The sequence below is a fragment of the Pelecanus crispus genome, chromosome Z (assembly GCF_030463565.1).
Source record: "Pelecanus crispus isolate bPelCri1 chromosome Z, bPelCri1.pri, whole genome shotgun sequence".
Lineage (NCBI taxonomy): Eukaryota > Metazoa > Chordata > Aves > Pelecaniformes > Pelecanidae > Pelecanus > Pelecanus crispus.
Genome location: NC_134676.1, coordinates 45,534,045 through 45,678,223, shown reverse-complemented (window position 1 = coordinate 45,678,223; position 144,179 = coordinate 45,534,045). Strand labels below are relative to the sequence as shown.

Here is a 144,179-nt window from a genome sequence, read left to right as displayed (position 1 = left end):
ACAAATGCACAGAGGAAAGGGCCAACCTGTATCTGCTAGAAAAAGACCCAGAAATCAGAAAAACAAAGCTCCTTTGTAATGGTGGTTGACTTGCAAAGCTACAGCAGGCTGGCAATGTATCAAAAACATCTGTGCAATGTAAACAGAATAAGCTATGTCACACTTAACTGTGACAAGAGCATGGCACAAGCAGCTCCCACAGACCAGCTATCTTAAGGTAACTTGTGTGCTGTGATCCTTCCTTAAGTAAAACAAAGTGGTTTGTTTGGATGCTATTTCTACAAACAGCGAAGGAAGGACATTTTATTTAGGCAAACATCGATTTTTGCATTACTGTGAAGACTAAATTCAGCATCTTTATTCCTGGAATACAAAAAGCTGAGCTGGCTTACTTAAAAGGCTATGACTGTGAACATGTTTATCTATACCATGTTAAAGTCCTCTGACTAAAACCTGGTTTCTATCATTTTACCTTAATACACCATGACTTAAGGATAGACTTCTACAGCAGCATGGTCTTAGTCAAGGTGTATCTTAAAGCGTTATCTACCCTTAAATGCAAATTACTGTATTTCATAGCATGCTTTCACTGACCAACTTTTATTAGATACTACAAAAAAAAAAAAGAACTCACATATGTACTTCTGTTCAGCCATTGATCCAGTTTAGAAAAGCACGGGTATATTTCAGAGCGCACTGTGCTGATTTTACATGCCAGGGTCGGATTTGTGTGTAGGGAACCAAAACTTAAAAAAAAAAGGCCAATTTTCTTTTCAGAAAAATAATCATGTTTTTCTTCTATATTACAGTAAAGAATCTTCTTACAGAAAAAAAAGCACAGTAAATTTCCAACAGCAGAGTGACTGTTTCAGAAAGCTAGGAAGATGTGAGAAAATGATTATAGAACAGGTATCCCTATGCCATCTTAAGAAATACTATTCACTTTAATACTTATTTTTAGTGCCAGTTTCAGGAACTGCAGATATTTTTTACCTAACTTGATTTGAACATGGCTGGTAAAAAGGCTACCAAAAAAGATGAGCAGTTTCTCTTCTTCCTTGCAGCTCCATGAAAAGCAACCAGCTTTCCTCCCCAACCTGTGCATTCCTCACCAAAGATCCGAGCTGGCTCTGGAGTTTATAATGTCCCTTTGGCATTAATGATGTTCATAAGTACCCACTTAAGAATCTTTGGTTTGGATTCTCCCTAGTGAAAAATCAAACTCAAACTGTGCCTCACCTGGAGGACCCATAATGAAGTTAGTTGCACCATTATTAGGTTAGAAAAGGAAGCAGCATGTGCTTCAAGGGAACATAGATAGGGTTCTGTGAGTTTTCTGAAGACCTGGGGGATGGCTGGGGAGCAGTGACACAGCCCTTCTGAAACAACTCGTTGTTTTCAGCAGTCTTGTGATCTCCCAGAACCATCATTTCCTCACCCAAGTGCACGATAAGAAACTGCATTCCAGCTTCCCTGCTGGCCCAACAAGGCAAAGGCGACTTCGTTTGCATCTCAATGTCTTACCTGGTCACAGGAGTTGGGGATGATGCAAGGGATTGCTTGCCTTGCAAGAAAGACCGGGTGGGGGTCCTAGTATTGCCACTACTTCAGGGTTAGGGTTTCCCAAAAGCAGTATTATTTTCCTGTGAGGTTTTCTGATGAAGTTATTTTTGTACGTGTGGGAAAAATGGTTTCTTTTTTCTTTTACTTTAGCTTTTATTTTTTTAGAGACGCTAAATACTGAGTCATACCTGAAGTCAACTTTGAAGCTTTGACCGTGGTGAAACTCATGTACTTAACATTTCAAATCTCAATTTGATTGATTCTTCATTCTTTACTCAGTGTCTCCTTCTGATTTCTGGCGGGTAGTAATTTCTGAGTTTTGGGAGAGTTGTCATTTTAAAAGCTAACCTGGGGAAATAGTGGGAGGATGTGGGGAAGTATCATATTAAATTACTGATGTAGAAGTTCACAAATACAGCGTAATTTCCACATTGTATTAATGTTTCTCTAAAATTTAAAAGACCTTGGTGTTTTTTCCCCTCATACTTAAAGGATATTTTTTTCAACTTTTACACAAAAGCAGTTACTATTTCCTGACACTCTTAATTTAAAATTTGATTGTAACAATTTGGAAGTTGCAAATCCTGTCTGCATTGTAAATCTCCTCTGACCAAGACCAATTTCTTACTGCCCATCTCTACTCTAGAGATCACAGTGAAGGCATTTTAACAATTCAAAGAAGGCTTTGGTTACTATTTCATATACTATTTAATATTTGAAATCACGTTTAGATTTAAGCAAACAATGATCCAACATTTCTGTTTTGAAATGGAAGCAGTAATAAAGTTCAGAGGAGTATAAATCTTTGAATGCAATGTCTGTGCTTCTGCAAGCTGTTGTAAACAGTTGCAGAGCATGAAAGAAAAATCTGTTTGTCTCCTGTAGCTCTTGGAGCAGTGCTGTCTAAAGGGCAAGCTGACATGCTGGAAAGCATTTCCCATGATAAGGTTAGAGACTGCGGGTGATGTGAGGAATTATTTTTAAACTTACAAGTTACAGGCTGGGCTTCATTAACAGATCATGTGAGGGAAGGTTAAACAAAAGCTGCTTGCAGAAGAGGAGAGAGGCAATTGAAACAATCAAGTACTGGTTTAAAGTTTGTTTTCCTGAAAATCAGGTAAAAGGAAAAAGAGACCAGTGCATGTGCTTTTTGGGTAAGAGCAGTGGTGACTCACAACTGCTGTTATTCCCGTTTTCCAAACGGGAAGACTGAGGCAAAACCAAGCAGTACCATGCTGTTGTGGCCACTGAAATAAAATGAACGACCCATGGATAGATCACTCTAGGCTCTTCAATACAGAGGTTAGCAATGGTAAATCTTTTCTCCCTCTTCTGCTAATCAAAATAAATGCAAGGGTTAGCTTGTTTTGGGAATGCGAACAGATGTGATACAAATCAGTGCAATACGCGTTGCCTTGGCTGTCTCTGAGAGCCAGTTGATTCATACTCAGCCCGTTGAGCACCAGGATGCTAGTAATTGATGTCAGATTTACATAATCATTTAAAATATTTTAATCACCATTTAATCACTGTGGCAGACACACTGCACCAGGGCTTTCATAGGACCTTTCTGGCCACTAAGGACCTGCTTGATTGGAATCTTCTCACTATCAGTAGAGCAGAGTTTCTTTTGATCTCTCCCACTTTGATCACCCTGAAACCCATGCAGCACCGTAAGTGTACACCCCAAAGCTTCAGGACAGCACAGCAGAAGGAAAAGAACTCTGTGCTGGTTCATCATGGGGTACAGAAAGTGAGTGTTCACAAGGGGACATTCATGTGGATGCGAGATGAAGCTGGTTTAGTTAGTGGCCAGCACGAAACAAGATATTTTAGGAAACTGTTTCACATTGCAGCGGTGTCTCGATGACTCCATGACAAGGCCATACATAGCGCAGCAGCCACAGAGCTGAGAGCTGAAAGCTGCTTCTCTGATTTGTCTCACGAGTAGCTATTAGCTTATGCAATTTCCTCTTGCTCCATATGGGAACATCCACAGGGATTTCACTAGACCTTACCTTTAGGCTTGCAGAAGAGCACAGTGCATGACTGATGCAACATTCATACAATCACTTCTTATCCCCATTACCAGAGTCTTCATCTGCTCTTATAGTAGGCAATCTCTTGGTGCAGTGCTAGAAAAGTGGGCTGGCATGGAGTGATCGCTGTGGTGCCTATGGTAGCATACAGCTGTGCTGGACTGTGGCCCAGCTGCCTAACATTTGGGCCAGCTGAAGTCCAAGCCTCACCATTCACATGTCAGCATCCTCGGCAGATTCCTCCCTCCCCGAGCAGTACTGCTGCAAGTCAGAGATTTTACACACTGGTTTGCAAGCAACTCATTACCTACAATACCCAGGATTTAATGCAAAAATTTGACCTTTGCCCATCACTGGAAAGGTGGGCACCTTTGCCCAGGCGCTGCCCTGATGCTGTGTGCCTGGGTTGCCTTCTGCTCCCCTGCCCCCTGATAGCAGTCCCAAATGACTCCCATTAGCATGAAGGGCAGACAGTTGAGCACACACTGCAATCCAAACACAGCGCTAGCTGTTTCCTCTCCCCCAGTTAACTTCTTTTAAAGGATTTTGTGTTTGACTAAACAAATAACCGTTCAAAATACAGGCTGTGTTTAAGGGAGAACAGTTTGGGCTCCTTTTGGCTTGCTTTAGTTGGCAAAAGTTGGGGCAACCACTCTGCGGGGTGGCACAGGAGCCACTGGCCCATGTGTCCCTCCTCTGCACTGTGGGAATTAGTCCGCTTGGGCGTACACAGGCTGCTCCAGCTATCATCTCTCCTGACAGAGGCTTTCCCCGCTGCAGGTTGCAATGCAAATTTACACAGGCCCTCAGTCTGGACGCTTGGAGCTAGAACTAGGCACACTCACCGTCTGGCTGCAAAAGGTTAATCCCCAAATACTTCGATGGAGACAGACAGAAAGGAAGGGAGAAAGAAAGGAAGACACATACAAAAGATTTAACACACTAGCAGTCTGGAGTTTACCTATAAAACCTGATTTTGTGACTATTTTGACTATATGTACAGTGGCAAGTATCAATGTAAATGTTAAAATATTTTTCTAATTATTCTTTTTTCCTAGCAAGAAGAGTGGTTTTGGAATTGGTTTTGGGTTTGGTGTTTTTTTCTTTTTTTATTGTTTGCATTACCAATAATTGTTTCACAAAATAATATCTCCATAACATATATCATCTCACACACTCTTTTGTGTATTGTTCAATGGGCTGAATTTGTAGTGTCCTAAGCCATTCATGGAATGTACGTGAAAATGACTAGAAAGAAGGGTAAACTACTAATGGAAAAACATGCTTTAGTGATGTTCTGCATTTAGTATATTACGATCACGTAAATTAAAGTGCTCCTTCATAACAGTATTAAAAATTTCTCCCCTTGAAGCAGTAGCTGAAACTAAAACTGGAGAAGTCTCTAGTCAAATACCAGATTAGACTTGGCTGAGATGGCTAGAAAGATTTCTAATTCCACATAGAAACCTTTTTTCCCCTCCTCTCCCTTACTGCTCACCGAAGGCAAGCCAAGCAGAAGTGGCAAAGTCTAGCTGAGGCTAGTCCATACTTCTTTCTGTATTTGGCTGCATTTAAAAACTACCTATAAAACATTGCCCATGGCCCAGTGTTCATGTCTTCAGTTGCCTGGTCTGTCTGAAGGGGCTGAAAACATTAAATCAACTTCTAAAGAGCTATCAAATAAAGGCTGGTAGATACAGACGTTATTTTAAAAATAGTTTAGATAATTCAGACTCAGATAGCTGGCTGACTTTCCATGTTTGCTTTTAAACAGGAATCAATATACCGGAACAGCTAGCACGGGTATGTCTGCATGTTTTAGCTCTGGCCGTAACGTGCCCTTTTCACCTGGACTCGGGGATAATTTTGTGCCTTGCAGATTATCCCGTACAAACCCAGTGCCACTGAGGTTGTTTGCTCCTCCTGTGGTAACCTTGGCGAGGTAGAAGTCCACTTCCTCAGCTGCAGGCCCCCCTGACACCAGTGGTCTTTCTCTTAACCTTTGCTCATGTGACAAATGTTGCGTGCTGATGGCTCCTCATGCCGAGTGAAAATGAAGACAAACAAAGGCTAGAGTTGCCAGAAGTGACTGCTAGTTGGCTTAAGTAAAATATGTGGGGTTTCTTAACATTTTCCCTGTCTTTTTCTCTTCCACCCATCAGGTCAGTTCATAGTTCTTTATAGTGCTCTTTTATGCCTCAACATCTTCAAAACAAAAAAGAGCAAAAATAAGCTTTCCCTCCCTCCTGCCCCCAACCTTTATCAGTAGGACCATTCACTCTGTAGAATTTGGTTTCATTAATTGTGAGCCTACCTTATCACTGTACATTGGAAGAAGCAGAGGGCACCAGCCACCCTAGATACTATGTTAACGCACATTGTATGTTTTTGGCTAAATCTTCATTGAAGATAATCAGAGCAAAATAAAAAGGAGATAATAAAATACCTCACTGTAATGATATCACTACTAAATGTAATGCTTTGCATTGATTGAATGCCTTCCTCTTCCATGAACATTAACTAACGATGCTTTGTTAATTAAGTCCTGTGAGGGAGTTGGGGATCAATCCAGAAAATAGTTTGGGCCTAGTGTCTCTAAAGAATGTTCACACAGCTGTCAGGATGCTTTCTTACATATTTTCCTAGCTAAAGCCTGGCTGCAAAGACAAATTCCTTGGGCTGACAAATCAGTATATGTGTCGCTGCAGGGTTATCTAAGCTTTAGGGCCAGAAGATGAAAGCCAATTCTCAAGCTGATTTTTCGTTTTTTCTTTTTTTGAGATAAAATGTTAGTATGTTCTTTGAAAAAGGCCCAGAACCATTTGTTTCATGCAAAACACTGGAAAGACTACAAGAATTCATCAAACAGGTTTGTAATTCATCAGCTCAGATGTAATTCTGCATCCCGAATTCACTACAGACCGGGAGGAGAAAATGGCAGAATGGCAATACCACGGTCCAGTGAGGTCTTGGCTAAGCTGTTGCTGTTCTCCTCAAGCAGAGGAATTGAGGAGGATGCTGGTTACTTGTCATCACATAGTACAGCAAAAGTATATTCATAGAAACCCAGCTGCTCTGCGCAGTGGTTTTTTTTTTTGTAAGACTGCAGATAGTGGGGCTGTGGGTGGCTCTTAATGAATGTTAAGTAGGTGAGATATATCATAAGAGCACAGTTTTGCCCTCAAGTACCTGGACAACCTTCTCTTCACCTTCTATTATGTACTTGCAATTGTGTACCTGCATAATTCACTTGTCTGCTGCCTGTTGTTTTCCCCTGTGTTTCCGTTTTGTTCCTCCCTCCCACTGGTTCTGAGAACAGCCAAGGTTACTTCATGTTTCTCAAACAGCTTTTTGAAGCTATTAACCCCAGTGTTTTTCTCACTAAGTTGCTGAGTGTGCCACAAAGCAGGAGCTTCTTATAAACAGGGAGTGCAAGCAGAAATTCAGCACAACTAGTTTTTTCCGTTTTCCTGTTTTGGAAGGACAAGAAAATACCCAGTTTCATGTGAATCATAGCGAAGTGCATAGTGCCTTACCCTGCATTCTTACATAGGCTGAGCTCACAGAGCGGCAGTAAGAGTTTCGCTAAGTAGGCAGTGCAGAATAAATGGTGAGATTCATGCTTGCCCTGCTCCTGCTCCTTCACTCAGACCATCAGTACCTTCTGGGTTTTTTTTCCCTAAGAATATGAGACCTAGGCATCACATCATCCATGTGTCTGTTTCCCTCCCCCTGTATCTTTTGAGCAAGTCAGGTGTGAAAGGGAGGAGAAGTCTCCAACTTGCCTGGAAGGCAGCAGTTTGGTAGGAGAGAAGGCAACCAAACCAGAGCCTCCACTGGGGGAAAGCCAGGTAGACCACAGCTGCCACAAAATAGTGGTTGGCAGCTGCTGGTGCTCCCCCTGTCTGAGTATGCATAGCTGCAGACTGCCTGTGAGCACACCTCTCTCTTGCTTAGTGGAGATGGGAAGAGATACAGAGAGGAAAGGAGGAACAGGAGACAAAAGAGAGATCCAAAGATAAAGAGAATTCATCAGTTCTCCCCTCCCACTACTTTTTTCTGCCATCCATGTTGCCCAGCTGTCACCACAGCTGGTTCTCTCATTTACTTGCAGAAGATCCTACAGCTACCTCTGTGTCACTACTGAAGACAGACAGATTCCTGAAATGATGAATCATAGCTATGAAAAGCAAGAGGGAGCACATTCCTACCTGCACTTCTTTTGTAAAGAAACTGAAGTGTCTTGAAGCAAAAGGGCAGTGCAGTATCCTTGGCTAGGAAGATCAAGCCATTGCACTGCAAGCAGGCAGACTGCTGACAAAGGAGGAGGCAAAGGCAGGATGACTTTTGCTTTTCCATTTGACTGGTTTTGATTATGTGAAGTCTTCTGGGGTAAGTGAAATCACTGTAAAGATTGAAGACCCTGCAACTGCCAAGTATGATGTGACACTGTACTTGTCATCAGTAGCAGAAACCATCAATATATTAATAAACATCAATCATTTTTCTAACCAAACATCCTAGAAAAGCAGCTAGACTGAAAGGATCAGCACTAAAGCTCAACATATTGCATGAGGAATCCATTACCTAATATGAATTTTAAAAATAGAACACTTTCCCTTTTCTATAGACGCCACTTCTAAAACACTTGGCAGGAACCTCCAGCCATCCCAGTTCTGAAGACAGTGAAAAACCATGCCCTGTAATATTATCCACAAAGGTGATTTAATGTAATTCTGTGAATTCACTCACATGAATAAACTACACACAGGTTTAAATGTTTGCAGGGTTGAGTCCTAAACACCTAAGCTGTCTGACTCAGTGGGATGGTGGAATTAATTCTTTTTGCTCAGAGAATAGCTGATAACACTAGGTCTTTTGTCCACTTGTAATGCAGTGCCTCATTTTTTTTTCAGCACTGTAGCACTAAATTTCATGAAGACTGTAAAACAAAAAATAATTATACGGCACACATATGCAGTCTTACCGAAGAAAGTGTGTTTTGAACAGTGTATAATTTAAGATGGTATTTTTCAGAGGACTAAATGGAGAGTAACCTGACATTTTTGCTGTGGAAACACCTAACTTAAGAAATTAGCAACTTTCTAAGAGTTGTGTAAGCAAATTATATGCTATGGAGGCCAAGTGGAATGGGTAAGAAGAAATTTTCTCCCTGCCCCAAAGCTGCTGTGAGCTCATGTACCAGTTTCCACTGGTGTTACTCTCTGCAATGCAGAGTGTAAGTTTTTTGTTCCAAGCTGTACAAGTGTTACAGCAATATTTCATAGTTATACACATCCAGTGTCCAAAGACTCCAAACTGAGGGCTTGAATGTGGTGAATCAATGCTGGTGGTGTTGCTGTTTGTGCACAATGTGTTTCATGCTAGAGGGATGCTTCTCATTCTCTTCCAAACCCTCCTGGTTTTCTTCCCTCAGAGGTTATTTGTGGGGAAGAGAAGGCTCTGAGCATTGTGAGCTGAGCATTTTCTTTAAGTAGACTTGATGAAGCAATGCCACTCACAGATGAGATAAGCGGTCGCTCACATTACTTGTACACGGAGACTGGCAGGGTGCGAGCAGGAGATCAGAGCTGCTGTTTTACACTGACCTTGTTACAGCCTTTTTTTCACTTCTCTCTGAGCCTTGCTTTATATGCTTTCTTCTCCTACAGCCTCCGTAGAGTTTTCTTTTGTCACTTGAAGAACTTGATTTCTTCTGAGCTTCCTTAGGCTGGAATAGATGTGTTTGGTGTCCGTCCCCCCCGCCCCCCCGCTCTTGACTAAATAAGCCATCCCCTGTGCCGTAATCATCCCTGCAAACTCGTTTTCCTACTTCTCAAGTTGTTTCCCCTGACAGAAAAGCCCAACTCTACATGGAGAGGGTAACTGAAAGGACAGCATGAGGCAGCAAATGGTGTGGAGGGACAGTCTCCTTAGGGCCTTCTTCAGCATGGAGCTGGAGCAGAATGGGGTAAATTCACAACCACTAACATGGATGGATGCGGCACACAAGAGTGCTGGACAAAGAAAGGCATTATGCTTTCCCTTTGAAAGATGAAACAACTCCCAGACTCGTTTTTGCTGCTGCAGAAGTAGCATGTGCCTAGATACACTCCCGTCCAGCCAAGCATTTACAGAGACGTTTGTTGAGCAGGGCCTTGCTAGCTTGGTGACTTCAAATGCCTGTGTCCACACATGACTTATTTGGCTAGCAGCTACAACAATTAAACAAGTTCTGCCGGTAGCTTGGGTTGACATAGTCTTTTTCCCATTAAATAGGTCACAACATTGTTTTTTCATTTGTGCTCTTGTTTACCGGATTCTTACCCTGGCTGACAGATAGCCTGAAGGCATGATGTTGCTGTACGTCCTCTGACTAGAGATACGTCCCTCCTGCTCAGGCACAGAGCTACTGCTGCAGTGTCCTCTGTAATTCTACAGGAGCCCCTGCACAGACAGACGGGAGGTGAGTGAGGGGAGGCGATGGGTGTCAGGGCACACTGTGCTCTGCGGTTCGGTGAGCATGCAATGCAATGTCCCCAGGCAGAGACTTAAGCCAGTGCAGCGGTACATTCGAGTGTCTCCCCGCACCAGACACCTCCCCTTATTTTACCAGAATGCATTGCATACAAGCTGTGCAGGAAATGGGACGTAATAGGTATGCGGTTACGTTGTGAAAAAACCTGACCATGTGAAATCACCACATTTGTTTATCTTACAGAATGGTCAGATGAGAGATCCCTCTCCTCCTTTAACAGGTGAATCGGACAGGTTGTGCCTCCAAGGGTGACCGGGGGCAAAAATGAGACCCTCTCTCTCACCTCCCAGAGGCAAGTATGCAGACGGGAGTTGAGGAAGGATTGTAAAACAGCCAAACAAAGGAAGAATGTTGCAATGGTCATTTTGAAATAAACCTGTTTGTGACAAGTAGTGACTGTGGTGATATTTATGCTATGATTCATACTGAAGTGCAGCACCTGCAGTTTTAGTCTGGATGACTTTTAGGATAAAAGCAGCAGCAAATAGTGTTCTAATATTTGAGAACAAGAAAACAAGCATCAGGGGAGCTCTCAGCTCTGGGAGTGCATTAACATAGAGTAGGGCTTGTGTAAGAGGTGGCTGGAGCATCTTTCCATTGCAAGGTACAGCTTGCTTATAACTGACTCAGGACAAACAGGGGTTTGCACAGTTGCATCTCTCTCTGTACTCACTTGCAGTCTCTCTTCTCTTTCATGTGGTAATTGCAGTTACATTGAACTTTTACCTGGCGTGTATCATACCACATTAGAACTCTTCGACAATGCCCTCAGAAAGTCCCTTACACCACCTCCCACCCCTCCTTGATCATGAGTCTGAACTTCCTTATCTGTGTCTATGCTAGATTGCCGGCGACGGTGTCTGCCTCAGTGTCTGTAGGCTCCAGGCACCTCCTGGCAGCCTCCTTACAGCAGTCCTTGCTGAGAGACATGCCTGTTATTCTCTCAGCGCTACTGATAAGTAAACTGTTTCAGCCAGGAAGAGGTCAGAGATGGTCACTGCTTTGTATGCCTGGTTGTTGATGCCGTTGGAAGGCAGCTTGGGTATCTGCTTTTAGAAACTCATCATATTCCAGTGGGCACCTGTGGGAGCTGCACGTGATAACACTGGAAAAACAGCTCTTCTGGGCAAATCAAAAAAATCTGGCTGCTGTTTCTTTACAGGTACACTGTGTGGAGGCTTCAGAATATGGGACTGCACTCCTACTCCTGCCTTAAGACCATTGCTAAATAGCAAGTTAGTGAAAATGCCTGGCTTACTGCCTATCTTACCAAGGGAAAATGAGATCAGGAAAGGAAGTATCCAAAGATTATTTCCTCCAAGAAGATTTTTGCTTCCAACAAAATCCTCAATGCACAGAATTCTCAGTTCAGTGCTCAAGGGTATTCTGTGTTTTTTCCTACAAGTGCTTAAAACACTTGAAAGTGCAGTGAAAAATCTTTACACAGGCTGGTTGGATGACTCCTCTGCTTAGCACTACACATGTTCTTTTGTTGGTTTTTCCCTGTACTCAACCACTGGAGCTAGTTTTGAACAGTTTAAACAAAACACCCTTAAACACTTAGGGGAAAAAAAACCAACCGAAGCAGTTTGTTCAAATAGACAAATGCCTATCCAAAAGCCTGGAAGAACTGCTTCCTGTGGGAAACCTTCTTGCTGACACTTTACCCTTCTCACCTGACTTAAATTTTTCACTTGAACGAATGTTTGTTTCTTTTAATTTCCGTTTCAGAGAAGGAAGATGACTTTCTATCTCCTAAGTCAATGCAAATGTATCTCAGATCCTAGCTAGTGCATTTTTTTTTACTGCTGTAAAGTTTGTACCTCTGCACTTTAGAAGTGGGTGTGTGAAAGCCAGTGTTATCCACACCTGAAGCAATGACAGATCCTTTGCCTGTCCTAAACTTAACAGCTTTTCCCCACAGCACAGCCCAGTCCTTCCTATTTATTTATATTCATGGGTCCTTACATTTGCTTTATAAGTGAAGAGGAAAATAATTCACAGATTCCCTAAGCACTGCTAAATTAGTGGGGTTTTCCATACATAGTAAATAATAGACAAAATGTACAGGTAAATAGAATTACAAATAGCTTTCTGTACTCCCTTTTATTACATATACAGACTTCTTAGAGACACGTGCATGTAGACTCTGGAAGTTGTACAAAGGGACATCCTCTCCCATTCACATACAGTGTAATGTTCCCAATCCGCAAATCTTCCCCATCAGCTAGAGCCAATGCAAAAAACAGCATGGGGCAGGGAGAGGCGGGAGGAGGCTGCATCATTGATAAGTCTGCAGCTGATGCTGTTACACAGGAAAACCCCTCTTCCCTGCAAGCAGGGTTGGGGGGCGAGAGGAGAGGTGCTGTAACTTCTTCAGTGAGAAAAGGTGGACCACTCGGAGAAAAGCTCACGTTTTAAGAAAATCTACGGTTACAGTTTAGCTGTGATACTGTCCAGAGTCTGGTACCCAGCTGCAACACTCAGGGAACCTACTGTCCAAAAGCAATAACCTGATCCTTGGTCACACCTGACCTGGTGTCGGGGTCCAAGCTGTCCTCTGCTCTAGCTCCCGGGGTGGTGCCTTCCTGGAAAGGCCAGTCCTGGAGCATGGCCCCTGCGGACGACCCATGCTGTGTGTCAGCCACATGTAGCAATCCCTTCTGCTTTGAGGGTGAAGAATGAACAGATTAAATGAACACTGTTCTTCAGAAGCAGGATCACAGAGCATCCTTTAAATTCATCAGGGTTAGTTAAAATACTAGGCAAAGTGCTTTACAATTCACTTACAGAATCAGCATGGTTTGTTGGTTTGGTTTTTTAATGCTTTACGAGGCCAAGTGACCTAGACTCAGCTCTTGAACCCAACAGTAATATTTGGTGTGCAAGAAATGGAAGATTGAGCCTTTCTTTGTAATGGTACTTGGATTTTTAATTCAATTTGCTCATTATGTTGGTTTAAGAAGCAGCATTTACAGCAGCTGCTACGTATCTGTAAAATCAGGGGTTTTTTTTCCCCTCTTCTTTTCTGGCTGAAAGGAAAACAACAAATCCAAATACCAATAGACTAAAAGTATGTGCTGGGTATAATGAAAGAGATGAAAGGGGTCAGATGACACACAGATGAGTTTTACTCAGAAATGCTTAATGGCAAGTGGTACCATATTTCTTCTTCATGTTCTGTGGTCTTTCCGTCTGCATCTCCAGCTAGTCTCTCTCCTCCTAGTGTTTGTTTTGTTACAGCATGTAAAGCCCAGGTCCCACTGAGCTAGGGTGGTATGGTCCACGTCTACATCTTTGTGACAGTGCTGCAGGACCACCACATGCCCTCTATAGCTCTCAGGAGTTTAGCAAAAGGAATGGCCATCTGAAGGCATATAGCTCCTGCAGCACTGAGACTTCAACCACTTTTAGGAACATTGCCTGTGCTGAGCCTCAGCCCAGCCCTCGCAGGCAGGGCAGTGCTATTATCTGTTTGCATCCTGTGGACGGCTGAGTCAAGGACGGACTCTGTGACTTCAGCAGTGCCACAGGAATCCTGTGGTGCAGGCAGGAGCACAGCAAACTCCCTTTTCCCTGCCTCAGTACCAACCTTGCCTTCATCACCAGGTGGACCGGAATTAGCTGTACACAAAGAGAGCTTGAGGAGAGAAGGAAAGGGCTATGGATAAATAGCATTCTTCATTCACTAACAGGAGTAGAACAAGTTGCAAACCCCAGTACTCCAGGGAAGGCCATGAGTCAGGAGCGCCCAATCCCACAGCAGTGCATTTGCTGTACTGCCCTCCCTTCCACAGCAGAGCAGCTGTAATCATTCCTTGGGGCTGGCTTTCCTGATGAAACACCCCCCAGGGTAGAGGCTCTACCATCTCATGTTTGCTGGTGTTTCTGCCTTTGGGGTAGTTGCTTATTCCCTAGAAGGGGGTAGGTGACTGCTTTAGCTTACTGTGATCTTTTTAAAGTGTCTTTTCTGCCAAGGGCCACTGACATCTGCCCAGAGTTTTATCAGACCTTGTGGAAATGCTTTTAACTAATACAAATACTGAAGTCAAACCTTTACAGGGTTTGAAACTATTTATGGGTGTGGTTTCCCAAGCAGCTTAGACAGATTTGAACAAGCATTACTGCTGAAAAAAAGGCAGTCTGGCCCTTCCCCTCACCTGTGACTTCTCATTCCTGCTCTAAGTCATAGCAGCAAGCTCATCAGGCGGCAGACAAAGCCTAGAAAACAAAGTGATAGCTTCCTGCTGGATCAATGACCTGAACTGGCTGAGCATGCAACCACACGGGTACCAGTGCAAGCCCAAAAGACTGCAGTGAAAGGGTGGAGGGGACAGGACTTCCTCTTTCAGTGGAACATGGCTTCAGATTAGCATAAGATACTTGTGAAGACAGACTGTCAAATCTTACAGTGTTGAGACTAGAGTGCTGACTTGAGATACGGCAGAACTTGGTTAAAATCTCTCCTGTGTCAAGCTGAGCAGGGATTCAGATCAGCCAGCATCATATTCACCTACCCCTACATACACAAATTCTCTGTTTATCTCTCTCCATTGTTGCAAAAATATTCTGGATTAAAGATTAAAAAAAGAAAAAGCACGTTGTCAGAAACTAATTGCTGCAACAAGGTATCTAATCCCCATCAGCTGTCCTGAGTGTAGTTACAAACACACATGCACCACCCGCACACACCAACTACCCTGCAAATAAGAAATGTCAGCCTTGGACAGATTTGCTGATCAGTTGCCAGCAGTCCCCTGACCAAAATAGACGGACTAAGGCTTTGAGCTGTGGCTGTTGGCCAGAAGAGCACCTGCTCCTCTCTTTTTGCCCCAAACACATAGTTACATTAGCTGTTGCATGCTTAGTTTTGTTTACTGTTTCCCACTAACCTCCACTGTGCTTCTTTTTCCAAGACAGTTTAGATAACACTGAACACGGTGCTTACGAAGCTGTCAGAATTGGACTCCCTCTCACAATTGATGCAAAGGGGCTCTGCCAGAACTGGACGTACGGGGCTCTCCAGGAACCCACACCAGAACATGGACTGGCTTTAGAAAGTGTTTAAATTTATTTCTCAGGTCACTCAACTCTTGTTTACTACGGCTATGGGTGAACCAAGGCCTCCCTCTCCTAAGACCCTGTCTGTGTCATGGGGAGTAATGCAGAAGATTTGTCACTGCTTCCTGCTGCCATTTAAAACTGTTTCTGCTCCCTACAGAAAGCAGTGTAGATGTTTTGCAAAGGTGAATGCCATCAATATGCTTTCTAATCTGGCTATTTCAACACTTAATGATTACTTCCCCTCTCCCCCAAATGTTTTATTTACTCACCTCCTTGAAGCTGGCAATCACAGATAGGCTTCAGGAAGCAGAGGTTAGCAGGAGCCCATCTAGTTTCCCAGATTTGAAATTGTCCCTGAAGTTTGTTCTCTCAATGGACTAAAAGTCAGAAGAAAGGACTATAGCTATTTGTGATATAGCAAAGCCAGATAGCTTGTGAAATATGTTCCTTGTGCAAGAACCCCAGCCTTTTTTTGACCGTAGACTCTGATTTCACTCCTTGGCGTCTGAACACTGCATCTTTCATCAACAGCTGTACTTAACATCCCTAACCATATGGCAAGGTCAAGAAGCCACTGATTTCAGGGATTTCCTTATTTTTCACATTCCTGTTCTACTCTCATTGACAGCCCCCTTTCATATAATTAATAGGAATAGCCTGAGGTGACAGAGAATGCTGAAAAGAAGTCTCTCTCACTTATGGGTTCCACTGCAGTCCTCATCTCCTCACAGGGGAGTCCAGGACAGTCCCTTGGCCACACTAAGAACTGCATCTCTGCCCATCAGTAATAAGATGGTGCCACCCCTGGCTAATGGTGGGAAATGTGAGGAGACAACATGTCAAGAGTCTGAACTTGGCTCTACAATAACACTATGGCTGTAACTGTAAATAATTTTTACTGTAACACAATTTGGACAACATCCCTCATCAACAATTGGACTGATTCAAACACCAGCAAGAGGAAGGACATCCTCACAATTAAGCATGTGTCAGATGAAAACTAAGTGGCAGAGGCTGGTTAATAACCTACCACCACACCCTGCCTGATGGCAACACAGCACGTCAAGAAGTTGCTGTTGTTGGCAGTGTTAATGGAGGCCTTGTCTAAATCACAGAAATGTGCACCTACACAGTATGTCTCCAGCTGGGATTTGTAAGTGTTGGGAAGCACCCTCAAGCACTGATAGTGACCCAGAGCCACATGCGATAATCATGTTTGTGAGGACATGCATGTATCTGCTGGTTATTCTGTTGGCCAACAGTGGTCTGATGTAGAGACTCTTGTGCTGGGCAAAACCAGGAAACATTTCTACCAAGCAGAGGAGGGATGTCAGACACTCCCTTGGAGAGAAAGACAGTGCTCTTGGATAATGTTTCCAGTGAGCAATTCCAGACCAATTTCTTAATAGTCATGTTTCAGAATATAGCCCCAATCATTTACACTACAAGCTTTCTAGACTCTGTTACATTTCCTAGATTGAAAAAAGACAAATTACTTTACTTGGCAGGTTGGTTTTTTTTTAAACTGGAAGAGAACAAACGCAGCTTTTTTTTTTGTAACTGAAATGACCTTACTGATCTTACGGCTTCTCAAAATCATCATTAGTGCTGTTTGCACACTTTACTTTTTGAGGCTCACCTCAGCTGGATAGACATGTGGAGTTGTGGGCAGATAACAGGAGTAAAATGATAGGCAGAGAAATGCAAGCCCTTGAGTAGGACTGAGACCAGGTCTGTGTGTCAGTTCCTCCAAGCTACAAATGGAAATCTTGGCTTCAACTTATGCAAAATGTGGCTCTGGGCCTGGTGGATATTAACAATAAGGTTGAAATGGCATAAGCAGTCCTTGTAGGTCTGACCATCTGTAGAAGGAACCACAAGCTTCATGCCATGAGTATGCATGGATCTACAAGTCTCTAAATACATGCTAGGAAGGGTAGTTGTCATTCATTTCTATCTATTATGCAGAGGCATACAGAAGTCATGACTCTGCTGTGGTAGTTACTATGTAGATGCATAACAAGGAGTTGTGGCTCCAGATTGATAATGGATTAAAGGAGGTTCTTCTATCATGTTTTGCATATTTTTTCACTTACCAGTCAACGTAACAGTCAGCAGCAGTCTCTATTAGTAGCTTCTATGAGTAGAAAATTGCTGCCAAAGGGGTTGTTTCTCTGTTGGGGAAAACTTTTCTTTTAGATATTTCATTGAAACCACATCCTAGAAACAATGTGGACCAGAGATGGAGATGATAAACACTTGCTGAAAGAAGTGGTTTCCCGCCCTTGTATAGAAACCAGCTTTGCTTCTGGGAATGAAAAAGTGGATCCTAATGAACACTGAGTGAGGCAGGAATGTCCCCCTTACTGCTTAACGCAGTGGTGCTGGGCTTCATACAAACACACAAGAATGTCAAACCCGAGTTTCAGAGAGATCCCTTTGTGCCTACAGTGCCTGTTCCTGAGCTCACTGGTGGAACACGAAAAATGCTGCAAGTCCACCACACCATAAAGAAAAGCATAAGACAGTCTCCCCTCTATTCTCTTTAATATATGTGGTATTTTGTGTTTGCTGCTGTGGCATGAGAACTCCAGAGATCACATCCACACTGGACAGCTGAATTGTGCTGGAGTCAGGAGCACGGTTTGACTGATGGTAGGGAGAGGCCCTGTGGCCATAATAAAAAAATATGCATTTACCTGGACAGCAACAGCAGCTACCATGCACCGTCGCTTTGACCTGTGCTCTTCCTCCATGCAACCTCTGACTTGCCTGGCGCTGCAGACAGCATTTCACGTGACTGAGGTAGCACTCCTTCCTGCGGTGAGTAATTTAAAGCAGAAAGGCGAGTCCAGTAGGGGAATTGTGAAATTACTGCACTAGCATGGAAGACTGGAGTATTTAAATAACTGAATATCCTTAGTGACGTAGAATACATAAAGCAAGCCAGAATTTCTCCCTGTCACATGCCTTTCTTTGGTGGCTATGGGAGTTCCTACAGGGCCTTCCTAGCCACGATAGTAAGAAATAAGGTAACTAGATAGTGCTAAGTCACAGCTGGGGAAGTGGTTCTTCTGTAACACTCCCTGACTTTCTGCCACTCTTGTGTCGTGGTTTAGCCCCAGCCAGCAACTAAGCACCACGCAGCCGCTCGCTCACTCCCCCTGCCCCGGTGGGACAGGGGAGAGAATCGGAGGAGTAAGAGTGAGAAACACTCCTGGGTTGAGCTCAGAACAGTTTAACAGTTGAAATAAAGTAAAATAGTAATGATAATAATAAGAATATAATAATAACAGTAATAATAATGTACAAAGCAAGTGATGCACAATGCAATTGCTCAATTGCTCACCACCCGCCGACCGATACCCAGACAGTTCCCGAGCAGCGATCACTGCTCCCCTGTCAACCCCCCCCCCCCCCAGTTTCTATACTGATCATGACGTCACATGGTATGGAATAGCCCTTTGGTCAGTTTGGATCAACTATCCTGGCTGTGCCCCCTCCCAGTTTCTTGTGCACCTGGCAGAGCATGGGAAGCCGAAAAGTCTTTGACTAGCATAAGCAGTACTCAGCAACAACTAAAACATCAGTGTGTTATCAACATTCTTCTCATCCTAAATCCAAAACACAGCACTGTGCCTGCTACTAGGAAGAAAATTAACTCTATCCCAGCCAAAACCAGGACATCTTGGAAAGATGCTCTCCCTGTTTCATCAAGTACAAACAAACAGTGGTCCTCAGAGAATGGATGGCAAATGGGGAGGTCACTTGGTGGCTTTGTGTTCATTCTTTACACCCATCCTGTACACCCAAACTGACATACCAGTAGATTAGGTTCCTCCTCATATTTTCCTGAGAAGGCAGCAACAACTGCTTTGCAAAGCACTTCTCAGCCAGGTAACATTACCTGGGATAAAAAGGTCTGGAAGTCTTCCTGGTTGCACTTTCAGGCTCTGGGCATTGATTCAGTTCCTGAAGCGTACATGGAAACTGTGTTAATCCATCAGTTTAAACATCCACGCAGCTCCTTTCTGAACCTCTGTAAGCAGATTGATACTGCAGGTATGCTGCAGGCCTCAAGCTTCCTCTGAAATCTGTACTGGCACTTGACTGCCAGGTCTAACAGCTGCAAGTTATATTTCCTTCTGACTGTGAGCAACCCAGGAAATTTAGCCCATCCTATCTGATACTAATTCAGTTATGGTGACTCAACCCGCTTCCATGATTTCCAGGCTAATTGCTACAACATTCTCCAGCTGTCAATGCAATCCCCAGGGGTCTGCAGAAAATTTTGTTTTGATTCGAAGTGTTCTAGTTGTAGAGGATGGTGGTTTAACTCCTTATGTATAACCAATTCAAAGAATCTAATCCTAGCTATCAAAGCCTTTAATGGGGAAAACGCCTCCAAAATAATCTCTTTCCTGCTTCTTCTGCCGATACGTACCTTAGGAATGATGAAATAATCCACACTATAGGCTTAAGAAAGTAGGACCTGGTTCTGTGCTGCAACTGACCTGGGTTTGGCACTGGCTTTCATGTGCACTGATACATTGCCTTCAGCACAAAATTCAAGACTTGTATCCTCTGTTTTCCACAGCAATAAAAGCTTTGTCTTAGCAGTAGTTGATTGCACTCAGCACTCTGCAGAACAATTTTTTTTTTTCACATTTGCAACCAATAAAAAGAACTAAAAAAAGATGTAAATGCTACAAAGTTGTAGTCCTTTGTAGGTAAATTAAGTGATAGCAGGATTTGCTGATGTTATCCCAATGTTCCCAGCAGATGACCCTTCTCTCTGCACTCCCTTTGCTTAGCTGATTCACTCTGCTACATACATTTTGGCTTGTAAGCAGTCCTGTGTAGGGGGTGTGCAAGTGAGACTGATTCACCTCCAGGGGGAAACAGACTGTAATCATCAAAGTATACTTCTTTGTGGCCAGGCTAAAACAGCAGATTTTGCAATGCAATGAGCAGCTCAAAAAGTGAAGCACACAGTGACTCAGAGAGTCATACACACGAGATCTTTTAACAGCATCAGCAGTCTAAACCCCCTAATGCAAAAGCCCTCCCTTCTCTCCCATGTTTCCCTGAGAACAGTTTTGAAAAGCACAATTTTATCCTCCCCTCCCTGTGCAGCACATGCTGGTGCCTCACCCAGCCCTTAGTCACTCCTGCAAATTCCACCTCCTTTGCCTGGTGTATATCCCCGACCCTAGCCTCAACTGCTGAGATGCAGCAGAAGCATCCCGACTATACTGCCAACATACATGGCCCAAAGCTTCTCAAGCTCAGTTATACTCAGCTGTGAGTGCCTGAGTCCACAGGGAAGATACCTGACCGAGCTGCACTCTTTGCATCCTGTGCGGATACGAGGGAGTGCGTATTCCTGAACCTGGACAGAGCCACTAGAAATGCCTGAACTATTGCAGCAGGTGCTACGATGTTTCAGCAGGAGGAGGAAGCATGGGCCCAGGCTGTCAACATTTCTTTGCCAGCAAACCCATGTGAGTAAGGTGCAGCATGCCTAAGCATTTACTCCTGTGCAAGACCCCTTATCATCCTGCACAGGATTTGTCCTAGTCTTCCTCTTGCCTAGGAGATGCGAGTGCATATTGGTTGTGTAGGTGTCCTAGGCTTAGTGACAGCAGGACCCAGAGTTTGGGCAAGACAGTCCAGGTTTGCCCTGTCTCAGGGCAGGGCTGTGATTTTTAAGGTACATCCAACTGACGCAGCAACACGGTTGCATTCTGAAGAATGATCTTTAAATATGCATGGTTTGGATTTGGACCTCACCCAGGGTAGTCTGGCTGGTGCAGAAACACTAGGTCGATTTGGTTAATGCAAACCTGAACCAGGTCCACCGAGATCCTCATCTGGCTTTGACGCAGCATGAGCTGCTGGCCCCACTGTTCCTGTAAAGCGTGTTATGATAAATGGTGTAGCCACACAGAGGAATACTATCAGTCCTCTTCTAGCTCAGCTCATCTGACTTTTGGAGACCCAAACACTTCTAACTGCAAAGTCTGAGGGGCTTGGCTGTAATCCTTTTGGAAACCAAGTACCCCAGGCATTGCTAAAAACTGATTTTCTTCCTCTTTTCTACCCACTACCTTGCTTCCAAGTCAGACAAAGCCTGAAAAGTTATGGAGTGCATCTGTGGTCCTGTTTAATGTTTTTTGTGACCTGCTAGACTGGGTTTAACAGACAAAAAGTCAAATAGAAATAAATTTTAATATTGTAGAAATAAATTTTAATATTGTACATAGTGTTTTCAGGCCACTTTTGAAGAAGATACTGCACTACTCCATCTCCTCTGACCTAAAGAGAGGATTCAGCCCACAGCACACTTAATTTACTCTGTTTGACGTTACAACTTGGGCATTACTCCTCCATTTCATTGGTAAAGCTGTAATAGTGATGCGACTCAAATCGAGGCACCTGTTTTGAACAATGATGCTGCACCACAGCATCTCTGGAATACAAGGTTGCAATGAACTAACAGGTCACTTCTCCTTGGAGTAGGCAATGCAGCCAGCACAGGTGTAGGACTTGGAACTGACTCCAGCACAAACAGCTGTAAAAGCTTCACTGTTGCTCTCTCTGGAGACCTGACCACTCAGGGAACTGTGCTCTGGCTCCTTTCTAAGCCTCCTGGCTCTGTCAATCTCTCGATGCTTGGGAGTTGCTAAACCCCTGTAGTTTTGTAACTCTTTCTGAATCATTTGAATCACAAGGATCCTAAAACCTGTGGCTGTCTCCAGTTTACATCCTCTTAAGGCAAGAAGAATCATATATTCTCCACCCAAGGGCACCTCTGGATGCCCTTCTTGTCCCACCCTCAAAGTCATTTGCACGTAGCCACTGATCTCATGGGGCTTGCAAAACTCACCTGTCAGGTCAGCAGCAAAACTCCCACAGAGGGTAGAACCAGTAAAATCTAATACAAATAGCAGTATGAAGCACTTTCCTATCCTGTGCACACTGCTGCATGCCAGGGAGAAAAGACTACTTAGAAAAATGGTTTGCACCAAAATGCTCGCTTGTTCCCTATCTTCTTCAGAAAATTTCTTCAGAATTTGAGTCCAGATGTCAGTAACATACATTTCTAAACTGCAAGATCATCTGTCGTGCATTTTGGTCTTGAGCAACTGTGTTGCAAGCTTGAGAGTTTGTCTATATTACGCATTTTGAATACAAAATGAATGTTGGGGCTAATCGCCTTTATCCTCAAAATTGTGTTTCAGCAGCTCTGCTCTGAAGCTACAAGGAAGTGCAAGGAAGAGAGCCTCCTAATGGTTAGTATCCAGCTTCACTTATTTCAGGGGCAGGAGCTGAGCTTAGCATGTTTCTTGCACAGACTATACATAATTTACATTTACGGCTAAACTTTTTTGATCTTGCAAAGACTTGCATTTCCTCCATGTCTGGAGTGAGTCTGGCAGGATCAGTGTATTTTAAACACAGTTCTAAAAATTGTGCAATGAAGCTCTGCTCCTAGTTGCATTCACAAAACGAAACAGGAAATCAGTAAAAGTGAAGCAACTGAAGGGATGCCCACTTGAATCACTTTGCAAACCTTTTATTGTCAAAATTGTCACTTAGGACAATGATTTTTTTTTTTTTTTTTGTCAGTCACACATTTATAGGAAAGCAATCCAAACCCATCCTATGACTGTGATTCACTTCACTGAACCTATTACCATGAAAGCTGTAAATGATGCAATAGGCTGTTACTGCCATTCAAATATCCATCGAAGCATCTGCTAAGTTATTTATACTCCCAGGGCTGTACTTTACGGTAAATGGAAGCAGAGAATTGTCAGGAACATGCTGCTGGGAGGGGGAAAAAAAAAAGAAAAAAAGGAAAAAAAAAAAGAAAAAAAGGAAAAAAAAAAGAAAAAAATAAAAAGACCACTGCATTGATGTTGTAAGTTAACCATGCACCTTGAGCATGCACAAAGCATCTGGGGAGGCAGGCAGGGAAGGAGCTGCCTGCTATCTCAAAATCTTGCCACTCCACCACAAGTAGTACAGTGATGAATTAAATCCCAAACTAACAGACAACACTGACAGCCCTGCATGGGAAAAGCATCTCACAGTAGTCTCTGCTCTCACAGGACTTGTGATATCAAGTCCAACTCCTCTGCAGTCACAGCAACTCGGTGAAGGTAACTCCTAGTTTGACGCCTGAGGAACAGGCCTACAGAAACCGGCTAGAAAACCAGAAAGTCTTAACAGATGAGAAAGACCCCTCCACATACCAGCATCTGACAGAAGTGCTGAACACGTCCACAGCTGGAAGGTGAAGCATGGTGGTGGCCATGAAGTAACACAGGCAAACAGGGCTGCGGAAAGCAACTTGAAGCAGTGGTGGGAGATGCTGAACTCAGTTTGCCAGAGGCAGAATATCAGAGCAGAGGCACCTCAGGGTAGGACTGCTCATTAACCACACTTCTCACTGAGGACTAGACTTTAAAAAAAAAAAAATTAACAAAGGAGCCCAGTGATGCCTGGGGAAGGATTTAATAAAGCGAGGGTAAAAGATGCAAAGAAAGGCAGTGGGAAACAGCAACTAGCATTTTAAGAAGAGTCCCCTTAATTCCTTTGCAGCATATACAGGGAGGAGGTATCATGCAGAGCTGCCTGCACAGACTGCCATGCAGAGACTGTGCAGCTATCAGTGAGTGATGCTGAGAGTTTGAAAAAGCAGCAGCACAGTCCCTTGTGCGATGAGGGGATCCTTCATGTAAAGGACTATTATCGCAGCACAGGCTCTAACGCAGCATTCTCCCCCTTTGCAACACAGCACAATCTGGAGTATTCCTGATGACAGACTCGCATCTGCTGTTTTGTTTTTCATTGTAAAAAAAACACAAAGGAAAAGCTATGTAGCAAACTGCTTTTGCTTGCCATTTGTCAAAATGAATGGAAATCCCTCTGCTGCATAGGGACCACCTCTGCAGTAAACAAATAAATAAATATTCCTCCAGCGTACTGAGAAATCTCCCTAAAGTTAAACAGGAGGTTCCCAGAACTTCAGAAGCCAGGCATTGCCTCTCCAGGATTGTGAAGTTCTCCAGGAAAAGAGAAGTTTCAGTCCCTTTCAGTTACAGAATATGAACAACAAGGATGCAACAAGCAACAGTTTATTTGTAGAAAAATGCTTTAAAATTTTACTACATTGTAAGATTAAGGAAAAAATAGTATTAATATATGTACATACAATATATATAAACAAACACACATCGCACCATTAAAATTACATGCTTTTTAGAACAGAGAATGGGTCATATTCCCTCATATCAATTTTAAAGATATCACTGCAAGAATCCTTGCTTCCTTTTTGTTTTTATCCCCATCAAAGTTTTCAAGTACAGGAAGTAAGTAATGCAGGATCTAATAGTAGAAAACCTTTGTTATACACAAATTACAACTGACAGCTATACAATATTATTCTGCAGTATCCAACACTTCTGTTTTTTGAACTCTATAATGATATGAACTTTTACCTGAGGTGCATGAACATAATGAAGCATGATAATTGGCAAGTTTAAAAGATTTTCACATTATGATTTGACTGTAATTGAAGCTGATTAGGTATCACATGTCTATACCCATAGTACTGGCACAAGAATGCTCTGCGTGAGTCATCACCAATGTCTTAGAAGTGCAGGAAAAACTAAAAGGCAAGCACCACTTGCAATGATAAGCATGCAGACAATTTAAGTGAAACAGAGGTAGCATGTTCTTGTAACTCCAGCAGGGTCATTCGAATCAACTGCACCCTCCCTTCTGCAAAAGGCACTCACTTTTTCAGCTATAAACAATGTGGTTTTAAATTCAGTCAGATTGACCACAAATGGTGGATTTCTCTCCTTACAAATATAAAAAAATGTTAAGCAGAGGACACAATGAAAAGAAAAAAAAAGTGTGTAAGAAATACGCATTTCAGGTAATATGTGCTATTCCTCTCCCCCTACCTTTTATGGGGAGAATCAAAATACTTTATAAAACAGTTGCAGTACGTAATCCAAAAGTTAAGACTTCCCAGTTAAAATGGCAGTATTAAGCAGCACATTATGTATCAGGAGTAATTTTAAAACACCAGAAGTACACCAGCCTTTTTAATAGATAAAGAGCAACAATTCACAGTTAGAAGTAGAAAGTTTATGCACAAAAAGGTGGTGCTGGAGAAGGATAAAGATCCTTTGACATAAAACCTCATAAATGAAAATGCACAAAACTCTTGTACTGTATCTTTTATCCTTTCTGCAGTTTGAAAAGATGTCCATGCAAAACACCTGATCTTACCGTGACACTACAGAGCTAATCGAATTATAAGACGTGCCACTGTTGCAACTGGAAGCATAAGCCTCTGGACCATTAGCATCTAAATTTATTTTGAATACAGAAGATGCCTTCAGTAAGAAGTCTGCTGCATCTCTGCGACCTAATTCCCTCAGCTTAGACATTAGGATACCTACAGTGCTCTCAGGAGCATTACTCCACTCCTGCAGAAGGGCATGGACTGGGCTTGAGAGAAAGTCATTTTGTGTTCCATTATTTGTATTGTACTTTGCAACAAGATCAGGGAGGCCCAGGTTCATGGCCAGAAGGCACCAATCTTTGCCCATAGGATCAGGTGGATCCAAAAGTCGACTTAGTTTCCTCCTGGTAAGTAGATTCAGATCGGAAACATGAATATCCATTCCTAGGCTTCCCTGGGAGTAGACATCAAGACACCCAAAACACAGTATACTGCTAAAGCTCTCTTTATATCCCCCCATAGTGTTAGTTAGTGATGTCTCCTTTTGACCCTGTGCACGGAAAAAGTCTCTAGGCTGGTAGACCATTACTGGTTCATGATGTTCCCTCAGCTGCTGAGGACTAAGGTAGTACTTCCCGGTCAGAAGGCCTGGTAAGGTTGTGGCCATTAAGTTATCAATGGTGCTGCATACAGAATCCAGGAGTAAACAGCACTTGATCTTCTCTGTTTCCAGTCCTCTAACTTGAACCTCTATACCCTGACCATGGTTGACCAGCAGCACTAAAAGCTCAGCTCCACGATTCACAATCTTTGATCCGTTTACCCACAGACGTATATCAGCATCTCCCTCTGTGCTTTGCTGATGAATCCACCTGCAGAGATTCACCTGAACTTTATGAAAAATTCCACAAGGAAATGGGGTAAGATGTTCCACAGGAACGATTCTAACACCACCATAAATCAGCACCTCATCCTCCTCATCTGTCCAAGACCTGTGGAGATTGTCAGTCTTTATGAGAGCAGGAATATCCACCATTGCTCCACTGCTAAGGTCCCTTGCACAAATATCCATGGCATCCAAAATCTGTATCAGTTCTTCCACATCACTGTCTGGGACCAGACGCTGGATGTCCTCTATAGTATACCGACCTCTATAGTGATGGAGAGCTTTTGGGTTCTCCACCGACAGGATTTTTCCAAGAACATTTGAACAGAGCCAGCGAGGATCCAGAAGCACAACATCTTGGACAGTTTCACTCTGCATAATGTTAATCTGTTTATAAGTATGAAAGTTACTATTTACATCTTGTGAAGTGCAAATGATACCCCATGTTCTCTCTTTCCTAACTTGCTGACCCAAACATTTAATTAACACTGCTGATGGGAGAAAAAAAACCAGTGCATTTTAATTTCTTGCAAGTATTCAGAACACAAAGCAGATCTTGTTCCTGATTTCCACTGGCAATGAAGCCATTAGAGCCCAACAGCAGTAAAGCCTAGCCGTGTCCTGCCAGCTATTTATGCAAAGGTGTTATCCTACGATTCAATTTCTAATGGACACACATGAATTTCTCATATGCAGTGAACACATCAGGCACTATCTCATTAAAGATGATAGCATACTTACCCTTTCTGGGTATTTTATATTCTTACAACTATAGCAATAAACTGTAATTCTTCCTGTCTCAAAGAAATAATGTTGAATGAAATAAGAGCCACAAGACAATAACGATAACAAAAGTATTATTAATCATAGAATCATAGAATCATAGAATGCTTTGGGTTGGAAGGGACCTTGAGAGATCATTGAGCCCAACCCCCCTGCAGTAAGCAGGGATTGAACCTGTGAACTTGGCGATCACTTTCTACTTCTTATGATGTCTTAAGAGGGAGGAGGGGAAAAAAAAAACTATAGACATTTGCTTAAATCCCATTAAGCAATATTCCACCAGAGCAGTACCTTGCTAATAAAGATATGCTGTTTAGATAAAAACACTTACTTCTCCTATGCTATGCAACTGCTGTGCAATATGCCGTAGGTCCTCTTCACTTGCTAGGGGATTAAGCTGTTCCTGCACATCGTATACAAACTGCTGCAAGGACATCAGCTGGTTGGGTCCATTAATTTTTCTCCATGAAGGTAGTGTAGAGATTATTTTTTCACACAGATGAGTCATAGGTGGGCAAGTCTTACAAAAGGACAGAAAACATCCATTTGTAATTCTACTCTGCTGAGAGTAACAGTACTATCGTTGTTTTGTTTTTTTAATGGAGGTTACAAGGTCTAATGCATTCATGACCTATATTCACATCTAAAGAGTTCCCCTTGTGACAGACCCTTACTCTTCCATCTGGCATTCACTTGGCATAAGATCTAACTTTTCTTAATAAGTGAATTCCAGAAACAACTTTTTAGCTGAAATAAGCCAACTTTCCAAACATCACCGTGATTACAAAGGGAATCCTAACACATGGAATGAAGTTTGGTGTATATAGCCTGGCCTTGTCAAATGTGCTGACCACCTGAAACAGTGACTTCAAAATCTATCAACTGCCTTCATGCATCTAGAAGTTAATCTTTATTTCAGCAATTGTCAACATTTAATTAAAATCTGTGCTCATCAATATCTGTACAGGGTCAATTTACTTCAACAGGTGAGACAGCATAGTACCAGATAAGAAGATGGTACTTTTGTCTATTGTCTTGGACATCACTGATGCCTTAATTCTACACTCTCAAGCCGCAGCACATGCTTCTTATGCTGCAAAGCCCTCCAGATTTCAAGCTCGTGACCATGGCTACGATAAACTTTTGTCAGAGAAGAAAAGCTTATTAAATCAAGAGACCATTTGGAAGATAAAATAAGCTGAGTTTTGCATAAAACCAAACATTCTCCTTGACCTACAGAATGAACTCAGTAATACATTCACTTTTAATTAATTTTTTAAAAAATACCTATCACAAGTAGCTGCAGAAAGTCTTGTTGGTGTGTCACACAAGTAAGAGGGCCTTTGGTATGAAGAAATTTACATACATTTAGCAGAGGCTACATAAAAACTTGACTTGGTCACCGTCACTATGGAAGTCTCTGTGGATTCATGGTGATATCAAACTATGGCTGTTTTACCTTTAGTCTCATATACATATACCTACACATATATATATACACACACAACTCCAAGCACATGTTTTTCAGTAAAAAAACAGTGCTAAAAAGTTATGCATATTCAGTCCACACATTTATATTGGGAATTATCTTTATAACAGTTGAAGAATCTGTTCTACTCTTCTTTTTTTTAAATGAAAAACTTATTTGCCTGAAGTATATTCTGTTTCTCTGTAATACTACACTGATTAAAAAAAGATTAAAAACAAAACAAAAAAAGAAGGGTCAATGCTGTAATCCAATCACTGTCAATTCAAAATACGAAACTATAACTCTGAACTGAAAAATCTCAAATAATTTCAAGAGACGTCATTTTGGTGGCCTGTACAAAACACCTACAATTTTGAAAATGCTGACTGAATCTTTGATGTCAGGAGTTTGTTTATCACCAAGTCTGTCATGCATGCTGATAAAAAACTGAAACAGCACTCGTTTCTTTAGGTATCATAACGTAAGTATTAAATTTACGTTACATTATTACACAAGGTTTTCACATTTTGGCTGGCCCAATCCACACCATTAGATATTACTTACAGAAATTATCTGGCTTCTTATTTCTTGTAAGTGATTTCGGAGAAGCTTCATATCTTTAGACCCAGATGCTCCAGCATCCAAGACAAATAACTTGTCTGAAATTTGCAGGTCATTTCCAAATCTAAAACAGAAAAACTGAGCTATTATTTACTTAGTCCCAAACACAGTTTTATTTCTTAATCCAGTTGTACTTCAGTCTTAAATTACACAAGAGTTGTTTTTCTTCAAGGAATGATGAAAAACTTTAAGTAGTGATTATGCTAAGATATTTTATAAACACAGACAGTATAGCTCCTCTAATTTTCTTGAAAATAAATATATTGAGAGAAAATTGTTGTCTTTCCTAAGGAAGAAGGCTGAAGAAGTGTCATAAAATTACAACTGCATCACAGGACTTGTAATTATGAACCCAAACGTTTTACTAGAGAAGGGATAGCAGGAATTAATTCGTTTTAAGGTCTTCATATTTGTGGTTTTCTTTCTGCTCACTTTAAGTAGTTCAGTTGTCATTGCTATTGACGCCAGCTCTCTCTCATTTCCTTTTGACTTTTCAACCACACATACTTGTCTTCCTAGCTCTGGGCTGATTTGCATTTAAAAGCATTCCAGCATCAAAGATTACACACAGGTATTTTCTGTTGGTTTACTTCAATTGACTAAGATACTGCCCTGCCACTATTGTGCTGGAATTCGTACATCTGTTTCTTGTACGGTCCAGACAAGCGTCTATGCTCACAGGTATGGATGGTTCCTTGTACCACGTGTTACCCACTTATGTGCTCACTGTGAATATAAATTACTGTTACTTTATACAACAGTATGTTCTGAGAAATCCCCTATTTCCATCTACAGTTCGCATGCTCTCCAAACATTTGCTGAAAAGGGCTAGAAGTTTCCCTAACTTCGAGGTACCTCTTGGATGACCTTGTCACCTGTGTGACTCCACAATGCCCAGCTCTTCATAAACTGTGTATGGAATACCTCCAGGCCTGGTTTAATTTTTTTTCTCCTACCCATCCTAAGTCAATTCAGAGTAAAGGGTGGCTCTCCTGTAAAGACTCTTCTTTTGCACTCAGAGTTTGTAGCTGAGAACTGCCCACTTTTCTGAGACTGGTGCAAAACCCGGGCACCAAGATGTTAGACAGATGGCTGATACAGGCCTTTGGATGTATCGCAGCGTTTACAGGGTAAGAATTACTGAGCCTCAACTCATTCTTGCACCACCTGGCTCCTTTTACCTCACTTAAGGCAGCTCACTCACTGTAATATTGGTAAATGTTTCAATTTTTGCACAATATAAGCTTCCCGAACATACTCAAAATATCGTAATATCATAAAGCTTAAGCCACATAAAAAACTTTTACATATTCCTATGCATTTTAGTATTTTTTTCTTTCCAACTGACATGTTTAAACACTACATATAAATATACTCCCCACTTACCTGTTCCTGATTTCTTTCAACAAGGACATGTCTTTGTCATACGAAAACTCTCCAATAGGCCGAGGAAGATTCACTATGTCAGCATGTGTGGCGACCAAAACAACACACAGGGGACTTTTCAGCTTTCCACCAAATGCTAGGAGAGAAACAAGAGCACTCCCTCACTATGACACATGCCTATGGAGATGGTTGTCTTACTGAGCTGGGAAAAGCAGCAATACTTTTTATATTCTTCATACCAATCACTTTTGCAGTGGATTTACCAACTCTAAGCATAGCCATACTGTGGTTACACCACTGGTGCTCTGGCTGTTATCTCCTTATGGGATTATCTGTATAACGATTTGAATAGCTAGACTCTTTGAATAACATCAGATACTTTGATATTATGTGACTTTATTGTTTTAACAAAAACGTTAATCAGTAACACTAATGATATCTCTATTAACTACCAACTATAATAGTGTGAGAAGAAAAAATTAATAACAGCTTCTTGAAAGGGTTTCTCATAACCTTTGTATGGTCCTTAATACTACAGGTGCAGGGTAGAGGATTATAAGTAGAACACAAAATGTCTACAACATTCATACGTTGGTATGAATGCTATTTTGCAGTACTTACACAAACAATGACCTCTCACTTAGGTGAGAGTTAAGTAGAAAAGCCTGGCAGAAACCATGAAAAAGAATGAGAAAGAAAAAAAGAAAGATACAAATGGCATGAATGAAGTGACAGTACGAAACACACAGTTTTCAATCTTTTCTCAAACTGATCTTCCAGAAAAGAGACATCATTACACTATTTTTAAAAAAAGATAGTACATCCAATTCTGCTGTTTCAGTCTGACAAAACTTCACATGGGAGAAATATGCTTACATCATTGCTGAGTTTTCATCAACAAAGAGCTGCAGAATCTTGATTCATTCCTAAAAAGCCACATTTTCCCAAATCTCTGCATAGCACTTCAAAGTCAGTATTTTGTAGTTGTAAATTTTTTTTTTTGTCAGCTGAAGAACTTAGACAAAATAACTGGAAGGTAATTCCAAAAGTTTAAGTTTTCTGCTAACATCAGTTAGTACATTGTAATAGTACAAAAATGCATGTGTACCCAAATAGAGCTTACAAGTATAAACACTGATTTAAGCAAAGTAAATAATGCTGATAATGAGATCAGCCAGAAGAAACAATTAACTCAAATTCTAGCTTGGTGAAACCAAGAACTAAGTTTCCTCGCTAGACTGAGGAGCCATGAAAAGCTTTCAGCAATTACAAATTAACTGTATTTTCAGTTTTGATACGTTTCTGCAAATTTCTGAGCTTTTACTTCCAGAAATAATTCTGTACTGGTTAGATCCAAATGCTCATATTGTTAACCTTGTGATTTGACCTAAAAGGGAAAATTAAAGACATGCAGATGCCTGAACTGAAAACTGAAGGTCTGCCTTGGCTCATCATTATCATTATCTGGCTGAGATAATGCATACAGAACCAAGCAGAAAACAAAAAAAGGGGGAAATATTCTTTGCACTAAGTAAGTATGTGATATGCTTGTCTGGTGACTCCCTAGCAGTGTTATAAATGTCCATGAGCACTGAGTTAGATTCACTGGCTGGAATAACATTTCAGTTCATAGGACCAAGACACGTCAGAGCTTGGTTCATGCACGAAACTGTCACAATCTGCAGGTACAGACTCAGGTACAAATGTGAACAAGTTATATGGCATATACACCTAGACCTACAGACCTTTTAAGAAAAAGAAAAAAAAAGTTAATTTGTTTGCCTGCCAAGTAACTTTCAGTTTGTTAGAAAGCTTGAATGTAAAACAAGTAAACTTATATAAAACCTGTGCAAAGTCTGAGAATATGTGAAGTGAGATTTACTAGAAGTCCTGGTTTCTGTACACCCTGATGCACCAAACATTAACATACTTGAAGTCCAAGTACAACTGTAATTAAATATACTAAAGTGGCACGTACTCAGAGGTATCGCCACTTCACAATGTCTGTTCTTGCTGACAAGACCAATTTATGCTGGAAACACTGTTAATTTGGGTTAGATATAAGCAGAATTTAAGCAATGTGTCTAAACCTGTTTTTAAATGGTTCCAGTCCTCTGAAACACTTTTCCATGCAGCTTGTCTAAACTGCATCTGCCATTTACAGATGTAAAACCCAGCGCCACAAGAGGCTGCATTGTACCTCATCACCCTTTTTAGTTGGACTAAGTGGTGTGTACAACTCTTCATGCTTGTTCCACAGATAAAATCCCCTTTCTCTAAGAAACCTTGTGTGAAGTTTGTTTGAATATGTGGGGATGAAGACACATAACTGCACTCAACATGGAGGATGTACAGACTTGCAGAGAAACACAAGAAGCGTTATCTTACAGTACCCTAATATTTCATTAACAGGCAGAAGAGCATACCAATTGGCTCCTCAACTGGGACTAACGACTTCAGGAAACTGAGCCAAAAGGTCACTTGGTTTAGCTGGATTTCATAAGGCTCCTCGAGACTAAAAAGCACTATGTGAATTGCAGTGGGATCATTTGCAGCAAAAAAATCGTAACAGCAGAAATACACAGGATTCCCAGAGAATTCCCAGATGCTGAAATCGCCAACTCCTGAAAAACAGACAAACAGATGAAGAGATCACACTTCATCAGTAATCACAAAGCATCTGTCAGCCATGGGAAGACAAACAAAAGAGGTAATTTGATTTAAACTTTCACAAAGATAAACCGTATGCATGTGAGAAAGCATGACTGCAAATGCAATCATGAACAAAGGGAATGGGTTTCAGTCAGTCTCAGAGGCTGAGAAGTTGGATCCTCACAGTCTGTTCCTCTCTCACATTCACTTCTCTAGGACCTTCAGCTGGATGCCACATGGAAGCACCTGTGTGTTAAATGCATGCAGCCTTACACATTAAATTGCCCTCTGCCTTGCACAGCAGCAACAGATCTTGTAATCCCCTTGAAAAACAAGAGTTAACGGCTCCCATTCTTTTCCTGCTCACCCGAAAAAGCTTAACATTTTTATTAATTTTTCTTCTTAACATGCCACTGCTGGTATCAAAATCAGCTGAAGGACATTCTCAAAGAAGCCACTTCACTTTACAGAATTGTACTATTCACATCATGTTGTTAAGCCAGGACTGAAGAATCACCATTTTAAGGATCCCAACAGCACCGTGCTTCTTTTTGCCATCCCCTTTAGCTTCAGGTGAGAAAACTATCAGTGTGTTGCACTGTATCACACTTCCCAGACTCCACATCTGATTATGGTGAAGTCTGCTGCACTTGTACTACCTCTATTAAAATAAATGCTGATTAAGATACACCTCAAACTTCTCGAAGAAGCCAGAAACCTCAAATCTGCTGTTATGAGTACAGCTATTCAGAGTTCACTCATGTGCATACTTCTATATAAAGACAGCACAGAGAAAGAAAAGAAACCCCTTCTCACAGTCTGTTGCACAACTCTGTTTCACTGCAGAATTTGATTTAGTTTCAAATTACACTGAAAGAGGAAATTAGCCTGGACAAAGAACAAGCTTTAGTTACATGCCAAACTCTTCACCACCTAGGACAAATGTTTTGTCACTGCCTATGTTAGTGTGCATACACTGCACTCACAAATAGGTTTCTCTCTCCAAAATAAAATCTTGATTATTCCTAACTCAGCCTCAAAATTGCACTTATGGTGTGAAAAACAATTTGCTTATTAAGAAGAGATCCTACTGGGAGAGATCTTACCACCTATAGAATGATTAGTATGGCTGGTGGTGTATATGCCCCATTTGTACAGTCTTCACAGTCAAAAGCCATATGTGTACTTACAACAACTTCTCTGACTGACCCCTGCTACTGCTAGCTGGTTTCAACTGCAGAGCAGTTAGTTTCCTTTCAAAAAAAAATGAAATCAGAAGCTCCACTCACCATGTTTGGTGAGCTCCAGGACTCACCAAACATGCTGCAGTCCTGTCATGGGGCACGAATGGTAGGTCCTTCATGCAGCTGGGAACCACTTACATGGTGAGGACACTTGGGTCTATGGGACCAGACTAAATCTGATAAAATCCCCAAACAACATACAGTATAGGTGAAGGAACCTTCACACTGGTAGCCAGTCTGCCAGCCCACTCCTATTATATCAAATCCATCCTTCCTCCTGCCCCGCTTATTCATCTGAAAAACCTTTCTATGTGACACTATAAGGATCTGACACATGGGATTACTAAGTGTACTACAGGTAGAGAACTTCATGCAGATTTACTTTCTGCTTAAACAAACCAAACCCTAGCAGTGCTGGATTCTCAACCACAGTCACTACCATACTAAGTCAGATTTTTTTTCCCCCCCTTTTTATCTTTAAAGACAAGCAACATGGCATTAACCATTCTGCAGCATTAATGCACACAAACCCAGGGCTCTGCTTACCATGCAAGCAGGCATTTTGAATGTCAATGGCCTTGGTAGACTGGTCATCAGCAGAGAAGTGAGAGTGATGAGCAGATGAGACGAAAGCTTCTAATACCCCTTTGGTCAGGCCCGGCTCAAACATCATACTACGGCTTCTCACGCTGACATTCTCACAACCAGGATAAAGATTCGTAATGCTTACTGAAACTGGGTCAGGGAAAGGAAAATGAGATTACAAACCATGTGAAAATCACAACCAGATCACTTCAAAATAAGTATGCAAGGCATAAAAGCTGATTAAAAAACCCCAAACTGCTCTTCTAAGAAAGGAGATGGCTACCAAGCTGTGAGCATACACAACTACAACCTTATTCAGAATGATGAAAAGGAAAATTAGAATGATCCCATATTGCCCTCTAGCAGATATGCTGCTGGGTGGGAAGCACAGAAAAAACCTGAATGATTTGGGAATGAAACATTTCAATAGTTAAAGTTCTTCTATGTTGCAAAGATATACTGCTTTTTTAGCTAAAGGCTGCAATTTAATAGCACGGTCTATTTTTATTGGCATGGAAATGCTACACATTCATATACTTGATTCCTGTAAGTAAGGGTAAGGATAAAAAAATCAGTGTGTAGCAACTGTTTCTGGGGAGGTGGGGGAGAAAAGCAGGCCCTTAACCAAAATTATTTTACTACTAAGCAATTTGTTTAGTTCATGCTTAATTCAGATTCCCTAAGAGTAAATGAGAAATGAAAGGGCTTTTTAATTGACTTGCCCCATCTAGCGGAGAAAGTAAAGACTTCTTTCCTCCACTAGATGCTGAATTCTAATATTTGGGGTTTAATATAGAAAGAAACTACCTGTCAGCTGTAAAACTGTGCTTTCATGTTTGATCTTCTAGTGTAATATTTAAATCTTTAGGCTCTTGTAAATAAATACATGGTGAATTCACACACTTATTTTTACAGAATTTAAACAAACCTAAGCACATGATCAAGTATAGACCAAACTGCGATGGTTTAAATGTTTATCTGATTATGTCACTCAACCCATAACATTATTTACATGTCATATAATGATTTTCATCCAGAAAGAACACATACTGAAACAAGGAAAAAACAAAAATCCAAACATTAAAACAACTCCATAGTAGCTTTGTTTGCACAGAACTGCACAAGTTTCAAGTGTGCACAGCACTGCACAACTTTCTGGCTTTATATCTAGGTAAGCTATTTTCAAGTGCATGCTTCAAATTCACCATTATTTCTATAATGATTTGCCAATGTGACTGGCAGTCTTGTCTGATTTTATGGTGGTGTGAGCACGTAACACCTAGCCTCCAGTTCTGGTACCAACCAACATTAAAAAAAAAAAAAAAGTCTGTCTTCAGCCAAAACCTTCCTGCACTGCCTCCAGGAACTGATACCCCTTCAGTGACTTATCTCCCCTTGTATGACACAGTAAATTAAGATAAATAAATGAAGAACTTTTGATTGATTCATTTAATCAATTTTTTTTATTCTGTTGTCACAGATGTGAACCCCTTGTGTTAAGTAAACAGCAAATGCAGTAACAATCTCTGTGCCACGTGTCTTATCTTGTTAGAGCCACTCTGTGAGTACCTTATAGCTTCCTCAGGTGACTAGAGAAAGTAGAGATGAAATCTACTACTAGCCCTGTTCTAACATTACTTAAAAATGATGAATGAAACCTAAACCTGCAAGTATTATCCAAAGGTTTTTAAAAAGGCAACCGTGACCCCATCTAAAACTCACACAGTAAGACTACTTCTGAACACGAATTTAAACTTTAGCTCCTCAAGCTTAGCTTGTATACATTGGGCAGCCTCTTAGTGTTAGAAAAGAGACCTGGACAAACAGTTCACTACTCTTTCCAGTAGAAACTGTGGATTCTTCCAAAGCCGGGCACATGCTGAAGTGTAAACCTAGCTAATTTACCTACTGCAGCTCTTCCCACTTCACACAGGCCAACTGGTGCTACATGGGCAAAGTTGCCCTATTATTTGCACACATTTATTTCAGCTTAGAAAACCTCCATTTTCACCTTGTTTGGAGACAATTTAGACACTTCTAACTGGGCTAATCCACTCCAAAGCATCAGAGGCAGTTCTGAATCCTCTATTCACTTAAAGATCACATAAAGATGCAGCAACTGTTTTAATTTTGCACAGAGTTTATTGAAGCTACTCAAAACAAAAAGGCTGCCAAAACGTAATCCCCAAAACCACGACGGTGGAATGTGGTCATGACACTGGCGTTCGTAGCCTAGGACTTTCTGTGAAAAACTAAACGTCAGTGTTCACAAGTCCTGTTCTCCACTCTCCAAGTTCACTTAGGCAGTATGTGACTAAACAAAACCTTATCTGCTTCTGCACCCTCCACACCCCGCTGCTCCTCGTTGCTCTTACTTTAGCACACAGAGAAGTCAATACCGTCTCTGCTTTGCTTTGGTTTCTTATGTTTCGCCTGTCCTGTCTTTTGCAGTGCTGCCAACAGTTCTTCCTTAGTAGCTACACAGACTAAGAGGAAAATGTTTTCTCATTCAAACGTTACATCTTTGAAGCCATACCTGAAGGTTTGGAAGACAAAGGAGAGGGGGGGAATCTGGTTGAGTTTGTGGAGGAGAGCCTAGGCCTACGTCTTCGGAAAAAGCTTCGTATCAGGCCACACTTGAGAGACTCCACGAGGGTTGTTTTCCCAGTGCCAGAGTGTCCAAACAGCTTCAGTTTGATCCGGGGCTGCGGATTCTGCATGTGCCGCAGCTGCTGGATAAAAAGCCCCCGGTGTGTATCCTAAAATTCAAGATAAAGAAGAAATCAGAATGTGTGGCAGGGAACTTCTGCCTCCCAACAAACTCAAAACATAGGGTTCAGATAACGCTTTCTTGCCAGGCTGGTGTTCATCTGGATCAGTTCCTCCATCTGCTTCATCATGCAAGTGATCAGTTACTGGCAGAAGGGCAGGGACGGGCAGGCAAGGCACAGCTGACTGCTCACTCTCAACAGCCACCTTGAGTCTTGATGAAAATCACACATGACTTCAGGCTCAACATCAATGAATGGGATCATTTTGACCTCTGATGGAGAGGGCAAAGGAGGAAAAACTAATCTCTTTCAGTACCTGTTCTCCTTACCTGTCAGTCTCAGTACCACAACCAATATCCATAATCTTATATAATGTACATGCGGCATTGAAGAATTTTGCAGTGACAGCTACCACCTGAGCAATCCGAAAACTCCATGTGCACTTCCCCTCTTCTTTACATCAACTTTTTCTGTGCTTCTCGTATTTGGGAGAATTTTCCTCTTCCCACTCCCTCCTCCCCCTGCCCAGTTCTCTGTTTATTTCCACTTCAGTTTTAGCAAGGTAAATACTGCTTTTCTCAGACCACTCTTATCTCTCCTTTCCCCACACACTTATTCTTCTTTAACTTAAAAGACCTTTTGCATACTATTCACCTTCCGTTTTTCTACCCTGCTACTGCAAGGGTACATCCTCCAGACTGGTCTCCCTCTTTACTCCCAGGCCTCAACAGATCCACCTCCCTACTCAATTCTCCTCTCATTTTGCCCTCTGTGTGCATTCATTTACTGTCTCTTCCACAGCTGCATTCTCATCCTCCTACACAGGCCTTCCTCAAACCCAACAACATCTTCTACAGAAGAGCTTTCCATTTAGAGCTCCCCCATTACCCATCTGTTATCTTGTCTTACAGTATCTGAAGCTGGAGTTGGGAATGAACAAATAAATCTGTCTTTTCTCTTTGCCCAGCAAGAGGCAATCAGACATGGATGCTCTATTTCCCCCAGAAACTGGGCTTGAAAAATCAACTCAACACAGGAATGCAGTGCAGGTCAGCAAACTATCAAGTGTCTCTCGCCACAGAAAGACCTGTTTTAAGGAGTTTTAAGGGAGACAGCAGAAAGGTGGAAAGGCAAAGGAACTAGCTTCCTTCTCCCTTCCTTCATTCCCCCATTTGGAGCTGAGAGTGTGGCTCCTTGTTCTGCATTTGTACTGAGTTTAACATGTAGGATGAGTCATTAAATGAGCACCTACAGCCCCCCAGAATTATAAGCATGCAGCAATTAAGCTGAGAAATTTGACAGAAATAGTAGTGCATATAATTTAGTTCCTTCCTCGCTAACAGGCATTTATTAAATAAGTTAGTCACAATGCAAATACTGCAGCCCCTCATGGCTAATACTGAATCCTCTGCAAGACCCACTATGACAGTAGGGTCTTCATGTGTGTGCTATTAGGGACAAAACCCTCCACAGGCTCAGAAAATAAAACAAGTGTCAGGTACACTCTGTATTAGATGATATTGACCATTTTGAGTAGCACTAGAGTATTTTCAGTGGTTTGATGTAATTTATTAATTTCAGTTGATCTGATTCTCTGTTGCAAATTATAAACTCTGATGAAGTATATCATTATCATACATTTTCCCCATGTATATAAGCAGGCCTTCAATAATTAAGTATACTCTGCTATCAAGAAGAGAGTTACAGCTACTAGTATCTCTTTCAGAAGAGATTTATTTGATCTCCCTTTTGTTCTAGGTCAATTCATATTAGTTCCAATTTTACATCATGACTAAACCACAGATTTATCCACCTGCATGCAGAAGCAGGCAAGGGTTTGGTTGGGATACAACTATGCAAAATGTATCCTGTTATGACAAACGTTTACAAAAGCTATCATTGCAAAAGAAGCCTGAACTTTGGCATTTTCTGACATCTTCACTGATATATTTTACAACCCTAGCAAGTACAGATTTACTGGCAGGGCTAAAGGACATGATTCAACTTCCACCTTGGCAACGCCTGGTACACGCCATACTCTATTGCTACTCTGAAATGGTCATTTACTTCAGTTTCCCACAGACCCATCAACATAATTAAAACAGGGCTGTTTCAACTGGTCTGGCTGTTGCCTTGAATATCCAGGCAAGTGGTCCCTGAACCTTCACGGCATGAGTGATGCTGCCTATCTAGAATAATCAATGCGTATCAGATGTGTCAGACTTACTGCCTTACAAACAAGCCCAGATCAACTTTGCATTCTGGTTGTCAGGGGATTTGGAGATACTGAAACTGCAGAATTAAAACAGAGACACTGAGAACTTACGCAACAATTCCACATAGTATTAGAGTTTCCAGAAGGGGCATAAACCCCAAACCCCTCGTATTTCATAACCCTAATCTAACTAAAACGGTGATAGTGGGGAAATAAGTCCTCTTGTGGGATGTGCTAATTCTCAATAGTTTATTTTCCACTTTCTTCTAAACACCTTAAATGCTTTACTAGGCAATGTCAGAGACAGGATAAAATAGATCAGTGGTGCAGACTACCTAAGCCATTTTTCTTAATTTGTACATACTAGCTTTAACTGAGGGCATAATTTCAAACTAAAAATGAAGGGGGGGGGGGGGGATGTGGGGAAAAGACACCGTTCCAATATGGATTTTTGCAACAGCTTTTTAGAATGACTTTGATGAATACCTTATCATATGATTTCCCACAGTCAAACCTCTCTTGGTATCTTAAAAACATGAAAACCTCAGTTAAAATTCATGCATTCCCAACCTTTTTAAGTCTTGCAAGCAGACTGGCTACATGTTCATGCTGCTCTGCTCTGGCGAGATCTTCTGCTGTTTTCCCATCCTGTTAAAACACAAATTATTAGCAGCAGTTCCTTCCTTTTGCCCACAATAAAAAAATCACGTGCAACATAGCTCAGCTGCTCAAGGCAGTAACAGAATTGCAGTCAGATGCAAATGAAACAGGGAGAAGGAAAAAAAAAAAGAAACAAAACCAACCAGCAACAATTACCCCCCACCAGAACCCCCGTTTTTTCAAATTGTCCAAAAAGTATACGGTACAATGCTGAACAATGGCACTTCTTTTATAAATTGGCATCTGGATGCCACAGAAACAAGATACTTTGAATTCAGAGCCTGAGAGCTATGCCAATACTCCCCATCTGAATTCTTCCTCTCTTCTCACCAATTAGAGGATGACTGCAATTTCTAGATATTACATACTGAACAGACCTAAAAGTTTAAATGGTTCAAAGAGGGCACACATCAGCATATTCACGCACATAAAGAGCAGGTGAACTTTGTTTACTTATGGATAAAGAATGACAGTGGCATATCAGTCACTGGACGTTTCCAGAAAGCAAGAAAATTATAAGAGATGTGGTTTAAAATGCATCAGCAAATTTAAAATGAGAAGCAAAGCTGCCTTCAGCATTCTGGTCTTGCCATTTGATTATCCGTGTTTCACAGGTCAGCAGTTTAATATTAAATAGGCTGAAAGAAAAATTGCTCACTACTTTCACTCTCAGAACTACATTAATGCTATTGTGTTTTTTTTAAATTTTGGTAAGAGGTACCTAATTTATGAGCACTTTGCTTCTTTCCCTCTCTCGGATAAGAACTGTCAATTATTAAGAAGTAGTACTGGAAGACTAAGATCTCTTTCTTGGGTTTCTATCTTTCATTTTACTAGTTTTTCATGTGAAACCTGTATTGTCTTAAGTAGTTCCTGAGGTTACTGTAATTATTATCCCTACATATGAAATAAGTATCATTGACAATTGAGTGTCCACCTACAGAAGCCATTTTCAGGTTTCCATAAAAGTTATTATCTACTCCAGAACTTCAGATAATTCAGACAGAACAGGGACAGAACACTAGCAAGAAACAGCCATAATTATAGTTGATGGTGTGAACTGACTAAATTTGAACTAATACCTTACCCTTAAATTCCTTCCATAGTTGACATGTAATTGCAACTTTAGTAAAGAAACATCTGAATGTATTCTTTAAAATTAATTTTCCTTAGAGAAGATGTATCAAAGGGGAAGAATCTCTTTGTGTGTGCTGACCCTACGCTCCCAATCCCAGTTAATCCTGAGTGCCTGCTCTATGAGAGGAAGAGTGGTCTAGCGGCTGGGCAGCTAGCCTGCCATCAGGAGAACTGCCTCCATACTTCTAGTGCTTCCTGATTTTCCAGTCTTGGGCACATCCAGGGGAATCCAAAACCTTCAAATAAAGGGGAAACCTTGATCCCCTTCCTGAGAATCCCTGTGGTAACAGGATGTGGCCTTCACCAACCTAAAGTGTGAATTTTAACCCGATCCCCAAATTTTTGTCCTCCTCTTAAGTCCAAAGAAGGACTGCTACAGCCTGGCCCTGCACTCTGGAAGAGTGCAGTATGTTCCTGTTGCAATGTAAGGTTGGAGATGGCCTGGCAAACTGCAGCACCAAGCATGTACGTAGCAACAGATCCCTGCATGGGCATTGTTCCTTTGAATCAGAGCAGGTCCCACACCTCTCGATGGGTATGCCACAACTGCCATGCCATGCCTTGGGTAACAACACCCTTGTTTGCTGTGCCTCATTGCTCCATGGGGGTTTGTTCTAGCTTCAAGCCTGGCTTTGGTTAAACAGCTGTACTCTGCTAGATCATTTGTTTAGCTCAGTCACAGCTATTTGGGCACAAACAAAAAGGAAATAACCACCTGGTGAGTATTTGGCAGGGAGTGTGAATGGCAGTGGCTCAGCCAGAGCCTGATTGGTGAGCGTGGTTATAATGGGACGGAGATGACTGCTCCCAAAACTGGAAAAATGGCAACAGGAATGGTTCAATCTGCTAAAAGTCTAAGCATATGTGTGCACAGAGCAAGCCTACCTGTAACAGTGGGATGGCACTGTCAAGACCCAGAGTTCCCTCCCAGTGTCCTAACAGGCTCCTGAGCTCAAGACCAGCTGTCTGATACAGCTGTCTAATCTTGGTTCCGACTGCTGTGAAGGAGGAAGACCTGAAAAGATGCCTCAACAGGGGCTTCTGCACTACCTTTTGCTCAGGCACTGCTCATGGGCTGAGGCTTTTGCCCTTGGTCCTCACCTGAGCAACACAACAGCGGTACGCCTGCATGTGTCCATGTATCCCACTGACCTGGCCCCTGACTTCCGGGTTTGACCTTGAACCTGTCTCTTCACTATGGATTTGCCTGGTGATCACTAGACCCTTGGCTGACCATGGCCACCAAGCCCAATTTCTGACCTTGACTTAACCTCAGACCTGCCTCATTGTTACAGACTTGTCTGGCAACCCGGACTCTTGGCTGAAGCTCGTTGCCATCACTGGACCTGCTCCGCTCTTCTTGCTTGGGTACTGTGGGACTGGGTCCTTGTTGGTGAGGACACTCCCTGCTTGCCTTGTTATTTACTCTTGGGTCCTAGCTCACCTTCCCTTACAGAGCCAACGCCTTAGCAAGGGCACTGCCTGACAAGCATAATTTTTGAAGTCCACGGTCATCAGACCACACAGTAAACACAACAGCCAGGAAGGCTTGTGGAGTAGGTGAAGGATACCCCAGAGCATTGGCAACAAGCACCAAGTACAGCAGGAAGAACTCTAGGTCAAATTTACCCCAAAAAAGCATTTTGAGATGTTTGCATTGACAGATGCTAGCAGTTCAGATCACATGCCTGTTGAAAATTTAGATTCAGATCTGGAAGCTCAATTTATTGATCGAGATAACAGGTGGAAAAAGCATTTGCTTCCATGAAAAAGATACTAACAGAACAAATTTCCCTTTTTTATCCAAAACTATGAACAAGATGAGGCTGTTTAATTCTCTGGATGCCCACTGCAGGATGAACTGTAGAGCACAACAAGAATTAGAAAATATGTACACAAGCAAAAGAGCGAATGGGTTTCAGCAAATTATTTTCCTATTCAAGCTTTCTTGAAAAGTCCAGGGTATCTATACACTGGAACAGCAATGTGTAAGCAAAGGTGGCATCTGAAAAGTGCTTGGTTACAGGATCCATGAAAGCGTATTTCACACCTGGTGGTAATATTTCATTGCAATTGCTGACTGGCTCCTTTGTTGCAAACCAGACAGCTACGCCTGCAAGAGCATAGTCCTGAGTTTAACTGGCCATTTGTAAACATCATCATTCAAAATTTTTAAGCACTCTGACAATTTCAAACTTGGTACAATTTTAGAAACTAGAATTTTTTTGGGGATATTCAAACATTGGAAATTACTGTATACTTCAGGAGCACATAGGTTTTCTAAGGTCACTTACAACATTCATGCAATCAAATTCAAAATCAAACTAGTCCTTAAAATGGGCTTTAGCCTGGGGAGGAGGCAGGGAGATCATACCGCAGCCCAATTACTTGACAATACTGAAAAAGTTAACTCCTCAGAAATGGCATTCTGAGAGAAGAAAAAGGTAATTAATTCTACTGCACTGGCTTGGAAAGAGCTGTTAATAAGACTTTTCAGAACAGTTTAACATCCACCTAGCAAACTAATGCAAAACTGAAATGCTATTAAAATCACCACATGCACTTCCTCCCTTCCTCTTCTCCTTTTCCCTTCTCTCTGCCACAACACTGCTGAAATAATGGATAGTTATGTATGTTCAGTCTGCCTCTCCTACATTTACTATCAGCATGATTTACTTTGTTATCTCCTTCAAACTGATCTAAAGAGATAAGCAGTACTTTTATCTTGGAGGAACAGGGTCCACACAGGCAATTATACTAACACAGCTGTCATGACATAGGTGAAGTAATACAGCTCAAGAATTCCCCCATCACCTTTTTGTTGTATGTTACCTCTCCAGTATGTAGTAGTGGAAATACAGATACATAATGGGACATACAGGGCCAGGGGCGAGGGGGAGAAAAAGAAAAAAAAAGGGACAAAAACCAGGTAACAAAGGAAAACCTGGAAAACACCCCACAAAGTCCACTGCATGCATATTTCATTATTATTGATTAATAGGGGACATGGCAATCTACAGTCTAGTAGTTATCAAAAAGTCATTTGTAGATGCTAAACTTGTTTAAGCCACAATTCCAAGTTCAATGGTTTTAATGACTGCTTTTTGAAGGCTTCCTCCTGACACGAGATACATGCTTAGAGGAAAAAAACATAGTGCTAAATGTACAGGGAAACAACAAAAACATTTCTATTTTCTACCAAATGGGTAAAGCAAATGAAACAGAGGTTTTCTCCTTTTTCCCCTCCATTTCAGCCATCTCAGAGATACTTCATAAGAAGAACTTTGAAAACTCAACTAAAATCTAATCACAACAATTTCGATATACAAAGCAATAGTTATTTCTGAGCAGAATGCATTGGTTAGGGCGAGTAGCAATGTAAACTGATCCAATGCGTCTGAAAATAAAACATGGTTAGTTTGTTCAAAACACAGGTAATGGTGTGTATGATGCCTGTAATGTATCATGTGCGTATGAGGTGTGCATGATGAGGGACACTTCATTTCTGGTGTGGACATGTCAGCTAGGAGGATGTTTCTCACCTTAGTGAGAATGAAAAATACCCTCAGTGGTGCTAATTGGAAGCAGTAGTGCTGACTGATCTGACATAAATGGTTTGTTTTACAAGGATAGTTGCATGCTAGTTCACTCATCCATGCACCCACACATCTCTCACCATGAAAATAACACTTTTTAATCCCCTGAAAGCAAGAAAAATACTTAAGATACATACATTTGTACAATAACTGTACATGATGCAAAATGACGTACATCTTAATGACAGTGGCCCACTGTGCTTATAGAAAACACAATGCTACAAGCAGTTCTTAGATGAAGAAATTCTTAGGTGTAGATGAAGCAGTAGCTGTATTGCACCTTAATCAAATTCAGTTGTAAGAAGGGAACAAGTTGACAACAGAAAATGCTTTTCAAGCTGTGGACATACAACGGCTTAACTTTTTTTTTTTAAATTTCAAAATGTAATTATGTTAGACCATTGTCCTTTTCTGCCCACCCCCGCCCCCCGAGATGAATTACTTTCTTACTATCATACATAAACCAAGCAAGAAGCATAACAGTATCTCTCAATACTTACAGAGGTTAAAGCTTCTACATTGGCACCAGTAAGACACAGGAACCGGACAACATCAAGAATGCCATTGTTTGCTGCTAGATGTAAAGGTGTTCTTCCATACTAACATGGGGAAAAGTGTCATTACGTTAGCCAAAGAACTTCACTCCAAATTTTATGACTAATAAATGTACAATTATACATACTGATACACAGCAAAAGTCTTGCAAAAACTGAGAGAAAAAGTACTTTTGATTACAACTTAAGCACAACTGCTTAAAGCTCAATCAGAAAAAAGGCTAGATTGACTACTTTAAAAATGGGAAACAATTTTATAGCTAAATCCCCCACAACTCTGGAGGAATCCTTTAGAGTTTTTTTGCCTATATTTGAGAATGCCTTTCTAATTCCCAGTAAGTTTAATTGCATTGTGCTTAATTAAATATGAACCAGTTAAGCAACACTAAGTCCTTAGCCTTTAAAGCTCTGGATTCCATTTTAGTCTAAGTATTACTGAAGATTACATATCTGCAGTCTCCCCGCTTCCACCCAAAGGAATAAAAGGGATGAATGCAAGAAGTCAGCCTGAAGCAGTTTGTGTTTTCTGTGACAGAGGGAAAGTGCTGTAAGTATTGCTTTCTGAATTTTTGCTTTTACCCCTGAATCTCTCCACTGACAACAGGTTCTCATGACATCCACTTCTGGTCTTTCATGTTCAGAGCTACTGTTATAAATATCACTACCATATATTCTTTGCTTGTAACTCCTTACATATACATAATAGGTAACTATTACTTCACATGTTTTCATGCTTTCAATACTGTTCTCCCTGTTTCAACCCTACGTTCAGAAACAAACTTATAAAATTACTTCACGAAAGAGTATTTGAAAGCAAAGCTAACTATGTGACAACTGGAAACTAAAAAGATGCCTGGCTCCTCAAAACCCTACACCTCAACTCAAATAGCATCCTGGCTTGTACCAGAAATAGTGTGGCCAGCAGGAGCAGGGAAGTGATTGTTGTCCCCCTGTACTTGGCACTGGCGAGGCCGCACCTTAAACACTGTGTTCACTTTTGGGCCCTTCACTACAAGAAAGACATTGAGGTGCTGGAGTGCATCCAAAGAAGGGCAACAAAGCTGCTGAAGGGTCTAGAGCACAATTCTTGTGAGGAGCAGCTGAGCCAACTGGGGTTGTTTAGCCTGGAGAAGAGGAGGCTGAGGGGAGACCTTATCGCTCTCTACAACTACCTGAAAGGAGGTTGTAGTGAGGTGGGTGTTGGTCTCTTCTCCCAAGTAGTTAGCGATAGGATGAGAGGAAATGGGCTCAAGTTGTGCCAGGGGAGGTTTAGACTGGGTATTAGGAAAAATTTCTTCACAGAAAGGGTTGCCAAGCGTTGGAACGGGCTGCCCAGGGAAGTGGCTGAGTCCCCATCCCTGGAGGTATTCAAAAGACTTGTAGATGTGGCACTTAGGGACATGGTTTAGTGGTAGACTTGGCAGTGCTAGGTTTGCAGTTGGACTCGACGATCTTAAAGGTCTTTTCCAACCTAAATGATTCTATGATTCTAAATAAATGCGTATGATGTTCTACCGCACATAATCTGTGGTAAAAACAAATGCTGCCTTCAATTGGTATTACATACATGTGGGACAATGCCAGGTGTGAGGACAAAGGATAAATGGTTGTTAGGCTAATGCACTCCCATTACAGGGCTCGCTGCTGAAGTAGACCAGTAGAAACAAAGATTCTCTATTTGGTAAGACCCAAACTCACCCTTTCAAATAAAGTGCACTCTAAAAATCACTCTAGCATACACGACTCCTAAAAGAATAACAGGACACAAACTTTAACCATAGCTTCTGTAGCCATGATCCCACCCCCACTGAACAGCTGAAGACTGATTATTTTTTCCACAGTATGCTTGCGGCCAGGCCACTGATGCTAGCTCAGCAGTCTCCATTATGAAAAGAGGTGCTAATCCAGCCTTGTGCTGCACTAACTCACCTTCTTCAAAATGTGTTCTCAGCTGTGGATCTGGATTTAATCGCCTAGTCAATCAGGTTTAAGCTTAGAAGCAGGACTGGGGAGCTCATTATTGTAAGTTTTTTCTACTTGGCAGCTGATGATTTTAATTATTAAAACCAAAAGTGATTGCACTGGACAACCCTCAAGCCAAAAGCCCCACAACTTTCTTTAGCTGGCTAATACAGAGAAGATCAGTGCTTTGGTAATAAATGGGAGTGTTAACTAGCAAAGTGTCATTGCCAGAATATGTACCTTTTCAGAAAAACAAAGAAGCTACAACACCTGAATCAAACAAATTGCAGATACCAACATAAAGACTCCTATGAATAATTTTTAAACTTTGTAGCATATAAAAATTAAATAGGGCAGAGAAAGACATTCAGAGCTAAGTATCAAGCCCTAAGCCCCATAGCTCATCAGCAGAGTTCAATGGCTGACCTTAACTTATTCAAATTAACCAAAGGAAAAGTTTCCTGAAACAGCTTACTTTTCCCTTAAAGAAAACCAGAATATTACCCTGTAAAGCATCACATTCAGTTATCCCCATACACTGCAGCACCAGCAAGACAGAAGAAGCAAACAAGGCACTAGTATCTCAAAGTTTAGGGACAGGCTATTAAACATTCTCTTTGGAAAGCACTTACAACAATTATGGACAATTCACATTTTAGCTCACAGTAATCCAGTGATATGCACCGGAATCAACATTTTTAGGGTTATAACGTTTACCAAACATTTCTGCAACTGTTATGTGTTTGTGAAACAATGACCAATAAGAAAGTTCCCAAAAAGCACCTCAGACTGCTGACTTCAACTTTTGAAAATAATTTTACTTTTAACATTTTAATTCTGAGATTTCCTCTACCCTGCCAGTGACAATTTGTTTAACAGTTAAACTAAAGCTATTCTATTCTAAGATAAATGCTTGATTAGGATTTATTTTAATAAATCAACTTAATGCAGAAAAACATAAACCAGGCAATATGACACTTATTTTTATAACCGGGAATAGAATCTGCAGTTGAGTTAAATCCCTTGTTAGATGACAGTGCAGATCTTTTAATGTAATTTGGAGAATTCAAAGCAGATTTTTCATGAAGATGTATCAGTCTTCAATTCTGTATATAAATTACTGTTATTAAATGCCATCAAATCAAGGCCAGCAGCAATGCATTTCATCTGTTCTTCAGCACCTAGATGCAATCTGCACAAAGCAAAGCTATACAGCTAAGGAAGAAGGTAGAGTTGAATGGCAAAATAACACTGTGATAATTCACTTGGGCTCTTTCTTCATGGATCTGTAGCCATCTATTCAACTGAAACAAACTTAGGTAAATTTTCAAGGAAAGTAATTTAATGCTTTGCATTTGGCCACTTTAAGAGATAAAAAAGTAAAAGGAAAAACACTTTTCATATCAGAGACCTGGAAAAGGTCATATAATGCAATAGGTGAGCTATTAAATAAAGCAGTTTAGTACCCGTATTCCATTTACCTTATTAATGACATCCAAATTACAACCTGCTTCACAGAGCGCCATCACAATAGGAACATTCCCATCTTTGCAGGCCACATGCAAAGGAGTGTTGCCATGTCTGTCTTGCATATCTACGAAACATCCTTGACTGATGAGAGTTTTAACTACTTCGATTTGACATCTTCTCACAGCAAGGTGTAGGGCTATATGACCATCCTGAAATCACAAGACAGCTTGTAAGTGAGATTTAATAATGCTAAAAATCAAAGCATTTTGTAGAGTCGCAATCATTTCATGTAACTGGGTGCCATCTCCTTGCCTCAAGAATCACAATGTTTTTATTTTTATTTTGAGGGTAGAGGCAGGGAAATGCACAGTATCTGTCAGAACAAATCAGCTGTGGGATGAAAGCAAATTTCTATTAAGCCACTGGGCTTTGCAGTGGAATGGATGAAATGCAAATACACATTCTCTACTGATGACTTCCCTAGGAGGTAGGAGAGTGACCAACTGTAACAATCAGCTGAATATTGTAAACAACTCTAGTGTTTACTGACAGAAGTTAGTGATGCAAAAGTCATGCAACCTGCTCAGTGATCAGGAACTTCAGAGACAGAGCTTTCTCTCTCTGTGGAACAACTTAAAAAGACAATGTGACTGGCAAAACCAATTTAATTCTTTTAAAGGCAAAGACATCTTTCTGAACTTGCTTTAATAACTATTTAGTAACTATCAGCAGCAAAGGTAGCTGAAAGGACAAGCATACTAAAGGTATAAGCAATGAAATACAAAATTTATTTGTTGGGATTACACCATGAAAGACAAAAACCAGTTCTGAATCAAATAGTTATATTTTTAAATAGTAGCAATTTAGCGTATTGGAAATAAGTGTGATTTATCCAACCCATAGGAATCAAAGGCTGTGGTGGTGCATTCCCCCCCCACATTCTTCCTTCTCTTCAACAGCTTTACGATCTCAGGAATTCCAGGCCGCCGCTTTTGTGTAGCGAGTTAGTCAGTTAAGCGCCCCTTAATTGTACTAGAAACTCCTACATGGCTGAAGCAGAGTGCGGCCCTGTCCTTATCAAAATCTTCGTATTATGGCTAACGAGGGGAACAAGAACAAACAGCTGCCCCTGACAGCCTTGAAACAGAGTGTTATCATCGTTACTGGAATTCCAGCAACTACTGACCCAAACTGTGGCTCGGATGGAAATCATCTCACAATCCTACAAACAGCAGTCCTAAATGAGGCCCTCTGAGCTCTCCTGGGCTGCCGCGGGCTGCACCAGCATCTCCCTCTGAGCGAGACGCCCCTCAGAGCCAGCAAACTCTGAATGTTTGCTGCAACCAGAAATCCATTGCCACAGACTGACAGTGGAGCTTGGGCTGAAACCCTTCACTCCTCGAGGCTCAGCCCTCACCAGTTGAGAAATGCCAAGACATTAGATGTGAATATTTCACTGAACTCGAGGGGAATTTTTAACAGGTATACCATTTTCATATATGCATTCATATTTGTGAGTGTGCATGCGTGAATCAATTTAAGTAATCTGTAGATGTATGATTTAATTTCAAAGGGAGTCTTATACTGCTGCATTATTGTTATAGCATTACTCTCCTAAACCACTGACCGAGTCTGAGACTAAGAGTGGGCCCAGCTGCACCTCGGCTCCTCTCTGAGAAGGAGTTTAGAAAGCAAGGGGGTCTATCCTGAATCTCATGACTCAACGGGAAGGTGTCCATATCCCCTACATACGATTTTTCCCTCTCTCTCTCTCTCTCTCTCTCATATGTAACCCAATTTCCTTTACACACTTCTTCTATGTACTAGATATATATATATACATATATATATATTATCCTTATTCATATAAACCATTGACCAAGTCTGAGACTAAGATTAGACCTAGCTGCACCTAGACTGCTCTCTGAGAAGGAGTTTAGAAAGCAAGGGGGTCTATTCTAAACCTCGTGACTCAACGGGAGGGTCCTCCTTATCCCCTATATACGCAATCCCGTTACAAATCATTACAACTCAGTGTGATTTAATTTTCCTTTATGCTCTTCCATGTAGTAATAGAGTGAACCTTGCCATCTTCGAATCTGTAACTAAGTCACTGTTTTGATCAATTTTGTCTAATCACTTTATTAATCATTGATGATTGAGTACTATTAAAAATATTATAATCAAATTCTGCAACTTGCTACAAGTAAATTCTAACTGTTACTAAATCAAACTGTGTAAAGTCACTCGTTCATAGTAAATTGACATAATCAGCAGGATTCACAAACCTGCATTCGTGACAAAGGCAAACAGTAAATCCATCTTTATTCTCTTAAGTTAATAGTTTCTTGCCAATTACAGAACCCAATGTTCCTGACATTTTTCACAGAGTGTTACTCATAAGGTGATAATTGATAAAGTGATAATGAATCAGCAAAAAACAAATCGTGGGAAAATAATCAGTGGGCAACTTAAAAGACTATTGCAGTCATCAATAGTCTCCATGTGAACTTCTCAGAAAACCCACGTCATGGAAGCAATGCTGGCTTGCAGCATTCAAATAAAGTAATTCAGAATAGGGCTCTGTGACACCTGTGATCTCTGCACATAATTCCTGACCAAAAGCAACTCAAACTAACCTTGTCTCTTGCATCAAGGTCAGCCCTGTGTTCTGCCAAGCATTCCACAATATCATGGTAACCCCTAGCAGATGCTGTCAGGAGCGGAGTCTCCCCTTCTTTGTTTTTAATGTTCACGTTGCAACCGGCTTCACAGAGTGCTTTGGCAACAGAGTAGTAGCCATGCCAAGCAGCACAATGCAGTGGGGTTTCTTCTTCCTATCAACATGGAAAATAAATAAAAAAAAAAATTACAGAGATGAACCAAATGCCAGGAGGAACAATTCCCCAGCTTAACTTAGAAAGACAGGAAGATGACATGAAAGAAAAAAGACAGTCTACTAAGTAAGCCCTATAAAAATATGTTATAATTTCTAATGCCAACATTCTCAAAGCAAGCATAAGTCCTGCTGACATACCAAGTGATTTTGGTAATGCACCAGATTTTCATCATCACCTGGATTCTGACAGTCCATATTTCTCACCATAAAACTATCTACCGACAACACCTTGCATGTCAGCAGTCTTAGTTTAGATGTTTCCGTGCTCCTGAAGCTAACTACCTTGGTTCTCTCACTTGAAAACTGATCCTCATCCATAAGCAACTTCTACATCCTCTGTGCTCAGGGACAAACCCAGTGTTTAAAACAGACAGCTCACCAAGGAGATGTAAATCCCACTAGACTTGCAGTTTGAGGCAGATCACTCTGCTTACCGTATTCAAAAAGCACATCCTAATGATTGAGGAGTGTAGGCAGTGACTTGGGTACGTAGAAACCCAAGTCCTTTAAACATGCATCATGACAAGCCTTAGAAACTGCAGGCATTTTGAGTTCAGTTGTGACTGAAGTTCTAATTTGCATTTTGCTTGAACCCAGGAAGCTTCAAAATACTCACCTTTAATCTCCCTGTACTTCACACAGTTATGTGGAACATCATTAAGAAACTAAAATGTTTTACAAAAACATGCTATTGAAAGTAGCCCACTGAAAAGTAGGGAGGATTAAAACCCACCAAGAAAGGTAATTCTGTCAAATTCTAAGAAATAGGATATCCTTTCTGTACGTGGCAAATATCAATGAGGAGACAATTGATGCTGATAGTATTAGAGGACCTGGACTGTACTCAAGGTTTCTGTAAAAATCTGAGGAAAAAAAAATAGTTGAACAGCACACCCTGTGGTCCCTTGGCCTTGCTGCTGCCTAAACAATATAAAGGTAGTCCTAGAGGATGCAGTACTTGGTGAGGCTTGTGCAACTCCCACACAGTTAAATTTCGGTCAAATCGATGTTCTTTTTATATTAAGCCTTTTCTTTCCTGTTTTCTCACAAGAGTTCAGAGCTCTAAAGAAGCCCTCCTGAGCCCTCCTCTCATTTTCAAAAATGAGTGCTTGACACTTCAGGAAAGCCCCATGACTGCTAAAGCCAAGCTGAAGTCAAGGCAAAAACTAATAAAAAGCTTTAGCTGAACTCACAGAGCCCACACTACCACCCATACCTTTGTGATGTTGAGTTTCTCCATCTTTAAGCTTTCATTTTTGAAAGAACCTGTGTTTTCTAACAGTAGTTGGTTCATGCACACTGTTTTTTGCATAGTCTTCATCTATTAAGAGGTATCAAAACCGCCATAATTCTGTTATTTTTTTCAAGTGCAAACATGCCAGAGGCTACAGGGCAAGTCTAAAAGAGCTTTGACCACTCATACTAAAGCCTTATTAGCTGAAGAAAAACAGACAGTGTCCATGACTCACCTTGTCTTGAAAGTTTGGATTGGATCCAATGCTACAGAGAAACTGAACCACATCCACATGCCCGTACCGAGCTGCGACGTGGAGAGCGGTCTCCCCAGACTGCAAGTACAGAAGAACATGCCAGTGTCACTTCACATGTCACCCCTAGATATACACTGCCATGTACAGCCTGAATGCCTGTATACTGCATGGGGTACTCCTTCCTCCCCATAACCCAGAGGCAGAGCTGTGGTTGGCAGAGATCTCCCGCTTATAAACTGTAGTTGTACGTGACAGATACACCACCACCTGACTAGTTATTTCTTCAAAGGCCTTCCTTTTTCAGAACTTGTTTTCCTACTTAGCTTGTTCCAGGTCACAGCCACAATGGGATTTCTGAGCAATATGAGGCGGCAGCTGCGTGTGCAATTGATGTAGAAACAGACATCCTATTTCTGTTCATACTATTTCTGTATGCCTCCCTCTGCCCTGTATATACTAATGTAGGGAGCTGGCCTAACGCCTTCGTATATCCTGGAGTATTTTGGTCATTACATGTAATTATTTGCAACCTTTTGTTGAAATTATATGAAAAAGAAATGGTATTTTTATTACAAGAGTAACCTCTCTCCTAGTAGCCCTATCAGGAGTCGAACACTAATTTTGCTAATGTGCCCTGCCTTGCACTAGTTCCCCCAACAAAGCAAACTGTATTCCACAAATATAATTGCCTCTGTACTGGGGCTTTGCGTAGTATAAAAACATCACTATGGTATAAGATTTTAACAGAAACTAGTTTCTAGGGCAAGTGTTGCTCAAGTAACGCTGCTGGAGACAAGGTAAGTGCTCATCAGCAATAAGTTGTTAGGCTTCATTATACTCAACTTAATAACACTCAAATTTACTTGTCAGACAAAAGTGATTTTCAATCAAGAGGAATGAAAAACAGAATCACGATTTTGCCCTGAGTTCCAATGAGAAATCTAGTCTTCAAGTGAAAACTAATTTAGGTTTGTACTTCCCCACCTACCCACCATGTACTCACCGCATTTAATATGCACGCTTGGTTAACATTTGTCAGGAAAATAATCAGTACATCCAGCTACTTTAAAGCTGTGTTATCACAGCCCTATATGTCAGCTTATAAAACCACACTAAAAAAGCCAGTCACATTCCTGGAATTACGGCACAGCTGAAAACCATTCTAATTGAAAGACCTCTCTCTTTGCTAAGACAAAGTTATTAAAAAAAAAACACTCTGCATGAAAAATGGAAAGATTTTTTCTTACCTTATCCTTAACATCCAAGGGACATTTATTATCATTGAGAAATTTCAGCGTTTCTACATGACCATGTCGAGAAGCCCAATAGATTGCATTAGATCCAGCCTGTCAAAAATATTTGATTACAGATGTTATTCATCAATTTAGATCAGTTAGCATTTAGAATCCTAATTCTAGATTTTCAGCTGAGGTATATATGCACTTAGATGTACACAGATATATTGAACAGCTATTCAACCTTACATGAACACATTTACTTTTTAAAAAAAATATTCAAATCGGTTTAACAACCCCACATACCAACAATGACAACAAAAACCCCTCTATCCAAGGATGACTAACAGGATCACTAACTGTTTGCAAGGATAATCCTCTTCCCCTTGTAAGGGAGTTTTTTGGAAAGAACAGTCAAGAGATAAAAACTTTTTTGCTCCTTACTTTGCCATCTATTAGACAGAGAAGCAGACAGTGCTTAAAGTCTGCTTTAAATCAACCCCAGATCATTACACCACATTTTGGAAAAAACCTTGTTGCAAAGCATACCCTCCATCACATACAAGTTTTAGCTGCAATATTCCTCATCACTAAAATGTACATTTATCATTCCATATTAAATAAAGCTCACCATTGTGTTTTAGGGCAATCACTGATTTGAACTAATTGAGGCAATTGTGTAAGCACAAACTACATTTTAGGATTAGTATCATTCAAATTACTTCAGCTAATAAAGTCACCAAAATCAGAGGATACGTACTAGTAATAAATGGCATTATTAAAGATTTGCTTTTATCTTTTTGCTGTGGAAGACAGAAAACAGGCTCTACAGCCCAGATTTTTTCATCTCCCATACAACTTGGTCTGAACTGCTTTTCCTCTGCTGACTGTACTGAAAAACTTATACAGAATGGTAACAAAGCAGAACCCTGACCTTATCTTGAACATCAATACGGGATCCACGCTTTAAAAGCAACTGAAGCATCTGAATGTTTCCACAGCCAGCAGCAATCAGTAGTGGAGGTGTTCCATGCTAACAATGAAATACAAGCAAAACCAACATATTTAATTTTTGAAGGATTAAGAAAAGAGAGTGCAATAGAAAGCAGGCATTGAATGGCATCTCTGGATTTCCAGTTTCAAATTATATCTTCAGGGAATACGGTATAGAAAATAATTCATCCCTTTGTCCAAAGGAGTTTATTGCACAGCAATCTTCCATATTTTTTGGGATGAATTTACATTTACTAAATGATACACCACACATTAAAGGCATGCTTTTCAAACTAGGAATATTAACGTTAAGCTCTCATTAGCCCAACTTGGCAAGGATCTTCCCCTTTGCAACTTCTTTATGTCTACATTTTAAGCCAGATTACTTAAGGTGTTTGCCACACCACCTCAAAGACACAAGGCACCAGCAACATACGGGAAAGTTAAACAGGACTGCACCATTAAAACGAAAAGTACAGTGACTTCTTGAAAGGTTCAAGATCCCATCACAGTAAAATAACAGATGCTTTACTTCTACAGTGCTCTTCATGAATATTCCTCAAAGTAGTTTATAATAAAGGTCAGTATAACCATTCAAAAAAAGTGAAAATTAGAGCAGAGGTGATTTATCCAAGGTTAAACAACAGAGCCAGCAACAGAACTTTCATCTTGGTCTCAGTTCCAATACTCCCATTACTACAGCAGCAGCACACTGAAATACTGTACTAGGTGAGTAATTTCATTTCTGAAAATGAACGGCACCATCTAACATTATGTTTACATAACCAGTTTCTGCAGCATGGGACTTTTGTTTCTAACACTGCCTTGCAAAGTCAGTTCTGGCAGTCTGGTTATTCCTACATATTCTGCCATCTTCATGTGCCACAAGAAACAACTGCAAACAGCAAAGGCTGATATCTTACACACCACAGCTCTTGACAACAGATTTAATTAATACTTTTTCAAAGGCCTAGGCAAAGAAAACCATTTTGGGCTCCATTTTCAGGTAGTTTGAGAAGACTGAACACAGAACACATCAAAACTTCTCCTAAAGAAAGGCAGAATTATTTCACATGCACTTGTCTTTTCATTTCAGATGTTGCACCTGTATTTTACAGCCATGTCGATCTATTCAACAGGGTGATAGCTAGTCCCCCACGCACCTCAGCACAGACCCACACTACCTTGTTGGGTTGATTGACATCGTAATTTGTCAGAGATCCCAGAAGGTGCTGTAATCCAGGAACATTGTCATCATTGATGGCATGAATAATAGCTTTCATCACAAAAGAATCTTCCTCATCCTTGTAATTAAATAAGAAAGAAGAAAAATTGTTAGCTTAAAGGAAAAAATCCCTACCTCACAGCTGCCAAGACATCTAAAAAAAATTAAAACAGTAAAATTTTCAAAGTCTCTTAGAGTGCTTCAGCAGCAAGTTGTAATTCTTTGTGAAGCATATGGCTAACATGTACGCATGTTATTTGAAAACCCACATCAAAAACCCCCACACTTTTTCTAGTACAATATGCTTCCCTCTTCTTCACACAGGAACCTGCTACTAATTGAGATTCCAAACAGGTTTCTTCCATTAGGTGTATTTTCTTTTTCCTCCTAGGACTTTCAATAGGTGCAATACTTGCATGAAATCAAACTAATACCATGCATATATGTGAACATTAAAAAAACCCAAGAAGTACAAAAATACAAACTGGAATATCAAGTTTTGCAACATTCAGGAATATGACACAGAAGAGGTACTTCGGACCAAGCTGTCATCTGTTCAAATGGACCAGTTAAAAATCTAAAGCATAACTAAGGAGCCTAGATACCTTGCAGGTGTAACTTTATTTTTGTCCCATGCACTAAAATGTCAAAGAACTGAAATTTACTAAGCCCTATATTTGGATCACTCTTACCTCCTCTGTTCTGAGGTTTCAGAGTTTTTAGAACACTAACATTAGGCTACAAACCTTTCTGCTGCAACACAGGTGTGAAATGCTGATCCAGTGTTAAAAGGCATACTGATACCTGAGGTGGGGGAGGCAGGGAAAGGAAGGCAAGAACAAGAAAACAAAGAACATGGAAGCAAAAAAGATAAGAGGAAGAAAAGTGGAAACAAGAGTGCAGAGTTGCACTGGAGGGACACAGGGAAGCTAGTAAGATAAAATGGGCTTTGCAGAAGTTTTGAAGTTTGATCCTATTAATGCACAGAAAAGATGAAGTTACCCAGCTCTAAACATATTAACATACACACTTTGCTGATCACAGGGAATTTGTGCAGCTTGTATTAAAACCTGGAGAGTAAGCTAAGTAAGAAAGCTTTTGGATTTACAAGCACTTGTAATTACAAAGCATACAGCAATCGCTCCTGACTACTTAAATCTAGTAGACGTATATAATACCACCAACTGAATACTGGCCAACTTTAAAATTTCCTCCTTAAACAAGTGCTTGTTGTGATAGTGCTGCCTAGCATTCACTGGATCTAAGAAGGTCTCAATGATTTTGAATATTCTGTTAAAAAATTGCACTATTATTTTACTCTACATGGTGTCATGAAAAATTCAGATGCAACTTTTTCACATTATAATTGCTACAGTACAAAAAATCCTCCTGAATCAAACTTCAAAACCAAGATACATGAATTTCTGGCACTAGCTATCAGCCTCATGATGGTAATTAATAAATTAAATTTCACGGTTTGTGTCATGCAGAAGATCAGACTATAGGTAACAACTGACCTCTGCAGCCTTAAAATCTTTCTTCCTACATATGAGATTGATTAATTATGCACATTTTTAATAGCCCAATATTTCTGTTAGAATCATTTCAGAAAATGTGAACTTTCAGACGTAGTAAAGCATTCTAAGCATATAAGTACACACTTACCAGAGTATCATCACTCCTAGCGACACTCATGTTACTTCTGGACAAGAAAGATCTTGATAATCTTTGGCACAAGGATATTAAGCGCACTGATTGCTTTTTAAAAATAAGAAGAAAAAAGCTATATGTAAAAAAAAAATCAAAACAGAACACTTGTGATAAGATTCTATTGCAGAGATTTTGAAGGAATACCGTCGTATTAGCAAAACGCACTAGAGTTTGACTTCAACACCCCCCCATCTCCTTTTTATATTGCATTTGAACGTTCAGTTTGCCTTGCCATTTATAATCCAAATAGGCTATTCATATGCACTAAGCAAAGCTACGTAATATTTTTGGATTGCTACTATTTCTGAGCTGTTCCAATACCAGGCAAACCAGATTCGTATCACATCCTCTTGTTCACATTGAAAACATTTAAATGTACATATTTTAAAGTATGTACACACAGAAAACCTACACTGAGTGTAAATTAGCTGACAGCATTCCTTTAAATGCTGTATTACAAAACAGTTTAAGATATTCCTAGACCAACCATTTCATTCTAGGGCAGCAGACTAGCGTTTAAATTTTATAAATACCACAGATGTTTATCTAACACAGACACTAAACTGTGGCAAAAAAATTGCACTGCATAGCTGGATGTTTTGTGCCTTTGGACCACAGCTTAGCAAAATCACCCTATTTCTTGGCCTCTGTGACCATGAATAAAGTTCATTTTCTAATAATATCCACCTCTGTTGCCTCATGTTTCATCTCTCCTCATGATAAACAGATTTCTCATAGAGCAGTCCTGCCCTTGTGTAGTATCAGTGTGAATTCCGCAATGTGTGTGCTGAAGGTGGAAGGATAACTGTCTTGATGAACGGCTCCTTGCATAGATCAACACTTTCAGCTAATACCTTGCCCCACTTCTGGAAAGATTAAGTGATGCCAACCTTCTAAGCAGGCTGGCAGACTCACACCAAAAATCCTTTGCAAAAGAGACTGGTTTTTCATTCCCCCTCTGTTGAGTGTTGGCATAACTACTGGAATAATTAATTCTGTAATGCTTGGTTAAGGGATGTTTGATCCCCTACCAGGGGAGGTGCCTTGCTTGACCTGCTGTTTACTAACAGAGAAGGGGTTGTGGGAGATGTCAATGGTCAGAGGCTGTCTTGCGCTTAGCGACCACGATATGATAGAGTTCTCGATTTTTGGCGATGTAAAGAGGAGGGGCAGAAAAACTGTTACCATGGACTTCTGGAGGGCAGACTTTGGCCTCTTCAGGTTGGTTGGGAAAGTCCCTCGGGGGGCAGTCCTGAAGGGCAAAGGGGTCCAGGAAGGCCGGGCCTTCTTCAAGAAGGAAGTCTTAAGGGAGCAGGAGCGGGCTGTCCCCGTGTGCCGTAAGATGAACTGGCGGGGAAGATGACCAGCCTGGCTGAATAGGGAGCTTTTGCTGGGACTCAGGAAAAAAAGGAGTCTACCACCATTGGAAGAAGGGGCAGGCAACTCAGGAGGAGTACAGGGATCTTGTTAGGTCACGCAGGGAGGAAATTAAAAAAGCAAAAGCCCAGCAAGAACTCAGTCTGGCCACTGTTGTAAAAGATAATAAAAAATGTTTTTATAAGTACATCAACAATAAAAGGAGAGCCAAGGAGGATCTCCATCCTTTGCTGGATGTGGGGGGGAACATTGTCACCAAGGACAAGGAAAAACCTGAGGTACTTAATGCCTTCTTTGCCTCTGTGCTTAATAGCCAGACCGGTCATCCCCAGGGTACTCAGGCCCCTGAGCTAGAAGATAGGGATGGGGACCAGAATGGAGCCCTCATAGTCCAGGAGGAAGCAGTTAATGACCTGCTATGCCACCTGGATGCTCACAAGTCTATGGGACTGGATGGGATCCACCGGAGACTATTGAGGGAGCTGGCAGAGGAGCTCACCAAGCCACTTTCCATCATCTATCAGCAGTCCTGGTTAACAGGGGAGGTCCCTGATGACTGCAGGCTTACCAATGTGACGCCCATCTACAAGAAGGGCCGGAAGGAGGACCAGGAAACTACAGGCCTGTCAGCCTGACCTCGGTGCCGGGAAAGATTATGGAGACGTTCATATTGAGTGAACTCAACAGGCAAGTGCAGGTCAACCAGGGGATCAGGCCCAGCCAGCATAGGTTCATGAAAGGCAGGTCCTGCTTGACCAACCTGATCTCCTTTTATGACCTGGTGACCTGCCTGGTGGATGAAGGAAAGGCTGTGGACATCATCTACCTAGACTTTAGCAAAGCCTTTGACTCAGTCTCCCATAATATTCTCCTTGGGAAGCTGGCAGCTCATGGCTTGGACAGGCGTACTCTTCGCTGGGTAAAAAACTGGTTGGGTGGCCGAGCCCAGAGAGTAGTGGTGAATGGAGTTAAGTCCAGTTGGCGGCCGGTCACGAGCGGTGTTCCCCAGGGCTCTGTTTTGGGGCCAGCCTTGTTTAACATCTTTATCAATGATCTGGATGAGGGGATTGAGTGCACCCTCAGTAAGTCTGCAGATGACACCAAACTGGGTGGGAGTGTCAATCTGCTGGAGGGTAGGATGGCCCTGCAGAGGGACCTGGACAGGCTCGACCGATGGGCCGAGGCCAACTGTATGAGGTTCAACAAGGCCAAGTGCCGGGTCCTGCACTTCGGGCACAACAACCCATGCAACGCTACAGGCTTGGGGAAGAGTGGCTGGAAAGCTGCCTGGCCAAAAAGGACCTGGGGGTGTTGGTTGACAGCCGGCTGAACATGAGCCAGCAGTGTACCCAGGTGGCCAAGAAGGCCAACAGCATCCTGGCTTGTATCAGGAATAATGTGGCCAGCAGGAGCAGGGAGGTGATTGTTCCCCTGTACTCAGCGCTGGTGAGGCCGCACCTGGAATACTGTGTCCAGTTTTGGGCCTCTCACTACAAGAAGGACATTGAGGTGCTGGAGTGTGTCCAGAGAAGGGCAACGAAGCTGGTGAAGGGTCTGGAGCACAGGCCTTATGAGGAGTGGCTGAGGGAACTGGGGTTGTTTAGTCTGGAGGAGAGGAGGCTGAGGGGAGACCTTATCGCTCTCTACAACTACCTGAGAGGAGGTTGTAGTGAGGTGGGTGTTGGTCTCTTCTCCCATGTAGTTAGTGATAGGGGATGAGAGGAAATGGGCTCAAGCTGTGCCAGGGGAGGTTTAGGTTGGATATTAGGAAAAAATTCTTTACGGAAAGGGTGGTCAAGCATTAGAACAGGCTGCCCAGAGAGGTGGTGGAGTCCCCATCCCTGGAAGTGTTCAAAAAACGGGTAAATGTGGTACTCTGGGACATGGTTTAGTCTAGTCTACCCTTGATTGGTTTAGTGTGGACTTGGTAGTGTAGGTTAATGGTTGGACTGGATGATCTTAAAGGTCTTTTCCAACCTAAATGATTCTATGATTCTGTTTTCTGGGATTACTGTCACAAAACCAGGTACTTACACTTAGAAGTGCCTTTTCTCTGAAAACATTACCAAGACAGATGATGACAGCATACAGCTAGATGCATAAATCAAACAATCCACACACAAGCATTTATATGCAGATCATTAATAAAGAAGCCTTCTGCCATACCACCATACTCAAGCACCTAATTTATTCCAAGTGACAGAGGAATGGGTTTCTTCTTCTTTCTTCTCCACTCTTAAAGGCACTGATGTTTCCCTGGAGCAGGTAACACTACTGCATTGTATGTCACCAACATTTTGAAGATTTATTGAATGACTTACTTTCCATTTTCGTCGTGCTGCGAACTTTTTGAATTTCTCCATATTCACGGCAGATGCTTTTCTACTAAGTGCTTGCTGGGTATCTTTAGGCTATGCGCAAAAGGAAAATAAAGCTGTTGTAAAATATCCCACAATTACAACCAGAACTTTCATAAAGAACCTTCCTGTATGTAAGACTCTGTCCTTCAGTGATGATTTCCACTTACATTATATAGTAATACTATAATCATACTGTAGTAATAAAGTAATTGTAAGCACATCATTTTAATATCCACAGCCTAGTGGGGCATGCAGATGGAATTCTTGAGAAAATGCCATAAAGGAAATCCAGACCTTAGAACATCTCATGCAATACTAAAATTTGTTTTTTCCTTTTAGACTATTCATAATCAGAATGTGATATAGAATTGAAAAAATTGGAAAAATTACATGACAGGTATTACTACACACATTAACAAGAATGATAGGTCCCATTTGCTCCCTTTCAGCCTAGTAGCACCACAACAGCTTGATCCAAACTAAACACTGTGGAATGCTGAAAGAAGTGGACCACCGCTCCGCATCAACCGCTTTCTTCAGTCAAAAGAGGAAGGACAGAAAAGAGACAACCCTTTTTTGCCCAGTCTAAATAATTCTAATCTAAGGAGATTAGAAGATGAAAAATGTGAGAGGAAATTGGACGGGATTCAGAGAATATATCTTTGTCAGTGTAATGCTCCCTGAAGATTAGATTCTCTGCCTGAGCATAATTTTAATCTCAATAGTGGGCTACTTCCCTGTTGCTAACTTATACAGAGGATATATTAATGAAATCCACATTCTGCACGTATTAGTTTTCATTCAGACAGCTCTCTGAAACAGTAAGTGATATTAAAGGATTATGCCAATTTTTCTTGTTAAGGAACTTGAAAAGTGAAAGCAAAGTGTGAAATGAAGAATGGTTAAAAACAGGACAACAGAGAATGAATTACATGCTAACCTTGATCCAAGGATGCAGCAAACTGTCTTGAATAGTCATTCTCTTCCTTTAATAGAATAGAAGACAGAACTGTTTCAGATAGTAAAAAATACATACTGCCATACGTTTACTAAACTAACATCTCAAAATATCATGTAATTTGAAATACCAGAGACAGTGCATACAGAAGAGAAACAACTCACTTTGGATCCTTGACTAGAAGTCTTCGTATAAAATCTTTAGCTAGGGCACTGGTATTACTGAAGAACTCGTCTTCAAATTCATAATTCACAGCAGACACGTTTGCTAATGTTTCCTGTTTGGTTTCTCCAAGAAATGGCGATGCACCACTTAGACTGCAAGAAAGACATTCCTCTCATTACATGTTGTAACATTGCTGTTTCAACCCTCAGAGATCAAATAACAGCAGAAAGTGAAGATTTTTCTTTTCTGCTTTAAGACTGCAAATGTACTTTCAGGAAGATGTGATCTAGCAGGGCAAAAAGCTTTGCTGTAATCTCAGAGAATATTGATTAGAGATAAAGCCGCTGTGGAAAGTCACCTACAGATTTGAAGACAGCTTCACATGCTATCTCAATGCTGATGAATGGCTATTCTTTCAGTAATTATACTATTGCTTTTATGATCATTCAACTTGAATCATGATGTGCAATCAAAATGGCTTGACTTATATAGACAACCCCCAAAACTGAAGGATAGAATCAGAATTAAAAACCCAGCATTTGCAAGAACCACCCATATGTTTTGGTACTTACAGAATGTAAGTTATTACACCAATGCTCCTGGAGTGAAGGGGTAGGGGAGGGGGAGATGGAGGGGAGAAAAACAGATGGAGGGAGAGAGGAGAGAAAAAAAAAAAAGGTTAGAACATAAGAATAATCATGAGAGATTTATTTCAAGTAAGATCCAATAACTTACCACATATCTGCTTCAAGACCAAGAGGCTCATAATTTACTATTTCAGGAGCTAAAGGAGAAAGCAGGAAGATCAGTACCTAGTCAAAGAACAGATCTATGTCACTCTGAGCCTACATATGTCAGAGATAATAAGCTAAGATGCTGACAGATAGAAACACCTTAATGCAAGTCTAAGTTGAACTGAATGCTACAAATTGCTCATTTAAACTTCAAAATGTCATGAACTACACACAAATTACATAATCTGTAACTTAGCCAAACCAAGCTAAACCACATATACTGTTTCACAGACTGAGAAAGAAAGTTTGAAGAAACAACATTTTCTCACCAACAAACTCTGGTGTTCCGAAGATATTTTTGAATTCATTTCCAAAGTCAATTTTGTGTGCTAGACCAAAGTCAATAATCTTGATTCGAGGCTTTGGTACATTCCTGTCCAACAACATTATGTTTTCAGGCTTTGAGAAGGAGGAAAGGGGAGAAAAAGAGAGATTATACATAGATACAAAATGTCTGACACATATCTGCATTCTTCAGCACTGAACACTTCTCTTGACTTCCTTCAGCCTCCTGAATTGTGTCTTCAGCAGAAGAATCCCACCTTTTCCTATTATGATCTAACATATGCTAAAAATTAGCTACAGTAAGTTAGGATTTCATGTTGATGCAGAGTGCTATGATTTCCACAGGGCCAAGATTTTACCTCTTGTAGATACAGCAGTTGCAGTTTTCATGTGGACTGACCCTAAGTGAAACACTCTGTCTTCCATAAAGACCACAGCCCCTGAGCTATGGCCATTCAAACAGCGCTGGGAGCTTGCAAGAAACAAAGTCCTATAAACTGATATCTGGGCTTGGTTAACATTGCTCCCTGAAAGAGGCTTCTTTCACACTGCACTAGCAATCAGGGAGGTATACCTTGTTGCCTTTGGATCCCCAAGAGAAACCTTAGGAGTGGTCCAGCTCCCAGATTTTAAGGCTCAACATACTTACAAAAAAGGATAAAGAGCAGGTTCTCATGTCTTTTCTAGCTATATTTTAAAATATGGACTTTTGGATTATTTTACAACAAAGATTTGCAAAACCAGAACAAAGAAGATAAAATGTCAAGATTATCATCAAAGGAGACTGCTTCTGCACTCCATCGCTTTAACTAGCACACAGAAGCAGCTACTTAGTCTCCATATCCTGTCGTGTCCATAAGCAGATGTGCTCTGAAGAATTCCTGGAGCTACATCCATCCTGCTCACATTGTTAAGGACTTCTGGAGTCATTAAGGACGGCTCTTCACCATCACCCTTCTTTTACCTCTCTTCTCCAATTACAGGGGCTGGTATGTGCAAATGTAATTTTCTTCCGTCCCTCCCTACACTTCTATTGCATACTTTTGTTGTTCTGCATACTTTAATTCTTGCTCCATACTTTAATTCACATATTCTTGGTATCCAGTGTAAGGATGCTTTGTTTTATTACAAGCACATTGGCAAAAATTTACATTTCACATTGTAAGAAATGTACTTACTAGACTCACAATTCTTTTCTCTTGCTGACTGTCATACGAAGATCAAATATATTACTGTAGGTAATGAGGATGAGACTGGAAAATGTATGCTTACCCTGAAAAGCATTCCCTTCCCTACCTCATCCCCAGAACACAGTACCTCTTTCACAACTGCACTGTAATATAATAATTATGCCTCCTTTCCCTATTATAGACATAGCTGCCAAGTTCAGCAGACTTCAGGGAATGTTCAGCTGCCTACCTCTGAAAAAAAATCTTACAGAGGAAAACATTCTGAAAGCGAAACATTAAAAAAGCAGTAACTGAGTTTAGATACAAAAGCTCTCTTTTCATTACCAAAAGGATGCAATTAACAGTTTTTCTAAAAACAAACAAAAAAAGCCCCAAAAGCAAAGAAAGAAGAGGAAATTATCTGCTCTGTCTGCTCCACAAGAATCTTTGTACTTAACTCTGTACTATTTCAATTTAGTACCTATAATGTTCATATGAACATAAAACGTATACCACAGCAAAAAAAAAAGTTGGAAAAAAGGCATCCCATTCAGAATGTTTCATCCAGATCCCATTCACATTCCATAAAATCATAATCATAATTTTTATTTCAAGATTGCTTCCTCAGAATAGTTTAATTTTGTCAGAAGTTTAATTTTGTCAGAAATTGCCATTTTCCTTGAAGAATCTTACATTAAAAACAGGTGGGAACTATTTACAGTTCAGTAATTCCTTTTTAACGGCTGAGCTTTCCCCTTGTCTACATAAACTAGCAAAACAAAACTACAGCCAAGATCTGCATGATGGCAAATTTGTGGCTGGTGTTACAAGGGACTTTTAACGGATGTTGCTGACAGTTGTTGAAGTTTTTATCTGCTCAACACACCTTAAGATCAAAGTGGGCAATTTGCAGAGAGTGGAGATACTGAACACCATTAAGTATCTGTTTGAGAAATTCTGTGGCTTCCTCCTCCGTGAGAGATTCTTTCTCAGCTAAGAAGTCGAAGAGCTCTCCACCTGCAACACTTGGAGAGCAGAAGCAGAGTTATTGACGAGCTTGCTTTAACCAACGGGTTCCTTTTAGCGTAGCTGTTCTCAGACCAGCCTTTAAAAGGATCCAGATGCTTTAAATGTTGTCAATATCAAAAAAAGAAGATGAAAATTACTTAATTCAATACCCAAAATTGTTAGTAACTACCCCTCCTCCCCCTGAAAATAATACAATAAAAAGAGTCTTATTTTCAAACAAGAAAAAGGTTTAAAAAGCCAAACAAACAGGGTTGGCTGTATCTAAATTTAAATGAGGTAAACCCCACCTACTCTCTGTATGCACATTTGAAAGAATAAAATTAAGTGTGAAGTAAGTATACTCAAAACATACTAATGTAATGGGATATCTAGAAAATAAAACATGAATTGGCTCCTACTACCAGTAAAGCATCAGATTTCCATCCCCCCACTGAAAAATACGGAATTTAAAGCTTGCTTTGAAATAGTTACTGGTAGCTGTCCCTACTATTCCGTTTCTAAACTCCTCAAAGCATTCAACTCCTTGAAAACAGATTCTATTCTTTGAAATCGGGTATTACACTATTTATAATACGCATACGTTGTATTCGTACTCTAACATTACCACACCTTTCCTACAAGGAAAAGCCACTACTGCCCTTAAGACTATTTCCAGCAAGTGTTTTACCTGCACAGGCAGAAAGAAGAGAGGTAACATGTGAGGCGGGTACATAAGCACAGATAGATTTTTGCATTTGTTGGAGAGGACTAAACTGAAGATGACCCTTTTCTCATCTCAGTCAGCAGTCTGGCAGGAGTGATGATAATTGTCACAGAAAAAGAGATACTGAAGTGAACAGAAAACAGGAACTACAACTATTCTTAAAAAACAACCAATCTCCCTTTCAGTTTAAGGACATATACTGAGATAACTGTCCACTGTGGCAAACTGTTTTTCCTGCTTATAAAATCATAGAATCATAGCAGCATTATTACCTAGAAATGTCTTAGAGACCGCAAAGATGGTCATACTATCCCCTGTATTTTGTATTGTATTGATATTAAAAAAATTCAGAAGTATACCCTAATTTATGTTGCCTTCCTGTAGGGAAAAAAATAATCTGTTCAGGATTTAAAGTTTTGATTATGAAAAATAATGAGATTAACATAACAGCTAAACAGACTGGGCAAATTTCTGGAAATACATTTGACTTCTTTATCATGTCTACTTTTCAAGAGACTTAATCTGCATTATTGTAATGCAAATTGCATGAAAAGTGTATTTTAATGAGTTCTCAGAGCTTTCACTGAGCTGCCTAGACAATAATGAGAGTATTGTTTTGGTTGTTATTTGTGTTGTAATATTTTCTGTGTGAAAGCAATTATTGAAACAAAGTGCCATTAAATATAAGAATTATAGACTGGAAGGAAGAGAGAAAGAGAGGTTATTTTAATAATTTTTTTTTTTTGTTGTAGACACATTAAAATGAAATTCCTAAAGATTAAATACAGTTCATTATTTTACAGAGGCTAGTCAGAAACATCTTACAAATGCCTACACAGGCATGTTCTCTCATCCTTTGCTTCTAACTGAAAAAACAGCAAAAGGTGTTCAGGCTAAGGTCTGTACCTCTGCAGTGCTTTGTGATGATGAACAGAAACCTGGATGGTGACACAGTGCTGGCACTTCATTTCCAGTTACTGGGCTAAGGGACTCGCACATGGCGTGGAACTTGTTTCCACATGTTTCCAAGTGGATGTTTGCTGCAGCTGCTGGGAGGCTGTTAGCTGGAGCACAGCCATGCCACGCCACGTGGAGCTACATCCCCAGCCGCGGGCAGCCGTGGCAGAAGTCACAGCAAACCCCAGCACCTTTACGCACTCAGCACGGTTTGGCACCGGGCTAGCCATCACGGAGTTTGGTGAGCCAGTGGAGCCGCACCCGCAGCTGAAGAAGAGGCTGAAAGACTGCACCAAACACACGGTTACCCGGTCTGCTTTTCACGTACGTCACCTGCCCTGTGAAACACTGGAAGCGCCTGCTGATGCTTAAAGCTTTCATCAGCCATCACAAATGCAAGAGAAGTACTCAGAGCATGCATTTTCCGCAATGCCAGCTTGCAGCATTGTGCTGCCCGCTCTGCAGTCTAAAACAGTCTATGACAGTGTCACACAGGTATGGGTACATTTTATGGCTGTTGTGACTTGCTCTTATTCCTGTAGGCATTTTAAAGATACACAGTCTCTGTGAAACTTACTAGTCATGTATGAACAGCAGCACTGATTATACACATTCCTTTTAGATCCAAAAGAAACATTTAATTCCCAAGGTTTACTTATTTTTGAAATATCTAACAAAGAAACAAATGTACTTGTGTAAAATGGAAAGAGCCTCTTCATCTTCTTATGTGCATTCTGTTTTGTGCAATTTCACATCCTGAAAGTTCAGACTGCATGAAATTACGAGTTTGATGTACATGCGTTTTTATGTGTCTCAAAGATGTCACATTTGTGAATAGTTAATTGCATGTGATCGCATATAGTTTGTCTCTAGCAATGCTGAGCACTAGCCTCCTGTCTTTGCCACGGGTTACTTGTAGCGACATTTCTTTTATGATTATGTACATCACAGGTCTTTGTGCTGGTTTTGGCTGGGATAGAGTTAATTTTCTTCATTGTAGCTAGTATGGGGCTATGTTTTGGATTTGTGCTGAAAACAGTGCTGATAACACAGGGATGTTTTCATTACTGCTGAGCACTGCTTAGAGAGTCAAGGCCTTTTCAGCTTCTCACCCCACCCCACCAGCGAGTAGGCTGGGGGTGCACAAAAAGTTGGGAGGGGACACAGCAGGGACAGCTGACCCCAACTGACCAAAGGGGTATTCCATACCATGATGACATGCTCAGCATATAAAGCTTGGGGAAGGAGGAGGAAGGGGGCATGTTTGGAGTGATGGTGTTTGTTTTCCCAAGTAACTTATGCATGACAGAGCCTTGCTTACCTGCCTGCCGATGAGAAGTAGTGAATGAATTCCTTGTTCTGCTTTGCTTGCATGTGTGGCTTTTGCTTTACCTATTAACCTGTCTTTATCTCGTGCAATGCACAAGTTTTCTCACTTTTACTGTCCTGATTCTCTCCCCCATCCCACTGAGGGGGAGTGACTGAGCGGCTGGATGGTGCTTACTTGCTGGCTGGGGTTAAACCATGACAGCCTTACAATAACGTGAAATAAAATGTTACCTGTATTTCACAGGTAATATACCTAGTGCTTGCAACTCTTGAAACTGAGGTCCAGAGAAGCTACCAGGTTAAAAAAAATTAATTTACAATCTCTTTTTCCTTAAAATTGGAAGTTAATTAGCAAAAATGGTAGATTTTTCCAAAGTGATGTGTGCTTCTTTAGATGCTGAAGTACTGTCACCCTAAGTGACTCGGCAGCCCTTGCTTAAGGAGTAGGTGAATGAGGAGGGACTGGATATAACACACTCAAAGCTTTGTTCCAGAAGCGCCTGTACCTCTGGTCTGCAGGATTTTAGTGTGCCCCTTCACATTATGCACGTGGGTGAGGTCTTACGTGGGTTCACCTCAGAGAGCGGGCCATTGCAACTTCTCCTATTGGTACCTCCTCAGCTGCAAGGGGCAAGCTCAGTACCCCATGTTCTCCCTTTGGGCGCTGCTATCGCTGGCAAGCACAGTGCCCAGCCAGCTTCTCCTGCTGCTTACTTTTACCAGCAGGGACACAAGGCATGAGAGAAATGGGGGTTTATAGCAATGATGAGTAAAATGTTAAACTAGCACACATGAGATGACCTGGAAGCTCAGAAAGGCCGAGCTTCCCAGACAGGTCCCTCTCCTTCAGGCAGCCTCCAGGGGCCCTTCCTGTATGTGAAGGGCTGCAACCCATGTCCGCATGGGAACTCAGTAATGCAGGCTGTATTTCCTAGCTTCCTCTTCACGCTCGTCAGAAAACTACTTATTCCCTACCTTCCTGCTGACTCTGGCAGGTCTGATACTAAGCTGTACCACCACAGGTATACAGAAGACCATGGTATCACTGCAAGGCAATTACTTCAAGCAAGTCATAGAAGGTTAATACAGGTCCACACGCAACATCCTTTTCAAGTTTCACTTCCACAATTAATTCACTGAATTATAGTGCCCCCAGGTCTATCAGCAGAGTCTGCTTTCACAGATTTCATAACCAGATTAGTTACCTAGAATCACTAGATGATCTTGACTGGAATTCCAGATATCACAGATCCAGAAATGGGTTAGAACAAGCCAGTGAAGACATCAGCTACGTAAGCTACTGCAGTCTTCACAAACCTCCTAAAATGCTACTGGGTTTTCAAGTCTAGCCCTGTGCCGCAGCTGGGGTAACACTCCCGCGGTAAATAAACACTGCACATTTTACCACCCCATGGTCACCATCAGAGGTGGAGCCGGAAGCCAAGCAGAAAGCCCCATTCCACCAATGTACCTGTGCATATCCCATCTCACACACAGAGGCAGTCTTAATCTAAAGGGGAAGGGGCAGACAACTCCATACGTCAGCCCCTACTGCTGATCTTTTTGAACATCAGCTTCTCCCAAGAAGTACACTGGTTCCACCTCCATTACAATGCCCCAGCCTTGTTTCTAAGTTAGCTTTGGGGCTGCTGGTGCACATACACCCTGCTGAAATCTGGCTGAAACCAGATCACTGTGTGGGTTTCCAGAGCCACGTAAACCCACTCCCAGCCTGCCTTTGGGTCTCTGCAGAGGGGCCCATGCAGCCAGCGTCTAACAGGCTGCTACCAACCACCAGCTGCATAGAGATTGCTTCCTGAAAGCAGTAGAGGCAAGAGGTTCACCAGGCACTAGTGTTTCTTCCCGTAGAGTACCTGTACCTAGTATTCTCTGCAAGTGCAGAGCTTCTCTCCATTCAATTTCTCTGTTTGCTGCTAGGGATTACCAGACAGCTTTCTGAGCAGTTCATCGGTGCCGTAATGCAACTCTGATCTCCAAAGTGCTAGCAACTAACATGGGCAACAACCTACACCCCTTCAGATTAACAGAAGAACTTGATTACAGTCAAGTCAGAGCTAAATTCCTTTATGGCTGCAAAGCCTCTATGTTCACCTTCATATACTATTTTCCTTCAAAGCCTTAATTCTTTAATGTTCCTGTATAAAAACTTTCTGTTTACCTTTAAACTAAGTCACAATTTTGCAGTCATAATAGGTTGTTCAAATATTTTGCTCAATAAAATAAGAATTTGTGATTGATGGAGGTCACCTCTTAATTCTAAAGGACAGGTTACAGAATCATAGAATCGTTTAGGTTGGAAAAGACCTTTAAGATCATCCAGTCCAACCATTAACCTAACATTACCAAGTCCACCACTAAACCAATTAAGGGCAGAGTAGCAATTTTGTGTTTCCTGGCTTGGTGGCTGCATTATTTATAATGAAAGTAAAAACTAGGAATCATTAAGATTGGAAAGGACCTCTAAGATCATCCAGTCCAACCATCAACCCAGCACCACCATGCCCACTAAACCATGTCCCCAGGTGTCACGTCTACCCGTTTTTTGAACACTTCCAGGGATGGTGACTCCACCACCTCTCTGGGCAGCTTGTTCCAATGCTTGACCACCCTTTCCGTGAAGACATTTTTCCTCATATCCAATCTAACTCCCCTGGCACAGCTTGAGCCCATTTCCTCTCGTCCTATCACTACCTACCTGGGAGAAGAGACCAACACCCATGTCACTACAACCTCCTTTCAGGGAGTTGTAGAGAGCGATAAGGTCTCCCCTCAGCCTCCTCTCCTCCAGACTAAACAACCCCAGTTCCCTCAGCCGCTCCTCGTAAGGCCTGTGCTCCAGACCCTTCACCAGCTTCGTTGCCCTTCTCTGGACACACTCCAGCACCTCAATGTCCTTCTTGTATTGAGGGGCCCAAAACTGGACACAGTATTCCAGGTGCGGCCTCACCAGCGCTGAGTACAGGGGCACAATCACCTCCCTGCTCCTGCTGGCCACACTATTCCTGACACAAGCCAGGATGCTGTTGGCCTTCTTGGCCACCTGGCCACACTGCTGGCTCAAGTTCAGCTGGCTGTCGACCAGCACCCCCAGGTCCTTTTCGGCCAGGCAGCTTTCCAGCCACTCTTCCCCAAGCCTGTAGTGTTGCATGGGGTTGTTGTGACCAAAGTGCAGGACCCGGCACTTGGCCTTGTTGAACCTCATACAGTTGGCCTCGGCCCATCGGTCGAGCCTGTCCAGGTCCCTCTGCAGGGCCATCCTACCCTCCAGCAGATCGACACTCCCACCCAGTTTGGTGTCATCTGCAGACTTACTGAGGGTGCACTCAATCCCCTCATCCAGATCATTGATAAAGATGTTAAACAAGACTGGCCCCAAAACAGATATATATTATTGACCATGTTATAACACAGAAAGCCATAAAGGCTGAGTAAATCTATTTTCACTGTTATGACTATATTTTGTATTGTTTCTGAGCAGCAGAACACGTTTTTAGAAATATTTTGTATAAACATTTTCACTAAGAGCAAAGCTGGTACGTGTTGCCTCCGCAATATTTCTAGGTAGAGGTGCTAGCTTTCCCAAACTGTACAAGTAAAATAAAGCTTCAGATCAACTGCACACTTTCTCACAAAATGCAACAATGGTAAAACCATTTCCCAGCCTTCCCGAATGACGGCTGACAGATGTGTTTGTAACCCACATATCTCCCTCTGGGAAAGAAAATACATCACACCTGTGGAAAAAGGATTTCTGGATAGTGCATTTGCAAGTTGCCAGGCTTTCTTAACTGTGAAATGGAACTGATCACAAGATCTCAGAGGAAGTCATTATGGGAACCTACAGGGGGAACCTAGAACCAATTAACTTTCAAAGTCATCGTGGTCACCTCATAATGACTCAGTCACATGTCATGTTGATCACATTGCTCATATTGTAATGGCACCTAAATGATAATTAATGATTATCTAAGCATTTCTGATGAAGTTAAAAAAACCACAAACCCCCAAAACCTAAGCCCAAACCCCTTGTTTGAAGAAACTTAACCTAGTAAGTTGAAGCTTACAAGGTTTAATTTACCTTGCTTAGATTTCAAAACATAATCTAGTAAAGAAGAATTTCAGAACCAATTTTTTCCATTTTTTAAAGCAGATTCAATGTGATAAATTATCTGGATTCTTCTCTAATCCAAAAATTTCTTCTGTCAGCTTGCAGAAGCAATGTTTTCCTTCAGGATTCTGTGGTCAAATGTCTCTTGTATGACTCCTTGCATTATTTTGAAACAGAAGTTGTCAGCCCAAGACTAGACTGAAATATTGCTACTTCTGTTTTATTTAAGGTTAAGGGGTTTTACACCCATTTCATTTCACAGCCTTTATGAATTGTGCAGTTACCAATCCAGTCCTCAGAAGCACAAAGTATCAATATTTTGGAAGAGCAGAACAGGGCTGCTAGCTCGTTACATTACTTGCCCACTGAACAACACTGTACTTAGATTTTCTTTACCTAGCCACCAGAAAATTCAAGGCATATTACTGCATCACTATACCTTGTCATTTTCACTTGTGCAGCATCTATTAGAGACACCAACTGCCATGAAATCCTCTCTTTAGTCTGCCTAAATTCTTCAATTCTATTGAACAAGAAACACTGGTCTGGTCTACACATCCTCTGTGCACCCACCTGTGGGCCTACAATTCAGGATTCTGAAGTCAAAAGGTGGCACACCTACAAATCAGCAGTGCAGAGCTTGCTTACCTGCTGTTACATCCCAATAAGCACCACCGATTCAATCCTCTCAAAATTTAGCACAAGACCACTCAAGAACAACTTTCTTATGACTAACAGGTAAAATTAACAAAAACCTCTACCAAAAGAAAACTAAAAAGTAAAGAAACTGTTCAGACCTCAAGCTTCTCTGGAAGCCAAGCTATTATAAGTGTAACAAGTTAAATTAACTCCCCAATAAGATGGAAGGAAATTTAAAGAGTTCATCATTGTTTGTCCTTATTTAGTCTTCAATGAGCAACTCATGACATCATCAGAATTTTTACACATGCATTTACCATGCTCTCCTTGCTCTGTTCTGTTTTAGTTAATATTATGAAGGTACCAATAAGGTGGCAACTCTTTCTGAGACACTGGGGTGCACAGGACTAAATTTTAAAGCAAGTATAGGGGAACTAACTTTTCAAAAAGCATAAAACCTAGTATTTAATGCACAATCACTTGTAAGGTAATATAATTCCTCCCTTTCTGAGCTAAGACTTTCACAGCCGCCTTCTCCTTTTCTGAATTTTAAAAACTGATATTCATCGCTCGAACTATGCTACAAGAGCTAACAGCCTTAAATTAAGATTTCTAATTCAGAACTGAAGGCATTTTTGTTGCAGAGAAACATATGAATACCTAACTCCATCCATAGCTTCCCAGTGAAAAGTCAGCTATTGCTATCAAGCTGTTTTAAAATACATCTGCATCGCTTCTGAGCTTTCTAAGGAATTGCTATATAATTCAGGATAAGGGTAGTTATTCTTTGCAGTTGCACCCAGAAACCATAACCAAGGCTCTACAAAGCAGCACACACTGAGTATATTTTGTAAGTCTGCAGTCTAAATGAAGACATAACAAAGTGGAAGGAAAAACAAAATAGAAGAGACAGAGATTATACATCCAAGGTTACTAGCAGGCCAGCAAAAGGGGAACCAAGCAGGCGCAAAACATGCTTGAGGAAGGAAAATAATTATCACTGTGCAACAGAGGCATCTGTGCTTTCTAGTCTGTGAAGTCTGATAAAATTATGGTTTCAGCAGAGCTCACTGGAAATCGCTTAGTATTGCTAACATGTAACAGAGACTAGTTGCAGCTGGATAGAAAAAAGTACTACAAAATTCTGACTAATTCAATTATTTGTGTGATAGGAGGAAAAAAAAAACTATTACAGTTTTAAGTTAGATGAGGAAGAGACAGTGTCTTCCAGTTCATATGTAATATGCACAGCATTCCTTGCAAGATGATGAAAGAGTCCACAGAGTGGGCATTTCAAAGGTTATTTCCAAATCAAGGAGACACACACCACTAAGACCTAGAAATATGAAAATACATCCAATTTCTCTAAATATACCAAAAGACTGTAACAAAGTAAGGCTCTTCAAGAATATCTCATGCTTGTGTGTGACTGCTGAATCTTTTAAGGAAGCACTTGATTTTAAAAGTTTCAGAAATTAAGTGCTTTGTAAATTTATTTTTTTTTAGGTCTGTTCCCTGACATACGGTAGTTGAGAGAAAAAGCTCCAAACTCCTGTGTGGATAAAGTTTTTGATGTGCACCTCTGTTTTGCATTCAGTGTTGTGAGGACCTCGCCACTGCAAGAATTAATGAACTGCCGACGTATTTCTGCATACAAATCACCACCTTGAATGCTTTGCTGGCTGATGTAATATTTGCTGTGAGGGAATGAAGCGAAAACTTCTACAGTCAGTTGCTCACCTCTGAGAAAGAGCTGATTGATAATGCAGAAAAATGTTTAGGAGGATGCATGCAATACTGCAAACCTCTTGCTGAACCAGGAAATAAAAATCAAACAGGCAACAGGTGCTGTTGCCCTGAGACTGCAGGTTAACATCTACTGGCAGCCACCGAAAGGGCAGCTGCAGGGGGCTTGATGTCTGCGGGCTGCAGCTTCTACTAAGAACAGCAACCAGAGATACTTTTCCCCATCACCGCTCACATTATTACCCTTGCTTACTAACACAAAACCTGTGTTTCTTCTGAGTTTGTATTATGTCAGGAATTTCTCATACATAGCTGGAATGTTGCTTTTTAGTTTCTCTCTAAATTCTAGAAAAATTAAGTTACCCAAAATCCTGTCTGTATGTGATATACTGTCTAATGTTGTAGTCATAAAGGAAGACAAGTCCCAAGAAAAATGCCACGTTCTAATCAAATGGGAAAATGGTAACTTAGGTTGGATTCTGAGGACAGGAAAACAGGCGATTTCATGAGCTTTTGGCTTTATTTCTGTTTGTCTAAAATTGTTCTCTAAGAACAAAGAATGGCAGGTGAGTAGGTCTGTAGGCAAAATGTGAATATTAGAACACTAGAGGAAAGGGATTACGTATTTAAGTGTCTAAGCATGCAATTAAAATTACAATCTTTTGCCTTTTCAAAAGCTTTACATAACACCATACTGATTTTGAGAATTACAAAACTTTACAGCAATTAGCACACTCAGTTTACAAAGGGATCTTTTCCTCTTAGACCCTCTAACTAAATAAAACCATTACCTTTGTGATACCCCATATAGCACTTCAACTTGAAAGACTCACATAGCAGTTTGGAAAAGTGAAAGAGTCTCCAACTGAAGCTATATGGGGATTGTTAACTAGGCAAAAGAATTAGCTAAATTGCAATGCAAATAGTTTGCTGAGCTTCACACTATCAAGCTTACAAAATACTAACAAACATTGTCAGAAGCAGTATCTGCTTCCCAGTGAAGGTCAGTGGGTACACACAAACACACACAGCAACCTTGATGCCAAAAGAGCTCCTATTCCAAGTAGAAAGAGGGGGGGCAGAACAGCCCCATTCCTCCTACCACTGCCCACGATTACAGTGTCTTCCTCGGAGCTTTCAAGTCTAGACGCTGGCCTGATTTCATCTGGACAGATTACAGAGCAGAAAGCAAGCGCTGCACAAGCAGCGATACACTGACAATAAGGTTATAGACAGGAAAAATGTGAGAGCTAGTATCAAGTGGGGAGAGGAAGAAGCATGACACTAATTTTGCTGTGTATTCACGACACATTTAAAGAGTTCTGAACAAAAAACAGGAGTAGCAGATATTCCGACAGGAATACAAGGAAGTTTTACTTCATACAGGATGATAACGTAGCTTTTTTCAAAAAATACTTGCTTAAATTATCCAGAGTTGACAAACTAATGCAAGTGTATACTTCTGGAACTAGAAAACCAACCCAGAATACAACAAGTATCACAGTAAACCATCACATGCTGGACTAGAAGTGTAAAAGTATGTTCTAACATAACAAAGCAGTATCATGCACATATATACCATAGAAAAGATGAGACTCCAAAAGCTACTTCCCAGTTTTCTTTTTAAATCTATACCGCAAATCTACACGTATGTTACTGAAAGCATGCAACACTAAATATCCTTATAAGGTAAGTGGAAATATCATTTACCAAAGCTAGTAAACAGGAAGATACAGCCTACCGAAGAAAAATCACGGCCAAGGAAAAGACACAAGTGCTGCCTAAGATCCTGGTATCAAATAATTTGCCTGCACAAAACACTTATTCTGAACCACATTTAACTGATACAGAGCAAGTATGGCAATAACACAGTGTCAGGCATGCAAACTGTGTAAAAACATGCACATCCCACGAGCAGACACTGCCAAACTGTAATGGGTGAGTAATGCTTAACTTCTAAATTCGCAATCTTTGAGGAACTTGAAGCCAGACTGGAAACAATGCAGAAGTATTCTCTGCTGACATATTTACCTCAATCCATTAGCAATAACCTTGGATGAAAAATGGGAACTAAAACAAGGACATGAAAGTTCAGTTTACATTTCAACAGGACAGAACTAGGAAAATTCTGTTCTCTTATGTGGGCTAAAAAAAGAGAAAAAGCATTCAGTGATACTACTTTACACCAACATAAAACACTGCAAAATTTGCTAAACTAACTGCCACTTAGAATCTCTATTTCCCTCTGCTCTTAGCTTTGCATCAGTTTATTTAGCTCCAAGCTACTCTTCTGGATCTGTAACATCAACAATGATTAAAGTAGCAAGCACAAAAAATACTAAATCTGCTGAACTTGTTTTTTTTTAACCTTTGTAGTGCATTTACAGTGAAAAGTATGTGTTGAAATCAAGAAGCTACAACTCTGACTTAAAGAATTCTCAGGCTATTATCTACCTTCTTTTGAGGTACTAAGGAACATCCGTTAAATCACTGCAATTCTCAGAGAAAGTGTCTATTTTTTTAAAACAAACAAACATTCTGTTACTCCTCCCCAGGTCTTTAGAGCTACTTACAGTTCCAGAATAAGAATGACATCTGTTTTGTTCTCATAAACATCATGCAGCGTGATCACATTAGGATGTCGAATCTCTTTTAGTATGCCAACTTCTCGTTCAATATCTTCGCGGCTCACTCCACGCCGGCTGGATTTGGTTCTCCGTTTCTTGATGAATTTTGCTGCAAACTGCTGACCAGTGCTTTTCTCACGGCATTTTTTCACTACAGCAAACTGCCCACTAAAAAAAAGAAAAGAAAAAAAGAGGGAAAGAATGAAGATTAGTGTTTGGTTCAAGAAATTTCAGAGTTAAGAGTAGCCTCTAGTTGCTACGGTGGGGGAAAAAAGCTGTACCTCTGAATTACCAATTCTACTAAAGCACACTACTGCTTTTTATGCAATCTAGAATAATACCTGAAAAAAACGCTAGAGAAGGCAGAAAAGCTAAGTTAAGATATCGCTTTTACATCACACAAACATACATATACACATTTCAGCATATCCGTAAATAAAAGATAATACCTGTGTAGATCACTGGATTTTTGACAAATATGTGCATTGGGGATTACTGGGAAAAAGTAATGGTTTCTGCATTTCTCCTTCCATATGCATGTTGAGGATAATTTTTTTTGTTCTGCAGGACAGGCAGTCCTTAGTGTCTTCCAATGTATAAGATATGTCAATATTCATTTTATTCTAATCCTCAAGTTCCTATTTTTATAAGTTTTTAAAACAATACTGGGTTTCAGGACACTGCTTTCGTTTTTAGTTTTGAAAGCACTGACTAAACACAGTAGTATCAAGAATTACAGTTATTGTATCATCTTGTTAAGTAGGAAGAGCTTGAACATGAGAAAAGTACCGAGGCATTGAGGAAGAAAAACCTGTGATTGTGTTACAAACCAGAAGAAACTGCAGGAAGTGGCTGACTCCAGCACGTTATCATTGACGTATAAGTCTGTTGCTGCTAGATGCACACACTGATTTGGGTCAGAAATCTCCAGGAATCTAATGCTGAGTGTCCTGGTTTCGGCTGGAATAGAGTTAATTTTCTTCCTAGTAGCTGGTGTAGCGCTGTGGTTTGGATTTAGGATGAGAAGAATGTTGATAACACACTGATGTTTTAGTTGCTGCTAAGTACTGCTTATGCTAGTCAAGGACTTTTCAGCTTCCCATGCTCTGCCAGGTGCACAAGAAACTGGGAGGGGGCACAGCCAGAATAGTTGATCCAAACTGACCAAAGGGCTATTCCATACCATGTGACGTCATGCTCAGTATATAAGCTGGGGGAAGTTGGCCGGGGGGCAGTGATTGCTGCCTGGGGACTGTCTGGGTATCGGTCGACGGATGGTGAGCAATTGCATCATGCATCACTTTCTTTGTGTATTATTACTACTATTATTATTATATTCTTATTATTACTACTACTATCTTACTTTATTTTATTTCAATTATTAAACTGTTCTTATCTCAACCCAGGAGTTTTCTCAATCTTACTCTCCCGATTCTGCCCCCTGTCCCACTGGGGCAGGGGGAGAGAGCAAGCGGCTGCGTGGTCCTTAGTTGCTGGCTGGGGCTAGACCACAACCATCCTTTTTGGTGTCCAATGTGGGGCTTGAAGGGTTTGAGATAATAACAGTTTAACCAGAGTGTGTTAAGGAATCTGTTAACAGTTGCCGGTCATGATATTAGTTAATCTGATCTGCACCATGCTCCTTTTTTTGCTGTACGTGTTAAAGATTGGTGTTGGTTTTTGCAGTTTGCTGTGCTCTGCAGTGATAACTGATGTTTTGCCTGGGAGGTGTGTTATTAAAACACTGACCTTGAGCATTACTTGGTGTTTAGAGTTTGTACTGAAGCCATTACTGTACTTCGGGTACCACCTCATGGAGAGAATTAGCAATTATACCTCCTCCCCTAGGAGGTTTTTTGTGGAGGAAATACAGAATACCTTTGCTACCTTCTTCTATGATGTTTCCTCCTTTACTACAATAACTTTTCAGTATCTTGAACATCCTTGGGTAGTTAAGATACATCTATTGGTATTTCTTGGGACTATTATTTTGGTTTTGATAAAGGTTAGTAAGCAATTTAAGAATACACATCATGCAACTGATGCTACGTGGAGTATGTGGGTTGCACTAATCACACAACGGGCTCAGATAGGAAACCCCAGTCACCCAGGAGGCTTGGAAGTGATCATGGACTGGCCCGAAGGCAAAAATTTTGGAATATCACCAGAGGAGGAGGTGACATGTGCTGAGGAGGCCCCACTGTATAATAAACTGCCAGAAAATGAAAAGCAACATGCCCTGTTCACTGATGGGTCCTGCCGTCTTGTGGGAAAGCATCAGAGCTGGAAAGCTGCTGTACGCAGTCCTATACGACAAGTCGCAGAAACTGCTGAAGGAGAAGAGGAGTTGAGTCAGCTTGCAGAGATGAAAGCCATCCAGCTCACTTTAGATATTGCTGATAGAGACAAGTGGTCAGTACTTTATCTCTGTATTCACTCATGGATGGTGGCAAATGCCCTGTGGGGGTGGCTGCAGCAATGGAAGCAGAGCAACTGGCAGTGCAGGGGCAAACCCATCTGGGTTGCCGCACTGTGGCAAGATATTGCTTCCCAGGTAGAGAACCTGGTTGTAAAGGTACATCATGTAGATGCTCACGTACCCAAGAGTCGGGCCACTGAAGAACATCAAAACAACCAGCAGGTGGATCAGGCTGCTAAGATTGAAGTGGCTCAGGTGGATCTGGACTGGCAACATAAGGGTGAATTATTTATAGCTCGGTGGGCCCATGATGCCTCAGGCCATCAAGGAAGAGATGCAACATATAGATGGGCTCGTGACCGAGGGGTGGACTTAACTATGGACAGTATTGCACAGGTTATTCATGAATGTGAAACATGCGCTGCAGTCAAGCAAGCCAAGTGGTTCAAGCCCCTCGGGTACGGCGAACGATGGCTGGAGTATAAATATGGGGAGGCCTGGCAGATTGATTACATCACGCTCCCACAGACCCGCCAAGGCAAGCGCTATGTGCTCACCATGGTGAAAGCAACCACCGGATGGCTGGAAACATATCCCGTACCCCATGCCACCGCCCGGAACACCATCCTGGGCCTTGAAAAGCAAGTCCTGTGGCGACATGGCACCCCAGAAAGCATAGAGTCAGACAACGGGACTCATTTCCGAAACAACCTCATAGACACCTGGGCCAAAGAGCACGGCATTGAGTGGGTGTATCACATCCCTTACCATGCACCAGCCTCCAGGAAAATCAAACGATACAATGGGCTGTTAAAGACTACCCTGAGAGCAATGGGTGGTGGGACATTCAAACATTGGGATACACATTTAGCAAAGGCCACCTGGTTAGTCAACACCAGGGGATCTGCCAATTGAGCTGGCCCTGCCCAATCAAAACTTCTACGTACTGTAGAAGGAGGCAAGGTCCCTGTAGTGCCCATAAAAAAATATGCTGGGGAAGATAGTCTGGGTTACTCCCCCTCGGGCAAAGGCAAACCCATTTGTGGGATTGCTTTTGCTCAAGGACCTGTGTGCACTTGGTGAATAATGCGGAAGGATGGGGAGGTCCAATGTGTACCTCAAGGGGATTTGATTTTGGGTGAAAATAGCCAATGGACTGAATTGTGTGATGTTAAATGCTATATAATACTGTATGTTATCTCTTTTATGGTTGCTATATGCCACATCAATGGTATTACAGTAAGAATCGCCCAGATTAATGAAGAATGAACTTTGATGAAACTGAGAAAAGTGCAGCAGTGTTGGAACCAGAACTGGCTTCAGCATGCAACAATCCAACACTGCACACCACCTCTCCTGATCTGAAAGACTGTCATGACAGATGGAACCCGAAGTCATGGACTAAATGAACTCAATGGACATTTTAGAGGGATGGCCCATAGATAAAGGGAATGATATCTGTGTGTATGTATCAAGATAGGGAAAGTGGTGGTGATTAATTAGAACACATTGGAAAGGGGAGGACCTGTGCATGACGTAGATGGCATAGAATAAGGGGTGGATACTGTCCTGGTTTCGGCTGGGATAGACTTAATTTTCTTCCTAGTAGCTGGCATAGTGCTGTGTTTTGGATTTAGTATGAGAATAATGCTGATAACACACTGATGTTTTAGTTGTTGCTAAGTACTGCTTATGCTAGTCAAGGACTTTTCTGGGGGGGGTTGGCCGGGGGGCAGCGATCACTGCTCGGGAACTGGCTGGGTATCGGTCGATGGGTGGTGAGCAATTGCATTGTGCATCACTTGCTTTCTATATTATTATTGCTGTTATTATTATTATATTGTTACCATTATTATTATTACTATTTTACTTTATTTCAATTATTAAACTGTTCTTATCTCAGCCCAGGAATTTTCTCACTCTTACTCCTCCGATTCTCTCCCCCATCCCACCAGGGCAGGGGGAGTGAGCGAACGGCTGCATGGTGCTTAGTTGCTGGCTGGGGTTAAACCACGATACTGAGTTAAAGCAAGAACAGGATTTCTGATATTACTGAGTTTTCTTTTTAAGCTTTCTTAATTTCTTGCTGAGGATTCTCTAGCAATTCTGTTCTTGGTTTATTTCACTGTACGAAAAATTCGCAGAATTACAGAATGTACCAATGAGAAAATTTTCTGAAGTTAGCCTACTTTGTTAACTGAAGAAGTGGTGTCCCCTGAGGTAGACCTAGAACAGTGGTTAAATCAAAGCTAAGCCTAGCATGCTTGACTATCTACACAGTGATGGAACATGTAGGCATGTATAATTCCACCCAGTACTTAGAAGAGGAGCTAACCTGTATTAGTGGTTAATTAATTACAACCGACAGAGATCTCTCTAGAAAGATGCATCACCCGCAAAAAGGGCATCCTATAATGACAAAGAGCCAAGTGGGAATCATTCAAAGCTACACATCTCATGCATGAACTCAACGCACAATACTACTTTATTACTGGAGCATGAACATGTGCCAGATATGCCGACAAAGTAATTAAGCAATTAAGGAATGCATGACAGATAGAAAATAGAAGATGATAACTGATCATCAACAGTGTTATGCAATAAACGAAGATAATAAAATGCTGTAACGGAAAGTCACACCCATGATTTTTTAATTTAGAGAGCTGATCAGCTGAAAATACTTTATGCTGCTGGGTCACCACTATCACCACTACTGTGCTGACTCCATACAGAACGCCGAGTGACAAATTTTCTCGAACTGGGACACACAGTTGGGCAAGGCTAAATGACTGTCACCTGCACAAGGCAGGGCAGACACAGATCCTCTCCTATGAACTCCTAGAAAGGGACTCTAGAGTAGCCACCACCAGCTGGGAAGCCTTTGAATGCAGACATGGGCAGTGAGAGAAGTAAAATCCAAGAAGGAGTCAACATTCTTTTAAGTTTTGATGTTTGGTTTTATGTCAATGTTATGATCCCCATTCAAGTTTCATTCTCCATTATTTCATGAAATCAGTTTATGAACTTGTGAGATGACTTCATGTTGCATAAAAAAAAAGAATCCTTGCCTTAAATTCTCCCTCCTCCCCACCTCCCCAATTCTGCACAAAGTTGTCAAGGGCCAGGTTCACCAGACAAGGCCCAACACGTTATTATTACAAACTGTGGTGGACAGAGCAGTGATTTAGCCCCCACCATATCCTCTTCCCCCTTCCACATAGGCTGGAAGACCTGCTTCACTTGCCTAGACTTGGTCAGCTAGTGCTATCTGAGATGCTCTTGGACACCTAAGACATTCATACAGGACTGGCAGATAAGGCACAGGATTTCTGGAAGATCTGTGTCATCCTAAATGGGCAGCAGAGGGTACCCTAAGGTACATCAACCCTCTCTGCTTGGTTCAGTTCAACTCCACAAGACCTCTTCCTGCAACAGTGGCTCTAGGTTTTCATCTCCAAGGTCTGAGCAATTTTGCACTGCCAGCCAGAGTGGAGCATGTACTTAGATATTCACACTGCTGCAGAGAAGTGTAAACAGAGTCTTCTGGCCCTTGCTTACAGGGGGGGAAAAGCAGCGATTCTCTCACTCTCTCCCCTACAACATGCACATCTCCACAGAGATATTCAGCTTTATTTCAAAAACAATCAGCTTTTCATAAAGTTCACAGTTCCAGAGAAACAGCAAAGTCAGACAGTAGACAGACACAGGCATCACCATGACTCTGAACATACTCAAGCTCACAGACCAGAAGGAAGTAAAAAGCCATTGCTTGCCTTTTGGCCACTTGGCTGGCTTTCAAGCTAGAAGCCGAAACTGCCTGAGACAGAGGAAAAATATTTCATGCCCCATAGGCTTGAATGCTACATGGCTCATCACTTGCTTATTGATGCTCACCTTGTAAGTTCGGCAAAAGCTACTGCTTCATTTAAAAAAAAAAAAAACATACCAAACACAATGAAAAAAACCCACAATGCAAATCAAACCCAACCCAACAACAACAAAACCCAAAAGACTAAAAATCAAAATTACTGCTAACATCAGCTTTGGAGAGTTTGGGACTGAAAAGGAACTCTGAAGTACAGGGACATACAATACATTTTGATATCCAAGGAGATTTAATCATAAAAGTTGACTGGGATTAGGAGTTATCTATGTTTCACTGACAAAGCATGTATCATTGACTTTTGGAAAATTCTGGTATTTGAATTTCTGATGTTTAGCCCACAACAGAATTTTTCCTTTAGTGCTTCTCCACTGAGGAGAGCAATGCATTTTAGGCTTCTTTCTAAATAAAAAATATTCTGCAAGTGTTTTTAAACATGCATTGGCTGTGGACCTGTAAGCTAAAAAAAGATGGGTTTTCCACAGTATTACTCATATTTTAATTACACCATTCCCCAAAACCACTTCATGCTTCCAGTGCCCTTACAGCTAAGGCTATTTAATCTTATTTTGGCAATGGGTCAACTACGATGTTACAGCATGAGCCTGACCTACTGAAACAAAGGGGACCAGGTAAGACAAACAGATCTCTCCTCCTCTTCTGAGCTATGTAACTTTATTTTTGCAGTCTTTTACTTTTCTCTCTAACTACAACCACCTGTTTGAATTCACAAAATATAAAAGTGTTATCAGAAGACCAATACATTGTTTAAAACCACACGACTTTATAGATTGGTCCCATCCGCAGTTTATTAGGTTGTCAGGCTCCAGAAATCTTTGAATTGCTCAAGACTGCAAGAAAGTTATCAGCTAACAGGTGTCTAGAGTAAGTGTCAGTTATACACCAAATAACCTTCTTATCGTTGCTGTTGTGGTATTCAGCACATAACCCCACAATTAACTGTTTGTTATTAAATGCTGTACATGCAGATCACACTTAAGCTGCAATCAAAGGGGTATTTCATGCCTGAGATCCCTAAGCCACACCATTTTACAAGTCTCTGTAAACTCATGTTTTAAAAGCAGAGGAGAGGTGTAAATCAAAGGGCATTTACTGGGCTTTAGCCCACAGAACTGCAGGGACAAGCAGGTCTCTATGGGCTAACACATTTATATCCAGTAATATTCTCCCTCAGATTCTACAGTTTCAGATCCAGCATTCATTCATATGGTGTCTTCAAAGCCAGAAAAGCCCTTTAGTTTTTTAAGTTCCCTTGCTTTTGCAGATTTGATTTAAAGTGGGTGGGGTCAAAAAATGATTGCCATTTTAGGAGACAATTACACTGGGGGGGGAGGGGGGAAGTAATCACAAACTCACACTTAATTAAGTATCTGACATCATTTTTTTTCCACGTGGCAGAATCAGGTTAAACAGCGAAGCAGGATGACAGCTTGACATGAGAACAAATACTTCTGCTAATAACAGTAATTTGTTTTGTGATCTTATAATTTTTACTCAACCAGCAGTTAATTACTATCCTAAATCTACTGTTTCTGGGGTAGTTGGCATGATATCTCCACATCCAGTGATTTTTCAGACTCGCTTCAGAACAAGTACTTATCCCAACACCTAATCATTACATTTCTCCATCTTTTTTACATCATAAGATGACACACGCTGCCCTTTACAATACATATATATGTATCTCTATATATGCAAAAGTTATGCAGAGAAGTGATGGAATCACCAATAAACTGCCTACACTCCACCCTTTATTGGTTCTGGCTTAGCAGGATCATAAAACAACTATTCATTAGCATGAATTATGGACAATTTTAACTACAGAGACAGACATTTTAGAATCCAAGGGAAAAACCAAAAAAGTCCTTTCATTTTTTCCAGAAGAATGATCACAGTGATGAGGGGTGCCAGACATCCTGTATTCCTCCCCACTCCCAACCTTTTGCACCAGCTGTTCCCAGCTAGCTCCTTCTGCAAGGAGTGAAACTTTTGCCCCAAGAACCCTCCAAGAGAGGTCCAGGCTGAACACAGAGATGCTCAAGTAACCCCCAGTGACCAATTTTCTGGTATTTATTGCCACAATAGGGCAAGCATGGGGGATTCTCCATGCTATCATCATTCAAAAGACAAAGTTTAATGGGAGCAGGGGATAGGAATAAGGAAAAGGCGTTATACTGACATCAGAGTAATAAGATGTCTGTGTACGTTTCTGACACTTAGGCACTTTTTCTTCCATTTTAAAAATTTGGTATTCACTACGCAACTCTGAAAATGCAATATATTAAGATCCAACTGCTTTTACTACTTGTTTGACTCCTTTCCTTTTTAAAATTATACTAATCCAACAGAAAGAGACTTCCATAATACTATTAGATTAGCCCATGAAAGAAACTGCACCTCAACCACAGAGCCATTTGTTTCCCCCAATAAAACAGTTACTAGCAGACTGCAGACACCTCTGTCTTTCCTTAAAGATCTGCAGCAGGGAAGGCCAACTGAGTAGGTGATTTCCACCCCCAGCAGCATCTCTGCGTCAGTCACCTCCATCAGTCACCACCGCCACCCATGTACCGCTGCCTGTCATCAAGGGCACTTGAGCTGCTTCTGCTAATAAGGTTAACTCTCACAAGATTCTCCAGTGAGGCAGCAGTACCCAAGTCTTCCAACAGAAGGGAAGACTTCTCCACAAACTGTGAAGGGTTATAGCTACATAAAGTCCCTCTCCACCTTCTAAATCAAGCAAACCAACATTTTCACTTCAGCTGCAATGCCAAATTGGAGGCAGTCTCTTTCCCCTCCTTCCTCGCACCCTCTTTATTCTTGCAAAACATGGTAAACTTTATGAGGCACTTGGAAGCCTCTCTTGCGTGTATAATACTTACAGTACTGCAGCTGAGAGTCACTAGCACAAAGCATTATGCTTACTCCATTGAGGAGGTAAGCTATTATCAGCATTAGCAGGGTGGGGTAAGCCATGGTTAATAGGTTAATAGAGTTCTGCAAGCAGATGTGACTGGGAAGCGATAGTGTTTCATGTGTACCATGCTCAAAAAACAACCTGTTTCATAGAATAGCAGCTTTAGTACTAGCTAGCAGCATTATGCCTGCAAGGAAAAATCTTCATTGATCTTGACAGATAAACTGGGATACTCTAAAACAAGGTATCTTGCCAGGTAGAGTTTCTCCAAGTGTGCATGCACTTCTTTTCTTTTCCCCACAGAAGGCATGTTAAGGAACATAAGGACCCTTTCCCCAAACCACTTTTTTAATTTTACAGCCAGCCAAAGAGTACCAGCAGATAGAGAATGAACGCAGGACTAACTGATAGACTCGTACCATATTTGTTTAGGCTCTGAAAGTTGTAAATACTTGTACAGTGCTCACAATTTTTGTGCTTCTTCCCTTGCCCTGCAATGTTTAATTCTCTAGCACAGGCATGGAGAGAATGCCATAAGTATTGTTCAGCTGCAAACCCTCCAAGTACTGGAGAGCTTTGAAAAGAAATGGCAAACAACATGAAGATGAGAACATCGCAGACAGCTGTATCTGAAGGATACCTGGATGCTGGATAGATTATTAGGCTATTTATTTCTCTTTTTTATTTTTTTTTCTCCTCACCAGCTCTGGCAAAACAGTTTTCAATGTAAGTAACAAGTTTACATTTCAAGTGCTGACACAGCCACACATCTCTCGTTGACAGCGGAGCTGTCTGCTTTGTGTCCATAGCGGAGAAATGCATTTTCAGAGTCCACAGTGAGTCTAAGTGGCAGCACTCAAAAGTACTTGACCACTCTGTAACATGAAGGAACAGCATCTAATTACTGTTAGGAGTAGGTAGGAGAAAGAGCCACAAGCACCTGAACAATCCTGTCGATCACCATAAACATGTTTCAGCTGCACTTGAACATTTGTTACAGGAAAGGGCACACTGGCCATAGCGCAATAGAAGTAGTAACTTTGGGAGACACATGAAAAAAGCAGTACTAAAGAAAGGAGGCAAAAGAGGACTTAAACCTGAAACAGCATTTAAGCTAAAGAGACAACAGTCCTCCAATGCTGTATGAGTGACTAAGCAGGAGAATAAGCCAGCTAAAATCTGATGGTGCATCACAGAGATCATTGTTGGGACCGGTCTTTTCCAACTACTACTTGTATAGAAAAGCAAATACAAGGACTTAATTAAACTTGACTACATAACTATAAATAGTAGAGTGCTACAAGTACAAAGGCAGAAGAGTAACACATGTTACGCAACTGTGCAGTACATTTCCAACATGTATGCAGTTTAAATCAAGTTGTAATTTATACCCATTAGTAAAATGCATGCTGGTACACTTTCCTTAGAAATATTCTGGAGAAGCAGCAAAGCCAAAAAGAGCAAGGACAGCAAGGAAGGGGAAGCAGAAGGGAAAATCAGACAGATTTATAAAGCAAACAAATGTACTGATGACTGGCATTTCCTAACTTCTGAATGCCTTGTTATGCACAGATATGTTTATATGTTTACGAACCCCATTAAGTGTCTCTCAAATTCCCTTTCCTAATTTCTGACTCGAGTATCTTTTGGTGTCAAATTACCAAGTTTCAGAAGTACCCTGATACCAGTATAGTGCCTCAATGTATGTGACGATAAAATAGTTTGATTATCTTTCAGAATGAATGCATAAAATATTTCATTTGTACTGCCGATTCAAATACAGTTCAAACAGTCTAACTGTAAACTTATTAACCATATTAATAGAAAGAGAAACACTCTAATAGTATCTATAACAGATGGTATCACAAGATGAAGCAGTCAGAATTTGAGGTTTCAAACACTGTAAGAAGCAGGTGGGCTAAGTTAACTTTTTAACATATCCATAGACTAAACTACCTACCGTAACTTTGTATAACTGAAGTCAGGTTGCAGTATGGACCAGAAAGTGAAGAATTATGGAAGCAGGGAATTTGTCCAATTTGTTCTTTTCTCCAGCATTTTACAAGCTCATGCCTCATATTTTTGTGGTTTGGTTATTTTAAAAGCAACTCATCGTGCATTTCAGCTATGTATTTATCTCCTGCAGAAATCCTCTTGTGCTGTCAGCCTCAGCACATGACACTGATCAAACTGGATGTCTCTGTTGCTCTGCTGCTTTCTGCAGTTTCATTAGGCTGTTAATGGACTTCTCTAGATGTTTACTAAGCTTACAGAAAAGTGATTTTTCAGTCTCTTCATTGTTTTCCTAGAAACCCAGATGAGCCCCTAGGCTCAAGGGAGGACATAACAGCATGGTAAAGAACTTTATCTATGACCAGAGTACAAGAAAGATACCACATTGTTTACTGTTTATTATTATTTCTTAAGTACTTTATATTGTTCTGAGTCGTGTATGAAAAATTTCAGAGGAGTAATTACACGGGGTGACGAACAGAGGGGGAGGGGGGGGGGAAATACAGAAGACTACTACTTTGTGCATATGTGTATCCAGTACTGAATGGAAGACTATGCTATGAAGTGTCTTCATGATACCAGTTTATCATAGCATTACATTACTTTCTGGACCATACATTTAAAAAGGCAAGTGATCAAGGGTGTAACTGGCATTGCCAAGGCTCGCTACACAGACCTTTATCCATGTATGGATTTCGTCGAGATCACATCTCACTGAACACAGCTCCCCAGAATAGTAACTACTGTTAAGCACAAAACAGATTAATCAGAGGGCTCTGGCTGGCTCAGAGAAAACGGGATGAAGAAAGACAGCGAGATGTGGAACATTTTTAGTGTTTTGTACCCACATCTTGAAAGTAAGACCAAGCACAGCAGTACACCTTCCCATGGCCCTTTCCCAACACCCTCACCTAAAGGAAAGGGGCTGATCTGCTTGGGATGTTCTCATTCTACTCAGAGAACTAAGACAAAGTTTTTCCAACATAGTTAATGCCAAACGAGTCAAATTGTTGGAGCGTGCATGCATGCACACACCTGTGCATACATTTGCTGAGCTGAAAAGCACTTATTAACTAGTGCAGTCCATCACACAGAGATGATGGGAAGTCGATCCTACATATCAGCAATTTGACAGTAAGCTTCAACTGCAGATGGCTGAAGAATTGTTCACATCTAGAAACAACAAGTTTAGAAGCAAATGTAATCTCATGATGATTAGGCTTTATTTTGTGAAGTGGAACAAAGGAACAGTTAAAAAAGAAAAATCCAGCTCTTGCCCTCCTGTTTACATGCAATACATGTAAATGCTTTCACCCGCTCTCTGTGTACATATAAATATGTCAGTTATCTCTCTATACATCATGACAAGAGCATTGTAAAAGCAGGATACAAAAATAAAGCACGACTGCATGACATTTTGTTTATTTTATACACACGATATCATGGAGTGATTAGATATTTGATATAGTCTATCTCTGTAAGGAGTAACTGAGTTACTGTCCTTGAAAAGGGTTTTAATTAGAAACATAAAAGGGTTTTAATTAGAAACATAGCACCTTGAAAAAGAAATTAAGAGAGTAAAACACCCTGCAACATTTGCATCCTGCTGATGTACTTTGCCTGAAGGCTAATGCAAAGCCCTTGCCAAGCATGGCTGCTATGTAACCAAATGAGAGTGCAGTCTCTTTTATCCAAGCAGAGTGCCTTCACATTTTTCCCCTTTAAGGAAGGTTTTGTTTCAAGTCAGGGCTCTAAACTGAACAGGATTTCATCGTGCAAAATGTGTTCTGACTGGTAACACCAGATCTCCCCATGAAGTTGCAAATAGATCTGCTCTGCATGACTGCTGAGCATTGGCACATGACCTCGGAGTGGGGAGTGGAAGGAATTACAAAAAGCAAAGTTAGAGAGGCTTTATTGTGTGATTCAATGTGAAAAGTTATGAAAACACTTGAAAAAAAAATAGCAGCGTAGGTTCTGTTTGAAACAGGCCATTTTCCATGTGTAGTCCACCTCCTTGATACTTAACTGCATGCGACTGAACTGCTGTTTACCTCAGCACTTTAAAGGGATGTTTAGACAAGTACTTGAGTCATGATGCATCACACATTACAGTATAGGAAAAAGCAAATGGCGTTCAACAACATTTTAATTACCCAAAATAAAGGCAAAGATATTAATTTATAACCAAGCATTAAAACAGAAACACATATAGCAAATTTAATGTAAAAAAATCACACGAAGAGCATGACCTCCGAAGACTTTATCTGTATTGAACACAATTTTGTCTCTATTTAAGGATACCATTCGTCTTCGTTCAAAATAATGAGGAAGAAGAATATGGGAGTTACAGCAAAGAATGGAAAGCTCTGGTACAAACCAAGTAAGAGTCTTTTCTATGTACAATACTTCAAGAAATACTTATTATCTAAACTGAACTACCACACAAAGCACGTAATTGTAAGACACAGTCAAGGTTACCAAGGCATTTCATCATTGTTTAAAAATATTAAATAATGAAGTTTACCTAGGACTTTAAATAAGAGTTAACATCCGTAAACTCAGACTGGCAGACAACAACTCAATAATGTAACAGAGATGGCAGTAAGTCCTTCAGAAGCCACCTGCTCAGAAGAAAATGCTTTGCAAGAAAGATGCATCTTAAAAGCCTCTGTGCAGTCCTTAAGCTTAATCTCTGAAGCTGCCTAAGTTGTGTGTTTCTACATACTACATTACTTAATGTAGTCTTAAATTCAGTTTAACATTTTTATTGATTTTTCATCTTTTTTAAGGGAAAGAAAAAAGTTTCCTATGTCTCAATTTCCCTCAATTTAGATAACCATAAAATGCATTTAAGTTGTATTTTCCCAGGCTGCCTTCAAATCTCTTACGGCATTAAAAATAACCCTTATAATTTATTTTCATAGCCAATAAGAGGGATTTATATAATTCATATGCAAAATAAGTGAAAAAGCCCCACACAGGACATCATTACTTTATGATCGAGGCATGACACACAACAACCTCATACAAAATGTTATGTAAATGTGTAAGACCTAATACTGATGGAATACTTTAGAAGATTTAAGCATTCACATGGAAGTCTTCAAACTATTTCTCTGGGTAGTATTTCTCTTTTCAGCATCGATATGACAGAGTCATTTTGGGAAGCACTTGAAGACTCCTGGAAATAGCTCCCATCTGTTAAATGTAATACTGCGTTTGCTTTCCAGTGAAGACCTTTGAATAAAATGGTTTATTGCTTTAAACATACAGCTGCAGCAGTCTCGTGAGATTACTCCACCTCCTGATTAGAAATCATGGCAGGGGCAACAAAACTGACAAGTCCAAGATTTAAGAGAGTTTGGAGCACAGCACCTCCTACTACTTACCCTCCTTTCCTTTCTTCCACCCCAATCATTAATTGATTTCCTGGTCACAATACATCTGATGAACAAGGCTGGCTGTCACCAGGTGGCCCACTGTGGCAACGTGATGAGACACTGTGCAACGTGCACCACTCACTTTGCTGTATTGCTGGTAGTCTTCCTTGGTCGAAGCTTTGCAATGCAAATGAAACACTGCTTGTTTACCCTTCGGCTTTTTTGAAACACTAATTTTTTAATAAGCTGCATGGTTTCATAGGCTGTTTATCTCTGGTGTTTACCACCTTCAGCCCTTTTCATCCTATTCACTGTGCTCTTTTAATATAGTTGAAAGGCTCTCTTCTCATCATTTTCACAAATGTCAGTCCACTGTATTTATTTTCCTCACTAAGCCCTCTTTATTCCAGATTTTTATGACCTCCACCTTCGCCTCCAACCTCAGCACTCTCCAGTCCCACCTCTCCTGGGCCTCCTTAGATCTAGGCATTTAAGCCATGGCGTCCAAAACCTTGAAACATTACAAATGTCTCCTCACTCCTTCCAACTCTGCTCTCTTCTTTATTGCTTTTCCCTGTGCTTACACATTCATCTGACTCCAGTGGGACAGCCAGGTACTCAGGTCTCTTCCTGAGGCACAGTTAAAGAAATTAATCAGCACTCCCCAAAAAGTCTCTCTTAAGAGAGACTCCCTTCTCCATATGCCCCTCTAGCACAACACTTATGTCCTGAGCACAACACTCGGGTTTTCTTCCAACTTGTTTAACTTACCTTCACAATAAAATGGCAAAGCACACCAAAGAAACATACCTGGGGAGGAAAAAGAACCACCACAACCCTGCCAATTACACTTCCTTTCTCAATTAAGCAGAGTGCTGCACCCTAAACATGGCATTCACACTTTCCCAGCACCTTTAACACTCAGTGCATCGTATTTACTACATAGAGAGAAACAATTAGTTAGAATCTATTAAATTCTCAGCTATCAATGTATGAAACAGGTGGACTCATAGCATGTTCAAGTTAAAATACAGTCGTAAATTTTTTACTGTAAATAAAGGAATAAACAGTAAACTGTCAGTTAATAATTTAAAGCTTCTACATACCTCATCTTAAAAAAATACAAATCTACTACTGTCAAAATTATTTACTCTCTTTTATTTAGATAGCTGAATAACACTTGTAACAAATGTTTTAAGGAATAAATAAAAAATAAAAACATATATGCGCAAAGTCTAAATTTAACTTAACAGTTAAGTGGCAGATGGCACATCATGTGGTTACCCATCAATCTGCAGCATTGGCAAAAGGATTAATCTACAAATCCTGCTGCATTACCAGCATCAATATAGAAAGTATCTGCCTTCCCCCTGCCTCCCCCCCCCCCCCCATATTCTCCCCTCCTCCCCATCTCACATGCACAAAAAAAATTATGTTCCTTAGGCAATGGTATTTCAGTAGGAAATTCTTGGACATTTAACTATCCGTTTGCTTTTGGGCCCAGGCCCAAAAAGTACTGCCCCATTTAAAGTACAAACCATCTGAAGTTCCTGTATTTGCCAAGATGTTTCACTTCCAGGAATTCTGTTACGTATGAAGTTTCACATCTGTTTTCTAATTCCAATCCATGGCTCTTCCAAAGATGTAAACATAATTTCTACTGGTTTGCTTTAGGTGTTTTACCTCCTTTCTCTCCCAATTATTCTAAGCATTAGTATCAACAGTCTCACCATAACTGAACTAAATGGAACAATTTTCTGAAAACACAGCAAGCTAATTTCTCTTTGGCTTACTGCATCTAGCTCTAACTACAGCATCTAAATACTTTTTAAAAGTTACTCCAAAGACAGAGAGGGCTGGGGCATTTGTACGCTCTCCAATCTGAGTGCATAGTACAGATTCAATAGCTGGAGGGAGGGGAGGGAGAAGACAGTGACAGGCAAGTGACAACACAACTCTCAAACCCCCTTCCTTCCAGGGAAAACAGAGCCTGTGACCTAGGAACTCAATCTATGCATTTTTATGTTGAGATGTGAAAATGTTGAAACAAGCTGAACTGAAGATCGCTGCTCTTTGTTACTTTGGTATTGGTTTTGTTTAACATGGAACTACTTCATTTTAGGACTTTGTGCTATAACAACAATCACAGCATACTTGTGAAAGTAATGGATGAAAACTATTGGTGCCAAAACCAGCCACTTTGCTCCCTTCATTAAAAACACCATGTTCTCTTCCTTTGGTAGGATTTGAAAGTGCTGTTGTGCAGCACTAGAGAGGCAACAAATTTGGAGCACGACTGCTGAATAATTACATGGGCTCAGGTTAAGCGTGCATTTTATTTGCATGAGTGCTCCTTGTGGAACAAGAATGAGGTTTCCAGTTAGACTTCCAGATAGAATTTGGAAGAGGGGAAAACGTCAAGTCTTTGGACAGCTGATTGGCTAATTTTTTCAGAACCTAAAAATGAGAAATAACAGCAGATCACTGAAAATTAAAAACCTTGCATCAAATCAATAAGAGAAATGGGTGCATCATCATTTCATTCATCTATTGGCTCTCTGTAATTGCCTGAAATAAAATAGTAACACCACCAACAACCCTTTGGGATTCCATCCATTTGTGTTCCAGATTCTTAATGGTATCCATTTCCCCTCAAAAAACATCTTATTTTCCTTGCACGGTTTTTCATGTGCTTTCTGCCTATAAGCACTTACTTTGACCCATCATGAAAAAAACAGCAATATGCATTTAGTTAAGAAAAGAGCATTAAAAGCTTCATTTTTCAGTGTTAGTGCTGCTATGCAGAGAATACCATAAATATTTTTTCTATACTTACAGACAGCTGAGTTGATCATCTTTCGACACAGAGAAATGGATTATGTGATTTCTAGAGATGTCACCGTGTTCTAGCTTTATGCTTTATATAAACCAGCTCATCGTTAAAAACAGATGTTTGTCCAAACACCCTAAATCTGTATTTTACTCAATGTAGGTAGATAAATTACTGTGCCTTAAGAAACATTAGGGAAGATGCAGTGATCCAGATTTAAGGTCATTTGAACACAAGAATCTCTGGAGACCAGCAGCACCCTGCAACATCCACAACCTACCTGAATCCCATGATCTGAGATTCAGACTTCCATACTTCCAACATTAGTGCAACCTACTTTAGGGCTAGGTTTCTTGAGTGGCAACTGATACCTTATTTTCACTCTAAGTTGTACATGGGATGAAAGATTAATCTACTGCATAGCTCCTAAGCCTAGACTTGCTACAGAAAGCAACTTGCTTATGCACAGCAGGACTGGGGCTACGCTGGATGGCAGTGTGTGTGCAGGTAGCCGTCGGCCCGAAGCAGCCGCTGTCTCTCGGTGATATGTGGGCACAGAATGCCTCTGCTACTCCAACTGCACTTCTGCAAGTGGATATTGTGCACCGAAATTCTTTCATGTAAGCTTTGACCTAACAACATCTTGATTTCTTACTTCAGCAGCCAGTATTCTCAAGCAGTCTGAAGTCCACATGCCTACCTCAATGATGTTCATGAAAGCTGTAACAACCATTATGTTGAAGGAAAGGTCGGAGACTATTGTAAGCAATGCATATACTTTCATTAATGCAAGCAGTATGCTCAATGAATATCAACAGTGAGAATAAATAAAACTTAAAAAAAACCCCAGACAAAACAAATAGTTGCAAGTCCATATCAGCATTACTAAAAAGAGTTGTTTCCTAAAATTCAGCTTCTGTGCCAAACAGAGAGACTTTTTCTAAGTTTGGTTTTGACTAACAGGATGCCAGGAGATTTGTCATTCAAAACAGTTGTGTATTTATAATCACTAACGTTGCATCAGAAAAGTTTCACTTTCTACAGTAATTCAGCCAGTCTACAAAAGACTCACACGCATCAATTCCAGCTTTCAGCTCTTTCTACTCAGATGAAGAGTTAGACATCAGAATAAAAATGCAGTCACGTGGACATCAGTATAACAGTCACTGCAAGCTGCAGTTGAAATCCTTTCTTCCCCTGTTACAAGGGCTGACAGCAAAGGAGGGCACAAACTACAGGAAACATTTTTGAAATTATGGTCTTAATCAAGGGGCACTTCTGCAGACTTTTGCACTGCAGAATTAGGAATTGTCATATATAACCTGGCCTTGCCCGCCTCCACCCTCTTGCTTTATATATCACGGATATGCAATACTACACCAGAGATAAAACAAGTGGGGTAACTTGGGGACACTTGGTTAAGGGATGAAGCATGTCTCAACACAGCTCCAAATTAAAGCAATGATTTTTTTAATTCACAAATGACTTTGTAAATGGAGCTTTAACAAGAGTATTTTTCCAGAAAGCTGGTATTCTCCAGTTAGAGCTCGCAAATAAGAGAGTAGTGGTCCCTACAGAGAACAGTACCCGAGTCTATCCATCAGCTGTGCTCTGCTCCAGAGAGTTACAAACGAGCAAGTAGGGCATTTGTGCTTCTTTCCCGTTGCTAGCACCAGAAGTGTGCTCCCTAGATTCAGTTCCTCATCTTGCCTCTAACTCGGGACCTCCCTGCATCCCAACTGAAGATGTGCAGGGCCCTGGAAAAAAGCAGAACCAGTCGCCCAGTGGCATTTCAGTACTTCAGATAAACTTTCTCTGCCCATCACTTCCCCCTCCACCCTTCAAGAGGTGTTTTACTGCACCCCTTTGCTGTCATGACTTCCTCAAAAATAATGTAAGAAATTTACTTCCCAAAAGCGTTAACTCTTTATGCGAAAGATATCAGAGACTTAGGGAGGAGCACTCTTGACGGGGTGGAAGGGTACAACAGGCTTTCAGTTAATTTTAACTCTGCATCGAAGCTCTCTTTGGAAAGTTGTGGTCAGACATTTCTGTACTACATGGTATTGTAATAAAAAAAAAGTTGCCCACAAGTGACAGCCTGCCTTATGGAAGATATATTTGTTCTAGTTACTACATGTTTTTGCACAGAATCCTGAAGTATTCCACTTCACAAGCCACAGCCTACTTTGATCTTTGATTTTCTAGATACAGACTTTTCAAGCAAAAAGACTTCAAATATTAAACAGCACTAATTCCTGAAATTTTATTGTATCTATTGCCTTCCTGACAAAGGTGTATTCCCTGAAGAAAGAGACAGAAATTACTCAAGCTTCAGTAGCACAAGCAAAGCTGTAACTAATTTTTGCTGCATTTTTTGTTACAAATCCAGTTCAGAGACATTTTATTTTGTCCTCAAGAATACAAATTCCATTTATGCATTTCCTTCCTTTTTCCGCCATAAAGAAGCATTCAGTCTGCATGAGTTGGAACTCATGGAAACATCACCTGGAGCAAGGTTTCTCTTAGCAGGGACTGCTATTGTTTCTTTCACAGAAGCACGAATCTCTAACAAAAACCATTATGTCGGATGACCGTGTGCCTCTCGACAGCTTTCCGCATGCACCCCCGTGCCAGTGAAAGGGTAAGCAGCCAGCCACCAGCTTTTCAGCTCAATACAAATTGTCTCAGGGAGGCCAGCACAATATGCTCTCCCCCAGTGTCATGCTTCATTTTGTTCTTTTTCATGTTAAAGTGTCAGACAAAGAAAAATCGCTCTGATGGGGGGTTTCTCTCGGCTCTTTACACAGGGAAAAACCATCAATGAGGAACTACAAGAGAGCAAGAGATCAGCATGGTAGTGCATTTGCCACAACTGACCGTGCAGAATACTTTGGTGAAGAACCACAAATTTTAACTGTCCTTTTTGATTCTGGGGAAAGAGGTCTTTTAAGAAGGACTTATTGTACTCGGTAAGACGACCTGTGCTGCCAGAGGCAGAGCCTGGCAAGCAGCATTTTCTTGTTTCACCTCCTGTTAAGATCTCACGCCCAGCCAGAGAAGGCAGCAGTGGCTGCTCCTGAGGAGGTCAGCACTTGAATACGGCTCTGTGAGGCCTGGGGACAGCCCGGCATTTCACAGGATGGCTCCCTCCCTATCCATGGCTTCTCTCAGTTACCTGCCTTCAGGCCACTTCGTGTTTCTGCTTCTCAGTTGCTCAGCATGCAAAACTCTCCCTTTCACACCAGAGTCCTGCTATTCCTCTACCCCACCGTGTTTCTGAAACTATTTTGGCTGCTCAGTCAATTTCACCAATATGCATATGCATAAGCAAGTACATACGCTGCACCAAGTACCAACGCGCGGGGTGCCAGAAAATGTTGCCCTTTTTCGGCACTGATCAGGAGCTGGTGGAGCCAGCGTCGCCCCTGGTGGAGGGGGGGTCCCGAGGCAGGGCCCCCCGCCGGCAGGAGGGAGACGACCCACAGATGGTGTCGGTACCACCTCCAAATCACACCCTCCTGCCAGGGCAACCGCAGAGAGCCCGCCACGCGCCGAGGAACAGGACCAAGCGTTTGGCCGGCGAGAGGTGAGGGTCCAGCAGGCAGGCTTCTGCAGGCACTGCCGCCCCGGTGAGAGCACGGCCCTCGGCACCAGGGCAGCACGCACCTCCCAGGGACAGGGGGAACGTCTCTATCGCTACGTAGTTCCAGGATACAGGGCCAAAAACCAAACCCCATTTTCCCAAAGAGAGTAAGCCTGGGTCCCCAGAATGTCTTGGTTTCTTCCACTGCTCTCGCCTGCCTCGTGCTTGGAGGCAAAGCGTCTCACAACATGTCAGGAAGGCAAGCGTGCTGGTGTGCAAACCGCATGCTGGACAGACTGCCTGTCACTGCAGCAAAGACTGTTCTGTTACGGCAACCTGTGGGGTACATCCGCTGTTACCAGCTGTGACCAACCATATGACCAGCCGGGTTAGCTCAGTTGGTTAGAACACGGCGCTAATAACGCCAAGTTCACAGGTTCAATCCCTGCTTACTGCAGGGGGGTTGGGCTCGATGATCTCTCAAGGTCCCTTCCAACCCAAAGCATTCTATGATTCTATGATATGTGGCACACCCCTCAGCAGTCACAAAAAAACATTAGTGGTCTTGGTAGCCTGTCCAGAAAATGCGGCGGCACCCGATTTTGCATCTGCAGAGCAACAGTCGTGTGTCAAAGTCCCCCTTCCCTCCTAAGTCACGTGTTTCCCGCGTATTGCCAGAGAAAGCTGCTTTGGCCTCACAGCTTCCTCGTGGCTGAACGCCAACAATGTGCTGGAAGGGAAACGAGTTTCAGAAAAGAAAAATGAAAACAACAACAACAAAAAAAAGGATTGCCAGAAGCGGAAAAGTGCTAGATCACCAAATAAAGACAGCTCCGTTCCCATTTCCTAGAGTGATACCAGTGAAATTTCTCTAGCAATTAATGAGTTTGCACAGGTGTTACTCCACACGTAACTGTAAGACTTGTCTAGCTGGCAGAAACAATGCTGAATTGTGATAGTGTGTTGGTGGCGACAGAGAAAGAGAGCAGAGCTCAGCTGCCACAGCGCACAGTAACTACTGCAGGGTTGGCAGTCAAAAATCAACTTCTAGGCTTGACATAGAAATCTGTCAAATGGAACAGGGAATCCCCAAAAATCTTCCCATCTGAAACCGTACAATCACACCCGAACAGTCAGAAAAGCTGCTGAATTACTTTTCATTATCTTGGCAACAACAACAGACACACCAGTGAGCCTTAGTTTTTTTTTTAACACCTCTCAGACTTAAATTCACTGTCATTCTCAATGTACTCACTAGGTACAACTTACGATAGTTATTGCTCTTTTTGAAAGCTTTCTCAAAGCATGGAAATAAAAAAAAAAAACCTTCAGCATCAAAGAAAGTTTATCTCAAGCTTTATCTCAAAGAACATTTGAGTAAACAAGCTGAAATCCTGATAGGTGTGTGGGTCCAGGCTTCCACTAGGTAGTGAGCATGGTAGTACAGGCATTGCTGCAAGCAGCCAGACACAGCCCTTGTCAGGGATGCAGATACAAACTGTCTTCACAGCGAGTACAAATGTCTCCCAACAAAGGTTCCTCAAAAATCAGATGTGACGCAGTGACAGTTGCATGGTGGGGAAAAAAAAAAGTTGCCAGGCAGCTGTAAACAACCCTGCACACAACCATTTTACCATGGTGCTGAAAGAAGACAGTTTATCAGAGAAATGTGATGGTAAGATGAAATGAGATTACGGAATGGCTTGAGAGCGGCACCCACATGAAAGATAACGTGATCTCTGCTGAGCGGGCTGTAGACGCTACCACTAGCACCACCCAAGCACAAACACAGCTTTCTCATGATGGCAAGTACAGGGGGTAGCGGAATTAAAATGAGCGCAAGGGATGTTGCCCTCTTCAGAAGATGTTACAGAAAACCCACAACCATGTGGAAACCAGACCGCCACCAAGAGTCACTCTTTTTCTGGCTTCACATGATTTTTCATTCTATAATACTGAAACTCTTTTCCCTGACTAGCAGAAGAAATAACCTTCCATCAAAACCACCAGGGTAGCACCAAAAATATCAACATTGGAACTCTTAAAATGAAAGCAGGGAATGTAGTAACTTTTTTGAATTCTAAAGCTCTGCTCTGAAGTTAAAGCCTATGTAGGCCACACATTAAACACATCAGGAGAGCGCATAAAATTAGTCTAAAAAGCAGTGCTATGAAGAACAACAACAGGGGACCCATCTATGCAATTTATTATCAATTATAATTTTCTCCACTCATAGTCTTCCCAAAACAGTATTTTTCTGTAATTCAGTTCAACTAATTTTCACATTAACATCATATGCTTTCCACGGTTGTTGGGCTGCATTGCATGGTGGCAATTCTGCAGCATATGGCACTGCAGAAAGGGTCTCTAACATGTTGCTCCTCTGTCTCAAAGTGAAGCTGTTTCAAAAATGGCTGTGTACACCTTATGTACACTCCTGTACACCTAACTACTTATTCCTGTGGTCATACCTCTTCTTCAACTGAGCTCACAGAATCAAAATTTGCTTCTAACCATTAATGCTCAATGATCGAGTTTAAAAGATAATGGAAAAAAAAAAAAAAAAAGGTGTTCACACAAGTCATAGAGGAAAGTGCTACCGCATATTCCAGGATGAAATGGTAATGAGCTGAAATTCTTCAAGCCAAAGTTGCCCTGTATCCTGCAACTAGACTTGGAAAGACAGTACTCTAAGAGACCTTAGAAAACAATGCAGACAAGAACATGAATGTATCACAGATTGTTTTCCACTTCTTTTACACTACTTTTTTTTGAACAGGAAAAGGCTGTTTGCAAATACTTACAGAGCGCTCATTTTCTACTCCCTCAGTTTTCACTTGTGATAGCAAAACCTGTCACACAAGTTTTTTGCTTGGCTAGCCATATCCCAATCATTAACATTAGTCAGAAAAGTCAGAGGAAATATTTTGGGGGTAGCATATGAGAGCATTTTTTTTTTTCCTTCTCTTCTCAGCAACTAGTAGTTATTCAGCATAATTTTCTGAAATTCAGTTCCTGTAAGATGCTCCACCAAAGAAAAAAAATGAGGTTATTTGCCATGCAATATGATGTGGCTAAGGAGAGATTTACTAGGACTTACACAGGGTTCAGTCAAAAGCTACAGTACTTTTCCACAGTGCTCAGTTTCTTTCAGCTACAGAAAATTAATTACTGTCAGGTTAAGAAACAAAACTGAAATAAATTATAGCTAGTTCACTACATGTGGGATACTATTCTGGAAACAACAAATTTGATTTTTATATAGGGCAGATACAGAGATGGATTACCTAAAATGAAATATAAGCTCACTGTTTTGAATTAATACAGACAAAAAAAGCAAAACAGGTCAGAAATTTTTCCCTGTAGATGATTTCCTCCCTGAATTATGAAGCTGAGAGAACAGCATTGAAAAGATTGGACCTTGTGACACTAACTTTCCAGAAGTGGCACCAAACCACCTGTTAAAAAGTGCGAAGTTAACGCCAAACATTTTCAGCAGCTTTCACTGCTGGCAAACCACACCCAGACCACAGAAAACAAACAGAAGGGTCTCATTGCGATGGTTGTGGAGGCCACTTCAAGTGAGCAGAATCGTCAAAACCCACAGTCGTCCCTGTAACCTAAAATCCATTAGAAAAGCATAATATAATAAATATACTGCTTTACTGTGTACTCTTCTCATCCCTAAAAAGTATTGGTGTGCAGTTTGGATGCTTGGGAATTTCCACAGGAAAGTTTATATGGACAACAGTGAGGTTCTATGCAGGACCAATTTTGGTGTCTCCAAAGAAAAAAAAGTGATGAATTCAACTGTTGCTTCATTACAAGCAGATAAAAAGGCCACATTATAGACCCATCTCTGAAACAGTTCTTCATTCAGGTTCAGAGTAACCTCCCCTAACCTAAAATACAAAAGACTGCACATTCTAAACACCTAAAAAAGAGCTTAAAAGCAATGCAGCTACTGCAAATGGCAAGGAAGACAGTAAACTGACCTTTAGAAGCCTCTCAAAAGCACTTGGAAGGTGAAAAACATTAAGACATTTACACTAATTCTTTTCTAAACATCTTCCTACCCTATGTAAAAAGTTACCTTACAATTTTCAGAATAAAAATTCTAAATGGCTACAGAGAAATGGAACTTTTCTTCACAGTTACATATGCATAAGCAAGATAAATAATAATAATTAGCAATGTTAATTAAGATGGATGCAAGAATTCACTGTAAGATGTCTTCTGATACTAATAATCCCAGCTTCACTGTTGTTTTATGACCGATTTTTAAGCTGAAATAACAGTATTCCAGTAAGTTTTGGTTAAAACAGTTATGACTGCATAAAAAGCCCCCCACAAAAATCAGCTGATGAGAATTCACCACGTATCAAGGTGAGCTTGTTACCACACAAGGCAACTTTGTGAAGCAGATGATACAGTCAGGATGCTGGACAAAGACAGGCTAAGAGCACATCACAAACAAAGGAGATGCTTTCAGACTAAAACTGAGATGCTGCCATCCTTTCATGACTATGAACACCCTCAAAAATCCCAGCTTCTGGGTGTTTATTGTGATTAAGGACAGCATAGTGCATTTTAACACTTGGAGATAAACTCAAGTTAAAAATATGACAGGCAGCAGGAAGTGAGTATTGAGTTGAGACTGAACAACTTGCCAAGTGCAAGGGACAGAAAGCAAATGTAAACAAAGGTAACACCCAAGACACAGACCAGAATGCAGTGATGTGTTGTTTCTGACAGCATATAGAAACAACTAAACCTTGGTACAATGAGGAAGACGGAGAAGGGAGAAGAGAGGGTAGAAAACAATTGGTCTAAACAAAGCTACACATATAAAGAGGCTGTCAAGTGTACTTAACCTGGTCTGAGCATTACAAAGATTAACCAGCCTCTCTCTGTGCAACCTTAAACATGGGGAAGCTACTGAAAAGATAAGGTGAGCAGCAGCACTCCAGGCAGCACCCGACACTTGCAGCTCTGCTTCACTTTTGTTAGAGTAAGCACGCTGTTCCACATTGCACAAGGACGCAGCCATTACATACACCTACTGTAGAACTAGAGTAAACCTGCTCTCGCTCCAGCCTAAGGCTACATGGTGCATCTGATACACGTGCATTATCTACTACCTCCGTGCAGGTACCTGCCACCCAAACACGTGCACGCACATTTTATAACCACCAACAGGGTAATATTAACCATATCCATAAAGCTCATCCCTTTCCCTACAGGATGGATTCAATTCTCGGTTCAAGCAGCATCACATTATGTTATCTTGCTTCTTCCAGTGTTTCAGCTCTTACTGTAGCTGAGAAACTGTTTCTGTAAGATACATCTTTTTCTCTATGTCAGCAGAGTTTGCCATTCTTGAGAATGTATGAAAAACCACCAGCATGTAAACAATATCAAAGATAACATTACTTAGTAGATATAAGAAAGATGTCTCATTTGAACACAGCTTAAAAGGCTTTTAAAAATTCATAATCCCCCAAAATGAGCAAGAGAATTGGGTGAGGGATCAGAACTTTATTATTAAGCCCTTTTATGCAGCTGACTAAACACAGGACCTCTCAAAACATGCCAATTACAATACAATCTATGTGTGGGGTAAAAATGGAAGAAAAAACAAGCACAGAAACCGAAATACCATACATCCTGTATGTGCCCACAAACAGGCACACAAAGTCTTTTTCCTCTTCTCCTCCACCCTTGTTTTTAAGAAAAAAGCGAGTAAGCTACCTCACAAATATATTCTCATTTGCCTTTACCTCTCATTACCTCCGAAAGACCTACTACAGAAGGACTTAAGGTTGTGTACTCAAGGACCTTTGGCCGTAAAACTTTACACTATAAATTACAGACCAACAGAATTGCATAAAAGAAATCATATTAATTTGAAAATACACCCTTGACAACACATGGCATACAGTATATCTGTGACATTTGAAAGGGCAGTCACCTTTTTTTTTTCCTAACTTTTTTTTTTTTTTTAAAAGAAGTTACGGAAAAAAGACAGAAAAATGGGGTAACTAATACTGGAACGCACACACACACACACAAAAATCAGTGTAGCTTGCATTCTAATTTTCAACTGAAAGTGACAGTCAGAAGAGCTCTCCCACCTCACCTTTCTTTCTCCCCTCAAAAAACAGGGGCGTGACAACATCATGAAGGATACTACTAAGCGCTACAACAGACGAGCTTTGAATTCAGCAGGAGTTGCGCAATGATAGAGAAGTCTCCTACAGAGGCACAACGAGTCCCCCACAAAAAGATAAAAACTAATAGCTCACAATTAATTTACTCAGCTAATGAATCCAATAGCAGCTAGGAAACACTGATGTTTTTCCTTGCACCATACTTTGCAGACCATTAAGTTCAATAATCCTTAAAAGCTTCACACGACACTGAAGGTCAGTCTTAGTAAGTGGATTTTCCTGTCTCTAGGCTACTCCGTAGGCTAGAGAAACTCCCGTGCCCCCACTTAATTTGGGACTTGTTTTAGTACAGAGAGACATACACAAGGAACTCAGAATTAATTTCCATCTGCCTCACAAAGGAGCCAGAGAAAACATTTCTTCACTTGACCCTCATTTATGTTACCATTATGCACAGCTTAAACCACAAGTGTGTTAGAAGAGTTTTCACAGCGTAGCCCCGCATTCATCACTGCTAACGAACGACGGCAGGAAACGCAGGTTTCAACAGATGGAGGATTCACTCTGCAGCAGCCTACAGCTTCAGGCTTTTGAGAGGTGGCCCTCATAAGCTAGAGAGAAAGCACCACCAGTATTGAAAAGAAGGCCGAAGGTTTGCAGCGAGGTGCAGGTAAGGGAGGCACTACAGGCTCCCTGGGTGTGAGCACCGACAAGAGCCAGTCGCGCACCCTCTCTTCCCACCACCTTTGCTTGCTGCGGCGCTTCAAAGGTTTTCAGAACAAGGGGGCTAATAGCTGTCATTTCATCTCCTGCTTTACTTTGTCTGCCGGTCTCTTATTATTTATCTGTTTCCAAATCATCAGAGCATTTCAAATTTACACTATGCCTGCACGTAAGCGTTCTATGGAACAACATACAGGAAAACACACCCAGGTATTTTTTATTTGGATGGAAAAAGAAAGTACAGATTCATGATTCAATCAGGCACAGATTCAAGAGTTTGTCTCTTTCTTAAGTGCCATGCAGCGTGAAGGGTAAGGGTTTTCAAGAAGAAAAGGTGGCACTGACAATGGTATTTCAGACAATGAAAGAAAAAGAAAGATCTTGCAGCTGCTAAATCCTCCACAGACAGCGCCAGCACGCAGCCCTGCCTTCCATCAATGTGGTCGTCTTCTTTCAAAGGAGCACATGACTTTAAAGAAGTTATGACCACGGGGTTAGCAGACAATATATGGGATTTCTCCATGATCATACTCTGCTAAGCAATTAGGTCAAACCGTGCTCTTGAAAATTAGTTTAGCACAGCTGAAGGTCAAGGAATGAAAGCATGCAGGGGAGGAAATGAGGCAGAAAAGGAATAGAAAGATTCGTTTTAACTCTCAAGCACGTACAAAGCCCTTGCCAGAAAGAGGAGTTGCACTGTTGCTAGAACTTTATAGTGTATGAAAGGAACATTCTTGGCACTGAAAAACTGGCGTCTGTGTACAAATAGAAAAAGTAGTGTTCCAAGTTACAGGCTGTACACAGAAACAAAAAGGAACTCCTTTACATCAATGTGCTCACCAGTACTGTCTTGTTCATTCTAAATTACACCTTTGTCAATGGATCAATGTGGCTTAATAGTCAGGTAAATAAGGAGATTTTTGTTGCTGTTAACCAGAACAAAGAGATATTACATGCTTTTATGGAGTCCTATAATTCTTTTTTTTTTTTTAAACAGATTCTCTTCCATAAGCAGGGATTCTGATGTCAGATTTTTGTTCTATTCACATTCGGGTTTTGGAATGCAAATTTGAATGAAGTACTCTGGGTGTACATTGGCAGCAGATGTTCAGAAGAGAAGGCACGCTGAAAAAGCTGGAAGCGTTACTGAAGGTTTCATGATTCTGTCCGCCTGGAAACCCATAAATTACTGCAGCTACAAAACAAAGACATACTAACAACTTTACAGATTGCTGTTAAGAAGTTCACTGAATTATCTAAGTCTGAAAGTAGCCTAACAAAGACTAAATTCTCTTTCCTGCTTTTTACAGTGCTTTGAACAGTTAGAATAGGTGGGTGAGAGGCAAACACCAGACAGGCACAGACAAAACCTTCCCCGCTTCCTGTATGTATATAAACAGTTCAGCTCTGTCTTCAGTTTCATATTACCTATCCAACATTCACTTGTACAGTCTGGGTAACACCAGACATGCGTGCTTGTCACTGTGCCAGCAGACGAGACAAGAAATGCAAGTTATCAACATCACTGAAACTTTATACAATAGGCTGAGCAATGGCCATACACTACTTTTTTTCTGCTCTCTGATCCAGTTATTGCCTAGGCAGGAAGCGCAATTACAACATTTTCAGGGGGGAAAAAAAAATTCAAGTTGTTGGCTGTTTCTTTGTAAGCAAAAGCATAATATCTAAATGCTGTGATCTGCTCTTTTTAGGTGCTGTAAAACTTCTCGCTGCTCAAGAGATAAACAATTTTTCATGTTTCCTTGCTGAGAATTCATTTTACCATACAATTAGTTTTAATTTTGAAATTTCATCTAATATAGTTCAATGTGAGATGGCCTAAGTGCACAAGTGTTATACATAGTTTGAAAAAACTTTAGACTTAGTTTTTAAACAGTCTTCTCCATGGTATGTTCAATCCTTTTTTTTTTTTTTTAAATTTTATTTTTAATACAAGAACTAAGCCACACCACAAAGCTCAAGAGCTCTTAGCTTTCTAGTATACAGACAACAACAGTGCTAATCCATACTTTGACATTCTCACTGCCTCTCTCATTTGTACTCTGCAGCTCACAAAACACAAGCATAGTGTCAGATTGACCAAATCTCAGTACTGCGGTCCTCTCTCAGCGAACACTTCCAAGTCACTGATCTTTGACATATGCACTGATAACACCGTAACAAAAGGGAAAAAGTACTGACCTGTTCTAGAGGACTTTGGAGCCTGCCCTTTGTCAATATGCAGTGGGAAAAAAAAAAGTGGTGTCAGTTATTTCACATGACAAATATAAGAAGATGTACATAACCAGTATGAAAGTGAATTCAGTCTAAACACACATATATTGTAAAACTTGGAGATGATAAAACCAAAAAAAGTGAAAATGTGAGAAGGTCCTATGCCTCAAGTCCCTCAACACAAGCACTCACACTTAAGTGATTATCAAACTACAGAGTGCAAAGAACTAGGTACTATCTTATTTGCCCAAGCAAGGACTCAAGAAAATGCTTCAGACAGAAGTCTATGAGTAGACATGGTGGTTTAAAATACTAATGTGAAGTCTGTGCTGAGATGCAGTGGTATTTAATGTATAAGCTGGGAGAATAGGTATGGCTGTAAAACTTCCAAGGCAGCTGGATGTCAGCCATTTCCTATTAATGATGCTTGAGCTGGAGCATGCTGAAACCCATTTGGTCTGAATACATGTACATCTGCTAAAGCCTCTTCAGAAATCATCTTATAGTATGAAAAGCAGAGTGCTCACACTTGTAAACAGTTCAAGTAATAACTACATCTATGATGGAAAGGAGAAAGCTGGAAAGAAGGTGCGATAATGCAGAGAAATGTACAGATTTTCAAGCAAAGTGCTACCCTTACTGCCATTTACAGTATTAAAAAGGAGCTTGCACATACAGGTACTTAAATGATCAATGCCTAAGTACATACCCATATAAATAAAGAACATAATATACTGCGCCAGTACTTAACACCAGAGTTTGAGTCTTAATGCTTCTGTTGTTCTTTAGTACTTCATTTTCCCCTTCATTTGGGCTTTTCATGGAATTTGTAAACCAGCTCAGCAATTAACATTAAATCTTATGTCAGTCTTGCAAAATGTTAAAAGATGTACGTAACGTACATTTGCCTCAGAACTGAACATAAAAGCTTAGCTATCACTTGCTCAGAAATTCTTAATCCAGGAGCCTGGGCTGAATATTAAAACATATGAGCAGAACAAACATTTGATTTCAGTGATGCTAAAGACTGTTGTTGCTGCTCTTCCATAAATAAAATGTTTTGAGTTTCCTGCTTCTCTTCTGTAGCAACGGGTTCTGCAGCACACCTGAAGTGTTTGTTCTTCAGCTTGGGGAGGAAGAGTCTAGTGATAATGGTTCTCAGTTATGCCATCCACTCTTTCATCACAATGAGCAGCTTCCCTTTATTTCACCTTTTCAGAATGTCCCTGTTTTACGGCATATGACCTATGATCTTAATGAGCAATAACAATGTGCCTCTAGGCAGCATTTCTATGCAGATTTTGACTCTGGAAGGTATCTACATTGAATGGCCACAAAGAAAAAAACCACAAATGCATGACATTCGCAGCACAGCTGCACCTGTTAGATACATCAAATAACACTAATGTAAGAAAATGTTTCTTTTTCAGTACATTTGAAAAATCATTTAATACAGTGATAAGGTATGGGTCATTCACCAAACACTTGCTAGAAAAAGGGTAAAATCTAATCACTGAAAGCAGAAATGAGGGTGGATTGCAACGCCCCAAACAGGTTATGACTCAGCTTTCCCAAGAAACCATAGATTTAAAGGTGTGGAATGGATTTCGCCACGTTTCATTACTTCCCATCAGGTACAAAGAATCACTGTAAAATCCACAGGTATCTTACTAACCTTTCAGTACCAGAGCACAAGGAGAAACATGAAACCTCAAGCTTAAGACTCCACAGAAGATGGCGGAGTCATTTTCTGCGTGGGAAGATTTCTGTTTTTTCTCCTCCAATTATTAATTTGGTGTTAGCTAATTACATAAGAAACTCACCAAGCAGTACATTCTATAAACATATCATTTAAGCCAAAAAAATTTAAGCCAGTGATGAAAATACTGCTTTTTCTTGACCAAAGACAACTTTTTAAGAAGACATGGCATTACAAACAAAGCACGGTTTGTGTCACATACACAAATCTCATACCAAGTGCCTTAGTAACTGTCCATATACATTCTGGTTTTACGAGCTGCTATTTACAGCCAAATAATTGTCCGCTTCCCCAGCGCTTCAGCCTTTATTCACAACTACTCACTCTTGCAGACAAGCTTGGGCACTTAGGAATTCAGAACATTTAAAAAAAATATGCCAAGTTGCCCCCCCTGACCTCCATGCAAAGGAGGGCTTGTCTGGCTGTCCTGCAGCTACTGCCACGGGAAAACATACTCAGACCGTGCAGTCACCAATCTCATTGTCCAGGGTTAATCAACAGTCAGGTTTTGCTTCCAGTTCAGGGCAGCTCTTCTACACAGTCTTAGCTGGCCACACCTGCACGGCGCTGATGCAGAGCACACGGGGCGCAGGCTTTATGGTGCAGGTTAGTAGATTGAGCCAGCATCCGTCACAAACGGAGGCTTCCCCATCCCTCTGGCCATGCGCTCCTACGCCGTGCCGGCGCTGACACTTGCCCGATGTGCCCGTGGTGACCCAGTTCAGGGAGCTCAGTCTGTAATCCCCTCCCACTTCCAGGCTGCACTCCGGACGGTGCCAGTGCCAGCGCAGGAGCAGCAGCAGGAGAATGCAGCTCAGCGGGTGAGGAGCAGGATAGTCCCATTCACTGGCCCGCTCATTAGGCTGGTTTAGCCACCCTGTAAAAACACCCAGGCAGGCCAGCAGGCAGGTAGGGCAGCACTGGCCAGGAACTAACACACCCTTAGGAGGGACAGTAAGGTGAAGGTTTCTTCCTAAAGGAACAAAAGGGGCAGCAGAAGTGGACCAGCTTTCTAGGACATAGTCTGGAATGGTCTTGTTCTCCAGTTGAAGTTGTAACTGGCAACAAAAGCAGGAAAAGCGATCCTTCTTTTGGGCAGGAATGTGAAGTAAATAGTATCAGAAGGCCCTTTCAAATAAAAAGCAATGAGAAAAGATGAGACATAAGGAACTAAGCCGTTCCCTGATGTGCTCTCCTTTCCCAGGGAATCAAAAGCAATTCTGCGCAGATGGCCCCGCTCATGGAGATTAGAAAATACTGCCAGACAGATAATATACCAAAAAAGTCCTAACTCCCATACCAAAATGTTTGAAGTCTATGCTTGCAGGGAAAAAAAAAAAAAAACAAACACACAAAAAGCCAAAATCAAAACCCCCCAAAAGATAAAGAAAGCAGAAGGAGACAAGGTGAAATGTCCATCTTTGGGATTACATCTGCATCATCTTGATTAAAGGTAACAGGAATTCCAATAAAGGAATCAGAGTCAGCAAGAAGAAAGGTATCAAAAGAAAGCTAAAATTTATTACCATCCAAGACTCCCATGTATTGCTTTTTCTTAGGAAATAATAAACTGCCCGCTTTGTTGATGAAGCTATTGGGAAGTGCTGAGTTCTTGGCCACAAAGCTGTTAGACCCAAGTAAAATACCCACTAATATTATTTTCCTCTGTGGATAAAGGGGAAAAACCCCACACCTCAACCTCCGTTAAACTTGGCAGAATAATTTAGTGGTAAACCATGCCAGAACAGAATACAATATTATCAATTAACATAAGTTAGCTCCACCTCATTGTATCTACATAACTAAGCAAAGTAAGCGCAGTACCAAATAACACACACCACATAGAGTACCTATCATTGTAAGTTTTAAGCATTGGCTTTCTTAGTCTCATTCAGCAATACAGGATTACAAAAGGCCATTTCCGCAATGAAGCCCAATCCTCTTAAGCTGCAGACAACCCTGCAGTAGTCAACGAGACTACAAATTTCAGGGAACAGAGAAAGAAGAGATGAGAGGCCCCATACAGCTTCTCTATAATCACAAGACAGTTCAAAGTTACCAAAGACTCCAGAAAATAAACACCCTTTCTCTGTCCCGTAATAGGAACAACTTCAAAACACCACAGCTTCAACAGACTATGTGACCTGGGGAAAGTGTCCCTCCGCTATCAGTTCCCACGGCACATGAGCAGGGACTTTAAGTGAACACTTCTACAGGCACACCCACCCAGCACCTCAAGTCTTACCACGACTACATACTGATACTTGAGCGAAAACTGAGGAAGGGGACAAGAGCCCAGAAGCCAATCCTCAAGTAACTTGTGAAAACTTAGAAACATGGTATTAATGGCTCGCAAATAAAGATACAGTGGAAATCAAATATTGCCAGTATACCAGTTCAGGTACAGGCTAACTCAGCATCCTGTTTAAGCAAGAAATGCAGACAGAACGATACTGCCCAGAGCAAATTTTTTCCTTTCCAAAGGCTCACTCCTCTGCATAGTTCAGCAGAAAATTCAATTAAACTATACCTTTCAATCAGGTTGTACGCACGGTTATAATTTACACTGACTGTACGCTCTTCCAAGCTTTGGATATGTCCCCTTATGTTTGTGACCACCCAGTAAGAGGTATTTTTCTTTAGGTTAAGTACAGGCAAGACCATCTAAGCTTGCTAACAAACAGACTTGCACCTGCAGGCAGATGATACTTGGGAAGACTTGCTCTAGTAAAGAGTGATACAGCACTGCACTGCAAGGTCCCTGCTGTTAGCGGTCAGTGCACTCACGCGGTCTGGGCAGCCGTGCCATGATGCTTCCTCCTCAACAGTATTGCCTCTTGAAGCGGAAACTGTCTGTCACATTTGCTTGTGTAATCAGGAGGGAATAAGGGGAAGGAAATAAAACATCAAAACCAAGAGAATAAGGTTGCAGACCATCACGTGGATTACCCAGTGTGGTGTTTTACAGCAATCCTAAACCATGTGAGCTATTCTGGATTTGGGTGAGAAGTACCTATTCTAAGACATACTCCCCAACATGAATGTGTGCCACAACAACAAAACTCTCCAGCAAAAGGACAACATCTTCAAGGACTACAGTATGCCTGGAAACTTGGAGAGTTAAAACTGATCTAAGATATCCACAGTGACTGTATCCTTAGCTTCCTCCTTCCCCAGGACAGTATCATGCAATCCTTTCCTTTAATTTTACAAGCTCAATCTTGATACAATTCAGGTTCCCTGTTCACATTGGCTTCATTTCAAAGACAAGTCCCAAAGTTCACTCTCCTGGAGGCAATTTCAGCCTTTCAATTTCCAGCCTGCAGATTCACCTGTGAACTCTGTAAATGTAAATCCAGTTTATAAAGTTTCTTTGTTTCCCCAAGCATTCTCATTCTTCCACTGTATCTAAAAATCATATTACTCCAAGCTTTGTGGTGCAAGCCTAAATGTACCAAAGTCTTAAGTCTCCTCTCTTAAGAAGCTTCTCCCCACAGCTTTACCACCTTAGCACCTCCACTTTAGACTAGAACAGCAGCAATCTCTTTGAAATGGAGGGACAACAGCTGTGAGTACCGTGTGAAGGAGGATGTAGCAAGGTATTGCACAAGGATATCGGGACACATTTGGCCCTACAATTCATCTCTGGTATTAGCCTGTTCCATACATGCACCAAAACCAACAGGAATGTCACCCAACAACGGACCAAAACATGCAGGCTCCACTGTTTCTGTATCACCCCCTAGGTGATGAGGTCTCAGAGTTTAGCAACATTACCTATATTAGGCTCCTTGGTACAGGCCTTTGTACCCAGTTCTACTAAATTTCACACCATTTACATTACTCCAAAATTAAATGCATAAAGAAAACACGCAAGGAAATAGTTTAGGCTTGAAGATCTTCAGGCTTTGTCCTCACTTCTCTCAGCTTCCACCAAGCTCAGCCATGAACTAGTGATGGTTAAGTAGGATCTACTATACTGCATTGTATGTCGACGACTGCTTTTCAGGTTTGTTGGATAATCCTCCTTTGCGTCACCCAGCTTCCTGCAATGGGGTCAAAATACAGTTTGAGAAACAACAGTCTTACTTGAGACAGAGCTCCTACGCAAGCCACTACCATCCAGGAAACAGAACCTACTGAGCCACTGCTTTAACTGGCACCTTTTCTTCAGAATATAACATGGTACCAACAAGTTGCACAGCTTTGCTAACCAAGCCAGTTAAAAAGAGAAGGACGCCTGGCCCTTCAGCCCAGCTGCGGGTCTCACAGAAAACATGCAATTTCTTCCAAAAATTGATACACCTTTGAATACCTCTGACCAACTGCACCAACCATTCCTCAAGGTTACTCCAGAACCACTGCACCATCTGTCATTCTCCTAATTACCAGCTTAACTTCCTTGTTGTTGGTTTATGTTCTTCTGCGTTTATGTAGTAAAGTGACTCTTTATCTCTGTCCCTCCTACGTATTTAACTTGAGGTAGATTTATGGAGGCAATCACAACTCCACGCAGGCTGAGATTTCACAGTGCTTTCAGCTGATCTGAGTGTGCACTGCTGCCATAAATTAGATACGAGGTCAGGTTTTTTCCCCTTTGACAGCACTGCTGCATCAAAAAAAAAAGCGCCGAACCCCACACAGAAACACTCAGCAGAGGAAAGCGATACTGCTCCTTTCAGCCACCGACAGCATGGACTGAGCTTGGCACACAGCTCTCATGAAAACAGGGCCTCAGGCTCCCTTTTCCTAAGCTAAAGGGGCCAATTTCTGTTCCTCACGCACAGCTCCAGCAGAGGAAGTGACATACTCGAACATCTGTAAAGGGAGATAATGGGGAGGAAAAAAAAAAAAGAAACACCAAAAAAACCCCCAAACACAAAAGGACAAAAAAGCAAAGGCCAGAAAGATGGAATGAAAGTTTCAGCACACCCCTAACATACCAGCTCCAGTCCTGATCGTGCCTTACTGAGCCTGGCTAGAAGAGAAATCAAAGACGAACATTTTTATCTGCTTCCTGATGAGTTTAGATTCACAAAGATTTGTGCATTTAAACTGAAGGCACAGAATAATCAGCAAGCTCTAATTTTAATTACACTTCATTTTAAAAGACCTACAAAGCAGGCATTATTCTCCCCAGAACAAGAAACAAACTAAGCAGGACCAAGCAGTTATACTCAAAAAGCATCTGCACCTCTTGTGCTTTTCATGCAACAAACCTCTCGGCACATTTTACAAGGCGGTAATTGTCACCAGTAGCACTGTACGGTAACAGCCTCTTGCAGCCTGGGCAATCAGCAGCTTGCAGGTTATATGTGTTTGCAAAAAGGAGGCATTTTGAGACATGGCTGGGAGGTAAAATGACTCGAGATGCAGAAGAATAATTCCTCCCACCACACTTTCCAGTTAAGAGACCTTCTTTTTCAGTACCCATGCAAACCACTAGGGCCACGACTTGCAGACAAGCGTGGAATAACCAACTTCTCCTCTGAGAGCTGACAAGACTGATACAACATTTACATGGTTCACAAACAGCACAGAAAGGGTTCTTTGCTGTAATCTGAATTTCAGAATTTTCAACTCTTAAAGAAAAAAGAAAAAGCACACAAGGACACCAACCAACCAACCAGGTGTCCTGCTCCAACAGTGGCTTTGTGGCCAGCGTTTTGAGGGTTCCTTCCCAGGCCCCTGTCCCTGAAAAACTCATGTAGTCAATTCACTGTAATTAATTATCATGTTCTACTGGAATTTACATACATGTAGTTAGTGAAGCAGCGAATTCCTCACTTGCAGTATTTATTGCTGTGCCTGTACAAATAACACAGGAAACTGTACCGCAGAGGTTTGCACTTTCTGCATCTTCAGTACTTAACCATTTCACCTCTGTATGAAAAGGAAGGTTAACACATATCTTTTAATGGAGCAATAGATAATGAGGTTACAGCAAGAAAATCCAAGAAAACAGAAACTGGAAATTTCAGTGTATCACAGTGAAAAGTTTTGTACCTTACATGCAATACCTCTAGCCTTACCAGACCATCTTTCACATTGCTCCTTTGCCCCCGCCCTGGTATGACTTTCTAATCTGATAATTCATAGGAAAAAATGTTACACTATAACATTATTAAAGATAGTTAGCATAGATTTTTAAATGTGATCGCTTTTGAAAGGAAGTATCACCTCAAAGGAATTTCACATCCTATACATCTCACAGTGGAGCTTGACAATACTCACACAATTTTAGTACATCGGCTAGATAGCAAGATCAGTTTATGTTGTCAAGCCTGAAAAGTGCCATGAAGGCTGAATTCTAGTTGCCATTCAAGTTTTCTTGTTAAGTGTTTTTATTTTCCTTCCAACACAGGAGTGCAATGTAGTGTGTGGACAGATGATGGTCAGCCTCGGCAGCTCTAAAAAGCAGCATTTCTGAAAACTGATATGTGAAGAACCAAGAATACATACACACACACACACATATATATATATGTTTGGCCTACATACTCCCTGCTTACTACAGAAAGCAGTTTCCAGCATCTGGGGTGGTGGTGGGAAATCTCTTTTCACTCAACACTCAAAGATAAAAGAATGTTTTCCAGATCGTAAATACACACTTGCACAACTCCCTGTTCTCTCTTATCAGCATCTTCAGCATGTTAATCCTATGCATTTTTCTCTCACAACTGATAAAGCAATTAGATACCTTAGATAGGTTAGCTTACTGGTTTTTACTGTTAGCGTCTCTACTTAGCAAGCTACCAAGCAGAAACAGACTGGTTTCCTAAACTCATGAGACTCATCATAGGTTTTATTCAACAAGAAGTTGCAGGTGTTCCCCTAGTGAGTTCAACAGGTCCAAACATGCTTGAACTTTAAAACTGTTAGATACCTCTTCCTACTTCTTGAATCAACTAGAATCTAAAAATTGCAAACCACAGTGTAATGCAAATACCATTCTTCAATTCCAAAACTTTATTTCAAGCATCTGCATCTCTTTTAGGAAAAAGTTGAAAGGGAAAAAAAAAACCCAACCAAATGGAGGGTAGGGGATGAAGGAGGAGGGAGCTGTTTGTAAGACCAGGAACTGAATGCCTTCAGTTCATATAAGCAGACAAAGTATGTTTCTATACCATAGCTTTGTTTGGGTACCTCTCCCTATAATTATATAAGCAATGCCGCATTTCTCACAGTACTGCTGCAACTCCCAAGAAAGGCCAGTCACAGGAGGGTAAAAAAGTATTTTCATTGGTTTGATCTGGTTTCAAGGTCTTCATGTGCATGCTCACCGTGGTGAGGCTTTTAATACTGATGCACTTGAATTCCTGTCTTTTGGGCGGACTGAAGTAAAAGCACTGCAGCAGGGTATTTAAAATGCACAGTCACACAGCCTGCAACTACAGGCAGAATTAAAATGAACAAAATAGTTTTAGTACATTTGTTGCTCTTTCATGATAAAGTCTACCACCCCTTGAAACTTCATGGTTAGACAGCGACTTAACACATCTGTAGGTAGCCTGCATCTGAACAATGCAAGTAATACGTATGACTTCGAATTTGTAAGGTGGAAAAAAATCATATGCAATGCAACGTGCACGACGATCAAGAGCGCAGTCTTCTTGTATGTTCTGTGCTAAGGACAACATTTGATCCACAAGTCTCACAAGACTGTTTTGGTACAAAAACGTAAGATAAACCAACTTGAACAGCCATATACAGGCAAGACAAGTAAGGGTGATCCTGTCAGTATTCATAGTCCCAAATTCCTTTTTTTTTAATCTCCCCAGGCATAAATCAAAATAAACCAAAGAATGGAATAAAACTCAAACACTTTGGTAAAAGGACATCGACTGTTTATTACTGTTTCTGCAAAGGCACTGTGAAATACCAGAAAACTAGAAAGTGCATTTTTTTTTTTTCAGCCCAGGCACACTATTATCCCTTCTCCTTCTTTCCAAGAACTCTAGGTTTTACATTAAGCAATATTTAAACCTCCTTTATTAGTTTCAATCAAAAATTTAATTTACAACCCATTTACTTTCTTCAAGACACCTTTCTTATATCACTTTCTTATTAAAAAGATTTTTTTATTCTAGTTACTGTCAGAAGTATTATAAGGTAATGAAGACTGCTAAATAATTTACCAGGGAAAATAGTGAAAATTATTAAAATTTCTGAGAATCTGCATCTTCACTGAGCTTTCTCAAAAGGCAGGTTGGCCTAGGAACTTCAGGATCTATTCATTCAAACACACCTCTGTCAATAAAAACTCATCCGTTCATTTATTCACCTTGTTTGCGGCATGACTGCAGCTAAGTAAGAGGAAATAAAACAATTCTTCCCTAAGAAGGGGAAGAATAGCTTGATTTTGCAAAACGGAACCTTTTGTCATTGCTTAGCTCAAGTATTAAATTAGATTCGGGTTCCCAGATGAACACAAGAAATTTTAAAGTCAAAGGTGTTTTTAATATTCACTGCTTTCTGAGTTTTAAGCCTCAGGGCTGACATTTGCAACTACATTTTTATGCAAACGTAACGGTGAGAAACCTACCTAAGGGGTAAACGAGGAATGGAAAGCAATGGGATTTACAAGAGAGTATTTCAGCCAACCCTAGAAATTTAAGTTTAAAAAGAAGTTAAAAACACCACTGAACTAAGCCATACAACAACCATCCTAAGATTTGCTTACTCTTATGGTATTATGGCAACACATCGCAGTGGAATAATCCTGGTTTCTCAAAGTGATGCTGAAGTGAAAGCTTTGGCCCTTTTAAATCACTGCATTCCATCTTTCAAGCAAAAGCCCTATCAAACATTTCACAACGTTTTACTGTCCACTGTTATTTTCTCACAAAATTAGATGGAATTGATGAGGTTCTTTATTTTCTTTACTTTTTTCAAGTAAAACCAAGAGCAGAGTTTAGCATCCTTTTAAATTCCTAAAATGTTACAGGTTTAGACCGCATGCCATGCTTACATAGCATTAAGATGAGAAACCCCACCCTCAGTACTGTAATACCTTGTCTGTAACTGATCACATTAGTATACCAGTTTTTTACTGAACTCCACTACCTAATATTCTGCCAATTTGAAAAAATCCCTTTTTTTCCTTTTTTAACTATCTAACATTATTCAGTGTTCACACTTCCCCATACTGTAAAAATGAAACGCTTGGTCTTCACTGCTGTGTTCTGGAGCTAACACGTGACTTCCAAAGCACATTTGTTTGGAAAAATCCCCATACATTTAAACATTTCTTATGTAATTGGCCTAAGGGCAATTGTTCTATTTCATAAATACGTATTGGGGACCAAACCGCATTGACACTTTCCCTTTAAAATAAATACAAGAGAGATTACATAAACCTTAACACTTTCTAAACTAGCATACTGATATCATCTTCCCCCTGAAGAACCTTAAGAAAACATGACAGATAATTTCTAGATATGTGTATTTTCTTCTATGAAGTAAATCATGCATTGGTGCCTGTAAGGACAAGCATAGTTTTAAGAGTCCAGAAACCTAAACCTGAATTTCAGAACGCTTTATGTGTTCTTGCCAAAAAGAATGGAAATCAAATCAAACAATGTTATGTGTCCGAACAAAAATACTTAGACTGCACAACCGAAACTTATGGTTTAGCGTGATAACATGTTTTTCTAACAAGATATCCAGTCAGTTACTATGACTTCGCTGTCCAACACAGCCGGTCATTCTAGATGTATGAAAAAGTCAACTCAGAACACTATGTGAAAATAAAAGTACACATTCATCACGTACACGTAGAAGTCACAACAAGAAGCTTGGGCATAAATGGGGTGGAGTTTATTTTAAATACAGTCTGATTAACTTTCTGATAGTGTGGGGGCTTTTTGTTTGTTTGGTTGGGGTTTTGGGTTTTTTTTTTAAGGAACAGTGTTGTATTTCCAAGTTCCTGCCTATACTAGTACCTTGTTTGCAACATTTGCTATCACCGGACCCTTTCCCGGAAAGGTATACACAAGTAGACATGGGATCATCTGCCCCACATACATTGCCCTGTGGTAATTAAGCACGAATCCTAAGCTTTGAAATCACAAAGACAAACACTAGAAAAGGATTCTGCCATACTGGTGTGCTAAAACACCATCAGATTCCCCCTTAAAGAATGGAGAAGGAAGATGAAAGGACTTGCACATAACACAATTCAGTGTTAGATTAACAGTTTTAAAACGCGTCAAGCATTGAAAAAACAAGGCATGGCTAATAGCTTGAGCTCTTCATAGAAAATAGTGTGGCAGGAGAAGATCACCACACAGCTTCCAAGAATCAAGGTTCAAGAAAGCAGCGCTTCATCTGCGGCGCTCTGCTGCACATCCCCTCATCTGACTCCCAGCGCCAAGAGCGATGCCTAGAAAGCGATCTTCACCGTAGTACTATTGATGAAATGCAATTACAGAGGCTTCCCCCACTTCTTTAATCGCGTTATTAAAGCAGAATCCTGCAAACGGGTTATTAGAGCAAAAACGTGCAACACATACAGCAGCCCTCCGCTGCCAACACAATGCAAACTTCTGTCTTGCAAACCCACCGCGTTCCCGGTTGCCCGCTTGGCCAAGAGCGGCGAGCACTGCCATTTCACAGCCGCCCCCCGGCCCAAAGCAGCAGCCAGGGCCCTCCGCGCCGCACGGCGCCCGGCTGAGAAGGCACCGACCGGGACCCGCCCGGGTCCAAAATCCCATCGGACCCGCGTTTTATAAGCAAACACGCCGCGGCTTCAAGCCCCCCTCCCTCTCCCGCCTCCGGGCGCCTCAGCGGGGGCGGCGAGGCACGGCGGGGGCGTTGCGAGGGGCAGGGGCCGCGCCCGCCCTCGCCCCTTGCCCCGCCGCGCCCGGCGCCAGCGGCTCCCCCCCGCCCGCAGCCGCCCCGGCCCGCACCCACCTGCCGAGGTCCTCGCCCGTCTCGTAGTGCTCCTCCAGGTTCTCCTGCCTGAACACCGTCATGGTCGCCGCCTCGCCGCCGCCGGCTTCAGCCCCTGCTCCGCGCCCTCATCACCCGCGCCCCGGAGCCGCCGGGGCCGCCCCGCGCTCGGCTGCGCGCCCTGCGGGGGAGCGCGGAGGTGAACGCCCCTGCCCGCGGCCGGGCCGCCGCCGCCGCCCGCCCTCCCCGCCCCCGAAGGAAGCGGCTGCGGCTCCTGCCCCTGCCCGGGCGGCGGGAGAAGAAAGCGGCGCCCCCCCGCCCCCGCCCCTTCCCCGGCGGCGGCGGCCGCACCGCCGCCCAGCCGCCCGCCCGCCCGCCGCATTCCTCCGTGGCTCCGTTGCCCGGTCAACCGCGACGTGCCGCCGGGCCTGCGGCGGGAGCCCCCGGGCATCCCCGCACCTGACCCCGGGCGAGGCAGGGGATCCCCTCCCCGCCGCCGGGCAGGGACTGGCGGGGCGGGGCCGGTCCGCCCGCCCGCTCCCTCCCTCGCCGCTCACCCGCCGCCGCCGCCGCCCCGGCCGCTCCGCGACCCGTGAGGCGGCGACAGCGCCGCGGCCGCTCCCGGCCGGCGCGCAGGCACGGCGCGACGCCGTCGCGCGGGGCTCCGCCGCCCGGCCAATGGGAAGGCGCCCGCCGCCGCCCCCCCGCCCCTCGCCGCGGCCTGCCCGCCCCCGCCCCGCCCGGCCCCGCCGCCGCCGCCGCCGCCGGCCGCCACGGCCAGGTGCGCCCCGCCCCGCCCCGCCCCGGCGGCGTGCCCCCTGCCCGCCCCCCGCCCCGCTGCCGGCACCGCCATTGTGTGCGCTCCCGCCGGCCGCGCCCGCCCGCAGCCGCGCCGGTGTCGTCCCCCCCCCCCCCCCCCTCCGCCCCGCTCGGCGGCCGCGCCCCCGCCCCGGGCAGGGTGAAGCGGTCGCGGGGGGGGGCAGCCGCGGGGGCGGCGGCCTCTGCCCTCCTCGCACCCACCGCCGGCGGCCTGCGCTGTCAAAAAAGCGGTGCCCGCAGGACAGAGCGGGGCGGTGCCGCGGAGGGAGGGCAGCATCCGTCCCGCCCGCCCGCGGGAGCGCCAAGTGCCGCGGCCATCGCCGCCCCGCACCGGCCCCGGGAGCGGCCCGGGCCCCGCGGGCGCTGCGGCGGGGCCGCCCCGGGGCGCCGGCAGCGGCGGGGAGCGCGGGAGGCCTCCCGCAGCCCGCACGGGTGCTCGCCCGGGGGCACCGGGGCTCCCGGCCCCGCACGAAGCCTGCCCGCCGCAGGAGCCCCGGCAGGGCAGGGAGCCCCGGGCGCCGTCGGGTCTCTTCGGCCCTTGGGGAAGGAGGCATTTCAGTACAGCTTGCGGGTGTGCGTTTATCACCAGGCACCAACAATGAGGACTTTTTTAATACGAAATACATTAAATTGTCTCCGCAGGGTGTTGCACCTTACATTTGGCGTCCTTTAAACGTTCCCTGTCTTCGCGGGTGCTGCTGCTGCTGCTGCTGGGGTTCAGCCTTCCCAGCGCATGATGTTTTCTGTAGTGCGTTGGTCCCATGCCAGGTTGGAACTTCAACTACTGCTTGCGTTTTGGAAGCGAGTTTTTTCCTAGTTGCTCTATTTTCCTCCCATCCATGTTGTTCAGAGTGAGTACATGACGTCGGGTAACTGAACAGCTTTTAACTTCCATCTGAACTCTCGAGATCTCTCAGAAACAGTATTGCTCATCAAAGGTGAAAAAAAGTTCAGTGCAGTCACACGATTTTACACTTACTTGATTTAGCACTTGAGGGAGCCTAGCTGCCTTCAGGTACAGGGCAACAAGTACAGAAGCCCTGAAATTTCCTGAGTGAGTCATGGCGTGACCTTGAGCAAGCCTCAGAAATTTTTGTGCCTCCACTGATGTCATCTGTAAAATGAAGGGAAGGCATTTGAATGGATCGCTGGATGCGGACTTACATAAAGCCACCTTCAAAGAGGGCAGCACGGTGGTGTCTCCTCAGACTGAGTTACATTCAGAACTGTGCACCCCTCGCTCTTTGATTTATAGCCAGACATGCAGGAGTATGATGCTGTGCCTTGTCTTCAGCCCATCTTCTACGTATTTATCTCTGGCAGGTTTTCACAGTCATGACCCACACACTTTAGTTTGTTGGATTTTCAACACAGCTCAAGGTTTTTAACAGACACTGGATACAGGTTCAAAGGTTCGTTTTCATTTTAGAGATTCTTCCTTTGCTGGAAATGAGGACAATCACTGGAGCCAGCCCGTGAAATTTGAAGCACTCTAACCTTGCTTCATCATCAGATGTTCTTCACTTCTTTGTTTCAGGATTTTTTATGACGGTCCTGAGCTCATACAAAGAGTAACATTCCTTGTAGCTTGTATGTACTTTGCAGTGCAAGCGCTACTGAAACACGCAGTTCTGTATTACTCCTTATGACCCAGCCCTGCTTTAACTGAAGCAATTGAAATTTCACTATTGATTCAAGGAAGAGCAGGCGCACATTGGAATCAATACACCATAACTGAGATAATTACCAAGATGGACAGGATCAACAGAAAAATTCATTACTTAAAATGTTTCTCTTTTCCCTTTCATTTAATAATTGTATATGAAGCGGGAAATCTTGCTCCTGTCGCCTGTCCATCTAGGTCTGGGATACCTAAATTTTGTTGTTCAGGCCCCTCAGTAGACCTGAGAGTTGTGTTTGAATGCTTTTGTGGCAGCAGCAACAGCACACGTCACCATGTCATGTGCATGAGGAGGAGTCATGCTCCACTCGAGTGAAGACAGCCACGGCGGCATGTCTGTGCCGTGGTATACACAGGTACAAAAGAAGACGTTTGCCAGCTGAAGCACCGTTCCTGTTTCTTCAGAGAAGTACTCAACCGGTTGTGTTTGATGCAGTCCACTTCGAAAGGGCTTGCCTATTCCTGGCCACGCTCATCTTGCAGTCCGGGAACACTTAATCTAGGTGGAAAACCCAGCCCCATTGCTATGCTTTCAAAATGCTCATCTACTTCCATGAGAATCATACCGGATTGCACACGTAGTAAATGGGAAAAATAAGTTTAAATTGCTGTCAAATGTAATTCAGCAACTGTGATTGTGGTTTATGCTTACAGATTTAATAGCATATTGGATAAAACCCAGCCCTAATAAACTCAGTAGCAAAATCTCCATGATTTCATGGTTCACTGATTTCAAGCCAATGCTTATTTTTTGTTTATTGTAATATAACAGAAATAATAAGGTGAGATTAACTCCTTACTTCTACTGCTGTAAATCAGGAGTGGTACTGATGTCGGTAAGATTATTTCACTGTGAAAGAGGATCAGGAGCAAGATTAATAACAACAAATGTGTTTTCAAAGGAGTGATTTGTGCCTGCCAGCTTACTGTGTGAAGTGGCACGTGTATATTTTGCTATGTAGTAAAACAAGTGTTCTGTTTCTCAGTAAATATTACAACGAATTCAAATTTGCAGAAAGCATCTGTATCCCCAAGTAGTGTTAAGTGAAAGGAAAGCTACATTATTTCTGCAAGTCAAGTGATTTATAGCACTCTTCAGCCACTTTGCTACTGAACTGACGCAGCCATTTCTACATAAAGTTAACAGACAGGGAGGCATATTAAGTGTATTGTTTCAGGATAAATCTTTTCAAGATCACTGTCTGATTTGTTTCTGTCATCCAGGTAAGGTGTCTCTCCTAATAATGTAAGATACTAATTATGGCAAAGAATATAAATTACTTAGGCTGGCTATTATTTCTTCTGTGTATAGTTTTCTTTTTAAGAGATCAGCATTTATTTTTGACATGACTATAAAAGCAATTTCCTGCATTGTGTGCAATGTTCTCTGTGCTGATTTGTAGTTTTTTCATACCTATTTTAATTTCTCATAAGGCAATCTGCCCCTGAAAGTTGCTCTTCCTTACCCATCAGAGACACCAGGGGATGACACCTGAATGGGAGGGTGACCATTAGTGTCACAGAGCCACTCAGTTTTGGTAAACCCAAAGCATTTTCCCTACAAAAGGAGCTCTAGGTGTGCCAGTGAGTTTTATGATTCAGGCTCACATCCCTCAGAAAGCAGACTGAATCCATCGATTCCTTTCACAAAGGCCTGAAGCTGCCGACAAAGAAGGCAGGATCTGTAGCTTCACAAGGCAATACTGTTAGCACTGTAAGACTCAACTAAGTGGTGTAGAGTAAATTTTGCAGGCTGGAAAAATCATTCCTTAGCATTTCAATCAATAAAGCAAACACTATTTTGTTAAAAATTGCTAAAATTAATTTAATTGCTGTGTTTTGGAAGCCACATAGAAGTCAAGTTCATAGAAAATTACCAGCATCACTCTTCTGCAAGCACCACGGAAAGATTAGTCCCTCTTATATTCTCTAGGTATTTATGTCAGTGCCTCATAAAAACCCCCATGTTTCATCTCCCAAGAGAGTTACAGCTAATGTAGGATCTGCTAATTCATGTGTGTATTCATCAGGGGCTCATACCATGTACACCCCCCAAGGAAGCCTCTGTTTGGCAAGGCGACTAATCGAATGCCTGCGTTGGACCAGCAAATAGCAGATTGCCTGAACTACTTGAGGGCTCGAATGCGTATGTTTCAGCATCTCCCTGAATCAAAGCCCAAACCCAGAGTCACGGGCAAAGCGCTTCCAGAGTTTGGGTTACAAAGCTGTATGCCATTCCTTCTGTGTCAGTGCCCTCACAGGGCAGCTCTTCTCCACTGGAAGAGTCAAGCTGTCGATGGAAAAAGGAAGATGCACATCTACGGTGGACGGGTCCTTCCCTGTAGCTGAATTAAGATTGTGAAAACCTCTGACAAATGACCTAAGAATAACCACTAACCACAATCAGAACAAAATAGCAATTACATCTCTTCGAGAGAGATTTCCTATAACTATTCTCCCATGTAGATTTGGTCTCTGTGTTATTGTATATTTATTTCATAGAAAACAAACTGCAAATGATTAAAATTTTGGCAGAACTGTGTCTTTCTGAAAAGAAGGTTTACTCCAAGTCAAAACATTTTGACAAAGATTTTGTTAACGTGTAATTTCAGTAAGGTAAATGTGTAATTTGTAACATTTAGTTAAAAAGTTACTTTTAATAGTATATGTTGCATATAGGATTACATATTCTGTGAGACAAAATATATATTCTAAAATAGCATAAGAAAGTCCTTTGGAGTTTTGGCTTTTTAATTCTGAACTCAAAGAGTCTGATTTCCTACAAAAACAAAACCAATCAAATATGTAACAGCATGTTTGGTAAATTTTCTTCAGTCGGACCAAAGAATACTCCAAACCTACATTTGAAAGAAGAAATCAAGAAAGCACTCGCTGGAAGTCCTTGGTAATTCTCAAACTACTTCAAGAATTTTACAGGGAAATTGAAGGCCTTATTTGTACAGTATATTGCACTATAAACCTTGAACTTGACTTACATCTCAGTATTGTGATATGCAAATTTATAACATTTACTCTCATAAAACAATGGGCTTTGCATCAGCTTCTTGCACAATATGCACTAGAACTCCTGTCGCTCAGCTTTGAAATGTAAAAGTTCAGCAGACCTATCAGTAATCTATGATACCATGAAAATATATTTACTTGGATCAGTAAGCTTCCAGAGGTAACAGGTGACAGGATGAGGTTGCACTTGTTGTCCTGTCTTTATGTCTATTTCTTCTTTTTTCTTTTTCTAAGGGAGGCTCTACAATTTGGGTCATGAGACAAACAAAAAAATCAAAGTATATCTATAAAAGAAAAAAAAAGTTAATAAGGGTAAGTAAGTTTATATAATGACTCATTCAACACTCCCCAAATGCTTTGCAAACACCAGTTGCTTTAATTAGCCTTTGCCACACCTCTGTAGCAGCAAGGGTTGTTGAGTAATTACGCTTGTAGATGCTGAACAGGCACTCACTGCACTTGCCACGGATGAGAACCAGCTTTAGAGAAGGCCAGGTGAAGAGCAGAGGAGGCCAGTGGGATAGTGCCTGTGGCAGTATCTTTTGGTGCTGTAGCCAGCCAAACCTCTCATGCTACTTTCCTGCTGATGTCAGCTGTTAGAAGGGAAATGTGCTTGCTGACACTTGGCCTTGGCTCGCTGCCTGGCAAAGCCACTTGTGGGTTCAAATTCCTTTAGTATAGTATGGTAATACAGCGGTCATAGCCTTATCCTTAGAAATAAATGCTGAGTAGTATTTAATGTAATCATTTTACAGATAAGGCATTGGAAGTGCAGGCTGGATACAGGGTTTAACCCCAAAACCACGGATGTGTGCTTAATTGCTGGAAGTAATTTTTCTTTTTTTTTTCTTTTTAGCTAAAAGTGACCAAACTGTACATACAGAATGTCAGTCTGACTTGCACAATATCGCACTTGAGGAGAGTGATGATGACTGAAAACAGATGCTATCCTAATGCTTAATTCCTTCTTCCAGTTAGTCCGTAAGACTGCCTCTGTCAGCTCCCGTGAGCCAAGGCACCTACGTGATGGTGTTTCCTTTGAGGATGCACTGTGAATATCTGGATCTAAAGTCATTAATGCTTCTAACTGCTGCCCCAGATTTTTCCTGTCTCAGTAGGACTGGCATGACAGATATACTGCTGTGGAGTCCACATTAAATACCTCATTACTATAGCTAGCATTATGGCATCTTCTGTTCTGAAAGAACATTTACCAAGGGAATCTCAAAACTGTACACTGTGCTGATCCAAAACTCTGTCTTCACACTGGTGCTTGCATGCGTCTATCCCAATTTTTGTAAGAGAACAGCTCATAAGGCAAGACTTGACCAGTGCTAAACCAGAACAGATATAGCAGATGATATTTAAAGGTAAAAGTGTGGGAGATTTCTTTTGTTGGATTAGTATGTGATAACAGGTTCCTCAAAACACTGGGGAACCAAGGGCAGCTGTTTGAACATCATGGGATGGGATGAAGTTATCAGCCACCTGGCACACTGACTAGCTACAGGGAGAGTATTAAGAGAGTAGCACTTTCCAGCTGTTGGTGAAATGCCTATGTGTGAAATCATTAGCATATAAAAAAATGACTGTTTGGCTGTTTTGCAGCATTTGCTTAGTGTATTTGGGCATTTCTGAAAGCAAAACATCCCTAAGCATGAATCTACCACAAACATGTCTGCATGGAATTGTCATCTAGAGTTCTGGGAGATAGAATAATCGTGTTTGGCATGTTTCATGTCCATATATTCCATCGGCCTATCTTGCCTACGCATACAGCAGGCAATGAAACATTTGTGCTCTAAATTCTGGAGAGAGAAATCTGAAGTTTGTGCTCCATTTCCTTTGCATGTGATTCCTTTGCCCATGTACTGCCCGTGACACACTCTTACCCTGCAGAGTGCTTTTGTGTGCATGCCATGCAGGGAGCTAGGTAGGAGCATAACTAAGCTTTTGCAAACTGGTGGATTCATCAAGCAAAAGGGTATGGAAAAAAGTACAAGAGACCTCTGTTGTGTAAGTGACACTTAATCTTGTCTGGCTGATTAAGAGATACTGTATATTGTTCTAAGTACTCTAATCCGGTCTCTTGAAGTTCCCTGTCGTATAGAAAAAATCTGTTCCAATGAAATGCCAGTTTCTGAGGTTGATCTCTAACTTCACCTGGTGTAAAGAGTAATGGTTGTGATGCCTGGCCATTGCCTGCTGAATTTTGGTTCCCTGGCCCTCCCCATCCCCTTTAATTCCCCTAGTTGCATTGTTAGCTCAAGGTAATATAACCTAAGTCTGTTCCACCTTGGTTGGCTATGATGGCTATGATAGCCTGCAGAGGATCAGGGAGACATGACAGTTTCCCTGATAGCACCTCCTTGCTGGGAGTAAGCTGGGAGTAAGCATGGTGAAGGAAGGGCTCTGGGCCAAAATAACAACTTCCAAAGCAAGGCAGGATGCAGCTGTGGTGTGGAGGGCCAGCAAGCGAGCACCTCCCATGTTGTATAATGCACAGTGTGTTAAAAGGGGGTAGAATCCATTTTCCCCAGCTGGATTAATCCCTCCCAGCATGCCTTTAATTAATTTAATATTGTATCTCTTTAATTGGTTTATTATTGTACCACAGATAAAGCTGAACAAGTTACTTAATGAGTTCAGCTACTAGGGTGGATGAATTATTTGTTCTGTGCTTTGGTGATTATTTTTTTTCTGTGCAATTTTCAAAGGAAAAGCAGCTGCCGTGTACCTACATACTCAACTGTCCCAGTAGGGTTTTACATCCTGAGTCAAGGACCTTCCTTCTCCAAATACCCTAGAGGCTTGTCAGCCTGCAGAACAAAGAGTGAAATTCCTACTTACCTGCTTAAATAAAGGGACTGCTTCTCAAATCCAGTCTTCTGACTTCAAGACATAGGGAGTAGCATGGGTTTGTCCACCATTAAAATACGGAATGTTATTTTAGTTTTCTCATCATATTTGTCCACCATTAAAATACAGAATGTTATTTTAGTATTCTCATCATAAAAGTAGCATCATGATTCATTCATAATCACATCACAAAAATGATACATTATTTACATGCATATTGCTTAAATAGATACTATTGTACCCATAAAGAATTACTAAATGGCCAGTAAGCATTCAAAACATCTTGTTCCTGAATTAACAGAGGCATGCATTAACAATGATGTGTCTTGTACCTGAAACCATATTTAGCAGCTAATTTAACTGACAGGCAAGGAGAAAGAGTTCTGTCATGCAGCTCTTTTTTCTTTTGACTTCCAGCTATCATGCTGTTGCAAAGACCTAATGCATAATACTGTACAGAGCACTTTGGGATTTTTTACAGTACATTCTATTTAGCCAAATAGAAACTTATTTTTATTACAGAAACAATTTTTATTCTGCAAAAGAATACCAATATCTAGAAAACAAAAATATTTTACAGGCTGGCCAATGAAAGAAAAATCTAATCAGGATGCAGGAAAGAACCACAAAGACATACCAATAAATTCAGACTAAAAACTAGAAATTATTATTGAAAACCTGGTGAATGTTGCTCAAGGGGAGAGGCAGCCCTGAATCTGAGCTAGGGAGGTGGGTGTGTTGGTGACTCAGTTGTGTGACCAGGACCTCTGACTCTGGAGCAAAAACAGTGCTAATGGAAAAGGACTGGGGCTGGAGGAGGAGGAAGGGGGAAGCTCATGTCCCTTCAATGCTCTTGGTAAATCCGTAGTTGCATTCCTTTTTGTAAGTAGTGAGAACATGAAGAAACAGTAGACAACACTAGCCTCTATTTCAAATAAAGTAAAAAATGTTCAGTAATATTAAATGTCAGAAAGTTATCCAGGGCTAGTCCTTCAGCTGGTGTAAATCAATATAATAAATTGGCTTGGTCCTCTAAAGTAATGGAACCAGGATAACTTAAACAAGGTCAGTGTTTAACATGAATAACTTAACCACTTGCTTTGATTTGGGGGATTTAGTGTTAAAAAAACCTGTGTGAATCCAACCTTGGAGAAGTCCAGCTAAAGGCAGGGCTAGATACTCAGCGAGAGAGTGGTAACTGTACATTGTTTCAGAATAATTACATGGAGGCTAGATTTTCTTTTCTTTTTTTTTTTTTTTTTTTTCTGGTACAAGCCTGTTAAATTACATTACATTGTGTTCTAATCTTCAGACCGTGGTGCGTGTTCTACAAGCTCTGCTCAGCCTGTCGATCTGCTATGGAGGTGTTCATTCTGAAGTTGTTGTGGTGCAAGGGTGAGGTGGCACACTGGGTTAATGCAATAGCGTTTTACCTCAGGAAATCAGGGTTCTACTTCAAACTTGACATTGCTTTGGCAGTGCCAGGCTAGCGTAGGTGCCTGCTCCCACCCCTCCCAGCATATCACAGTGCCGTGTTGTAGAGCTGACACCAGCAGTTAGTGCGTGTGCGGAAGAGATACGGGACTGCGGATGGACAGGCGCTCACAGGCGTCATCGGAGGCGACCGGGCTGGAGACATTTCAGACACCAGGCCCTGTGCTTCCTCAGCACACTGAGAATTCACTTGGCTTCTCTACACCTGTCACAACAATAACTATTACGTCCTCCACCCCAAAAAATGCAGATGAATAGAGGCTGGGGGTGGGGAGGATTTGCTGATTATTGACGGTAATGAAGGAGAGTGGGTGGTGATTGCACATTGCAGAAACCTAGAAGAAAGGCAGTATGATATAATTTCACCCTGGGAATCTATTGCTATGGCAACAAAGAACAGATTTTTTTTTTTTTTTTTTGAAAAATAGGGTTCAATACAAAAGTATCACAAAAGCAGAAATAAGATTTTTAACAAACCTTTTATCGTCTTTGCTTGTATTTTATCCATTTGTATCCTTACTGAAATGTTTGTAAGCATGAACAATAAGTGTTTGTGGCCCACAGACATTGCTCTTAAATGAAATAAAGTATTATTGTGTTAGCTTTATTGACATGGTGTGAAGTCACAGCAAAAATCCTTGTGTTCTTGATGTTCAGTCTACAGACCACTTAGAGTTTACATTCCATTTACAGCTATTAAATTGTTCCTCCAGATTTAATGAGATGCAACTGAGGTCAGGATTCAGCCATTTTCTATTCCATATAGATAAAGAATTAATGAAAACAATTACTTTTACTTAAAGCCACTGTAGTAGGTTTTGATGGCCATTACAAGACACTCTGCCAGCAGCATTTCACTTCAGAAACTGCAGTGGCTTGCGCTGGTGAATAGGTGCTTGGGGAGGCAATCTTCTATATTTTCTGCATGAGAAAGGTTTAAGCTCTGCAGTAACATTAAATGAAGGAGCAGTGCTAATCACCCCTCTACAGCAAGGAGTAAGGCCTTTTGTTAGAAGGCCAAAAAAGAAATCCAGGAGCCAGACGAATACTGCATGGCTCTGTGCCAGTGTCGCGGGCCAAACCCCTGGGATCACCAGTCTGAGTCTGTTGGAGACAAACTGCTGGTACAAGGAATAGCGACCAGTTCTGAGTTTCCTTCCTTCTCAGGATTTAAATGAGAATTATGAGTTACTAGCTAGATGAGCCAAGGATTATCCCTACCCAAGATCTGCTCCTCTGTTTCCCATCGAGACATCTTTATTTTGTTCTTTTAGACTTCATCCCACCTCATTTTCCTAATGCTTGGTCTATGGTAATCACATTTGCTGTTTCTCTGCTCAGACATGATGTTCATTTCAATTACACACTCCCATTTACACTATTTTAGCTCTACAGCAGGCATAACTACATTTTTTCATTATATTGATCATGTATTTTACAATATCTGCAGTCTTTTCATATGATATTAAAATGAATTTTTTCACACCTTGTTTCTGACACAGAACTTGCTGAAGAGATCTCTGCTGCTGTGAGATACCCTGAGCTCCATGCACAAAAACCTCTGGGAACATCAATAACATCAATAGTCAAATTACAAATTTAGTGAAGAAAGGCAGCATGCCTACAGCAAGAGGGATTGAATCAAACAAAGCAATTTCTCTCTGTATGACTAGTTTGCACAACACACAAACAAACCCAACTGAAAATTAAAACAAGAAACAGAGAAGAAACAAAAGAGAACTAGGGACTCATTTTGACAGAAGACAAGGGTAAACACAGAGATGGGATCCTAAGGGCTTTTCCCTCTGACGTGCAGATAGGATGAGACAAGGATGCAGTTCTGTTTAAAAGTCAGTTTAGGAGTGCCTACCAGGCTGGTAGGTGCTGAAATACTGATGTCCCATACTTTCACTATATTTAGCATACATGTATATGAAATTAGATTGCCAAGCATTGCTCACCTTTGAACCATTTTGGGAAGCTGGTTGGGGGCCTCTGTTGTGTATGGGAACCTGTACTTGGCATTGACCTTACTCAGACAGCTCTGCAGCACCCACTTCCTCACCTTTGCTGTTAAACAAGGCTGCAAACAAACCCTAGCATAGGTTGGGTGTCCTGAGATGAGAAGATAGGGGAAGGAGGGAAGTCTTCTTAGGGCATATTGTGATGTGGCTGGTAGAACTGTCTGTAAGGAGCAGTGGTGCTGAGATTTTCTGAGACTGATTTTTGCTTCTCTTCTTAAGTGTCTTGCCTATAAATTACGAATTTGCAATCAAAGGACTCTGTCCACCAGACAAGCTTCCACCACGTAATTACTACTCACAGAAACTGCAACACTTGTATCTGGATGGAGAGTGACTGAATTATATTTTCATGACACCGAAGAAGTGAAAATTGGTCTCAAAGCTCTTGCTGCATAAAGAACAGGGGCAATCTCATGTGCCTTTTTGGCCTGGCATCTGCTTTTAATATTTATTTGCTCTTCTTGTTCTCACAACACCACTACCAGTTTTCCTGCTGGCAGGCCCTCTGGCAGGAGCCCCAGCCCCTCTGAAGCGAGCTGGGGCCTTGGCACTGCCGCCAGTGGCAGCAGGGTGTCAGCTTCTTCTATCCCTTTGTGTTGCTAATGGAGCTTAAAATGAACACGGCTTTTCCATGTGTTTGGACAGTAACTTCACACTGTTTTTTTTCAGAGTTATGGTTTCTTTTTTTTTTTTTTAATACTAATCGCCAGAAGCTAAATTAATCTGTGCTATTACTCTACCCTAAGCAATAATTTTATAGCAGGCATAAATCCACCCTCTGTGGTTCTTCTAAGGCTGATATTGGAGACACCTCTGAGAATACTGTGGAGTACTTTTAGTTTGCTGTTAGTTAAGCCTAACTTATAATAATACTTTTTTGAAACAAGCTGTGTTTAGTATGTACTGATTTTTGTTGCGTATCAAATGCTTGAAATTTATGCAGTAGAGACTCCCACCTTGTATATAACAGAAAAGAAAAGGAGCAATTTTACCTCCTGTTAAACAATACAGATTTATTCTGCCTGGTATCTGTGTAGGCTGCTGTAAAGGTGCAGGTTTTTTCCATGGAAAAGCCATCTTGACTTGAACAGGGAAGAAATCAGTAAGATTCCATAGAAATTTAGCAGCTAATAGGCTTGAATGGAGAATTACACCCCTGTTGCAGCGCTCTCCAAGTTGTTCTAAGCATTCTATAGAAAGCTTGTCATTCCCTATTAAACTGCATAGGAATTTCCCATAAATGATGTTTTTTGAGCTATTGGGACTGGAAGTAGACCCTAAGGGTTAGGAAGCACCATCCATTTCTTGGACTACTGAAAGCTATCATTTAGTCTGACTTACATAGCTGCCATTCCTCTGGGACCACAATCCAAAACATGAATTCTGTTATGGTGGTGCACTTACCCAGCACCACTGCTGTAAAGGGGGGGATTCATTGCAGCTTTAGCCTGGTGGAAAGGAGAAGAGAAATGGGATCCTCATTCTTATTTTTAACTCCAAATCAGCAATATAATCCACACTATATGGCGTAGCTACAGTACTGCAGCGTTGGGTACTGTTTTGGGATCAGCAAATGAATATATTATTAGATTGGTGGGTTTTAATACATACTGCGGTGTAAGTGCTGGAATTGTGTCTACCTGCAGGCTGCAGAAGGAAATCCAATTGTACATTCAAGGATTGCACTCTGTGAATGACACTGAGTCTACGTGATTCAGGTATCATAGCAACCTCCATGAACCATGATCTTTGTTTCTCCGTGACTTGTTTATATAAAAAACACTGCTAGCATGGGGCCTGCCCTTCCACTCTTCACTGCAGTGAAGAGAAGGACTGCAGAAGTGGTCCCACCAGCTCCAGAGTGAGCCACGGGGGAAGGATCATCTCCTTTTGTTCTGAGTTCTCCATGAGGGGAACCTCTTTGTGTTAGGTGCCTGTACAGTCATTAGCACCCACTGAGTTTTCTGACAATTATGCAGTCCTAATAATGAAAAGGTTTTGCTTTGTAATAACACAGAAAATAAGGAAATATCACTTAAAACAATCCTTCCCAAATGTGCTTTTCTAAGAAAAAGAAAGAATTTAACGAGTTATTTGGCTGACACAGAGTAATGCTGCGTGGCTGGCCTTCCTCTTCGTGCTCACCAGGTCATGGTGCCCTCACTGCTGAGAAGGAGGTGGCTCAGGAGAAAGTAAATTCCTTCAGTGCCTGACAGTAAGCAATTTGCTTTGCTTGTGCTCACTACCATCTTCTCAGGTTGGAGAAGGGAACCTCAGGTCTACACACTCCTCACCAGGCTCCACTTCCTCCCTCCCTACCATTTGCAGTAGGATTAGGGAACAGAGACTTGGCTCCAAACCAGGCCCACCAAGCAAGCAAAGGGGTGAGATCGATGTAGTGAGGCATTTTTACCCTCTGCTTTGGCAGGTAAACACAAAGAAGGCGGTGCTGGAATTTGCTCTTAGATAGGAACACAGAAAGACAATGCCATGTAGAAGAATAACTGCAGTGCGAGTCCTTGGGCTTATAACTTTCGGTCAAGCTATTGTTTCCATTTGGTCCTGAAACTTCTGTGCAAGAGAAAATGCTTTCATTAACAGCTTCCCTATGAAAAGATAATCTACCATAGTGTCAAGTATTGCATGGAGAGGAGAACAAGGAGAGAAATAGTGAATCATCATTATGACCAAGCAGAATAAGACTGGCTAGCCATAAATTTCTACTTATTTCATTTTCTCTGCTGTCATTGGTATTAGTTCATGCATTTGTTCAAAATGGAAAACAACCAGTTCTTAAAGCCACCGCAGTTAGATGGTATTGGCCTGAAAACGAAGAACATCTATCAAACTCTTGAAGTTCTGTATAGGGCAATAATAACATACTGACTTTTGTAAAATGAAACAGAGGGGTTGAATTACTATCTTGAGTATTATATTAAATATCTTATAAAACTTCATAAGACAGCAGAGCCTTTTTAAACTTAAGTTACTGATTCTGATATATGGAAACACAGATACTACTGCAAAGACAAAGCTAGTGCTAACTTAAAAGCTCATAACCTTTCCAGGCAAAAAGTGCTGTAGATATCAAAAAGCCTCAAAGATAACTTGTACATCCTCCTCCGGATGAAGAGTATTTTGCAGTTGCTGGGAACTTGAACATTTGTAATCTTGATTCAAAATGCAGCCTTTTGACAATAACCTAAACTCAATATTGCAGACAGTAGAGCTAAATCACAGGAGTTCAGAAATGAACTGTAAAAATGAAGATCACTCTAGGTGAAAAAAAAAATATTTCAGATCACAACTATAGAACCTGAAAAGAAATGTAAATGTTCCTGTCAGTGCTACAAGAAAGATTCCCCTATACATTCTTGTGCAGAGATAGGTGGTGGCTCCATGTGCATTAACCTCAGTTCCAGGATTTCAGGCCCGTTGGCCTATGAGAAGTTAAACATTAGTCCTGGCATTATACAGTGTGCAAGCCACCTCCACACTTCACACTTTCATTTGTGGTGTTAACAGAGAGGCCAAAGATGTGAGTAATGTGGTGATTGTGCCTGAACCCAGTGTTTTGCTTCCAGGGAAATACTAACATACCTCTCTGCTGAGCACTCTGGTGCGGTCACAGGTCTGTTTTTTTAGCAGTTCTTTCCCCCTTAGCCCAATGTGAAACCGGTAAAAGAAACATTTCGCTCACGGAATTTTATCTACATGGGGGTATCTGTTGTAGCTGCTGCATCAGTTATATTTATTAAATATTTTAGATAGCTGTGGCAGGTAAGCAGCAGTTCCTTACAGTCTGAACTACCTCTTTCTTGTTTCTCAACAAGGTAGGGGGCTCCTGAGGAACTGGTAGAGGTGGCAGAAGTCTTCCAGGGAGGAACATGTGCCCTTCCTGACTCCAGTGGGTTTTCTTCACTCTGGAATTACAGGTGCACTATCCAGAGGAGCCTAATGCTGTGTGTGTAACTCTCCTTCATTTTAAACCTTGTTCTTTTACTTCTACAGTATATTTGTTCTTATCTCCCTTTCACTCCATTTGGCTGATTCCCCTCATATGTCTTCATCTTGCTCGGTTTCCCATACCCTCCTATTTTTGGCTGCTACAGGCTCTTTCTGCCTCAGCCACTTCCTAGCACCTGGCCTCTGTCCAGGCAGCTGAGGCTCAGTGAGCTGCCTGATCCCACAGACCAGGGGCAGAGCTGCAGCCTGGTACAGCCCTGTGCTTCCTTCCTCCAGACTTGCAACATCGGTTACGAACTGCTCTTGGTCTGTCAAATCTGGGATCAAGGAACTCAAGAGCCTTGGCCTGTGATCCTCTTCCTCGTTTCAGTGATCCTAGAAATTAGAAAGAACACTGAGGGCGTCTGTCCAGATTTTCTGTGAAAATCCTATTACAAAGCATGTTGTGTCCTTTCCTGTTTTAATTCTGCTGTTCCAGTCATTATTTCCAGAAGACAATGATGAATTCCTGATCTCTGATTTCCTCTGTTAACAGGACTCATTAGAGTGACCTTGCAGTGCTTGACAGTACCAGATACCTGACCTTTTTTTTTTTCCTGACGTTTAACAGTCACTCTGAAGGTATAATCTGTTTACAGCTCTTGAAAACCTATTTGCCTCATATGAAGCTGGTGTCCTTGACCACAAATTGAGGGCACACTGTAGCAGCTGGCTCTTTGTGAATCTAAAGGGAAACACAGGAGCAACGTCACTGACAGATAAATGGAAATCAGACAAACAGGTGCTTATAATGGTGATGTTCAACAGGCTGGGACCATGGAAAAAATGGTTGCCTCATGAACAAAGCAGATGGTATCCAGGACGCTGGTAATAAACACAAATCAATCAAATGAGGCAGATTTCCATAGTGATTATATATGTTTTGACAGCAAAAGGGTTTTTGGGGAATCTTTTGCCTCAGATGTAGTTGTAAAGGACACAAAGAGCAATCCCAGTTCAGCATTTGTATATTAATCAGAACACGGAGCCTCAGGTTTTCATGTGACCATTCATGCAAGAACAAAGTTGGTGTGTCCAACATAAGAAGAGAAAAGATCAATGGCTAACACAGTGTTCTTGACATAAAAGATTACTTCTGGTGTTTCCACAACACAGTCCCAGTTTGCAGACCATAAAAGAGAGAGCGTCTTCCCATATAGATTCTGGATAAAAGAACATGATAACAGAAGTAGTACCCATGGTTGCCAGGGTTCAATTCTGTGCTCCTTTAGACATCATGTTCCTCAGCAGAGCCTCGTACATAGGTCTTAACAGGCACCACTGGACCTTCTGTAAGGAAAAGAACACAGTAATGTCCATCTCCAGTTCTTTCTAATTCAGACATTTGCCCTTCTTGATTGTTGTGAGTGGTTGCTAGTGGAGAGTGTAGCTAATGGCTACAGTAACAGAAATAATTAATCTTGTTTCAACACTTATGAAAAGATCTGACAAGCCTTGCCTCACCAAAACAGGTATCTGCTTTCATCCATTAGGTAGGGCAAGGAACCAGAAAGGGTAGAGCTGGAAAGGTCTTTCTTTTCCAGGATAAGACTATGGCTGTTGCCTGTTTCCAGACCTGGAAGTCCATGCAAGCATTTTCACCTGTAGAATAAGATTTGCTGGTAACAGACCCCTGACACCTGCTTTCCGGGCTGTTGGAACAGAGCGATTCTCCTTGTAGTCAGGATTGATAAGCAAATCAAATCATCATTTGATTCGGGGTACTTAGAAGTCAGGGAGAACCACCACCACAGGTAGCTCAGTTATACAGCTTAGATCCTTTAGTCCAACACACAACTCCTGCTTCCTTCTCCCTTCAGCTAGACTACATTTTCTTCTACTTTCTGTATGGTTCAGACTGGGAGATGCAGTTCAGTTCCAAATGAGGTAGATTATGTTAGGCTCTATACTTCTATCCCAGCAGGAAAGAACATTGCTCACTGAGGAAGCTGCATTTCAGGGCTGCTAAAGTTGCCTTTGATTAGTACCTTTGCCTTTCAACAGTGAGTCACCCTGTTCTTTCCTCCTGTGAAAGCTAATCTTAGTTGTTGTTTTGGGACAAATACTTTACAACTGCAGAGTTATTCACTAGCAGTGAACTCAGTGCCTTTCTATTTACAGCAAACTTCCCACGCTCTGTTGTCTTGTGATAGATCTGAACTTCACAGAATCACAGGGGATGGCACTGTACCCTTCTGTGCTGAAAAGAGCTTGAGAAGAAAACTATGTGATACAAGAAGCGGAAAAGTGGGAAAGGGCAATGGAACAGTCTTCCATAGAGATGCTTTGAGACATATGTATTTGCTTCTGAGGATGTGCAAAGGAAGCTGAAGACCTGAGAAACTGTGGGCCATTCATTAGCCTCTCACTATCCAAGCTCAAGAAGTCCTATGCCCCACGTTGGCAGAAGACCTCTTAATACACAGTATAACACCATCATGCTGGAGAAGGGGAATCCATGTAAGAAAGGTAATCACTTGAAAGAAATGTTGTCATGGTCAATAATTAAGTTGTATGACTGAGTAAACACAGACAACTCTGTATGCCACAAAGGTTTTGCTTCCTGCTGAGGAAATTATCAGTGACCAAGGAGTGCCTACACCTCTGCTACAGGGAAGCATAAGACCTATTTAAATGTGTGCGATGGAAAATAAGACAGGGAACCAGAACACAATTGGCTGTCCAGGCTGTAGCGACAGTGCGATCTATTAACTTCATTTAGAGGTTTGTTCAAACTCCTGCATATGTCTGAGTATTGCTAGATGCTACTTTGTTCTGTATCTGAGTAATTTATGTATTTTTTCCCAGGTTAAATGCAGCAAGGTGGCAACACAGTCTGAAGACCTAATATCAGGGGAAGGGGAGATCCCCAATGAAAGTGTTTATGCCTGGCGTTGGCCTCCAGGCTAACAAAGGTTTGTTGGTGCTGGTTTGGGGCACATGACTCCCATCCTGCCCATGAGCAGTAGTTGGTTTGACTTCCAAGAAGCTATAGCCCAGGTGTGTCTTGATGAGATTGTGTAATATGAAGACGCTGGTTGTTTCTCCAGAAACTGGGTCATCCTGCTCCCATCTGTTGCTTCTGAGTCAATCCTAGTGTTACACCATCAGATTCTTTTACTCGGTTCAGGATAGCAGCCTTTTAAAGAAAATATTTAGCGTATTCTGTCTTCACCATTAGCTATTGACATAAGATGCAATCCTGCAGTTGCTTTGTGTTTTTATAAAAGAGACAAGTGGTAGCTATGGGGAAAGGCACAACATGGTTTTCAAACTTGTTCATGCTATGTTCCTACGAGATCTTACCTTCTGAACCTAAGAATCTCTTTTACTCTCATTTGCTATTGTATACCGCCCCTGTGGCAACACCAGTGATTACTTACAAGGAAACATAATGTTACAAAAGAGTGAAACATATTTCTAGCAGCCTTTAATCCACCTTGGTGGGTAAGAAATAAGGAGAAGAGCCATTCCCATGAGCTCAGCCTGCTCTCCACTGAGAAGTGCAAGATTCTGAAAGGGAAAGTTTTGGTGGTGGGCAGATGGCTAAAAATTGCTCATTGTGGCATTTTTTCTCCCCTCTAAACTTCCCACCAAATACTCCTCATCAGAACTAGGCGGCTCGTCTGGGTTCGATTCCCATTCCAACGTATTTCAGGTGTGTAACTGAAATCAGCTGGGAGATGGGAACCTGAAAAGGTTTGAGTATTGGGCCTAATAGTTACATGTATATTCTCAAGTTTAGATCTTTCGAGAACATGAAACCAAGAGTCAAATAAATTATAGAATGCAGAATCCAGCAGCTTTTTTCCCTTATCTTTTTTAAGTGCTACAGTCACTTATGAAGCAGTGCACATCCAGTTTGATGCATACATAGCTTCTGGATGGCCAGACATGAGTCCTAATCCTATAGTTTGCCCAGGACATAAGGAATCAGGGCAAAGCACTGATGCTCTCAGGCAAATTGCTAACAAGTTTGTTTTAGTGTCCAGATGCAGAAAGGTCACATGACTACATGTTTGCAGTAGTTAAATGCTACCAGGCAGAATCTGAAAGGAAATTCTCTATAATTTCTGTAATCCAAAATAGTTTCCAGTATTTGCTGCCAGCATAGATTGTTCAGGATCAGATGTTAACTGAAGGATTAAAAAATACAACCTATGTGAAATTGGTTATTCACTGGTGAAAAGGACTAAACATTTACTATGGAAGGCACAGAACAAGCAATTATTTTCTACATACCTCCCACTGTACCTCCACCCTCCTTGCCCACTTACTTTCCCTTCTCCAGGGCATTTCATTACAGCTGCATCCCGCCCTTTACAAACTGCCCTTCATTCCTGGCATTTGGTCCCTTTAATATAAGTTGCAAGTCATGCTGGTTTGCAACAGCTCTGTGATGTTTGCAAAAGAGGGAAAACAGGCTCAGAGCCCTGTGTTCATTTTTGCTTGCAGCCTAGGGAAAGATTTGAACTCAGGTTTGCAGGAGGAAAAGGCCTCATCTTTTTTGTTCTTACAATTCACACTATGTTTCAAAAATTGTCATGGCCTAAAGCCCACAGCTTAAAACCTGGTGTTGAATTTGTGCTTCCTTTGATAAGAAAAAAACCCCACTGTGCTTCTACGGGTCTGAAAGAATGTAAAGCAGAGCACTGAGTGCAGGTCTTTTATATAGGCAGGCAGAAATAAACTGCTCACTTACTGTTTTCTAAGATCTTCTGACATATTGAGGCACGCCTTTTATGAAAAACTGTTCCCTGTTTCTAAAAGAACTCTGCATGACTTATTGTTTGGTAGCTCAGAGCACAAATGAAGGTCGAACAAGACTTGCTTTTTGCAAATTATTATACATTTGATCATCTACGGTTAACCTTGACCAGCAGAGCTGCACTGCTAGGTCAGTGAGGGCCTCCTACGAAAAGTTTGGTCTGTGCATTTCCTTGACACTTGCAGACAGGCACTCCTGAGCCTCCCTGGATGGAAGGGATGGCAGTGGCTGCCTCAAACAGCAAGGCTGCTGCCCTGCACATCCAGTTGGTTGCATTTGTAGGCGGCATTTGTTCCCCCAGAAGTGCCCAAGAAGCAAAGCACAGCAGTGTAACTAACGCTCTCCATCCTCAAAGGTCCTGCCTGATAAGAGAGAAAATCTTTCACGAGTCCAAATCTGATAGTTGGTTTAAGGCTGACTATCTCAGCAAGTCTCAGAAAGTGTTAGCTTTCTTAGCAAATGATCTCTGCAGTGCAACGTAAATGGATCCCACTGTAGACTTAACAGGCAGAAAAAGGATAGCCAGATAGCAAACTACATGGACAAACCGTCCAGGACAAGTCCCAGATGTTCTTGAGTGAGGATTTGTCTTGGAGATTCAGAGCTGTTATTTTCTTCTCTGGCTTGCTGTGCAGGATTATGAAAGGGTACATGTTAATGGTGTTCAGCTGTTCTTAAAGTACAAGAAATGCACCAAAAATAAATGTAAGTCCAAAACATTTCCTACAGTACCATTGATGCAAAGGTTAGAAAACAGTGGTTGGACCATTATGAAGTGGCAACTTTTGTGTGATAATTTCTTGCTATAATTTCATGCTGAATATTTATTTCCAAAATCTAAAGAAAGGGTTGGCGTATATGACAGAAATAGTTCACAATGAAACAGGATTCAATTCAGGTATGGTTTCAGTCATACCCTTACATATTGAAAATAAATGGATACAATAGTCTGCCTACTGTCAGGATAGAATGACCATTTAGTAGATTAATGTAATAATCTGGACAGTTATTATTGGTTATTATGTGCTCACCTGGGATCTTCCTAAATATATAGTGTTATTTATGAGTAACTAAGTTTTCAAATGCTTTTTCTATGAATTTCATTACATAAATACTTTATCTGAAGCAAATGGGTATCTGAAATAAGAAAGCTTTTACACTATTTCCTGACTCACAGCAAATGAATAGAAAGGAAACCTAAGGACAAAGGCAGGTTGATCTTCACTAAGTGGTGGTTTACTGCCCTAGAATTGCTACATTTGGTAAATAGAGCATTACATTAATAAGCCTAATGTAAAACTGAAAACTCTTGTATAAGTACAGATTTATTTTATACTGTTTGAATTCAGAAAATCCTTTTAGTAGTAAGATTCTGAGATTTTGCCTGAATCAG

The 144,179-nt window shown here is 41.5% G+C and overlaps 1 protein-coding gene across 2 annotated transcripts; it reads right to left on the bottom strand.

Annotated features, from left to right (window-relative positions):
• Positions 1-24,466: 24,466 nt before the first annotated feature.
• DAPK1 (death associated protein kinase 1) lies at positions 24,467-122,195 on the bottom strand. 2 transcript variants are annotated; one of them, XM_075726010.1, is made up of 26 exons: positions 122,134-122,195; positions 79,227-79,448; positions 67,008-67,146; positions 64,937-65,066; positions 64,609-64,657; positions 64,446-64,472; positions 63,873-64,025; positions 63,691-63,736; positions 62,712-62,801; positions 58,969-59,061; positions 57,263-57,382; positions 56,020-56,118; positions 55,098-55,196; positions 53,830-53,928; positions 52,101-52,298; positions 49,473-49,670; positions 45,976-46,074; positions 43,226-43,228; positions 40,653-40,730; positions 37,633-37,855; positions 35,058-35,246; positions 33,042-33,239; positions 30,616-30,751; positions 29,173-29,293; positions 27,472-27,660; positions 24,467-26,744 (listed from the first exon to the last, which is right to left on the bottom strand). In XM_075726010.1, the coding sequence occupies exons 1-26, from the start codon at positions 122,193-122,195 to the stop codon at positions 25,512-25,514; spliced, it is 4,293 nt and encodes a 1,430-aa protein (XP_075582125.1). In that variant the 3' UTR covers positions 24,467-25,511. The 2 variants fall into 2 exon arrangements, with proteins under 2 accessions (XP_075582125.1, XP_075582124.1); XM_075726009.1 differs by lacking the exon at positions 43,226-43,228.
• Positions 122,196-144,179: the final 21,984 nt, after the last annotated feature.

Excerpts from the sequence above, each read along its gene's own strand:
- DAPK1 (XM_075726010.1), bottom strand. The coding sequence starts at position 122,195 with ATGACGGTGTTCAGGCAGGAGAACCTGGAGGAGCACTACGAGACGGGC. Across the intron at positions 64,658-64,936 it reads CGGAACACCAGAGTTTGTTG|CTCCTGAAATAGTAAATTAT; the intron begins GTGAGAAAATGT and ends TTTCTCCTTTAG. Across the intron at positions 26,745-27,471 it reads AGTTGCATAGCATAGGAGAA|ATTAACATTATGCAGAGTGA; the intron begins GTAAGTGTTTTT and ends ACTTATAAACAG.